General features: G+C 39.4%; 2 protein-coding genes across 3 annotated transcripts; one reads left to right on the forward strand and one right to left on the reverse strand.

The window, feature by feature from the left end:
- Window positions 1-13,434: 13,434 nt before the first annotated feature.
- LOC109032274 (H(+)/Cl(-) exchange transporter 7) lies at window positions 13,435-30,175 on the forward strand. The gene is made up of 17 exons (XM_019044322.2): window positions 13,435-13,710; window positions 15,140-15,256; window positions 16,021-16,219; window positions 16,590-16,699; window positions 17,074-17,217; window positions 18,501-18,678; window positions 20,468-20,599; window positions 20,949-21,108; window positions 22,296-22,434; window positions 23,226-23,319; window positions 23,810-23,979; window positions 24,728-24,907; window positions 25,536-25,763; window positions 26,342-26,509; window positions 27,396-27,479; window positions 28,026-28,106; window positions 29,957-30,175. The coding sequence occupies exons 1-17, from the start codon at window positions 13,621-13,623 to the stop codon at window positions 30,062-30,064; spliced, it is 2,382 nt and encodes a 793-aa protein (XP_018899867.1). The 5' UTR covers window positions 13,435-13,620; the 3' UTR covers window positions 30,065-30,175.
- Window positions 30,176-44,870: 14,695 nt separating this feature from the next.
- On the reverse strand, window positions 44,871-119,820 carry Unc-76 (fasciculation and elongation protein Unc-76). Of its 2 annotated transcripts, none has more exons than XM_072302586.1 (8): window positions 119,316-119,820; window positions 56,874-56,982; window positions 52,545-52,700; window positions 51,651-51,744; window positions 50,058-50,299; window positions 48,839-48,914; window positions 48,190-48,255; window positions 44,871-46,964 (listed from the first exon to the last, which is right to left on the reverse strand). In XM_072302586.1, the coding sequence occupies exons 1-8, from the start codon at window positions 119,759-119,761 to the stop codon at window positions 46,948-46,950; spliced, it is 1,206 nt and encodes a 401-aa protein (XP_072158687.1). In that variant the 5' UTR covers window positions 119,762-119,820; the 3' UTR covers window positions 44,871-46,947. The 2 variants fall into 2 exon arrangements, with proteins under 2 accessions (XP_072158687.1, XP_072158686.1); XM_072302585.1 differs by having other exon boundaries at window positions 56,865-56,982; window positions 119,316-119,819.
- Between the last annotated feature and the right edge of the window lie 2,076 nt (window positions 119,821-121,896).

A 121,896-nucleotide genomic window follows, 5' to 3' on the forward strand; every position in this document is an offset into this window, starting at 1 on the left:
ATTTGCTGCAAAAAGAACCCTAATGTCTGCCAAGTGAGTGTTAAGAAGAGGGAGGAGAGGAAATGTTTTAGAGAGTCGTTCTCGTTCTAAATGACGGTCAGGGGATTAATCATTAAAATTAGCTTTACTTACGTCGAGTAAAAAAACATCCGAAACTTACTCTCATGTTGAAAAAATTTTGCAAACCTTTTTGGACTAGGTCAGTCAAATGAGTAATCTAATCATTTGAACAAGCAAATACCTAAAACCCTAACTCAGTATCTGTTGTACCACACACTGATGTATTTTGTATCATTGATTCTGTGTTTTCATAAATCGAAAACAATTAGATACACAGATAAATGTCACTTGAAATTCAGATTTGGACTGCATTTGGCAATACGGAACTAATATTTCAGGCTTAGAGGTAAAAACACCTATGTGCATAGGGGAACCAATGGCACATATGCTGATTCTAAAATAACCCAGAAATTGTAATTCCTACTTGCAAAATGTGGGCCATTTCGGGAGTAGATGCTCCATAAAGAGCCGCTCAATTATTGCGTAGGCTACATAAGGTGATTCGATGACCGCCATATTTTATGTCAGAACGACATGCAATATATCGCATCGATTAGTTCTCATCTATTTAGCCACTTGTCATTTTTATCGAATTTTGAGAGCGCATTGCTGTTGTCCCGAGACTAGAGAAATCACCCGCCAAAGACAAACCAATTCAGCGTAATAAAGGCAGAGTTTCATTAGAGGGAAAAATATCGAATTCGAGAGCAGAAAACTCGCATTCTATACAGCTACCTTTATTACGTTGAATTTGTTTGTCAAATGTTTAAGTGAATTCTTTCGCCTCGTGACAACAGAAACGCAATTTCAAAATTCGATAAACATGACAAATAACTGAGAACATGAAACTAATAGATGGGACATATCGCATGTTGTTCTGCCACAAAATCTAGCGGTCATCAAGTCACCTTACATACGTGGGAAAAGGGTGGATCTATCCTTGCGCTTTCAGGCGTTACGGAATAGGGAGGGGGGGGGGGGCTGTCCAGTCTTACGAAAGCTTCTCATCTCAAATTAATAAAATATTATAAAATATTACAGCACTCACTGAGTCAGAAATTTTTCTGTTAAAAACTCTCATCTCATCTCATCTCAATAGGAAAAAAACAATATTATTCAACACAGGTAAGACTCTTTCGGTTTTCTCCGTTACTTTCTAAGAAATGGGAGGGGGGGGGGCTGGTCTACATCTTACATACTTCAAAGAGAGAGGGGGGGGGGGGCTATCGAGTCCAGTCCTACGCAAGCTTCTCATCTCAAATTAATAAAATATTAAAATATCACAGCCTTTCGCTGGTCAGAAATTTTTCTATTAAAAACTCTCATCTCAAATGGAAAAAAACAATATCATTCAACTATTAAATAGTCCTCTTCCGGTTATCTCCTTTACTTCCTAAAAATTTAAAGGGGGGGGGGGGACTGCCTGGTCATTCTTACATATTTCAAGGGGGGGGGGGGGGGGCTTGGCCAATTTAGCGTCGTTAAAAAAGGAGGAGGTGAGAAGATCAAAGAGTCGGCCAAAATGTCTTGCTGCGTAATACTTGAGCGGCTCCTAACTGAATAAAAAAAGAGGGAAGCAATAAAGAAAAGGAAACACAGTATTCAGTCGAAAATCACTGCAAAATCCCAGGAAAAGCGAAACACCTGCGGCGAACACGCGTCTCTCAAAGAGGAATCGTTTTACGCGGGAAAGGAGGCATGGCCCGGGCCGGGGAAGGAGGGGGGGAGTTCGTAGAATGATCATAGTTTCAGACGACTGAGGGGGAAAAAGTGGAATCAACGAAGGGTTACAATCATAATCTGCTCCGTGAAATCATTCAGGAGTGATTTCGGTGGAGGAAGCTGAGGCTGGCGGCGAGAGTCTGTTGGTGGCGCGGCGAGACAACATCCTGCTGAAAGGGACGGAACGTAGCCACCCAAAGTACGCTTATATCTCTTCATTTCCCCGGTTTTCTTCACAGCTCTGTCAATGCGCCCCCCTCCCTCCCGTCACTCTCTCACCATCTACCTCCTCGAGTATCTTTTCTCTGGCGGACTGAAATTGCGCGGCAAATCTGACTAGACCCTCGGTTCTCAGAATTCTATACCTGATGAGATAGATAAATCGGCTTTCGGCCGATTGATCGGACGTTGCTAATTGACCAAATAATATCTGAATAATTTCTTCCCAACTCTGTGGCGGGTGGTCCTTCTCAAGAAAAATGAATCGACAGATAAATTTAAACTTAGGCTTCATTGTTGCACAAAATTCCTGATAAGTTCATTTCCCAATGTAAAGCCACTACGAGGCGACAAGTAAGAAAATTTGGCACTTACTCTGACGTGCTAAAGAAGAACGCCGTATGAGCCTTCAGTCATTGCCAAATTTCCTTTTACAACTCACGAAATGTGGGGAAATATTTGATAGTCTTCCTCCAGTTTTGTAAAGAATTTCGATTCAAATTTAAAAACTTAAAGCCTCTGAAAATTTCAAAGAAAAATATTCACAACTTTTCTCAAGAATAAAAATTTACTGAGAGGAAATTTGGCAGCATTCGAATGCTCATATGACGATTTTCCTTGGAGCGGAAACACTGCAAAAGGCGTGGAGCAAACTAAAGGATAGGAATGGCAATTGAAGGCAATTGAAGGGGCGAGAGCCAGAGGGACTTAATCTCATAGCAACGTCGCACTATGGTCCACAGACCCTATTTAACGGAACTTTAGTCAAATTTTGAGGGTGGAAAAAATTAAAGTTTGGCACTACAGTTTTATCATACATACTCTCATGGGTCGTCACCTAAGTTTTCATCGACAAATAATGATTTATAAGATTGTGACGGACCCTAACAACAGAGCGCGCGGCAGGTCTTCATTAGCTGATTGTGAGCCGCATTCGGTGGTGCGTTACAGGGTGTTTATTTTACCGAGTTACGCCTCATCTATGTAAATTTTTGGGCAACATGGATCCACCTGATGGCAAGTGACTTCCTTTTCACCCCGTTTCATTAATTTTGAACCGGAATTTGTATGCTTTTGAACGCTCCAAACATACGCCAAAAAATGCTAGAAATCAGTGAAATTCGTAATTTTTAGGAAGCTCTAACTTTTTTTTAATTCTAGTTAATGCTTTGCGGATTGAAAAATCTTGTTCAACATATCCTTAAGTTTAAAATTATGCCAATTTAAATTGCGCCTTTTTGCGCCTAACGGTCGAAATCAATTTTTTTCGGAGTGCACCTCCGTACATCAAAATGTGGAATATTCGTTGCATGTTTGGCGTTTTTGCGACTGTTAAATTTTTTCTAGGTACAAAATAAAAGTTATCCGATATATTTTGATCTACTGAGTCCGAAAATGACTTTTGTTTTTTCTTATCACCTCTCACTTTTCCGAAAAAGCGACTTTTTCCCGGGAAAATGAGCAATTTTGACGTATTTTTGTCATAATTGCAATTCATGTTGATAAATTATACTGGACCCGTGATAAAGAGATTCTGTCATGTATATTAAGCTGCTAAATTCGAATATGACAAAGGTTTTGGTTTATCATCCTCCAGTTCTCCGATAATGCCGATTTTTCCGCGCCTTTTGAGTAAAACCTTTCCCGGACTCTTGTGTTAAAAATACGGTTTTTAAATTGATTTCGATGTTTGATATATTGATTCTTATGTATTTTGACTTGCTAAACCCGAATATGACCTTAGATTTTTTCTATCACCCCTCATTATCCCGGAAAATTCAATTTTCCTCGGAGAACGAGCTTTTTTGGTATTTTTGCGACGATTTTCCGTATTCTGAGGAAAACGGGGGGTTGTAAGAGGCAAGTTGAGGTCGAACTCCTGTTGAATGTTTCTTAAGACGTCAGAGAAGACCTAAAGAGGAACTTGGAAAATCGCTACAACTCCATAGAATAGGAAAATTGGCGCAAAAATACCGAAAAAGCTCGTTCTCCGAGGAAAATTGAATTTTCCGGGATAATGAGGGGTGATAGGAAAAATCTAAGGTCATATTCGGGTTTAGCAAGTCAAAATACATAAGAATCAATATATCAAACATCGAAATCAATTTAAAAACCGTATTTTTAACACAAGAGTCTGGGAAAGGTTTTACTCAAAAGGCGCGGAAAAATCGGCATTATCGGAGAACTGGAGGATGATAAACCAAAACCTATGTCATATTCGAATTTAGCATCTTAATATACATGACAGAATCGCTTTATCACGGGTCCAGTATAATTTATCAACATGAATTGCAATTATGACAAAAATACGTCAAAATTGCTCATTTTCCCGGGAAAAAGTCGCTTTTTCGGAACAGTGAGAGATGATAAGAAAAAACAAAGGTCATTTTCGGACTCAGTAGATCAAAATACATCGAAATAGTACTGTTTAGTACCTGGAAAAAATTTTACCTACATGTTGCAGAGGTCAACAGTCGCAAAAACACCAAAAATGTCCATTTTTCCGGGTAAAATCGGCTTTTCCGGAAAATTCAAGAGCGATGGACCAAAACGGAGGTCATATTCGGATTTACCGCCTAAAAATACCTGAGAAATATCTGATCTCGACCGAGAGACACTTTTGTTATTATTTTTATACATGTCAAAATAGAGTGGAAAAAATCTTCAGTCTTAAAAGCGCCAGAAATCACATTTGAAGTTAAGTTTCTCGGTCAGGATGTTAATATTTTGTTAAACCAAGATGTAAAATGAAATCAGCGACCCAAAAAACATAAGATCCAACACCTTTTATAACGGTGCAGTGCATTTTCGAATAAAGTTCCGTTAAATCCAGTCTGTGGACCATAGTGCGTCGCTGAATTCATTTTAAAATTTGTGGTGAATTGCTATCATGATATGACTAAAATTTAAGGGAAAAAACCACGGACACACGCCCTTCACATGATTAAAGTAGTTAGTTTAAGTGAAAATTTGCAACATGTCGATACAATCAAGTTCCAATGTTAAAGTCTCAAATATATGGGTGTTCGCTTTCTCTCTTTCGTACATCGATCCTAAGTACTTCTTCTCTCTAAAATTTTGTCTGTTGGACCCTTCCCAGGGTAAAAGGACGCTTGAAGTGGTTTTTAAAAAAAATAAGTCTCAGATCTGTGGATGTTTGCTCTCTCTCTTCTTCACGTACATCTATCCTTCTTCTTCTCTCTTCCTTACACCTATCCTTCTTCTCTCTTCATCCTTACATCAATTCTTCTTCTCTCTTCATTCTTACATCTGTCTTTCTTCTTCTCTCTTTCTCAAATCTATCCTTCTCCTCTTTAAATCTGTCCTTCTTCTTCTCTCTTTCTTACATCCATCCTTCGTCTCTCTCTTCAATTTTGTCCATTAGACACTTCCCAGGGAAAAAGGACACTCTAAATAGTTGAAAAAAATTAAAAACAAGAAGTCCCTCTGGCTTTTACCCCTGGCTCCGGGAGGGGGGGGGGGGAGGTGTCTTTCTAGATTTTAAAAATTGATACGTTTTATAATCTTTGCGAAATCTCAAATTTCTAGTCGTTCAATTGAGTAATTCTCAAATAATAAATCAGAGCGTGATGGGCAGAGAGGAGCAAAAATTGTATTCTAACTTAACGCTACTTGTAAGTATCCTCTTGAAAAATTCGAACTAAAATAGGAAAGGTACTTAGAAACAACATGAAACTCTTGAGGAGAAAATATGATACAAATGAAAACATTGTAGCTCACACTATGACCTGTATTGATGACTTCATTAAACAAATTTTCATTAGAGTTACTAAGAGAGAGGGAGATGGACTATTGGGGGATTTTTCGTGAAGATTTACTTCGATTCAGAACACACAAATAGAGTAAAAACTGTAGGATAAAATTTTAAAAAAAAATCAAAACCTCCCTCTCCTAACACTCACCAGCAGTCTTCAAATTTAGAAATAACTACCTAGCTCCTGCTCATTCGAGGAATTTTGGAAAAGAAAACTATGAAAAGACAGCAAATAATAACTGAAAACATGTAGATAATTTGACGTATTAACATAATCAAAAGGAACAACATCCACTCTTAAATGAGCCCTAAGATCCATAAGTGTACCTGTAAATGCACGACGTAGCTCATGTCCGAGTTCCTCCTGAATAAAATGTATCCAGTGAAAGAAAAATTAATAGATAAATGATACAGAATTGTGATCACAATTCGACAAATACCTTAAACTAGAGGTGACTGAAATTTCTGGACAACTAAAGCCGACTTTTCATTTCCTCTTTGGGATACAACACCGCACTCTTTGAGTGCACAACCCAATAACCATAAATCAGCAATCAGTGTAGAGAAACGCAACATGTTGTGACAGAATTGAAATCAGAATAGAATAAATAATTGATGTTTTCAGACCTGACCGGAGAGCCTCACCAACCGACGAAGATAGCTTAATTGGGCAGAATATTCCAGAATAATCATCGACACAATTCCCGAGACTCGTCCCACTGGATGAAAAACAGGACACACAAAACGCACGATCACTGAATCACGGTTTCACACGACGCGAAAACACAAGTATAATCGAATCCGAAAACACGAGAACCGAAACTGTCCGCGACCATCGAAAGGAATCGTTGAATTCCTCGAAACCACCGCGAATAGTTCACACATATCAGACGAACTACGAGAGAACCGAAACCGATGAAACAAAAGTGCGAGACGAATAGAAAGTCTGAACTTTGAGCAAGGACACGCAGAACCTCGGAGGTTCAAAAATCCACGCGAGCCATGCAACTCGAACGAAACACCAGCAGGCAAATTCTCGTCACTCAGCCGAACACAGTATGGATCGCAAGAAAGAAAAACCTAGATCTTAGCGGTTTTCTTTTGAATGAGAAGGCAACAAATTGTCGAATCCGAAATCAAGTCCACGAAAACATTCGACACAAAATCGAGAGAGGGCCACTTGCGTAGTGCGAAACGAAATCACTCCAACCGATGAGAGGAAAACCACGTCCACGCCGTTTTCGATACTCCCGAATCTAGAGTATCTCCATTTTCGAGAATGGTCCTCATTGAATTCGAATCAGTCCACGGAAACTTTGAACGAATGTTCGCGAGAAGTTCACTTGCACAACGCGAGAACGAATAACTTCAACCGATCAGACGAGAGACAGGAAGGATACGTTCGCGGTCATCTTTGATCCTTCACCCTTGCCGAGTGCAAATTGGTCGTAAGGTTCACACAATCTTCGAAGAAGACGATAGAAACTTGCACTGATATTAAGACAATCGTCACTCGTAAGACAGGAGCACTGCTTGAATGAAATTAATGACCGAAATTATTAAAAGGAAAGCGAGTTTAGACAGAACAATGTACCACGGACCGGACGTGACAGGTTGCGGCGCGTGACCTTTGCAATTGCTCCGTTTTCGGGAAACTGACCGGCGGGCGCGCCTCAGGTGCATGGCTTGAGGCAGGGTCACCCCCCACCCCGCTACTGTCGCTTCTGTCGAACGGGCGGAGTTCAATCGTCGACATCGGCAGAAGTCGAATTCGAAAAAAGGGCAGACGTCGACTCGAAGCGAACGGGTCGAATGGTTCCGCGAACTGCCGCGAATGTCATGAACATTCGCCGGGGCGAGTTCGGACGAGTTTGTTATTGTTTCTCATTAAACTATAAACTAACCCCTTTTGAGGACGTAAGTAATCGTAATAGTACATCTACCTATTTAATAGTCAAGAACGTCTAATATTTTTCACTGAATAAATTTTCGCATGTCGTCGGATAAATTATTTTTTTGGCAGTGTGTCTGTTTAGTAGTAATTTCTTGCCTAGCCACTGCTGTTCATTGTCGGAACGGTGGGAAGTTAATCGAAGCTGTTCAATCCGGAAGTGTTTTTGAGTCAGTTTAAATTAATTAATTAATTTCTTTTTCAGTCTGAGCCCTAATTGAGTGGACACTCTACGACTTTCGCGTAGGTAGGTGGAAAAATCCACTTTTTGAGGAAAATGTACCTAGTCTTTCAGCAGTTCATAGATTATCTCCACTCGCTACCACGCCAAAGGAGCATATCATTGCGTCTGATCATTGAAGGTTTCTTGAGAACCAAGTTGATGAAAAATGCAGATGAAACTGTAGCTTTTCTTGTTCTTGAAAAACTTTAATGGCAGATTTTCTTATACAGCGAGGGAAACGTCTCTGCTCCATGGTCATAGTCGCCTTGACTGAAGATTTCTTCGATGGTAAAGTTCCTTATCACCTTTAATACGCTTTAATATCACAGGTCTTTACATCTACCTCATTGTAAGTTGCTTTCAAGCCTCTACTTTGACAACTTTATTCTTGATGTGGAAGCCAACGTTTTGTTACCCACAGGAGTTACTTGGAAATAAATACATTCATGTAGGATACCTAGAATTTACTACCGACACAGTTTCCTTTGCTTCAATCTGCTTTTGCGCAGTTCCTCATACTGTAACGTGACAAGACTGAGTCATAGAAGGGTGCCTCGGCTCCCTACTAAAGAGAGACAGGGTGCTGAAAACACGAACACAAAAAGATAAGAGGATGAAACACTTGAGGCCCAGCCTCAAAGAAGTACAACTGGAACTTCTCACACTAGTCCTAATCGGAACATTTTAATTCAAACATGGAAAAAGTTATGACATAGGTACCTATCGAGCATTCTTTTTGCACATCGCGGTAAGACATGATACTTTCAAAGACGAGAAAAATCAAGTTTATTTTCCATGAAATTAAAAAAAAAATTAGGCATTTTCACCGCGACTTGTTTCTGAAAACACAGAAATGAGACATTGATTTTTACACGCAACTTCATAAGAGTTTTTCACTTTCATTGAAGAAATTTGAAGTTCATTTTATAAATCCTTCCATTTTAAGGGGATGCATAATGAAGGTGACATCACTTAACCACAATCCTATCTGCAGTTGCATCATTTCAGATGTTCTTAAATTTTTTACTATTTTGAAGCATAACGGATCAGTACATGAAGAAAAATTGCATGTAATGCACCGATTCTGAGATGCTATCAATCCATATTCCTTGCACAATGGAAATTTTTCTAGGTTCACCATTGATGTGTATGTCTTATCACATTAAAAGATAAAAATAAATAAAAAAAGCCACTTAGCGCCCCAGCTGGGTCTTATTAGAAAAGATATTAAAAAAACTTAAATTCCCTCCAAGTATCAGAATGGAAAAATCCTGAAGACCTTTCTCTTCAAATCATGGTGCAAAATTAAGAGGAGAACGTTTCTCCAAAGTTCATTTTCAATTAAGTCTATTATTGGACATAGCCTTTCTCTGATGAAGAAAAGGAAGACATTAATGGTGACGCTAGGCTTTTATTGCTCATCAGTCGAGGTCAAATTAAAAATCGAGACCTGTTTACTTAGGTATCTACTTTAAGGGTCAGAAACAAAGCATAAATTTAGTTTAATTTACAACCATTGATGGAATTTCCTGATCCATTGTGGCTCTCGTTCTGCTAAGAGAGCTACTTAAACTTAGAGGTCTTTAGTGTCGTCCACGGCAAAGACAAGCAGCCTATACATAATGCTCCATTTGCAACAAACGATAAAATGAAAAGTAAAATAAAATGCACAATGGTGAACTAGGTTCGATTGGTTCGGTGCGTTCGGGCATCGACGTATGACCGTTCGCGAATCGACCTCTGACCGTTCGCCACGAATCGACCATTGCCGATGTCGACCTTTGCTACTCGTTCCTGTCGAACGCGCATCTCCCCTGATTCGATTTCTCAAATTTTCTTCCCGCCAATTTTTAGCGTCTGTCTGAAAGAAGGAGAAAGCTGCCCGCTCGCACACAAACACTCACACCAACACCGCGCCTCACAGGTTGAGATTTGTCCATTTGCCCCTGTTGCCAAATCTACCAGCGAACACCTTGGAACTCAACTCCTCAACTCTTGAGTTTCAGCAATTTTTTCAATAGGACGCTTACCTAGTCTGCCGTGCTTAGGAAGAACGCCGTATGAACATTCGAGAGTTGCCAAATTTCCTTCAATAAAATGTTTATTCATGAGGAAAATTGTGAATATTTTTCTTTGAAATTTTCGATAGTTTTAGATCAAATTACAAACAAAATTATCTGAGAAATCAGTAGACAAATATTCAAAAATTGTCCTGGATATTAGAAATTTGCCAGGAGAAATTTTGCAACGCCGAAAGGCTCATACGGCGTTTTTTCTTAGCACGGCAGTATTGGAAGGAAGCCTTATCACGTATTTCTTTTCGACGGTGTTAGTCCGCAACCACATATCTCGGTTTGCGACGTTGCAGACTCCCTATCACACTTTATTTTAATTAAATGAAAAACTGCTCAAAGTCAATTCTTGTGAGCCTCCGTGATTGTTTTAGCAGTGCGAAGAAAAGTCTGCGGAAAATTCAAGAAATGATGTCGATTTGTTCTCCCTAAAAAAAAAAAAAAATAAAATAGGAGCGGTGATTTTCAAACACCACCAACGAAATGCTTGGTTGCGGACTTTGTCGATTTATGCTTTTAGGTTTACCTCATATCATGCAGTATTTGGATCACATTAAACGAAAAGGATCCATATCGATTACGGTGTTGTAAAATCTTGCATCCTCATCTTTATCTGAATTTTTTTCTTGCCAAGTTGCCAAGTAATGTTTAATTTTAAAGGAAAAAATTTTATTATGGTAAAAAAAAATTGATGCCCGGTGGGTAACCACGTATCTCCGTTTGCAACTTTGCAGACTTCCTGTCATACTTTATATTTTCATCGAAAAACTAGACAACTTTATATCTTGAAAACCTCCTTCGCTTTCTCTCCTTTATTAACAGAATGTTCTGCAGAAATTTCAAATTACATAGTTGACTTGTTTCTCTTCGAAAAAATAAAATAAGAGCAGAGATTTTGAAACACCACCATGGAGATAGGTGGTTTCGCACTTAAGCCATCGATATATTCACTATTTTTCATAGAAAAAAAAATTGCAAGATTTTGAAAATACTGAAGCGAGATTGCTCCCCTCGGTTAAATGCAGTCTATTTCGGTGTCCTTAAAAACTACAGGAACTTCCTGCATACTTTATTTTTTTACATGAAAAAGAATTTAACCTCATTTTCCGAAAACTATCAGGAAGTTGATTTTATCACTCGGTGAAAAATAGGTAATCTATGAAAGTCTGAAGCAATAGCTTTGGTTTGTTCTTCTTGACTAAATAAAGTCGAGACGGAAATTTTGAAACACCGCAAACGAGGAGTACATTCCTGCAGTTTCATCGTCGAAATGCTGCTGTAGGTATCAGTGATTTGCCATGGTCTATGTTAGGGGGTCGTTCATAAAAAACGTATAGCGCTGGTTTCAGGTGCGTTTGGAGGGAGTAGGTTCAGGGCACGTTATACATAACGCCACACGTAATTTTTTTCTCTCATTTTAAAGAGGATTATTTCTTCTCTGTGTCTTTCCATATTGTTTGGTTATATTTAATTTTAATTTGTTTGAAATTGTTTTATTTGCTGCATTATCCTCCTACATTTTTCTTAGAATTTTATGATTGAAAAATGCTTCAACCACGTATTTTGCCGTTAGTCTGCCCCCCCCCCCCCCCTCCTCCTCCGACTCCACTTGGACTCGGAAATGTCAGATTTTGAGTGTTCAGTTGATCCGTAAGATGAATTGAATTTAGGTAACTCCTAAAAAAGATTGTATTCTTGAATCATTCCAATTTTTTCCCTTTTGTTGAGTATTTCATTCGCTGGAAAAAAGGCTCTTGGATCCAGAGTCCAGGCTCTTAAAATAATTGACAAGAAAAAATATTCTCGATTTGGAGATTCAATCGGATTTTTGCTTGAATTAAAAGAGTGTCCGCTCGGAACTGCTGTGTCGGGGATTGCATACTTTCCAAGCTTCATTAAAAAACACGCGTGGCATGAAGAAAAAAGTTCCGGACCTTCTTGCGGAATTTCCACACTTCTTCAGTATTTCCGGCACGCCCTTAAAAAATCCAGACCAGTAGACGCACCCTGCTCACCGGGCGATAGCCCTCGAATAAACGGGAATCTTACGACCACCGCGATGAGGAAGAAGCTCGTCGCTAACTTGAACAAGCCATTAGGAGAAATTGAACATTGACTGAAATTGCGAATATTTCTATGTTAATTCCGTCCATTAAAAGGACGTTATTCCATCTCCTATTAGATTTGTACTCGATCAGTTGTGATTTTCTTTGGGTGCTACAGTAGTGAATAGCATGTTAGACGATCAAAAGTGGCGAAATTTCGATTCAGGCCTCCCCTTCCATAGAGGTGAACGGAGGGTTGTGAGGATTCGCACCTTCACTGCCACATGATCACACCACACACTGATGCCAGATTTCAGATGCGTACCAGCGTCATTTTGCTTGGAGCGGGGAGGGGGCGAGGGCCCCCTTACTACCGTAAGGTCTCTCTCGGAAATTTTTTGAAGTTTTAAATCTATTGGAACGGGTTTCGGGGCTTCCGTGACGCAGAATATATGCGGAAAAATTACGTTGATTTTTTACTTTTAGCATACGGTACTTCCGAACCGTCGCATTCAACACATCTGGAAAATATTTGAAATTTCAACTCTATTCGGACTGGTTTTGAGGTCTCCACGATGAAAACTTTAACAGAATGAACACGGTGTTTTTACAACACAAGTGGAACGCCAATATTTCCCCTCATTTCCGCGTGATACCACATCACGTACCTACTCCGCGGAGTCCGAAAGGAGGAGTTTCCTTCAAAGCGGCGTGATACCACATCACATACCAACGCCGCTGTACCAGTAATTCCGCGCTTGATTTCAGAGTGGGTCGCTTGCACGCTTGCACGCAAGAGATACAGCCGACTGAATACTCTTTGTAAGAGTAAAGTAACTCGAAAATCAAGTTGGGCACATCAAAAAATCTGAAATCTGCGTGTGGTTTGTAACACGATTTTTCAAGTTTCCCGCGTCAACGGGCAGTTTTTCTCAGTCGCCACCAGCCAAGCGAAAAGCTGAGATTTTCCATCATTTTCGCGGGTTACCACATTACGATCCAGGCCTGGATCGTAAAAATTAGAACTCCGGAGTTCTAATTTTTACGCGCCCGGTGCCCGAGCTGACCTGTGTTCATTCATAAACAAATTTTTTATGAAACTTTCCGTGAACAATGAAAAATTTCATGATTTTTCCAGCTGTTTGAAACAAGAAATTGCTCACATTTCATGACTGTATCGCGGGAAATACGGGAAATAAGCGATATGGATATTTTGGGATATTTCCAGCGGTTGTGGTTGGGTTGGATAAAAAAATATGTTTGAGCTGCGCTCTCTCTCATTAAAGTTATCAACTAATAAGGTAAACACCACATTGAAACTTTACTCATGAGAACAAAGAGTTCGCTAGGCTCGCCTCCTTATCACAATAACATTCATTTGTCAGCTGGCATCTGCCTGCATGACTCATTCCCATACTTGATGGTAAAATTACTGAAGTCTGTGTCTTTGTTATATTATAATAATTTATAAATGTTATTAATCGCCCCTACTTAAGTTTCTTGTGGCCGAGAACGGCTCTTTCTTCCTATTAAAGAGACAGTTTTGAAGTAGAATGAATGTCACAGATGAAGAGCGCAGCAGGATTCTCAGCAGGGCCGCATTTCAAGATCCTGACGATGAAATTGCAACAGAGACTGTCAGAGTAAGTATTACTTAAGTAAAAATTCCATTTTAATTTTCCTTGAAATTCTTCCATGATAGGGAAAGGAAGCACTGATACCAGTTACTTACCTCCGATCAAAATTGGAATAGTTCAAGTTGTCTCACTGTTGTTTTCTCTATCGTATCATTGAGTTCAGCAGTGATTTTTAAGGTTACAAGAGTATTCAAATTGGCAAATTCATCTACGCGAATCAGTGGCAATATTGAAGTTGACTGGCTGCTGCAGAAAAAGCCCGTATGCACTCCATGTACTTGTGGCAAGGAGACGAAATGAGATGTAGTCCTGAAGCCCATGTCTCACGATCAAATGAACTCATCAATTGCAAGATGGCGGGATGCGTATTGGTTTCTGTATTATCAAAAGTTGGCGGGCTGTCAAATGTTGATGAATAGAGCCCATGCGGACTTGCGTAAAAGCCAGTACGCATCTCCGCCATCTCGCATTTGATGAGTTCATTTGATCGTGGGACACGGGCTTTAGGCATTTTACTTCATCAGCTGTATATTGATCTCACTGGGGAATGTTTGATCCATATTCAGAGGCAATGTTTAGAATGTTAAGGCTGCTGTTCATTAGGTACAATGCTAAACTGGTCATTAAGCTCACTGCAAGATCGCCGAACAATGAGCTTGGACCCAACTACCCAATGACTCATAGCGTTGATGGCTGTCTCGTACCAAATTCGTTGTCCATGTTTACTTTTAGGTCATGTTTGTATGTCCAGAAAAACTTTCAATTTCAATAAAAATTATTGAAATGTTCTGATCCTGATGCTGCTAGAACCATAGAAGGGGCAAAATAGAGTAGCTAAGCCTAGCTAACGCTGCCCTGAACAAAACCAAATACTGAAGCAACTAAACTCACTTCTAAGCAGTCAGAAGTGTCTTTTATCTATTGAAAGTGGAAAAGTAATCTGAAATAAGCTCTATCACCTGGCTCATTAACTCTCCGACTTCGGGAGATCATAGACTCGGAGAGCAGACCGGTGAGAGTCATGTCGAGTGACACAGTAATTCCTCAGGAGTGTAAAAACACCCAAATAGCTCAATGACAAGTTAAGCAATGTACCTATCTATTGTTATGATAAGAACAAAAATATTTAGCCATTGAGCCATGCCATCTTTAGACATGCTTCTATAGAGGTGCCTTTACTTTTCATGATCTAGAAAACCCCCTGTAATTTTTTACCTTCATCTTCATTTTCTTTTGACTTTGAAAATATAACATACCACCATAATTTAAGGAAGCCATACTTGTTGTACTGAGTATTTGTAATAGCATAGTAAAGATTGAGAATTGTTGGAATGCTTCTTGTAGAGCAGTATACCCACCGATTTTTAGTGTATTTTTTTACTCAATGTCTATCTTTGATTTATTATACTCCCATGAGTTCCCTCCATTTTTACAGAAAAAGAAACGGATGCCAATAATCAGAGAAACTGTTGAACCACCTCTCCTGGAGTCAAATGATGATAATGCAGTGGTTGAAGTTGGCTCGCTTAATGTTCTCAATTCCAACTTTGAGGTAGGTACAATTCCTGGTTTTTTCATGACCCTAAAAGTTTTGCCATGAATGAAGTATTCTTCATTAAACAGATTGTACTTTGAGAAAAGTTCTTGTTGAACAATCTGTAGCCTCTGATATTGTGAAAAGCATAAACATCCATAATGGAAGAAGTTAATAGATCAGCACTAAGCTGGAAGTAATTTGTAGAGTAAGTATAATATCACCCATAAACTCGAATTTTATAGTAAAATAAATTGAGAAGGTTAATACTTATTGTTAATTGAGGGTTGTTCAAGGACACTCTCACAAGACAGAAGCAAGACGACAATCTGAAAACTAGGGGTGCTGATTACAAATCGATTATTAAAGAAATTGATTTTTTGTCGCAAATAATCGGAAAAATTGCATTGGTTTTTTGGGGTCGATTTAAAGTTCCAAATTTTCCTAATTTGCCAAGAATAAAATCAAACAAATTTTGATCCACACCTCGGATTTCAGGGAACTTTATGTGTCATCTTCAATTATTATTAAATCTCCTAAACTTTTTTGTAAAGAATTTGAAATGATTTACTGGAGTAAATTTTTTGCTGAAATTGCCATCCTTACTGATAACCTCCAATTAACAGATGAAAGAAAATTTTGATACTTTTTTAGGTATTTGTAATTTTTTTATTTTACTTACTAATACAAAAAACTTGCTTAATACTTTTTACTGATCTATTTTCAACCTCATACTTATTTAATCACAAGGCAAGTAAAAGTGATGTTTTTTCATGTTGCAGAGTCTCGATTACGATATTTGTGAAAATACATTATTTCTGGATGAAGAGAGGAAAAAAGGATATAAATTCATCGTGAAGAAAAGTGTCGCAAGATGGATGATATTTTTGCTGATCGGTGTTCTTACAGCATTGATTGGAGTCTCCATTGATGTTTCCATAAGTGAGCTGTCGAAGATCAAATTTGCCAAATTGCAGAATTGTATCCTTTAATGAAATCGGTTACACCTTAAATGCAAGTTTTTCATTTATTCCCCTATTTGAGAGGCTTGGAGGGCAAGGCCCGTAAGTGCAGTTTTTGCCATTTCGAAAAATACAAGTTTGAAGTTTCAAAAGCCTTATGATGGAAAATGACAGATTGATGCTTAAAAATTGGAATTTGATAGCGAATTTCTCACAGAATATGTATTGAGACTAGTTTTACTTGAAATCATCAATACATATCTCAATTATTTAAAAAACTGCACTGTTGCGCCTTGTCCTCCAAGCCTCTCATTTCGAAGACAATGTGTCAGATTTTACTGTTAAAATTAGATGCCTTTAACTATTTCCTTAACTCCTCTCACAATTAGCTCTAAACGTATGCATGACGGATAACTGCCTATGCATTCCACTTTTTATTTTCCTAGCCTGGAATGTTATTCCTGTACTCATCGGCTCAACTTTAGTCACTTGCATTGAGGTAAAGTTTTTTCGCTTTTGTTCTTTTTTACTACAATTTTATCGACAACCTAAATAATCCAACCTATTTTTAGGCTGAATCAAGCTTAATTTTTTAATTGTCAAAAGGGTGGAGCATGTCCCTCCTTTTTCTTGGATCTAGCCTGATTAAGTTTTCTTCATACCTGTGTGTATGTTTCATTATTTTCACTCTTGTATAATTTTATGATTACCCTATAAATTGTATGCAATTGAAAACTTGACAGTCAATTTTATACCTCATCAAAAACTTCAAATGATCTTAGTGGTAAGTATCAAACTTTTAATGATTAACTCTTGAATTTTACAATTTTCCAATAATGTCAAGCTTTTCATATGAAACATCAATTTTTTCAGCCAATTGCAGGAGGAAGTGGAATACCTCAAGTAAAGTGCTATCTGAATGGGATAAAAATGCCAAGAATCGTACGAATCAAAACGCTCATTGTAAAAATCATTGGTGTAATCACCTCAGTAGTCGGAGGTCTTGCTTGTGGAAAGGTTTGTGATCGCTAAGTATTTTCTACTCTTAATTTTTGATTGCCTATTCAAGCAAATCTTGAAATTTAGAATAGAAGAAGATCAGAATGAAACTGAGGTAACTAGTCATTAGCCTCAATCAAGCTAATGCACACGAAGAAACCAAGTGAGGAACCAAATTATACCAACTCATGTTCATTTTTAAAATACCTGACATCTTTCAGTATCTAGGTGTATATGGTTCCATCATCTGTTAACTTTTATTCATGGAGTGACTTGTGCTACTGCACTGATTTACTCTTGAATAATGAAAAATCTTGATGCATTACTGCAATCTCACACCAATTTAGTTAAATATAGAGCATGCAAGTAAGAGGATCCAGCCTGTGCTATGCTGCCATACTAAGGAAAAACGCTGTATGATCAGTCAAGAAAAAAGAAATATTCCTCTTGGAAAATGTTTATTTTTGAAGAAAGTTTTGAATATTGTTTCATGAAATTTTCTGACACTTGAGAGCAAATTACAAATAAAATTCTGAAATATTGAAAGAAAAATATTAAAAATATTAAATTCTCCTGAAAATTCGTGATTTGTCAAAGAAAATTTGGTGACGTTTGAAGGCTCTTACAGCGTTCTTCCTTAGCACAGTAGTATGACTGTAGCTCGTAACAACTGACAAAACTAAAGAAGCATAAATCTCTGATTACTTTTACTCAATGGATGGAACTAATTTTTACCATGAAACTCTAAACTCTAAAATGCTTCGGTAGTTGAAAAATAAAAGTAAGTAATGGGTCAGTTGCGCTGGTCACAAAATCGTATTTTGATGCTTAATTCTTGTAGATTAGCCAAAAATAATAAGATCTGTCCAAACCGCAACTCTCTACAATCAATATTAACGGAGATATCGCGCTTTGAAAAGTAGGGTTTTTGATGTCACCCACCGCTGTAGTGACATCCTTGGTTTCTTCCACCTTGCTTTCATCAGTAAGTGTGATGCTTATTTACACTTGTTCCTGAACGTGAAACTCCGATGACAGCTAGGTGGAAGAAACCAAGGTTGTCACCACCGCGGTGGATGACATCATAAACTGAATTTTTCAAAGCATTATATCTCGGTTAATATCGAACATAAAAAGTTGCGGTTTGGACAGATCTTATTATTTTTGGCTAATCTACAAGAATTAAGCATCAAAATACGATTTTTTGAGCAGTGCAACTGACTCATTGAAATTATTTACTCTAACCATAACCAAGTATATCATGCGCATTGTTCATAATTTCAATCTTTTTTTCTCATCAGGAAGGTCCTATGATTCACTCTGGAGCAGTAGTTGCAGCTGGCATCTCACAAGGCAAAAGCACAACGTTAAGGAAAGATCTAGGTGTGTTCAATTACTTCAGGGAAGACCATGAGAAACGAGACTTTGTATCTGGCGGTGCTGCAGCTGGTGTTGCAGCTGCTTTTGGCGCTCCTGTTGGTAAGTGCCTGAACTCCTGAAGTTGCTTTTGAACACCGCATATTTGTTGTGAAATGAAATCACAAAAAACTTTCAGGAATCCGGTGTTGATTTGTTTTCATTATCTCGTTCAGTACTATGTTCTCCACGACCTTTGAATGACAAAAGCTTAAAACTAGAACTTTGAATGTATCACGGAGCTTTCATGGAAAGCGTTGGAAATTTCTCACATTGAAACTGTCTCTGTTCCTATTCTAAAATTTCTAAGAGCCTCACCAGTTTTTTCCCAATCTACAATGCCATTTTGGAGACACTGACCGTGAAAAGTACAATTTTGAGTCTATTGATTATGTTCTAGTCGGCATAAATTCAGCTACAATGCCAGTTAGCTGTCAGTCAATGCAGGAATCTTTTCTTTGCCCCATTGTGCTGCACTGTGTTATTGGAGGGTTTCCCTTTTCCTGTTCGGTTCACAAACAATGATTCCCTCACTCACCAGCCACCAACTGGCATTTTTGCTGTATTTTTGCGGACTAACACTTAATCAATGAGCTCAAATTTGCACTTTCTGCATTCAAAACAAAATCTTATCTTGAAAGTGGCATCAAGAACATGGGAAAAAAATTGTTCCGGAATGTAGAAATTTTTGAATGACAACATGTTAGAAGTTTGAACCTTTTGTGGAATTTCCAATGCTTTATGTCCAGGATCCGTTCAAGCAAGTTGAGTCTGAAGTAATAGCTGATCGCTGCTCTTGCTTGTTTTATAAATGAAGGAAAATAATATTTTATTTTGTAAAATTACATAAGATAAGCCTTATTGCACCCTTTTGGAGCAAGACGTCTCCCTGAGGAGTTTTTCTAATTAATTTTGAGTTGTAACGTTAACAATGAATATGGTGGAAGCTTCTCACAGTAGTATGTTAATGCCACTGTTTCTCTAAATGAATTTTTAGAGGGTTTGAGCTATGCTTTGCCGTTCTTCTCTGTCAGCTACCACCAGCAGCCTGATTGTTGAAATTTTTTGTTTGTCGGGACGACATAAATGATGTAGGTTAAAAGGCAGAGCGTGATTGGTCGGCTATGTTTTATTGCTATTTTACCGCGCCTATGTCGGGTTGAACTCATGACAAGCTAACGGCACCGTAAGTTTCCGACAGTATGTCATCCATTCCACCTGACAAAGGCACGACAAAGCAGCGATAAGACGTAGCCGACCAATCATGCTCTGTCTTTTAACTTATGTCTTCTATGTCGTCCCGACAAACAAAAAATTTCAGCAATCAGGCTATTGTAACTCCGCTTTGCTAGTTATCTCCACTATATGGACTTAGTTAACCGAAACGCCCCAAGTAGCAATTTGGGAAGAAGTGAGTTAGGAATAGTTTTGAAAACAACCAACCTTAAATTTTCTCCTTTTAAAAATACAAAGTCTTTGAGAAAATATTTTAAACATCAAAAAAGTACCTAACGAACCTTTACCCTTAATATTCAGTTCTATGGAGGAATAAAACTCAACCTATTTTCTCAGTTCAAACTTAATGGGACTCGATGTGTGTCTGTTAAACTCTGTCAGTTTTATGTCTCCATCCTCTGCTTTGTGTATTATTGTTCACCCATCTTTCAGCATCCGCTCTCTGGATATGGCCTGTCTAGTCCCACTTCAACTGTCGGGCAACATCCATTATTTTTATCAGGCACTTTATCCTCTTCCTAATTACTTTAACCTTCAATATTTTTTCTAGTATTTAATTTACATAAGCTTTTTAATGATGTTTATCCATTATACCGAACAAAATTCCTTCTTCTAGGTGGTGTTTTATTCAGTCTTGAGGAGGGTGCCAGTTTTTGGAATCAGAGCCTAACATGGCGCATATTCTTTGCCTCAATGGTCTCCACATTTACTCTCAATCTTATTCTCAGTGCATATCATGGTCACCCAGGTAATATTTTAAAGGATTTCCCCTTAAAAAACTTCAAATCCTTTGAAACTTCCTCAGTCAAAACATGTCAATCATAAAATACTTTACAAAATTGAGTACCCTCAGTCAATACGTTCAATTTTGAAAATCGCTTTTGATTTGAAAAGTGTATTTAAATTTTCCCAAGAATAACATTCTCTTTAAGAATTTGTACCTGATTTTTGCAGGAAAAATTTAATCTTTTTGTGTGATTCCAAAAATAATGAGGTAAAACGCAGAAGAGAACTCAATCTAAGTCGGTAAATTGACTGTCAAGAAAATTATAGCAAAAGTGAATCCTCAGAAGTATTTAATTTTTGTTTTGCCACAGGTCAACTATCATTCTCTGGTCTCCTGAACTTTGGTAAATTCGAATCTTTGAATTATGATCTGTTTGAGCTGGCCATATTTGTCATGATGGGTGGCATAGGTGGTATTCTTGGAGCTGTGTTCAATTTGTTCAATTACAAATTGACTGTCTTTCGAATCAGGTACCTTTCTTCTAAACATACTACAAATATACGTATTTTAATGGTCATTTTGGCACAATTTTTTAAAGATGAAGTAATGATCCAAAAATGTTTTAGAGAAGAACTTAATACTGAAAATATTATTGGAGGGAAATTATTATCGTTAGAAAAATCATTTATCTGAATATACTTGAAGCACAATGCTGCCCCACCAAAGAAGAACGTCGTATGAGCCTTTGAATGTTGCTGAATTTCAATTGATGAAATAAGAATTTTCTGAAAAATTTGGGAATATTTTTCTTCCAAATTTTCCAAACTTTTTCTGCGCTGTTTTGGCCAAAGTATCTGAAAATTTCAAGGAAGAATATTCATAACTTTTCCGAAAAATACATACTTCTTTAGGAGAAATCTGGCAACATTCGAATGTTCTTTTGGTATTTTTGCTGGGCAGTTTCGTATTTCTTACAAGGGTCTTGGTATTCTGAAAACATTAACAAACTCTAGCCTCTGATACGTTATTGTGCTAAGAATATTAAATTGCTCTGCTTGCATTTTGACAAGCCCTAAATCTGTAAATAAGTTTTCATAAAAATTCCATTATCATACAGGGTAAAGTGTGAGTAGGTTAGAACTACAAAAAATTCCCTTAATAATTGGTCAGTTGCACCGGTAACAGAATTTTGTTTAAAGGTTCAAGCTCATAAGTTAGCATAAAATAATAAGATTGGTCCAAGCACCTAGTCTCTACATGCCTTATTTATAGAGGTATCGTCCTTTGAATAATACAATGAATGATTTCGTCCACTGTACATACTCTAGTTTCTCCCATCTTTGATTCGTTCGTTGGCAATACACACATTTGCACTGGTTACTCAATCAGAAATACGGATGAAACCAAAGTAGAAAAACAATAGTATGCACCACCATGGTGGATGACATCATATGTTTCGTTCTTTGAAGAACACTATCCTCATTAAAACGGGACAAGGGAACCAGGTGATTGGACGGATTTTAATATTTTTTGTTGATGTATAATTTAAAATCGTCAAAACATGATTCTGTAACTAGCACAACTGTCCTATTGAAGAATAACTCAAAATAGTTGTCACTGAAAATAAGCAATGATCACCTCTATGATACCTCTAGAGTAAATTAAACTGTACTTAAGAAGTTTTTTTTTTTTTTTTTTTTTTTTTTTTTCCATTTAGGTATGTCAACACAAAAGTGAAAAAGATAATGGAAGCTGTGATTGCTGCGATGGTCAGTACGGCCGTGCCCATGTTAATGATATACTTCATCAATGAATGCAAACCACTGGAAACAGATCCAACTGAAAATCCTGTCCAGGTAATTACTATGGACAGTACCATGAATTTATTGAATAGTTTTTGGCCATATGTAGTCATTGCTCCAATGATTGAATACCAGAGGATCTGGTATAAGTGATAGTGAAATTCCCAAACGACATATCTTGGTTTGCGACATTGCAGACTTCCTGTCATACTTTAGTTTTTAACCCTTTCCTGTCCGCAGCAATTTTCCACGGCCGCGAGAAGCGAGGTTAAGGTAGCAGCGATGTTGTCAACAAAGGCAGTGGTTTCCAGAGGGTCCACTAGAGGCCGCCACTTGCTGGAGCAGTTGAATATACCGGACATCAGGCCTGCACAGAGGTTAAAACTTTAGGGCGACTATATCCGACATCGGACCTAAACGCGTTATTTTTCACGGCGAATATATCCGACATTGGACCGGAAAGGGTTAAAGCTGAAACTACTCAGCGGCAATTCTGAAGAACTGCTGTGATTTTTCTTCTCTGTGCGGAGAAAATTCTGTGAGAACTACTATGAATGAATGATTGGTTTTTCTTTATAAAATAAAACAGGTACGGAGATTTCAAAACTCCGCAAACAAGATACACAGTTTCAATGTTGAAATGCCCCAGGACAAGGGCGGCATGGTAAGGAGAGAAAAATGAAAGCAAAATGTCCGATGAGTTGTCAATCGCCTAGGTCACCACCAAGCGGTCCAATGAAATAATGAACAATCTTTCAGGTATCAGATCTTTTCTTGGTTGTTGAAAAATTGCAATGTTTACAATGTAGGACTTAGCCTTTTCTCTTTTTTTTCTTATTCGACAGATGTTTTGTGGTGATGGACAATACAACACTGTGGCAGCACTATGGTTGCAAGTTCCTGAGAGGAGTGTTCGAGCTTTACTACATGACCCTCCAGGTTTGCATAATTTCTGGCTTTCTTTGTCTTATTATACGATTTTCCTCTTTTTAAGCATATAAGAGGTTTACTTTACTAGGTTTATTAAATTAAATTTTTAATATACCTTTGAAGAACACTGTCAAGAACAAAATATTCTGGGAATCAAGAGAATAAAGCTTCTCATATTGCATAAATTATTTAGGTCAACATCCACTTTCAAATTATGGTGACTGATGATTGATTTATTGAGCAATTGAATCAGCAAACAAGATTCAACATGATCAACTTCTTAAGTGAACTGTTCAGCGCAACATTGATCAGTCTCAAGTGAATATAAACGGTTCCATGTACTAAAATGAGGTTGAGTTCATCAGGAAAAGATTTTTTGCCTCTTGTTCTACCTGCTGTTTCTTGATTCCATACTAAATACAGTTTTCTATAACTATAGTGTTGCAGATTTAGAACTTTTTTATTTTTTTTCAACAATTCTGTACAATTACTATTTTAGCCGCCTTGTCATTTTTATCATTGGGTTTATTCATCATGGTCTACTTCCTGATGGCTGTTTGGACTTTTGGACTGAGTGTTTCTGGTGGTCTATTCATCCCATCCCTACTTATTGGTGCTGCATGGGGTCGTTTCTTCAGTCAAATTCTGCAGTTCATTTTTCCAGGAGCGGTAATCTATCAGTTTTTTCCGTTTTATTTCTTAAAAAGTAGGTACGCCTTTAGACAACTTATTTTCCGTATCTGCGTTTCAAATCAAGTGAACAGCACCTGAACACCCTCTTGAATATATATATAAAGTCGCTTTATAACGCACTCTGGCGTTCTACGACACCCAAACGCCACATATGCCTGTCTTCCCAGAGGTTATCGGGCAACTGACACCGCAACATCTCTTCGTCAACGCCGCCGCCAACCCTTTACGGGACGTCCCCGTCGCCTCTTCCCAGGTGGTACCCAATCCAAAACTTGTTTGGGCAACCTCTCCTCCGACATTCTTTGCACATGTCCATACCAGCATAACTGCCTGGACATGACGTCGTGCACGATATCTTTCTCAACCTTCATCACCTGAACACCCTCTTGAATACTGTTCAAAATAATTTTTAAGCTTTATTCATATTCTGAACTTTAACCCATTTTTTATCGCTTTATAAGTATTGCTTATTTAGTTGCAATTTGTTGAATCATTCTCGGAATTCCACAAAATTGATATACGAATAATGAATTACAATTTCCAAAAAATTGAGGTTTTTCTTCATATATTTCTTATCTGTTTTTTTATAATAAAATCATCATTGAGTTACTTTTGATAGATTATTAATACTTCAACCATCCTGTCTCATTAAAAATAAGTTTTTGTTTGGTTCTGTTTTTTGGTTATTTTCCTTTTAAGTTATGAGATGTTTTTTTGAAAACAGGGTTGGATTGATCCAGGAAAGTATGCTTTGATTGGAGCTGCCGCACAACTAGGTGGAATCGTGCGAATGACAATTAGTTTAACAATTATTCTAATTGAAGCCACTGGAGACATTACCTTTGGTTTGCCCCTCATGATCACTCTTATTACTGCAAAATGGACTGGAGACTTCTTCAGTGAGGTAATAAATATGCCCGTTACTTTCTTTTCAGGGCTTTAAAAGCAAAACCAAGAATCAGTCAAGACAAAGTTATAGTATAAATTTATCCGTGAAGATCAGAAAGTTTCTATTAAAAGACAGGAATTTCTTCTCCATGCTCTTTTATCCTCTATCTTTCGAGATTTTTCGACTGGTCAAAGGAAGTTCCCGGAAAATCATAAATTGGAAAAGAAAAACCAAGAGCTTTTAGGTAAGAAGGCTTTTAGGGAAGTTGACAGCATAACCGTTTTCATCCATTTGGGGATTTTTCCCCAAAAGTTTTTGTACATCCTGCCCATCACGCTGCTTGTCAAAAAAAAAAAATTGTTCAAAACAATAACATAATGATTTTCTGGTCTTCCTTTTGAGGCAAGTCATTCTTGGGAGGAATTTTAAAAATGTTCAGACCTTAAAAGAACTCTGGTGGTCATGCTGTGAATGCAAGCATAATCAGGACTGCCCCTTTTTATTGAAAGTATTATCTATCATTTTCATGGACATTACATTTTAAAGCTTGACGTTTAATCCTTAATTTTTAGATTGATTTATATTTTCTTTGGTTGTCATTTCTCTTTTTTAACAAAATCTTTCTCATTATTTGTAATTCCAGGGTATCTACGACTATCACATCCAACTGTCAGGAGTGCCCTTACTTGCCTGGGAGCCACCGCCATTGTCTGGTAACATTTACGCGAATCAAGTCATGAGCTATCCTGTTGTCACCTTCTCAGTTGTTGAAACTGTAGGGAACATAATTGACAATCTTTCAAATCTTACGCACAATGGATTCCCTGTCATAGACTCTCAACCACTCGATGAAGTTGCACAGTCTAATAAAGTAAGATTTATTTGTGCTTCTTATCTATGTCTTGGCTCCATGTATTCATTGAAATGAGAGTATTTGTCATGGCTTTTCTTTCCCATGGAAAGATGCAGTGAAAGAAGGTTATTCGCATCGAAGTTGTAGCTTTAATTAAGATATTGACATTTTTTTTATTATTTTCACCACTTTCCACTCATCAGACTTCATCAAATGAAAAAATCAGGAAACCAAAAATATAGAAAAAAAGGTTAAAAAGAAAAAAAAAGTTAATGTTTTGAAAATCCCCGGGATAAGAAGGAGAGTATAAATTACCATCATTACGCATCCCAATTCGTATTTTCAGAGTCAGTATTTTTTATCATTGGTTACTTATTTTAAAAAATGTATAAATAACTTCTTTTTTTTAAAAAAAATGAATGTTGTGTCAGGAAAATCAATAAAATCCAGAATACAGTTAAGGTTCTTTTGTCTTTTCATTCAGCGCTAAACCACACTGTCAGTTTACTTTATATATTTTCTTTTATTGCTCACTTCGTAGTATCTTTGTCAAATTATTTTTACCTAAAGTGATATTATATTTTCTCCTTTTTTAGCCTACCTCATCTCCTAAATCATGTGGTCATCTCTGTGGTTTAATACTGAGAGACCAGCTGATAGTTTTACTCCTGAACAAAGCATACAAATACCCTAGCGGCATGGTTGACCAACGTGAGACAATAAACATGTTCAGAAATGAATATCCTCGCTATCCAAGAATTGAGGTTTGTAAAACAGAGTCTCATTTTTCTTTATATAGGCTAGTGTGCAGATATGATAAATTAATATCTCCCAAATTTTCTTCACAATTTTCACCATCTATCTCTCTGCAATCTTCTCTTCTTACAAATACCACCCTTCGTTTATGTTTGTCAATTGGATCGCATTTAGAAAAAAGGAACCAGCGCAATTACAGTGTTTTCAAAATTGTGCAACTTTTCCTTTTCTTTTGAAAATACTTAACATGAGTTCAGTATTAAAATTCACCCAACCAATTTCCTCTAAATTTAACAGTTTCTTTGGTGATAAGCCAAAACTAGTCGCTATTCTGGGAGTTTTTTTTAGATATTCATGAAGAAGCAAAATTTTTACAACATTGTAATCGCGCTGGTTCCTTATTGCTAATTATTCAATTATTCCCAAGGTAAGATCAAATCATGAGTATACCAATTTGAAGTCAAAATAGAAACTTATTTTGATGGATCGATTGTATGAAGACTTTTTTGTTGTCTTAATTTTTAATTAGCAAAAATAAAAGCTAACGCCAAATTCTCTCAATTTTTTGTGCTCAAACTTTTTCTAAGCTAACGAAGCATTTTGGCTAAGGGCTTGTGCAGTTTTATACCTCCTACTGCTCTTATTGACATGCACCATTGCTTACCTTTACTCAACTGAAAGATAAAATGTACAAAGCGTTGGATGTTATTCTATTGAGCGAAATTCCTAAGTTTATTCCAAGTATAATAGTCATTCTGTCAATGAAATGATGAAAGTAACGTAGGTTGATTGCGTAGGATAACGTATGTCAAAAAAATTTACCCCCCACAAAAAAGAAGAAATTGAGCAAGAAGTGTTGAGCTATTAGTATCATCTTGTTTTCATTTTTTCCAGCAAGTGGATGTTGCGGAAGAAGATCGACATTTGAAAATTGACTTAAGGCCTTACATGAATCCATCTCCGTACGTCGTTCAACATGTAAGTATCCATCTGTTACCTCCGCTCTCCCTTAGATGAGAGAAAATCTTGTCACCTAAAAAGTTTAATCCTAAAATTTCCAAGTTTTTTGGGACTCCTTAAAGTTGAAAAAACCAGGCTTGATGAAGAATGTGAGGAAAATATTGTACATATTAATCAGACTAAAAATACACAATGAAAAACAAAGGCGGAAAACCTAAAAATATAGTAAAACCAGGAGGTTATGTTTCCAACAGAATAAAATGAATCAAACAAAAAAGAAAAAGCAAGGAAAAATGAGCTGTTGACTTCTGCCAGGTTTGCAATAACAGTGTTTGACAACTCCTCTCTCGTTTTTTTTATTCTTAATTATTTAATTTTTTGTTCTGCATGTTGAAAATGAAGTTGTGATTCTTTAAAACGTCCTGGTTTCACATATTTTTTTGTTTTGTTTGGTTTGCAGCCTTTTTAAAGAAAATTAGTGGATGTTTGCTGACTTTTCTGTATGTAGTTCTAAAATATTTCATTTATACTAAGTCAGTACTCTCATACTATTTTGATTTGCAGGTTGCATCGTTACCACGAGTTTTCAGACTTTTTCGTGCGCTTGGTTTACGCCATTTAATCATCGTTGATGACATGTTTGGGGTAAGTCTAGCGAGTTTTTTGTGTATTTTTCATGCTCATTCTCAATTGTTTCCAGATTACTTAAGAAATCAACTATTTTTGAGGTTTTGGTCCTCCAAAAAAATGAGGAAAAGAAGGATAAAAGAAGAGAGCGGAATCAGCTCTTACCTGGTTTTGCTGAAGTGTTTTTGAGGCCTTTCCACTTATTTTGTTGAAAGGAATTTCATTAAATGATCAAATATTTTACGCCCACATCATCATGGCATATTTTTTTCTCTTTCTTTTTTTTCCTTGACCATTTCATACATCTCATATTTTTACTTTTTTTCGAGGAAATCAACATTACATCATTGTTTAGGGATGTCCTTTAACTACTTCTTCATTCAGAATCTAATTTTTTTATTCCTATCTTATATCCAGACATCCGATCTATAGATTACACTATTTTTTCTTTATTTCGTGATAAAGGCACATACTCATTCCATTTACTCTTACTGGCCACCATTCAAAATTTGCATTTAAAAATCGTAATCTACGCCTGAAACTTTTGAATGCACATAACAGCTAGAACAAATATGTCAATGTTAATGAGGATAGAAGAAAAAAAGAAAAGAAAAGAAAAGAAGAAAAGAAAAAAAAAATTAAACAAGACTCATGCTAAATTTGCTGCTTCAATTTATAAACTTTTGGCAATAAAATTTCTTTTAGAAAAATACGAAAATTTTTATTCTTATATATATATCTACTTTTTAAAGCTGTGGGGAGCTTCTCGAACAGAATTTGGCCGCGCCTTAGAGAGTGGCTGTTCTTGGTGGCATTTGTAGTGACATGAAATGTGGTATCGATTTTACTGGGATTAAAGGCCTCTGGAGCGAATGAGGTTTCAATTACAAAATTAGAAATGTACCTGTAGATTGCGAGGGAGGGAACGGCTAGAATTCTAAGATTGATGAAGTGATCTTTGCAGGAATCTCTTGGCGCTAGATTTAACATAGCTCTTAAGGCCTTTTTTTGGATGATGAAAACTTTCTCCATGAGAGGACCTGAAAATTTCATAAGCCTGTGGCTGTGTGAACAAAGTCTCAAGGTGATTCATTTTTTCTGTCACAGCGACGTGCGATATATCGCATTGATTTGTTCCACAATTTCAGCTATTTGTCATTTTTTTCGAATTTTGAGATCGCTTTTCTGTTGTTTTGAGACTAAAGCTCTCATGTACCAATTTTGATAAATAAATTCAATGTAATGAGGGCAGGGTTTTTTTTTAGAGGAAAAACGTTGCATTCGAGTGCAGTTTCGATATCAGTATCGAATGCGGTATTTATTCCCTAAAAAAACCCTACCCTTATTACATTGAATTTCTTTGTCGGTACATGAATGCTTTAGTCTCAAGACAACAGAAGTGCGATCTCAAAATTCAAAAAAATGACAAGTAGCTGAAATTATGGAAAAAATCAATGCGATAGATCGCATGTCACTCTGACACAAAAAATGGCGTCCGTCGAAGCACCTTAAATGCTTTTAAAGTGATGATCCTAACATACTGCACCAGTGTATAGCAAAGAAAAAAAACACCATACAGTATTTCATGGTGACCCTTATTAGAAGACTCCAATGTGTGGTGTGGAAAATTTCATGATAGGTTTAGGTTTTTTAAACTTTCCATGCTCTGCTAAAAGTTATTCAATGTTTGTGAAACCTGTTAATAAAGTGTGCAAAATTTAGTCAAACTTCATGATCAAAAACATGATCATCATATAGGAAACAATATATTTGCCTTTATTCACATGATGAAAACTTGAAATCTAACTTTTTGCCTTGGCCGTTTTAAATAGGAACGCAAATATTGCAACTTTATTGGCTTTTTTCAGGTTGTTGGTATGGTGACACGTAAAGATCTAGCCAGGTATCGAGTTTGGCGACACCATGGAAGAATCGGGCTAGAAGAATTAAAAATTTCTGCCAACTTCAAGTCTTAGAATGTTGTTAAGGTATGCACCTGACTGTTTGAAGTTTTAGCTGACTTTCTGTCTTTGCCTATCGTTTGCAGTATTCTTTGATTTTAAATTTTAAATGCTGTATTCTTGATACTTCCTTGATTTGTTTATTTTTCATTAATTTATCTTATGGAAGAGGAGATACCGATAAATCAAGTTCAATCGAAAGGCGCCTGTGCTTCGAAAAACCTTTTGGAAATCACTATCTCTCTTATATTCTTGTCACATTCTTCATGCTTAAGCCCCCGTTAAGCTATTCACACAACAGCCTCTTAAAAAATTGAATAAGTTTTGTTGTATTTTCTTAAGCCTCTTTTTATAAATTATTAAGATTCTAGTCTTTTAATTTTAATAATCTCTCTGAGTATAAATCAGTCTCATCGAGCATAAAATTAGAAAAACACTCCTTAATGGTATAATTGGACTGATGGGTCATTCCATATAGAACCTACCAGCCATGCAACCGCCCGACTCGGATTTTGATGATAAATTTTTTTCTTGATCAGACCACCAAATAATGAACTTCTGCAAAATATTAGGTCTCAAATCGAAAAACTCACTGAGATATGAATTTTGGAAGTTTTAAGAATTTTCAAGAAAGAGACGTTTCGAACTTCCGAGAAAGAGAGGGTCATTTTCCCCAAAAAAATTCATCCCGGGCCCATTTTTCGTCGGATTGAAGTGAAAATTTGACACAATGTCCATGAAAGTATGTAAATTTGAGAATAAAATGCATAAAATGTTCGACTTCACTCATTGATGTGCTGCGGTTGATAGTTCGTTGTGATTTTGTCTGATTTTAGCGACAAAACCTTCCCCTCTTCAAATGCTCATAACTTTTGAGCTGCAAGTTATTTTTTGCTCCAATTTTTTTTAAAATGCTCCTAAGAGTATTAGAAAGACGCCTAAAGAACAATTCTGATGGCGTTTTGGGCTTTAGTATCTTTTTTTTTCACTTTTGTCCGAAAAAGGCCTAAAAAACTGGAAATAACACCAAAATTGTTCCGATAATCGACCATTACCCTGAAAAGTCAACTCAAAAATCGCTCAATTTTTGCCTGAATGGTCCTTACTGTGTGTACAATATGTTTGAAAAATAAAATCAATGGTATTTCGGGTTTATATATCTTTAACTTCGAGTTTTTTCCGAAAAAAAGGCCAGCAAAACTGAAAAACACTGAAATTACACCAATTATCGGCTCTAACGTTGGAGTAGCAACTCAAAAATTGCTCACATTTATACTGAATGGTTCTCACTGCATGTGAAATGCGTCTGGGGAATAAAAGTGATGGTATGTTGGGTTTCCATAACCCTTTTCCCAACATTTTTACTCAAGAGAGGCTCGCTCAACTGAAAAAAGCGCTAGGAAAATCTCATTAACCGACCATTACATTGAAAAAACAATTGATTGGGGGCCCAGATTTTTCACCAAAGGACTCTTGTTGTATGGGAAGCACACTAACTTGAGGAGTGAATATAGTGTATTCTTGGTTGTAGTAGTTTTCCCCTTCACTCCAATCTTTACGATCGGCTTTAAAGTAAGGAAATAAAACTGTAGGTATCTCTTAACTGATAGGCATCTGTTATGGAATATGAGTATGTCACGGGTGATAGACTCAAATTCGGGTTGAAAGTTTGTGAGACCGTTCGGCACCAGTTGATTTTTAATAAAAGGTAGAATCAACAAACTACTAGAATGGATTGAGAATTATAGACACTGAATTTTTGGAGATGAAATTTAGAGTTGTACTGAGTCAAAAGAGATAGCACAGAATCACAAGAGTTAAACAGTAAAGAAAATAGTCACTCAGAAAATGTGCAAGAAGGCGAGAGTGGGCACAAACGTACTTGTACGGGTCTAGATGGTAAAGAACCTGGGGTCTAAGAGATGAGAAAAGACAGACAGACCTAGGTTTTAGGGCAGCGCACGCTTATATAGACTTGCTGAGGTCACGGGTGGTGAGACAACAAGCCTACACAAGATTGGCTGGCTATAATCTATGTAGTTATCAGCTGCAAGTTTAGTAATTAAATTTATGGGTGATTCTTGGTGATGGCTGGGAGATAGGGGTGAAGAAGACAAAAGTGGACGAAATCCAGCCATCACTAATGAGTGTTCTAAAATTAATAAGAAATATTCGAAAATGTAAGGCAAAAAGATGAGAAGGTGTTGACAGCATCCCTATTCACATTAAATGTGATTTACTGACTCCTGGATGGCATCATAATGAGGTTAATAACTTTCAAATGTATTCTGAAATAAAAATTAATGGAAAAGATAAAAAGTTCTAATAGGAATTATCAGAACATTAAATTGTTAAAAATTGAGGGAGGTTATTCATGCTGACTAGAGTTGAAGTATTGTAATTATAGTTTTGAAAAATTGAGTTACCTATTTATTTCCTCAACATCTCAAGCAAGGGTTTCACTCTTAAAGGGTGGGAAAAAATATGTACAAAAATCATGTATTTGGATATTTTGCGTTAAAAAAATAGAATGTTATCAATGAAGTACCTAACTGTAAGGTTTGCCCTTGATTCACTCAATTCAGAACTTAGTTGCTTTTTCAACTCAAAGCATTAAATTTACTTCAAAAAACTTTTGAATTTTCAGATCTATAAATTAGACTGTTGCTGATATAGATCACGATCTTGATTGCCCTGAATAATTACTCTAACCCAGAGTAAGTTAAAGTTATGCTAGAAATCTCAACAAATTCGTTGTTGCGTGTGTGCGTGATAGGCATTGGTTCTTTGGGCTTGTTCTATCCAAATCAGAGGAAGAAAACGACTTTGAGATTTCATTTATGTATCCATCCGCGTCCGTGAATTAAAAAGTTTTTTGGAGTAAATTTAATGCTTCGAGTTGAAAAAGCAACTAAGTTCTGAATTGAGTAAATCAAGGGCAAACCTTACAGTTACTTTATTGATAACATTCTATTTTTTTATCGCAAAATATCTAAATACATGATTTTTGTACATATTTTTTCCCTCCCTTTAAGAGTGAATCCCTTGCTATATTCACTCCTCAAGTTAGTGTGCTTCCCATACAACAAGAGTCCTTTGGTGAAAAATCTGGGCCCCCAATCAATTGTTTTTTCAATGTAATGGTCGGTTAATGAGATTTTCCTAGCGCTTTTTTCAGTTGAGCGAGCCTCTCTTGAGTAAAAATGTTGGGAAAAGGGTTATGGAAACCCAACATACCATCACTTTTATTCCCCAGACGCATTTCACATGCAGTGAGAACCATTCAGTATAAATGTGAGCAATTTTTGAGTTGCTACTCCAACGTTAGAGCCATTATCAGTCAAATGGAAATCACACCAAAAACACCTCCGTGTAAAAATGACCCGCCAAGCTAAAAATATAAATATTCGTCGCCTCAAATGCAATGATATCACATGAAGTAGGCACCAAGCAAATTTCCTGAGTATAAATTGTAAGTTTCTCCTCCCTTCAACATTGTTACCGGAAAAACGAAAATTATAGAGAAAAAAAAATAATTTAAAAAAACCGATACAAATTTATCATTTTTTTTGTACAATTGTACTACAAAAAGAAATGATAAATTTGTATCCCTTTTTTTTTTTTTTTTTTTTTTTTTTTTTTTTTTTTTTTTTTTTTTTTTTTATTAGTGTTAAGCGAACTTTCACAATGAAATTATACACTTTGTTTCTAAATTCAAAATAAATGTGTGAGTACAAACGACCGGGTAGTCTGTAACTTATCTAAATGGTTAGAAATAATTGGTTACTAAAATTAATGGTTCAAACCAAGGGGCTGGCCAGTTCCCACGGTTTCACCCGTTTGAGGCGTCTAAACTCATTTGAGTTGTCAAGTAATAGTAAAGCCTCGGTGTTAGGATGGTGATGGAGCCGTCTCTCATAGTTGGTTGCAACTTTAGTTATAAATTGCGAGACGGTCTCCATCCCCAGGTCTCTATGGATATCAGAGTTACGTTCATACCATCGTGCTCCGACTATCTGTCTCAGAGCACGATTTTGGACTCTTTGTAAAATTTCTATATTGGACCGTGCTGCACACCCCCAGATTTGAGCTCCATATGCCCATGTGGGTCGTACAATTTGTTTATATAATAGAAGCTTATTACTAATACTTAACTTAGATTTTTTACCTATTAACCAATACAATTTTTTAAGTTTGAACAAGCATTCTTCTCTTTTGATTTTTATGTGTTCCTTCCACTTTAACTTAGTATCTAGGTGTATACCTAAATACTTGGCCACTTCTGAAGGTTTTAATAGGACTTTATTGAATATAATGTTAATGTCCTTGATACTACGGTTAGAGAATATCTTATAAATAGTTTTTGCACAATTAAGTTTGATGTCTTTTTCACTCGTCCAGTTATAGAAATTTTGAAGGTTATCTTCAAGTTCAAGTGTAGCTAATTCCTGACTTTTATTGCTAGACAAATACGTAGTATCATCAGCATACTTTCCTAAGAGGGATTTTCTGGTTGGAGCGGGAATATCTGAGGTAAACAGTAAATATAGCAATGGGCCTAGAACTGAGCCTTGCGGGACTCCTGCCAGAATTGGTTTTTCGTCCGACAGTGCCTCACCTACTCTAACTCGGAAAGTTCTGTCAGAGAGATACGATTGGATTAATCTAACATGACAAGCAGGGAGAAGATTTGCTAACATTTTAATAAGGAGTTTATGAGAGACTTTATCAAATGCTTGTGCAACGTCTAAGAATGCAGAGACGCAATATTCTCCTTTTTCAAGGGCTTTTTCAATAAAATTGGTTACTCTATGTATTTGTTCAATGGTAGAGTGTTTAGCTCTAAAACCGAATTGAATATCTGGCAGTATGTTTTTAATATTGATTACTTTTAATAGTCTAGGAAGATAAAGTCTTTCCCATAGTTTTGCTATGGATGAGAGCAAAGATATTGGACGATAAGAAGAGGGATTTCTTTCGGGTTTGCCTTTTTTATGAAAAACTATTATTATTGCTTCTTTAAATTTGCTAGGGACATATTGTAGATTGATTATTGCATTAAAAATTTGGACTAATTTATGAATTGCTTTATCAGGTAATTTTTTAAGGATGAGGCCAGTAAGTTGGTCTTTTCCTGGGGCTTTTTTTGTTTTGCATTTGCTTATTAATTTGGTAACTTCCCCAAAAGAGAAATGAGGTATTTCGTGCTCTGTTTCTATCAGATCTGTTTCATTTAGATGCAGGAGAATATCGCATTTCGTAGCATTGGGTAGTGAATTGGGTTTAAATACTTTTTCGAGGTGGGTTGCGTGTAAATTTGCTTTATGGAGGTCAGTTTTGGCCCATTTCCTTGTATTATCATTAAATAAAGGGGCATTATGTAGTGGTGGACGTTTTATGTAACTGATCGCTCTCCAAAGGGAGTAGTCGGTTGCAGGTGAGGCATCTAATGTTTTAATAAATTTTTCAAGTTGATTATTTCTAATAGTCCAAAGCTCATTTGTTAGTTCTCTTGAGATGGAGTTAAAATAGGCTTTATCTTCGGGGTCTCTGGAGCGCAGCCATCTTTTCCTAGCTTTTCTTTTTTCCTTTATGATTTTGAGGATGTAGGGGGGGGTTTTATATCCGGCTTTAATGTGTTGAATAGGGGGAGGGGTGGCATTTTTCGCCGCATCCTGTATGATTTTAACAAGATTTTCTAGTTCAGAGTCGATTTTTTGCGGAGTGTCTAATTTAGGGTCTGCATAAAGTTTAATTCTTTCATTAATGTAATCCTTAAAACATTCCCAATCAGTGGCTTTATTTATAAGTCCAGTAGGAGGTGTTGTAAAAATTGGAGAGGCTGCTAAATGAAAGTGGACGGGGATGTGGTCAGACGAAAGTTCATCTTCTATTAATGACGTATGTATATTTTGCTTGGAAAAGCCTTTATAAATTCCAAAATCTAATACATCGGGGTTCTTAAGTGGGTCTGTAGGGTAATGCGTAGGGCGTCCTTGTGATGCAATGCTCGCGTGAAGCGAGTCAATTGCTTTCAATAAATGTCTGCCTTTGGTATACACAGATTTTGATCCCCAGGCAAAGTGCTTCGCATTCCAGTCTCCGGCTATCAGGAAACGCGTGCCTAGTCGATCAATAAGATTAGCGTAATCTATCTCTTGGGGATTATGATGAGGTGGAGAATATATAACTGCGATTGTTAGATCCTGTTGTTGTAAACTAATGGTGATTGATACAGACTGAAACATTTCCTTTACAATTGAGTCGTTTAAGAAATGCTTAATTCTACGTTTTATCAGCACGCCTGCGCCAGCGTGCGCTGTGTTGTCAGGGTGCAATGCATGATAAAAAATGTAATTAGGAATAGAGAAATACGATTCTTTTGTGAGCCTTGTTTCAGAGATAAGCATGACGTCAATATTATAATCATTAAGAAATTGTATGATCTGTGCTCTATGATTTATAATGCCATTAGCATTCCACGCAACTATTCGGAGTGTAGATGCATTATTTAATAAAGATACATTTGAAACATCTAAAAAGAAATTTTTACTGGCTTTACAGGAAATCTGAGTCGGATTTGTCATCTTGTGTGCGAAGTTGAGGATCCGCCCAAAGCAATATCATGAGCATTTAATTTGGTTTCAAGAGTGGTCATACGACTAAAAATTTGATTTAATAAGTCCATGACCTGTGTTAAGTCATTTTGAGGGGTGGAAGCAACTGATGCATAGGATTTTAAGTTACAATTCTTTGGAGATTTATAAGAATTGTTGGCGTTATTGGCGCCAGTGGGTTTATTAATAGGTTTAGCATTCTCTTGTGAAGTTATTTCAGTTTTTTTCTGGAATCTCTCCTCAAGAGCAGCTTTCCTAGCAGGGCAATCCCTAAAACTGGCTACGTGGCCAGCGTTGCAGTTAGCGCATTTTGGGTTCGAGTTATATCCAGGAATAGTGCATTGAGAGGATGGATGATTACCTGCGCATTTGACGCAAGCCCAGGGCTTATGACAGTAGCTTTTCGAATGCGAAAATCCCTGACATCTGTAGCACTGCATGATTAACTTAGGTTTGGATTTACAAGCTTCAATTTTAACCACTTGATTACATATAGTTTTTAAGTTAAATACTCTTTCGGGGTCTTCCCCTTGAGCAAAGGTGATTTGATGTAAAAATAAAGGTTCTTTTTTTACGGGACCTCCCTTGCCATTTTCGGGTTGGATTTTCTTAAAAATATTGACTACACTGATAACATTGAAATTTTTTCCCTTAAGTGAATCTAAAATATCCTCCTCCGAAGTCTGAGGAGACATGCCTTTGCACATAACTCTAAAGTCACGTGTATTTTTATTTTCGTGAGTATACCAATAAATTTCTTTGTTATTATTTAATTCTTTAGTTAATACACGATAATGTTCTTCTTTCATAACATTCACTTTCCATACAGCTTTAGTACCCACAGTTGTAATCGCCTTCAGCGAAAACTGTGAGTCATCCTTAATTACATTTTGAATTAAAGTACGTAAATTGTTGACATCCTCGACATTACAGATTTTAATGGGCGGAGGCGGGTTTTCCTTTAAAGCTGCTTGTGCGTCCTTAGGTGTTGAGCCAGGAATTAAAGTTGACTGTTTCTTCTTGTTCGGTTCTGAATCATGCTGGGTAATAATTTTGACTTTCTTACCAGGGGTAGAATTATTGTTGGTGATAGGTTTAGAGTTAGGGGATGCGGAATCTTCCCTCTTACGTTTGTCCTTCCTGGACTGGTTGGAGGCGCCTTTGTTCCTTTTCACCTTGGTTTTCCAGGCCAGAGTTTCAATGTCAACTATGCGTTCTTCCTCATCCGAATCGGGTAATGCAAATGTAGTTGTGTCCATATTCTCCTCATCATTTAACGTAGGTTTTAAGGTTGATTCACTGTTCATAGGATTGCTATTATTGGAATTATTAGCATTAATATTTGAGTTGAGATTAGTTTGAAGTAGGTTAATTTTTTCTTCCAGAATTCTAAATTTAGCATCTGTCTCTTCATCTTTTTTAGCTTGATCAGCTTTAACTGATATAAGTTCGTGTCTAAAATTATTTGTCTCATCAATTGATTTCTGAAGAGCATTAGATAGTTTGTTTGTGAGATTTTTATAATCAAGAAGTGCTTTTACAGTGTCATTTCCTAAGTTATCTGTAGGTATAAGGGTAGCAATAGCTTTGTTTGCTTCTAAAAGTACCTCATTATAGTTTATACAATTAGAGTTAGTAGATGGAATTTGATTTAAAGTTTGTTCACTTGTGATGTTTTCAAGGTGAGGCTGAGGAATTTCACCTGATTGTAGCCTTATCACGTGTTTGTCCATGGTGCCACACCGACGTGGGCACCAGGGAGTTGGTCACAATACACTTATCACATGTCCTAAAGTTGCTTGGAGCACGATTTGGCACAATGATTTTAGGATACACTCAGTACTAGATTAGATAGGAGTTGAGATTAGAGAGAGCAGACGAGCGCAGGAACGACCGTCACGGATCACGCCGATTACGCGACTGTATCCCTTTTTTAAATTATTTTTTTTGTCTATAATTTTCGTTTTTCCGGTAATAATGTTGAAGGGAGGAGAAACTTACAATTTATATTCAGGAAATTTGCTTGGCGCGTACTTTATGTGATATCATTGCATTTGAGGCGACGAATATTTATATTTTTAGCTTGGCGGGTCATTTTTACACGGAAGTGTTTTTGGTGTGATATCATGAAGTTTTTCGTATAAATGATCACAAACAAATAAAAGGAGCAGAATAGTCTGATTTTTATACCTACATTTATTTCGTTTTCAATCTAAGAGAGATTTGAAAACTTCTGCAGTGTCTGATAGGGTATAGGTATTGATGAGCACTTGCAAGGTACCTAATTAATGAAATATAATGTAATTTCTTGACATTTTTAAAGCAAATTTTTAATAAAAATATTGGCCCGAATTTTAGCATCTTCCTCGATTCGAGACCTCGTTTGGATCACCTCCAACTTTCCTCAAGTGACTATCGCTGGAGGAAGTCTCGAGATTTTCGTAAGGGAGGTCCTGACGCCCCTTTAGGGAGATCTGAGGAAACTTTAAAAAAAGTGATGATTCTTTTTTCTGGCTGTAATTTTTTCACCAGGTGGGCGAGAAAAAAAAGCGTAGAAGGAAATTTTTTCTCATTGTCTTGATTCTCCTTCTTTTTCTAGAAACATTTCCATAAATTTATGCTATTTTTCCCTTTAAAGAGAGACTAGAGGTCATGGATGTCCACTTTCATCCGAGCTGTCGATCATTCATCAAGTCATACTGAGTTGCTGTATTCTTATTTCTTTTTCAAAAAAGACTTAAGAGAACTCCAGTCTTGCTTCTGAAATGACTTGAGTGACACGCTTTTGGAGACGACACAATTATGCCTTCATTGTCATTTACGCACTTATTTTGTCAAAAAGGATGTGAGCGGCCTGAGGCTTTTTGCCTCATAAACCTATGTACATTCTGACAAGAAAAGACGTACGTGGCTTTCGGTTAATGTTCTAGAATGGCTTAAGGGGCATTTTTTTTTTAAACGAGCTAAGTCATCCGATCCTGTATTTTTATTGTTCAAGTAAGATTTACAAACTAGGTTTTTTTTTTTTTTTTTTTTTTTTTTTTTTTTTTTTTTACATGACTTGAGAGCCACGCTATTCCAAAACGACGTAAGTTCTGATTGGTTCGTGGTTATAAAAAAAAAAAAAAAAAAAAAAAACCGAGAGAGGAGAATTCAATATTATTAAACTCCTTAAATTAAACCAGTAAAAAAATCTTACTGAGACTATTAGCCATCTTAATCAAAATATTAATATTAAATAAAATCACCATACCGGCCCCATCTGCGGAATTAAACTAAATTAGCGTTCATTAAAGATAAACGATTCTATCATAATTGATTTAAAAGATCAACACTTACTTTAAGCTTTTTAATGACCTTGAATTTTCTAGCCAAACAGAAAATCCCTATTTTTAAAATCCCTATTATTATAAATTTGTTTTTGTCCCAACACTGAATTTTCGGTTTTTTAGTGAGAAAAATTTCTGAGTAACTCATTATTCCTCCATCCTTTCCTCTCATCTCTAGGTGCCTCTCTACAAAATAAACATAAAAATTAACACATCGGATCAAACGTGGCCATACTTTTTCAGTCAAATGAAGCCAAGAAAGGATAAATAATGGATCTCAGATTCCCAACAACTGAGAAATGAGTCTTACAGGAACATACTTAAAAATAATTTCCACTGGTTAGGCCTCCAAAGAAATGAACTCCTTGAGCAAATTAGAATTTATGTATCAGGCAAAATCCAGTGATAGCATGGGTACCTGGTATTGCTAAAACAGTGATGAACTATTTGAAAGCATGCACAAGGACACTAACAAAAATATGGACACGCATCCTTTGACATTGTGCACCTTGACCCTCAAAAAATAAAAATAAAATTACCTACCATAAAAACTAGAAAAGAAACGAATTAATGAGAAATGTTTTTAAGGCAGGGTAGAATTAAATGAAAAAATAAGTATTACCTACTTGAATAATCTATTCACAGATCCTGAAGTAACCTAGATCAATTTTGTATGTCAAAAAAAATTATTTTGTTGAGGAATTCAAATGTTTCTGAGGAGAGGGAAAGAGATCACTTTTAACTTATGAGCACCTTCACCAAACTTATTATAGCAAAGCAGGTACTCAAACGAAAATGCATGTTTCAAGTCAAGGTTGACAAGGAGCTTAAAAGAAAAACTCTGTGCTCTGGAAGAGGGAAAGTTGAAAAGCATGGTGTCATAAATCCTCACAGGAAATTGAACTCTTTCCACGCGATATTGTAGAAGATTTGAGGGATGAGAGCATATATGGATAAGAGAATTCAAAGGCTGATGTGTTGCGTTGAAATTGACAGCTGTGGACTATCAATCCATGGTCTCCGCAAATTTTTGAATATCAAATCAGCGGAGAACCATGATTTTTGAATGAGACAGCCATTAGTTACCTATACAAACTGACAAGGTAAATTGGTTCAGGTAAAATAGACTTGATGACGTAATGGGTGGTGAGACGTCAAGTCTATACGCGATTGGCTGGCTATGATCAGTGGAGCTATCAGTTGCAAGTTTAGTAATTAAAAATTATGGGCAATTAAAAAAAGATGGTTGGAGGATAACAAGAAAAAGTGAGATTTGTAGGAAGAAGGGACTGATCCAGCCAACCTTATGAGTTGTATATGAGACTTAGAAAAATAATGAAAATAAAATATGGGAAGTTGTTGACACGAGTATTCCAAAATTAGTTGCTGCGATTTCCGTTTTTTCCCCCTACTTCAAGCTAATGGTATTCTTCTGAATAGTTTATACTATACATTATGCCATTAGTGATTGGACCGGAAACTATAGAAAAATGGCGATAAAAGACGTTGAACAAGGAAAATTCATTTGCATCGATGAATCAATTTAAAGAAACTGATGCTAGCATTATAGAAATCCCGAATTGAAAAATTGACGGTTGAAAAATATGATATACTTCATCAATCCTTGGAGAACCTTTCTGGAGGTGAAGGCAGCCTGACACTCCTTCCAAAAAAGAAGCCAAGGCAAAATATCCGTACAGCACCCCGACGGCTTCTGCCTATTTTCATCAAGGATATTTTGTTTCTACAAGTAAATAATTTTTTATTTCCTGACGTGGAATGACCTTTATTTGCTATTCTTTGTTTTTATGGTGAAGAATTTAAACGTGTATCTACATTTAAAACGCAAAAGTGTGCAAAATGTGCAATCATTTCACCTTTTAAGGGTTCTTTTTCCTTTTCCGCCCTGAAAGAATTACTGTGATTCAAGTCAAGATGTATAGGAAAGGTATCAATTATATCTGATTTTTAATCCCTCAAAATCTGGGATACCTCTGCTAGATATTGGGGCTGTTTAAAATCAGTCTCGATCAACATCCCTTATTTTTAAATACAAAATTCATCTTTATCTTAAATGGGAGAATCAATGTCTGTACATATTGCATCAGAAATTTTAAAAATTTGTGGAATTTTTTAAAGATTTAATTTGTGTTTAGTAAATATTGTATGTTAGTTTTTCTCTCTAGCACATAAGAATCATTTCAACTCATGCATTTTTAATTTTTTATACATAAGTTGATTTTTTCCCAAGCAGATTTTCGTCGAAAAACTTTGGAAGTGGGATTTGGTTTATGCTGACAGTGAATGCAAACTTTCTGAGGGTGGTACAGAGCTTCACGCAAAGTTTTTTGTTTTTCTTTTAATCAGCAACAGTAACAATCTTGATCAATTCGCCTTTAAAAGTCAAAAGTGGATGTGAATTCCTTAGCTATACCTTAAAGGAGAACTTTTTTGTTTTACATTCCAATAGAATTTTTTAAGGGCTTGAATGGCAGATTTTTTTTTATTTGATTTAGTCAGTATTTTCATTTCTGATTTTCACTGATTTTTATATTTTTATTTTTCTTTTAATGAAATCATACCAATATGCTTCAGCCTTGACATAGTTAAAATTCTACTTTCCAAAATGTTTCAATTAAAGTCACAAATATGGGAGAGAAGAGGATGATGGTTACCAATCCTGACAATCTATGTTGACTCTGTACTCCTCGTACATCGTAGAAATCAAGTCAGCAATTACTCTTGGACACATTTCTGAATTTAATCTTTTAGGTTCCAATTGGTCAAGGTGTCTGTCCGTTTTCTGTCAATATCTTCTCAAGATTAAACCAAATCCCGCATTGAAATCTGTGTTAAATATTAGATTTAGATTTAGGAGTAAACTTTTATATTTTGTACTGTTACGTCAGAAATATATTCTGAGAGATCTTGTCTATTGATTGTTATTTTTGATAATAATTAAATTTTTATTATTTTCTGTGATAATGCTGTTTGATCCCATGATTCATATTAGTTTTTCTCTGTTGATCAAGTAAGTAGCTTTTGATAGTCCATTTGTTGACCTTTGTTTTTAATCATCAAAGCAAAGTTTCATAGATGAGCAGGTCAAATACACACTTTGTAGAATCGTGTTTTGAGGGTTGCTGTTTGTGGATTAGCCGAAAGTAATTACATTGGTTGGAAGTCTACATTACTGTTTTAAAATTTATCATAGATACCTCCTCTCAGAAAGACATGTGATGATACTGTCTTCCATGTTTTTTGAAAGCAGTACCTCTGTTTCCGACTGGAATGAATCGTTATTTTCCCCATAACTTGGTTTATCCTTTTTATTGTTTGTTCTTATTACCTCTGCCCAAAGAAAGTAAAAATGTTGCTTCTATTATTGTGGCATATTTTTGAGCATGTGATATCTTGTTAATTTTTGTAATGTTGTTTCCTCTAAAAGACAGCTGAATGTAAACAGCATTTCGACCGAGGAACTACTAAACCACGTATCTCGGTTTACAATGTTGCAGACTACCTTTCATTCTTTATTTTTAAATGAAAAACTACTCAACGTTACTTCTTGAAAACTTCCGTGATTTTTCCTCTCTGTGTGAAGAAAACTGTGAAAACTTTAAGAAATGATATCGATTTGTTCTCCTTCAAAAAATAAAATGGTAGCCGAGATTTTTAAACGCTGCAAACGAGATGTGTGATCACATATGGTTTTTCAATATCAATTTGTTTCGTAATACAAAATACATGTAATAATATATCGACACAGTAAGTCGGCAATCACATAATTCGTCTGAAAATCTCCGCCTCTATGTTATTTTTTTAAAGGAGAACAAAGTGACATCATTCCTTGAAGTTTATGCAGAATCTTCTTTGTACAGAGAAGAAAAATCACGGCAGTTTTGAAGAATTGCCGTTGAGTAGTTTTCCGTTTAAAAACTAAAGTATGAAAGGAAGTCTGTGACGTCGCACACCAAGTTATGTGATTGCCAACTTACACTGTCAATATATGTTTTTTCATATTACATTTGTTTCGTAATACAACACTTAATTTTCAAAGACCTAATCAAGTTTTGTTTTTATCAAGAATAATTATTTAAAGCTTCTTTTCAATTCATCTCGCCATCACCATGATGAATTTAATCTAGAACCAGAGTATGATCTTTCATGTGAAAGTCTTTAATTTTTTATTGTAAGTGCCTTTTTATCATTGATTTCAATAACATTCATAAGAACCAAACAACTATTTTGAAAAAATATAATAATAGAAAGCAAATTAAATTGTGTTTTCTCTCTTTAAACCATTTTAAAAATTCTGACCCCTCCTTGATGCATCAAGTCTGTCAGAATAGCGCTGTCCACTCCTTATGTAAGATTTCTGAAATCAGCACTCTCCAGCGTATAGAAACCCATTAACTAATGAAATTACAGGGGATTTTGTGTTGAAGTTCATCTCAGGTGTTGCGATTATATGAGAATCAATATTGAAGTGAAGATTAAAAAAACACAGAATGTGAACGGGTTCGTATAAGATACTGTAGAGGCTTCCATTCTAGGTTGGAGATTTCTATAGGCTTGACAGGGTCGCTACTGTTCCTAGTAAATATCTGCTTAAGTCAGGGTGTCTACAAGTCCGGAAATAGTACTGCTTTTTAAGGGCAGTCCGAAAGTACTGAAAAAGTGCGGAAATTCCGGAATTGTACTCACTTTTTTGTCATTTTTGTCGCAATTTGAGCAAGAAATTCCAATTTTTGAAATTTTTTGAATCTCGTCAAATGAAGGTACTGAAAAAGTACTGAATTTTTCTGTTGAGGAGGTACTGAAGTGAATTAAAATTTGGGACTCATGTTTAGCACAACTGAATAGACAAGGCTGTTTCATGAGCTGGTAACAATTTATTCAGAAGGAATTAAAACCCCAGCAATTTGATGAATATTTACAAAAATAAATTAATCGTACATCATACTTACATTGTAAGACTAGAATATTCTCTAATTAAGATCTTCTTGTACAATCATCACATCATACACTCGCTCACACAAAGAAGCTATTTACATTTTGCTTTCATACTGAACATTCACTCACATTCTTTTGATAACAATAATGGCATCTTACATGACTTAAGCATTTCTGTAGTTCCTGTAAATGGCTGATTCTTGCAAACTCGCTTGAACCTTCAACAGTCTTTTAAAAGTGACACAGGCACAAGCATTATGGCTGTACATATATTACTGAGCAATTAATCAAAATATTTGAAGCTAGAAACTTATTGCGACACTTTTTCTACGCAGGAGGAATTGACTCCGACCATTTTGGCCTAAGTTCAGGTAATTGTGCTAGTGGAATGAACAATCCTGGAATGGTAGATGTAAAGACCACCATGCAAAATACAAATTGTCACATCAAGACACAAAGACAAGTGACAGGGGCAAATATTTATTTCAGTTGTTTGTGAACAGAGCTTGGTGTGGACTGTTTCTCATATCTCTCTACCACTCCTTTCCAGAGCAGAAAACAATCGCCATTTACAGTAACTTCTAGTGTAATTACACTCTTGAAAAGGGCACAATCTCTTTTAAAGAAGAAGAAAGTATTGACTGAAAACGGGCTATCTTCCAATATGACAGTAGGAATAAATTGCCTGACATGACAAATCACAAAAGCTTAACAAACAAATTGAAGCAACGCCATTGTGAACCAAGGTATTTAGCTAGCGCAAGAAAGACAAGAATCATTGAAGCCAGCCACTTTCTACTGTAATGAAACAAAACCTACTTAATTTTGGATTTTTTCTCATAATTTTTACGAGGGAGAAACCATAGAGTAAACCTCTCCTGATCTCAGTCATATTTCTTATTAGGATCCAGGTTCATGAACCTACTTCTCCATTTCAAGTTCCACATAAGTTTGGGACTTTAAAATGAGTGAACTTTGAAAGTGTTCTAGCCCACACACGATGTTTTGGTCCGTCTTAAATTAAATAGATCAGAAAATCCGACATTCCAAGAATGTAATTGCAGTCTTAATTGAATATTTTTAAAAGTGAAACTGATATTGTGAGATCATTGCAACTGACACTAACACTGCACAATAACATTTTAGGATTAGCACAGAATCAACATCTTTGAAACATGAATTTTTGGATAAAGTAAAAGCAAATTAATGTACAAGTTTGTCTGTAACAAAACATAAAATCATCATTTCATACCTACTGCTCTGCCAAAAAGGATCCATGTTAAAAAATCATGACGGATTTGAGCTACAAAATTATCAACTTAAATCTGTAGGTAAATTCATTGTAGTTTCAAGTATCGGTAACCATATGATCTAAGTTTCCCGGTCGTGAGTTGATTCAATACTTGGGGAGTGGTTTTGTTTGATGGACTAAAATAATCGCGATTACTAAAAAGAAATTCAGTATGTGTCATTTTTGGGGAACACCCAACATAATTATAAATATTCTCATAGACTGATAATTTCTAACTTCATTCATGTATTTATTCTGTACTTCAATTTTTGTTTCTTTCATCTACATAGTAGAATTACCAAGGAAAAAATAATTTCTCTTCTGCTTATCAGTGTTTAATAGATAAGTTTTGAATGCTGGGTTGCATCTAAATTAAGTTGGTTAAGAAATAGGATTGTGTTGCCTTTCAATAGCAGATTTCTGGGCGGCAGAGGATTAAAAGTAAAAATGCACTCAAAGCTAAAACATTCAACAAAAAAATAACAGCTGAAAAGAGAGGCTAACATTTAAAATAACATAAAAAAGAGAGAAGGAACAAGAATGTTTGCAAATGAACTGAATGCACTCGACCAGCCTTGGGTCATGACACGCTTCTGAGTCAGGAAAACGAAGCATGCCTTAACAATAAAAAACTATCACAAGCATCCGCTAGATTGAATGGCTGAGCTTCAAAATCTTGGTGACGTTTCCTCAGAGGAGGCCTTTTTAAGTGGGACACAATACTGAAACAAAATATACAAACGGTTAGTTCTTTGTAATGCCGCCACATTTGCAGCTGGTATCAAAGTATAAATTATTTGTTGGATTATTTGAGGAGCAAAATTTTTTTCTTTCGATATTTGAATGAGCCTCATGTATAATTAAAGCTACTTATTTCAAAAATGTTTGCTGGATTGTTATCAGTCTAGTAGAAAGAAATAAGTCCTCTTCAGCTCAAACACAAGCCAACAAACTTCATGGGGCCTTGTAGAAGATTAAAAAAAATAGCTTTTAATACTGTTTAGGTATGATCATCACTTGAGCACGTTTGAAATAATAAGGACAAAAAAAGGACACTTTTTCCGAGATTATTTTGTGAAAAACCGAAAAACACAGGCTCTTTTATCCTCACTTTAGTTTTGTACTTAAATGGACGTCGCTGATGGTTCTTTAAGAAAGTTACATGTTGGGTAATACGTTTTTATATATTTGCTCCCACAGCGCAGGAAAATTTTTTTGCAGTCACCATTAGTATCGCCAATAGTTTAGTTGTCTGCCTACAGTTTAGGATAGAATTCGATGTTATTTTGCTGATGGCAACCTCATCAGCTGTACACAATGCCATAGGGACAGGGACACCTGGGTGTCAGGTATGAGCCTGTAGACTTAGGCCTTGTCTCCACGGGACGTTTTCATGGGATTTGTCCCAAGTTCGAATTGCAGGAATGAAACTTCTGGGATTTTTCCCAGTTACCGTCTCCACGGGAAGGGGCTCATACAGTCCTGCGACTAGTTTGCACGGGAAGATAAAGTAGTTAAAGTCGAGTATTTAACCGGGATTATAATAATAAATGCACTCTATTGACAATTAGACACATTATTTTAACTAGACAAACATTAACAATGTAGTAATGAATAAAATATCGCACAATTCGTTTTCAGTTCTTCTTCTTCTCTCAGTGGGTCCTAGGGGTACAAGTACCATACTTGGTAGTGGGAAAAATATTGATTAACTCAATATTTTTCCCAACTTGGTAAGTAGGATTTTTCCCTGGGACAAATCTCGTGAAACGGCTCGTGGAGACAAGGCCATAGGTATACTTCAATTTAAACTGTGTTTAAGGCAAGAGAGATAAGACAGCCTTGGGGGTTAAAGTGCGCCTGAATACGAAATGCCAGGTAGTGTTTCAATTGATTGTAGGCTTATAAATTATTAAAATTTAAATGAACCAGGGGGGGAAAAGTTACCTTTCAATATGTAATCAGTTAGAAGTGTGGGTACTGTTGGACTATCTTCATTAATGGCTTTCAAAACTGGAACAGAAAACAAGAGGATAAATTTAAAACTCAGCAAAAGAATTACTTAAAAGGAGGAATTTCAAAATGTGTTTCAATTCATTTGACGAAGAGTCTTGGTTTTAACAGGGTAGTCACTTTATATATACATGCTTCCATTATAAGTCTCATTCAAAAGCCCCTCATAGTTGAGCATGATTGATTGGTGTAGATTTTCAGCCGTAAGGACACTATAGACATACCGAGTAACAGAGATCTCTCTCAGTGAAATTATGTCGAAACTGATGTCAAATTATTTCAATTTAGTAGCAGTTTTTGCAGATTGCCTATCTTCCTATTTGAAGGGGCAAACATCGGATCGCAATTTTTTAAGCACTGAACTTCAGGTATGTATGTAAAATACACAATATCTCAAGAAGAATACCGCTTAATGTAGAGCAGTATCGGAAATATCTCCTCTGAGAAAATGTATACATTCTCTACACACCTATAGGTAGGCATTGACATAAATAAATTGTGCACTGAGAATAAATAGGTAAATAACTAAAGGAAAGAAAAAAAAATATAGGAATGACATGTTCAGATTGTTTGAAGAACTTACTTTTTATTAAGACTTGCAGGGCCTGATTATCTAGAGGGCCACTGTCCAGGTGGTATGGAATCACTGTCGTTAGGTACTGAAACAAAAATTCACACTTGTGAGTTGCTGACTGGAATTATTCTAAGGTCTCTCTAAACAACTGTGGTATTTTACAGAGTACTGACATCATTCTTTTGATTGCAATGCAATAATCCTTCATTAGCGTGAAGCTTGGTCTTAGAGAGTTCAGTGTAGATGAAGGAATTATTTGACTGATTGACAGCAATGCAATTATGTAACCTATAAAACTCTTCTTACAGGTAGCGCTTCATGTGGGCTGGAGGCATAAGCAAACAGTATATTAAACTTGTGCCCTTCAGGACTTAGTCTTATATCATGCAAGAACAAAAAAAAATATTTTATGGTTGATAAGAGTGAAACTGAAAAGGTGAAATTTTTTGGCAGATAGGGGCAGAGAAAGAGAAATTATTAAGATTTACTTAGTTTGAATATCATTAATTATCGACAAAAGTATTCTTTTGTAATTTTTTCAAACTCAGCCCTAAAAATTTGAAATGTTGTGTTTTTGATCAGATTTGCACCATCATTCAATACTTAGTCATAATTTGCGCTGTCGCTGTGCTTTGAGTGATGAAATAGCAAAGAATTTGCTAAAAGTAAGGACTAATTACCTATGGTACACTCCTTAAGTTCAACAGCTATTCGCGCCATGCTAGCTAATATCACTCTCCCAATTACATAGGGTAAATAATAAAGGAATTTTGCTCATAGATGAAAGACATAATACAAAATGTCTTTAGATATCTTGCATTATATGAATATGACGGAGAGAGATGCAAAATAAAAATCTCCAACTGCGATGTCGCAGTTCCACGTCTAAATTTATTTTATCAAAAGAAAACCGATGAACATATTATTTTTGAATTTTTACTGATTATTCCTCATTCCATTAAGAATATTTTGTGAAAATGTCAAACAAAAACGTCAAAAACAAGATCATTGGTTTTTCTTGGGAAAAATAAAAAATAAAGAAACAGTAGAGATTACATAAAAAATTGCCATCAAGATAGGTACCTACGAAGAAAAAGCTAAGATTTTGAAATATTTCTGTCAAGATAAGCTTCCGGAGACTTTCACCATCCACATGTTCGAAGACTTAACGTTTCACTCAAAAGTTCACGAAAGTTCACTTAAATAGAGTATGATTTTGTCTGTTTACCTTGGGTTCTGTGCCTGCGGCTCTAATGCCATTTTTGCCTTTTTTCTTATCAACGTGGTATTGCCTGCGTCTGTTTTGAACAGCCAATAGTAAAGAAATGAAGGAATTTTTCAGCTCCTTCTCATATTCCAATTCATCCCTTAGTGCCAATTCTGCTATTAAAGTTTCCGAAAAATCTCGGATTAGGAGTTCTAGTTCAAGGTATACTTCATTCAGTTGTGACACACTCAGCGTCTTTAACTCTGGAACATTAAAAAAATAAATATTAATAGGCAAGCCAGTCAAAGCAGAAATTTATTTAGCCTGGTGTTTAAGTAAAAGACAAGTATCATGCCTAATCTGTCTATTTTTAAAAGCTGTCCTATTCTCTTCATTATTTTTTGTACAATCATTTTGCACTAATTTAGTTTTAGACATATAAACCAAATTAGTGCGACACTTTTCCCAAAATATGTAAGGTATCTATACTTTAAAAGACTTTTAACAAATGAGAATCTTAATAAAATAGAAACGTCCTTTAGCCCCTCTTCTCCCTTGCATTGATTAACATTCACTTGAAAAATCATGATTAGAATCATAGATCGATTTACATCAAATAATGTTGTTGGCACCGCTCAAAAACTTCTTCTGATGATGTGCCTAAGTGAGAAGAATCTGCTGATCATGTGATCATTTACAAAAAAGAGTCAATTATTGTAAGTACCTGACATCCAGACACAGACTCTTCAAATTACGCAAATATGAAAAATGCCTTCGCTTTTGGTAAATGCAACTTTAGCGCCTGGAGAGCATGAATTGTTGCCTATACGCATCGATGAAGGAGTTGATGGAAAAAGCAACAAGTTAAGCACACTGCGTGACAAATGTGACGAGGATGGTAAGAGATTGAACTCTCAAGTTATTATGTAAGCAGGGGTCTTATTCTTGAAGAAATCGCAACGAAATACAATTTCTGAGAATAATTGAGAGCTCCATTCTGATTCTGAAAACATTCTTCGTGACTCAATGTGGGTAAACCTATTACCTCAGCGAGACGAAAGGGAAACGTAGCAAACACAGCGTGTGTATTCTTGCCTAGTTCTAGGCAAAAATATTCGATCAAACTTAGGTAACAAGATTTAAGTTGGAGCCGTTGGTCAGAGACAATACCCACTTTGAATACCGACGGGTGTTAAGTAGCGTTAAGGCTGAAAATTCACGAACCACGCTCTGCTGGATGTCTTGACGCCTCACAGTGGATTGAGTCAACGGGAGAGGTCGGACAAAATTTGGAAACTTCAGAAGCTTTGTAACTCCGTTTATGCGGAAGTTTAAGGTTCTAAAAGAGGTTCCATTGGTTTCCTCGTAAAATTTCCTAGTGAGAGCACTCCTTGAAATTTAAAATGTGACGAAATAAACATCAAAATTTAAAATTTTAGTCAAAAATTTCATGTCCAACCTCTCTGCTTGACTAAATCCACTGTGCGCCTGGGCGCCAACAGAGCCGGGAAGCACCATTTGAAGGTTCGTGGCGCCTTCAAAGTCGTTAAATACAACTCTCCGAGCACATTTTGCCATTACACACTTGACTTATCTTTACGAGGAGAGACTTACTTTCTTGATACAGAGGTGACTGGAGCACTTCTTTTCCTTTTTGGTGAAGGTCGTCAGGACACAGCTCTGAGTCTGGGGTGCATTCTGGAGACTCCTAAAAGTAAAATGACGAATATGAAACTCAAACCGTGTGGTGGAAATGCATTTATGGAGAATTTCGCACAACCCTGATAGGTCGGGAAAAGCTAGAAAATTTTGCTGAGGAAATTTTTTCGGCAAACCAAAAATTTGCTTTTTTCCCCAGTCTAGATACTTCGCGCACAGCATTATCTGTGATTATAACTTTTACTAGAAACCACGCCAGAAAACTCAGAAAGCTTAGGGAATGGTTAGAGGTTTTTATGTTCGAAATATCTGAAAAAGCAAGGGAATTTGAAATCCAAGACAACTTGTCACCCTGGTCGGTCGTGAATCCACTCGTTTCTGCCAATAAATGTCCCGCAAATTGCACTATTTGGCAACACTGACGTCTAATAATTAAAAGGTTACGATTTTTACATAATTCCAAGTTAATTAGAAGAGGATTCAGAAGCAGGTAAAGAGCATGTTTGCCGACCAAGTCAGGCGAGTAATAAAATTGAGAGCTTCTTTTGAGCTTGGGAGTTGATTTCAGAAAAAACCAGTGGCGCCATCGTGTTTCTCGCAAAATTTTACATGAGAATCAATAGTCAAATCGCAAATTCCTCACACATGCAACATTTCCATTATCCCAGTAAATTCGGTTTTTTCCGAGGAAAATCTGGCCACGTCTGAAGGTTCATACGGCGTTCTTCCTTGGCACGGCCGCACAGTAGAACGAACTTTTCAGATTTTATTCCGTTTTCTTATTATTCTTAAGACGTACGACACCCTATTTTCCACTTGGATCCAAAATTATTTTCGACAAAAATTTACCTCCATGATGTCGTCGATCTCTCGAATGACTTCCTCAGCCGTTTTGACCGGGGGCTCTGTATCCTGCGTGAGACCGGATAAGATAAGCGAGTGCATGTCCAGATCGCTCGCCACTGCCTCATCCTCGCTGCTCAGATCATCCGGGATGAATTTGTCCTGAAAGCGAAACATCCGTTAGCTCATCCCTGAACGACGAAAATCAGCTAGCTCATTCATGAAATGAACGAATAAATACGGCACAGATTAGTCCAGATCGCTAACATCGGCGGAAGAGCGTGAGTAGTTTTGTGAAAGCCATTTGGCGGGAAAATCCATGGGCATTTAAAACTGGGAACCAAAACTGAAATTTTGGCTATTTTCAGCAGATTTTCGGCGGGAGAATACCTCTTTTTCAGATTTTTGTGAGATGAAACGTTCCGAAGAATTCAAGAATTAGTTTCTCAGTAGAATTTATGTGGTTTAATATTTCCAGATTAAAAGATGCAGCACTTTCCCCCTTAATTTGGAATGTCTATCTCTCATCTATTCTGGATGAATCGATCTTCACCGCCAGATTATTATATATCATATTTTTGAAGTTTAAAGCCTTAGAAACCGAAAATTAAAGCAAAATCCTAGCAAAATGAGACTTTTGGTTTCTAGTTTTGAATTCCCGCCAGGCCCCCATGAGAGCAGTTAATTTGCTACCAACTGTTGTAAGAATATTGAATCAGAATACTTAGCATAACAGTACTTGATAAAATCTTATTTGATCAAAAACCATTATTGCACATTACTATTTATACTTTATTAAAGCTTTATAATTAGATTCAAGAGGAAATTTCTCTCGCTCCGGTCAAGTTCTTTCACTACTGGTATAGTGCCATCAATTTTCTAAAGTTGCCTAACCTGTAGCAAAATTACTCACGCTTTCGAAGCATTGTCTAGATTGGACGTTAGCGATTTGGACTAATCTGTGAAATACGGTAAGTTCCTTACATGCTCGGACTCAAAACATTTTCGAGGAGGGATCCCAAGTAGCAGTGATCGCGACAAATAGCGCTTTTATCGGTTGGTTATTGCGATTTTATCGGTGGCAATACATCGAGATATTATCGCATTAAAAATTGCGATCTATGGCGATTAAATCGCCACACATCCCTGGTAAAAATTGGCAATAGAATCTGTGTTCCAAAATACCATAGACCTACAGCCGGCTGTACGATTTCCAATAGCCTCTATAGCCGGCAACACAATTTCTTATAGCCTTTTATAGCCGATGACGACTAAGCAACAGCCTGGCGATAAAGTGTATGCTAAACGTTACTAATTACGGATGCTAGGACTTAGTGAGTTTTTGGACTACCGCTCTCTTTTTTGGCAGTAGTATCTTGATTTATTTTGCGAGGAAAGCGCCGTACTTTTGAAGGATGCCTGCCATTCCTGACATGTTGGAGCGCCTGCAATTTCGTATGATACTGTGCAATACCTCTGGTGTGTAATAGTTGCTTCAAGCGCCGTGGTACGCTGCGGCGCCGCGCGGCGGGCGGGCAGCCAGCGCGAATCGCGCATTGGCGCCTTCAAACCTAACTGGGATACTTCACGCATTGCGCAATGCGTGAAGTATCCCTGTTAGGTTTGTAGGCGCCAGTGTGCCGCCGCTCCGCTTTGTGTTAGGCTCTAATATTTAATCTCGTGGAGTCAGCGTTTTTCAACTCATGACTTTGAAATGTTTGCACACTCTGTATGGATTATTCTCATTTTAATTGATGAAAAAAAAGTATGTAGTAAAGGAAGATATAATGTGCGTTTTGTAAATATTAAGGTGATTCCGTACAAACTTAAGGATTTACAAAGCACACGAATTTCTACACAATTTCTCATAGCCTTTTATAGCCGATGGCGAAAAAGTAACAGCCAGGCGATAAAGTGTGAAGCCCGGCGATAGGAACTATAGCCCGGCTGAATAATTTTTTATCGCTTCGTGTAGCCCGGCCGTATGATTTTTTCCACTTTCTACAGCCAGCTATATGATTTTCTATCGCCTTCTTCAGTCGGCTATAAGAACTCCTATGGTATTTTGAAACGCAGCTCCTATCGCCAATTTTTACCAGGGATCGTAATTTTTTGCTTGGTAAATTCACGATCAATTGGACCGCGTTTACCAGAAAGGAACCAAGCCACATCGGCTGTTGCCACATTTAACTGAGTATTTAATGTTCTGCAAGAGAACATTTGTGCGAATTTTTTGGAAAATTTTAGGGAATCTGCCTTGTAACATGCAGAAAATTCACTGAATTTTCAAACAAATCCGCTTCACCGTTTTCATGTGATAAATTAAATTGCCCAGCTAAATTTGGCAATAGCTGATGTGGCTTGGTTCCTTTCTGCTTAACACGGTCCAATTTTCGTCGTTCAAATCGAGATTAAATCGCCATTTATCGCGATTTTTATTTCGAAAATATCGCGACAAATTGCCGGGCGATAAAATCGCGATTTTATTTTGATAAAATCGAGGATAATCGTTCAGATGTTGATGATCCCAGCGATTTTATCGCCGATAAAATTGCAACATCCTGGTTTTTCCGTTGAAAAATGCTACTTGGGATGGGGGCGTTACAAGTTGACGAAGTGAGGGGGGGGAGGGAGATATTGAAGCAGGAAAGGAGGCTGAGGGCCCTCCTCTAGTGAGCATGAAAGTTGGATATCTTCGAGACGCAATAGACTGATTTAGTGACTACGTCATTCGATCGATACGACGAACGATATGATCGATGGATCGATATATTCGCTGGTTCAACTATTGTTAGCAAAAACAGGACCTCAATCTAAAATAAAACGTCTAGAAATGAAGTTTCAACTTTTTTCTTCTGGCCCAAAAGTAGGGCACTTTGCTCCGCGACATCACACAAACAACTCATTTTCAAAGACTGTAAATTTGAAAAAAAATGCCTTTCATTTCTTCGAAAGTTGGCATAAGAGCACCACCTGGTTCAATAATGTAAGTTCCTATGAGGTCTTTGGACTAAACTAAAAATTGAAGGGTTACGCGTCATATAGCGAGGAGAGCACTTCGGTCACACGGAGAGCTCATGGACTGTAGATTTTGAAAAAATGCCTTTAATTCTTTGAAAGTTGGCTCAAAAGCACCATCTGAGTCATTAATTTAGGTTCCTAAAGGATTCTTGGACTAATCTCATAATTGCAGAGGGGCCGATAGGAAACGCTCAATTCTCTGATAAATGAGTCGGAACGCTTCTAGATAATAGCAGCAAACGCTTTGAGTCAGGTGAAACCTAGGAATTCAAATGCATTATATAATGCATCATATACTATTTCCAAAATTACTCCGTAGGTATACACCAAGCAAAATTAGACAACTAATTAGGTAGGTAAGTACTTACAATATATAGTTACTATTAGTCATCAAGCTGACGCAAAAACTGACACTTACATCTTTATTAAATACTAATATGTTTGTTGTTAATGAATTTAGAATCCCGGCAGATTCCATCTTTCGCGGTTCCTTTTTACGAGGTACTAAGCACAAATATAATATAATAATACGGCACAAATATGACTGATTTAATGCTTGTTACTTAATAAAGGAGGTTATAAATTGTTAGAACCCGAGGTTTGGTTGAAGGAGATGGCGCTCTCAGCGCTCTCTATTGTTTTCGCTTTGAATTACAGGGATACGCGGTAAGGAGATGGCGCTCCTGGCGGGCGTGTGGTGAACCTTCCAGCAGGTAGATTCGCCCGCCAAATTTAAAATTTGGGACATGCTAAGCGAAAACCGTTTAGATTTAAGACTATTTGAACATCGAATAGTCATTCTACCCATTCAAGTAGATATTTGATGGCTTTTGACCGTGCTTAAGGAGAGATTATTTTTTTTTCTTGGAGGATGACAATACTTCCTCTAACCGAGGGGAGCAAGAAAGTAAAAATTCAACCCTCTGATGGGCTGTTTTAATTTTACCGCGTTTTCAAAGCGCGGGAAGGCCGATCGAAATTCAAACGAGCCGATTAGCTTTTGATTATTTTATCGCAACGTATCGAATGACGTAGCCAGTAAATCAATCTATGGGCAGGATACGAGATTCAGCATACAACATTCTCATACAAAGTCTCGATTGATGGATTGGCTGAGGCCGAGGGCTTCTCTGTTTCCGCTAACGAGCAGAAATAATGATCTCCATAAAAATATTGAACAAGAAATCGGTAGAAATTTAATATTAAGGACTATGGATTCAGCTTCCTCGAGGAAATCAACTTGATCAACACGTGTAAAAATTGAATGCAGTGAAAAACAAATAACTAAATGTGATGCAAATTTACCTCTCTTACCTCACTCTCATTCACATTGAGAGCTGATAATTGCAACTTCCTAGTGTAAGATTTTGACCAATCTATGGGTAGTATATTGCCGAAATTCCCCGTGATTGTCCACCACATCCTGAAACAGAACACAAATTCATTCAAATCAGTTCATTTCATATGCATGGAAAGAGCGAGGAATGAAAATGAGAATAATTTAGTTCGCAATTTTACCTGAAGTTTCTGAAAATTTAAAGGAAAAGTATTCATAACTTTCCTAAAAAATAAACAATTTATCTAAGGAAATGTTGCAACCCTCGAATGTTCATACGGTGTTCTTCCGTAGCACGGCAGAATTAGATCGTGTTGTAACGCTGTTACAAGGGTTTTAACTTTCACAATCGCAGCTACCGAGGAAGGCTCTGAAACAAGAAACCAGGAACCGATTAAGCCACGGTTCCACAGATAATGCGCGACGCGACGCGAAGAAAGATTACCAGTGGCACCTAGAGTACCAATGTAGCGAGAGTATGGACAGATCGCGTCATGGAGAGCTTAGGGCCCAAAAGTGCAGTCACCCTTCTTACCAACTTCTGCCACACAAAATTTCACTGCCAGTCTGCAGATTCCAATTCTAACCAAGATGGCCAAGAATGTACAGAAATGAGCGTTCTTCCGCAAAATAATAGAGTAAATTTATGCAAAAACTGAGTCAAACACGTGCTTAATAAACGACGGTTCGTAACAATAGTATTAGTAAATCGTTCTGGATAATTGAAATTCATAGGTTGGCTGCATTTCTGGGCCCTAACTTTATTCGCGCGCAGAAGCATCGGTGAAGGCCTGATGGATTTTCGGAGTTTCACATCTGTCCATACTCTCGCTATACAGGTACTCTAGTGGCACCATCGTGTTTCTCGCAAACTTTTGCATAACAATCAATGGTCAAATCGCAAATTCCTCACTTATGCAACATCTCTAAATCTCCATTCATCAAATTTCAGACTCCTGGAAATTCTCTCTTGACTCGATCCACTGTGCGCCGCCAGCGCCCTGTGGAAACGTACCTCAACGGGATGAAACTGCAAGGCCGTGCGTCATAGCATCAGCTCCAGATTAAGATGAGAGACCCAGGCCCGCGGACATGGTTGTCTGGCTTGGCCCTGCGATTGAGTTGCTCAACCACCGGGCTCTAACGCTCTTGGCCGGCCCACCATAAATATGTGATTGCCGCAGTGGCGTGGCGTGCTTTGCGATAAATCGATTGATCTGCCATTTAAACCTATGGAAAAGGATCGATTAACAGGGTGTTCGCAGTGAATACCTTAATAATTGATTCTTTACCTCGGATGCAAACGGGGAAGTATCGATAATCGATCATTCACGCCGCGCCACTGGATTGCCGGCTAGAGTCGGATGATAAAGCTAGTGCCAAAGCGATTGACCTTAAGGCCTGAGGTCTCATCCTGACGCGCTAAGGAAGAACGCCGTATGAACAATCGTGAGTTGCCAAATTTCCTTCGGTAAAATGTTTATTTTTGCGGTAGATTATGAATATTTTCCCCTGGTATTTTCAGGAACTTCAGGTAAAATTGCGAACAAAATTATACGAGAAATTGGAAGGAAAATATTCAAAAGTTTACTAGAAAATTTGTGTTTTATCAAAGGAAATTTGGCAACGCCTGAAGGTTCATACGGCGTTTTTCTTTAGCACGGCAGTCATCCTGACGTCATTAGACGTCCGAAACTTGCTCCACGGTCTGTGAACACGCGAGCGGGGAAGACTCACGGCATGCGGGAACACACGAGAGGATATCCAATGGCGATTTTGCGAGTTGGCAACACTGATTTCTCCGTTTAAATTCGTTGAAAATATCGATTTAGGCAAGTCAAGCTGCCTCACCTACTTGTGTTGGATATATTTTTTGCGAAAACCCTGTCAACACTACTGGCGAAATTTCACGGAACTTTGCGCGAAAGTTAAGTTCTGTAAACCTATCTCTGCGTGGATAAGGTCCTCCATTTATAAGAAATGAACCAAAAAATTATGAAAGAACAAACATAAATGTGGTTGAATAAGTTTAACTTCCACCGCTGCGCCGCGCTGATCGCACAATGTCTAACGCCAACCGCTCCTGACCGCACTATGTATGGCGCAATGGGTGAAGTATTCATGCAGTCTTGTAGGCGCTAATATGTGTTACATGCCGACCGCCGCGCCGAGGGCTTGTCCTTTTCATCTCAAGTCCTCGTCATCATTTCTCTCTGTGCTGAACTCCAGGCCAAATTGCGTGTTTAGTTCCTCTCCTTCTCTATTGCTAATAAGTATTAAATATCTTCTCTTCATCTATTGATTTAATATATTTCAGTGCTGTTTCAACTGACTAAGTGACTCGACTAATTAAAGATGCTGTCTCTTGTATTACCGAAAAACGACAAAATGAGAAATTACTGCACTCTCAGGAAAGAGAGATTTTGTCCCCTTTTCTCACTGATAATTTTTTTTCTGAATCCGATTTTTTTATACCTACGTTTAAAAAAATTGCAAAATTGGCCGCCCCCTAAATTTGCCGCCATGGGCCGCGGCCCATGTGGCCACCCCCTTAATCCGGCCCTGTTTCTGGGCCCTAACTTTATTTGCGGAGGCATCGGTGAAGGCCTGATGGATTTCCGGAGTTTCACATCCGTCTATACTCTCGCTATATAAGTACTCTAACTCAAAATAGCCATAAACACGGAATTTTTTAGCTGATTGTGAGTAATCCCAAGTAGCATTGTCATCTACTTTCAGGTGGCGCTCATCAAGAAAATTTCTACTTTCTAGAATCTAGATAGAACAATTTTCTTAAAAGAAAATAGGTATAAAGTAGATCTAGAAAAAAGACACAAGAAAATAAAAAGAAAACACATTTTTTCCTTGCATTTTCTTAAAAGAAAACATTAAGAAATTGGCTAGAAAATAATTCTACTTTCAATAAAGTTTCTACCTTTTTTCCAAATGGGAAGTTGACAGAAAGTAGACCTATGAAATAGATCTATTTCCTTTGGTCAGACTTTTGACTCGCAATGTTTTTTCTTTCTATTTTCTGGATAGCTCTTATTTTCTTTGTTTTTTCGAGAAATTTTCTTAATGTTTTTTTTTTCTGGAAAGAAATACTGTTTTGCTACTTGGGATGGCACAAATAGCAGGAAACGAGAAAAAAATCGCGCAGAAAATTTGACAATACTGTTGGATTTCGATCTGATCGTTGGACGGAGGACCGATCGACGACGATAGAGTGGACAGATATGCAGAGGTGGGCCCTGGCTGGCGGCGAGGAATGTTGCATGTCGGACGTTGGATGCTGGATGGCCGTGTAACGGCGCAACTGGGCGCGTGGGTGGCTTTTAATCGACGTCTCGGGCTCTCGGGTCGTCGACGTGCCGTGCCGATGACTACTGCATTTTCTCTTTCAACAGTTCAGATCGCATCTCAATGCCACACGGCGACCTCAGATCTGCCTCTGGATGGCTTTAATTGAACTCAACGAGGACCTCTATGCAATTACAGATGGTCCCCGATAATGCTTGGCACGCTTCCAAATGGTTTCTCGTGAGCACCGGGTGTCATTTTCCAAGAACAAAATATGTGCTCTTTCTTTCTCCTCTTTCAGGAAGAGGACTGGGTCACTTGAGCTGAGAGATTACTCGCACCGCTGATGGAATACAGGCTCGAAATCTCGGAGGAACAGCCGTGGTGAATTTCCGTCTGGAACTTATTTTGCTCTCTAACGACCGAAGACATAGGCGGATCCAGAAAATTCGAACAGCGGGCCTACTATTGAAATTGATAGACGAAGCTATAGACAAAGAAGACGAGAATGATATTATGGGATCCTCTTGGTGGAAGCAAATGATTGAAACAAGGGAGGTAGGTAATAGACTAACTAACTGCAACCCACGAGAAACCCTATGGTAAGTCCATCTTTTTTCCCCTTAGTCTATAAAAACCATGCATCAACCAATAGGATCGCTCCATACACCCTATGTCGCTTCTTTGTCTATCGCTTTGTCTATCAATCTCAATAATCAGCAGGGGGTTGGAAGGGGGATCCGGGCGGCTTCCTCCAGAAATTTTTCGAAATTTTAAAGCATCTAAAATGCAATTGGAGTCAATTTTGTAATAAATAATTACCAAATATAAGCGTCCTTCCTTCTCTCTTTCTTGCCTTTTCCTTCCTCCTTTTTCGGACGAACAGGGGCGCGAACGCTCCCTACGCCTCCACGCCCCTCTTTGGATCCGCGGCAAAGAAGACACAGGGAGTATGGAGCGATCCTATTGGTTGAAATGGGTGGTTCCGATAAACTAAAGGAGAAAATGATTGATAAACTGTAGGGTGTCTCGTAGGTTGTCCTTAGGTAATCTATTGCCTTTGTCCATTGCAACCACTGCTTCCACCAATAGGATCTCTCCATATTCCTTTTGTCTTCTCTGTCTATAGCTCTGTCTATCAATTTCAATAATCGGCCCCCAGGTGACTCAATCTTCTTGTGGAGTGAAATGGGCTCTTTGAGAATGGAATCAACTCTTTTCCGGCTAAATTCCATTCTTGCGGTACGAATTTCACGCCAAAAGGGCCGTCCATAGGTCTAGGGCCTCAAAGGCAAAAGCTTGAGCATTCGAGACACGATTCTACGACTAACGCAACTGATCCATTGAGCAAGTTCGATTTGACTAGATGTCTCCATGCAAGACCGAAACAAGTGCGCCGACGACGACACCTCCTTCGGAAAGCTCGACGATTGGTAATTGGGGTAACGGGCACGCTTTGTAGCCGGTGCGCGCTAAAGAAGGAGCTCCTCATACCGAGCACCTGATGGAGTCTGCCGACACAATAGACCCCTCGCAGCGCCAAGTTCCCGGGTCTTTCTTCCCCTTTGACGGCAGTGCTTGACCTAGACCTCCTTGAAAATAATGAATTTCGCGATCCCCCCCCCCCCCCCCCCTTCCTGCGGGGTATGCCATCGACCAATCCACCTACCTTATTGAATTGATTAATGTTGCATGCCTCGGCTGGCTGCAAGTGGCCCACGTGCGGGTGATTCCGCGACGCGACGTGACGTGATGTGGCCGAGGGAGGTCGATAAATACCCATGTGGGGGATTAATAAAGTGTTATGAGATTATTGGTCCTCGAATTTTTCAAGGTACGAACGGGGGCGGTATTTCAGCCGTTCAGCAATTTTATGGGGGCAGTATTTGTTTCCGGGGGGGGGGGGATTTACATGGAGAGGAGGGGAAACCCACGATCGGGGAATTCTGCGACCAAGTGAAATGGAGGAGAAGACCATGTAAGGTATACTGAACAATCCCAAGTAACATTATGGTCTATTGACTGGATATTTTTTATCAAGAGACATCTGCTCATTTTGCAAAGCTCGGTAGAGAGCAAATAAAAAGTAGGTCAAGTTAATATGAGGAAGTGATTATTTTTCTTCTCTAAGGCAAAAACTTCGGTTACAGGGACTGAGCACAATTTCATATTGAAAACCAAAGTTGAATTCCGGTTCTCTGAGCTAAAGTTTGGTTTCTATGACCCGAGTTTGAACCGAACTTTTTTCTCCTTGTTCAGAGCGACGGCTATTTTGCTCCTACTTGTTGTGCCTGGCGTTTGAACAAATAGGTATTGCATATGAAAAACAAAGGAAAGAAAAAAAATCAGGAGGGTGATACTAAAAATGTTGTAAAGCACAATGTCAGAAAGAAGCAGACCCCTTGCAAAGAGCGACTTCCAAATTGCCACTTCTTTGCCTCTTTCTTGAAAAATAGTCCTTAGAAACCTTCATTTATGAGGCAGGTATGCTCTTTTCTGCCAAGCCAAGGAAAAACGCCGTATGAACCTTCAGACGTTGCCAAATTTTCCTCGATAAAGACCGAATTCACCGGGGAAATGATCAATATTTTTTTCCAAAATTTTCAGACAATTTTGTACGCAATTTAATCTAAAATACCTGACAATTTCAAAGAAAAATGTGCATGAACATCGCTAAAAATGCATGTTTTATCAAGGGGCATTTGGCAACTATCGAATGTTCATACGGCGTTCTTCCTTAGCACGGCAGTTTTGCGCTCTATATGATGCTAAAAACATGTATTACATCGAATGATGAAAACTTTCATTCTTTGGGTAAAACCTATGAAACCTTCTTTCTCGAACACCCTTTTAATATTTGAAACTATTTCATAGCTATAGTTTATCCTTAGTTTTTCTTTGGGCTCTTACGATGGCATTACACAAACATGTTAAATTAAAATAAGTAACGATTACCAATAAATATAAAGTTTGGGCATGTCTCTACTAATTTGCGATTAAATAAAACTTTCATCTAGCGCGTCTAGTCTGAGGATCGGCAAAAAAAACTCCGCTGTGTTGCCAGCTTCCTCGATGAGTTCGTTTCATTTCATTCTAATAAAAAGGAGATGTAATCTAATGTGAACGGTGGTGCTCGAAGATGTAATCCGGCAACAGGTGGACGAGACCACGTGGTGAGCATATGAGCAGGTCGCCATGGGCAGGCGAATGCAACGGCGCGCTAACGTAAAGCTACGGCTCCACCGGTAGCGCACGACGTGAAGCTAGCCGCGCGACACTTGCAGTAATTTTAAGATAAATCTTCTCCGGAAGTAAACAAATTTCGGAAAATTTGCTCAATTCCTTGTATCTTTTTCAGTTCTTGGTACGGACAATACTCATCAATTACACCTAAAGGCATAGATCTAGCTTTTTACACTGAGAATATATTTCGTTAACCCTTTTTTTTTCTTTTTTTTCTTTCTTTTTTTTCAGAATATGATACAACCGCCTTTTACAAAGTGTTGATTATCTTCTTTTTACAAATATAATAACTTATATAAATTGACTAACGTCTAATTTTCATTTTTAGCTTTGACTTGTATAACCCATTCACGCACAACACCCAGACTACATGCAAACGTCTTAAAAGCATGTAAGTAAGATAAGGGAGAGAAAAAAATAAAATAAAATAAAAAATAAATTGAGAAAAAAATCATAGAATGAAAAATAAATTGAGAAAACCCTATTATAAAGCTGAAAATATAGAAATGCGAAATTGGATCGGCATGTTGATTTCCGCGTTCGCATACAGTAGACTCTGGATTATCTGGATTAATTGGTGCCGGGCCCAATCCGGATGAAAAAGAAATCCGGATAATAATAGTAAATACAAACACCACCAACCAACACCACAGTATCCTTATTATGTACACATCATGTACATACCAACACGAATTTAAAAGGTTAACGCCAAACTGAACGACTCAATGGTGATTGTGAATGGTAGCCGACAACGATAAATTGCAATACAACGATTGAAGCGCGCAATGCGTAAAGTATTCATGCAGTCTTGTAGCCGCTAATGTGCGTTTTAGGCTAACTAACCGACTGCACTGCGTTTGGCGTAATGCGAGAAGTATTTATGCAACCTAGTAGGCGCTAATGCGTTCCACGCCGACCTCACTGTTTGGCGCAATGCGTGAAGTATTCATTCAGCCTTGCAGGCGCTAATATGCTTTACGACCGCTTCTCCGGGGATCCATATTTATCGGAATGCGTACGTAGTTACATGGTTGCAAAATCGATTCGGGATCCGGATAATCCAGAGTCTACTGTACTTTCATTCTGGGTTTCACGAACAAATGGGATTTCTTGGGGTAATGAACGACTGAAATGAGCCCATGCAACGTTACCTTGTTACTCACCCTTTAGATTTGCTTCATTGCACTCACATACAGTCGGGAGCGTTCATGAATTCCACGACGCGCTTTTCCGGCATTTGTGAGCCCCCTTCCCCTTGTATCGATTCGTAACGTCCCGGACCCCCTTAAAAATTACAATGACCCCCCCCCCCCTTTAAGAATGCAAACATTGTGGAAAACTGCTCTGTTGTATAAAATTTTAGGTATTTTCAGGTAGTATCAGAAATTACGACGATAGAATGAGGATGACATATTTTGATTTTTGTGTGTTTATTACCGACAGAGGGTTACGTGATGCTGGCACTAAACGCCCTTCCCTCCTTGTAATGCAGCGTAACGGAGGCTCACACCCCCTCTACCCCCTAGAGAGTAACGTACTTTTCTACGTTTAGAGAGTAACGTACTTTTCTACGTTTAGAGAGTAACGTACTTTTCTACGTTTAGAGAGTAACGTACTTTTCTACGTTTAGAGAGTAACGTACTTTTCTACGTTTAGAGAGTAACGTACTTTTCTACGTTTAGAGAGTAACGTAGTTGTGCTGGTCACAGAATTGTGTTTTGATGCTTGATTCTAGTAGATTACCTAGAAATGTTAAGATCCGTCCAAACCGCAACTTTCAACGTTCAATATTAACCGCGAGATATCGCCCTCTGAAAAGTCGGGTGTTTGACGTCATCCACTGCGGTAGCGACACCCTCGGTTTCTTCCACCTTGCTTTCATCGGTCAGAGAGACGCACATTAGCACCGGTTACTCTACGTGAAACACGCATGAAAGCAAGGTGGAAGAAACCAAGGGTGTCACTACCGCGGTGGATGACGACAAAAACCCAACTTTTCAAAGGGTGATATCTCGATAAATATTGAACGTAGACAGTTGCGGTTTGGACGGATCTTAATATTTTTAGCTAATCTACAAAAATATAGCATTAAAACACAATTCCGTGACCAACACAACTGACCCATCATTCCAGTGTACTCTGCTGCCTGCCGCTCGCGCGTCCAAGTTGCGTCAACGCGTCAAACGCTGTTTGTGGAAGCGTGGCTCAAATAAATTGGCAAGTTTATAAACTCCTGCACCGAAATCGCGAGTCGCGTGTTCTGGGCAGTGCGGCACCAGACGAACTCCACGCCCGGGTTAAAAATATAGACATGCTTCGTCCGTGTTGCCGAATACGAAGGCCCCTGGAACAATTGAACGTATCTCTACCATACCGAACTATGTGCATTGAGGCATGAGCCCTGAGACTCATAAGAATATATGCATAACAGGGCTCACGTTATAATGCACATAGTTTCGTTTGTCAGAAATACGTCCAATTACGCCCGTCGAGGGATTGTTGGTTGAATTAATTGGTTTCTCGGGATCGTAATTACATCGTTTCATTTTAGAGCGACCTGGCGATTTCTGCACATAATTGCAACACTGCAAACACCCCCGGCTGTCAAGGTTGGCAGTATAAACGCAGAACAAAATCTACATGCAGCTATTCTTGCTTGATGGATGTCCGTGTTGCAGACATGAAAAATTGAAGGCGCGTGAGAAAACGCGAAATAACGCTGTTTTCGCTGTGAGAGCATAGACAATTTTTCACAAAAATCTGGATGCGACTATTCGTGCTTGATGGATGTCCGTGTCGCAGACATGAGAAATCGAAGGCGCGTGAGAAAACGCGAAATAACGTTGTTTTCGCTTTGAGAGCACAGAAATTAGCGCGCCTTCAATTTTTCATGTCTGCAACACGGACATCAATCAAGCACGGATAGTCGCATCCAGATCTGTGTATGCTCCAATATCGCAACAGGAGACCTTACTCTGGTCGCTCGAAACGTTCAAGCGCCTTCAAATTCTTGTCTAGGCAACGAGGACATCCATCGAGCATAAATAGTTGTATCCACGCTTATATTCATAATGTATAATGTCGTAACGAAGGGTCGGCAAAGATAACTGACGATAGGTTCTACTCCTTTCTTTTCCTCTCATGGGAATGAAGGTTTATGCTGCCACGCCAAGGAAAAATGCCGTATTAACATTGGCAGCATTTATTCAAACAAAACGCGAATTTTCTTACAGCTTAGTGGTAACTTTTTGGTGTATTTTTCACAGAATATTCTTAGCAATTCATTGTAGCATACCTGAAAATTTCGAGGAAAATTTTTATGGCTTGTCTCAGATATAAAAATTATTTTACACCTGGGGGGGAGGGGGGGGGGATTAGGCAATGTTTGTTCAAATGCTCACACGGCGTTTTTTCTTCGCGTGGCAGTAGTACCGTGCTAAGGAAAAACGCCGTATGAACATTTGAGAGTTGCCAAATTTCCCTGGATAAAACATGTATTTTAGATAACATTCATGCACATTTTTCTTTGAAATTTGCAGATATTTTAGATTAAATTGCGGACAAAATTGTCTGAAAATTTTGGAAAAAAATATTCACAATTTTCACGGTAAATTCGGTTTTTATCGAAGGGTACTTTGCGACGTCTGGAGACTCATACGGCGTTCTTCCTTAGCACGGCAGAGTATGGTGACGCACTAAACGCAAGGTAGCATAAGTACGGCAACGCGTTGCGGCAACAAAAGCCCCTGGCCTTAGAATTTGACCCCCCTATCCGGAAATGACTCCCTGTGTGCTGCCATCCACTGGGAACATCTCCATCCAATCTGGAGAGAGTCACCGCTGCCAATTTACCGCCTCATAAATAACTAGAGCTGTCTCTTTGGATCAAACGAAACGAGCATCAGGGTCCTAAACACAGAGCATCTTTCTGAGAGAAACAGCGATTTTTGGTCTCTTTATTTCTTTTTCATCAGTCGCGGACGACTAAATACTCCGAATTATGAAAAGCACAGCTGATTCGAACCAGAATGGGAGGAGGATCTAGTATTTTTTTTACGGATTCTTGTAGGTTTTGAAGTGAGACTACATGCAGGCGTAGTTTCATAAGCTTTCGCGGTTAATTCATATACTTTGGGATATAGAACATGATTTGGCATGGAGCAGTATATTTAATTCATGCATTTATTATTTTAAATGTTTTCCTGTACACTGTACAGAGTAGGTCAGTTTTTATGGCCGCAGAGAAAAGGCTTGAAACTAGCATTTTTGGGGAAATCGAGTTATCTGCCTACTTGATATATACTTGAGAGGAGCTGTATCGGCGTTTTCCACAGCATTTGTTCCGTAGCGTTACTTAATTGCAAAAAGACTCAAACAATTTAAGCGTTTATAACGGTATGACTGAGCAATTTTTGTCCAAGAATTGTTCTGATTTTATACAGTAAGCAGTAATAATCAGTGATATTTTCTGTTAAAAGTGTTTTTCAGTTTTCTGGTAAAAATTCAATTCAATTTATTTTTAAGAGCGACAGGCTCCGACATGGAACAGAGTGCAATAGCTCACTGTTCTGCCGTGCTAAGGAAGAACGCCGTAAGAGCGTTCGAGAGTTGCCAACTTTCCCGGTATAAAACATACATTTTTAGGGAAATTTACGCGTATTCTTCCTTGAAATTTTCATAAATTTTTTAATAAATTGCGAACAAAATTGTCTGAAAAAAATGAAGAAAAATATTCACGGGGTTTTCAGTTAATTCGTATTTTATTGAAAGAAATATGACAACGCCTGAAGGTTCATGCAGCGTCTTCCCTCAGCGTGGCAGAGTTGCTCTCCAAAAGGTTCAAAAAGAAATCCGGTGGCTTCTAAGTAAGAAAAGAGGAGGACCAAGGACCACCTGGATCTTGGTGGTGTTGTGACTAGTAGAGTTGGAAAGGAGGGAAAAGGGATAGTGGAGGTTTGTTATTTTTTAGTGGTCGGCGCCCAATCGAAGTCAAGCGAGCACTTGACAGAGTATCGATAAAAAAATCTCACCTAAGTTTACGGCCGTTCCTCCGAGACAGCTTTTAGTTGAGGGTTGCGGGCGGTACGATAAAAATGAGGAGGGTGTCATAAAACCGCGGTTCGCTTCGAAATTACGAGACAGGTAAATACACCTCTGTTGCCTCTTTTCTAGTTCCTGAAGCAATTATTGATACCTGTGTTGTTTTTGGGCCTTATTATCAATGGTTCTAAAAGGTTGAGAAAATATGACGAAGAACTGTTCCATTGTGACGCTGTGATGATTGCCGACGCTGACCTCTAATAACGTTGGTCGAAAAATACAACATTTTCCAGAAAACTGACAACCAAGACAACGCATTATTTTTTTTACGAATGAAAGGTGCTTTTTTGGCTGAGCCAAACAATACAATGAGAGCATATACACGCACGGATGGTAAAATTAGAGCTCAGCGTGTACCTAATGAAAAATAAATTAGCTCCCCACCATAAAAAATTGTTAAAGTTACCAGGGGGAAAAATCTTATTCCAAGCTCAATTTTTTATGATGAAAGCCAACAAAAACGGCACAAAAATTAAATTATCTTTCAGTGGTAAATATCTCCAGGTAGAGGCTATAGTAATCTTCTTTTACGGTTTCATCTACAGGTCGTGCGTTTCGAGAGTGAGGTAATAAAATTGGTTAAGGTTTTGCAGAGAGGGGCCCTGAATCGTAAACAAAGCAAGGACGTGCATCAGAGGCGTGGCGTGATTTGCGATGTATCGATTGATCTGCCATTTGAACATATGGAAAATAATCGATAAACGGGGTGTTCGCAACACATACCTTAATAATCGATTCATTACCATAGCTTGAAATGAGGAAAAATTGATGATCAATCATTCACGCCTCGCAACTGATGTACATGTATCTTCTGCTGAAGATGTAAACAATATAATGGCTGAATATGAATAAAGACGAATTTTAACCGTTGGTGTTGTCCTTGTCAACCGATGTTGCAATTGGATAAGAATTTAAATAAAGCGGGAAAACAAATTGCAAAAATTAGGTAATATGGTGAACAAAACTTAAGTGCTTCACACGGGACTACTTGGCAATTGTTTTCAAGATTAACGAGAAAAGTGATAATTGACGATTGTTTGTTGACAATTGCTGTTTAAATGACAATTGTTATTCTCGGTGAACAATATTTGCAGGGAAGAAATCGCACTTTTTATTGCGAGCTAAAAAATTAAAATATCGACCCCTATACACGGCTCCGAAAACATGCATAGCATTTTCATCTCTATTTCAAAACATGAATGCAATTGCTAATTATCATTCCCGAAATAAGGACAATTTTGAAAACTTGCGTAGTTTAGTTCAAAAGTAACGGGGAAAAAATAGATATTCATGGGTATTTTTCAACGTTACAAAGAAGCCGTTTCTTCAACGTTTTGTCATTGTTCATATTTAGACCCATTAAGAAGACATTGACAAAGTAGCAGGGCCACGGAACATTTTTAAACGAAATAACTTTGAATATGGCATTAGAACCTTTGAGGACGGGAACCTAAACTTAAATAAATCTCCTAAAGTATGGAGGTCTTTGGACACAGAAAATACGTAAATTTTCACCCAAAATAACTTGCCTTATGCAAAGTCGCTTTTCCAGTAACACGGGAGTTACAGGATAGACTTAAGCACAGAGATAAATACTCCATATTAGTGACTTTCTCACGCTTCTGAGCGTGATGGAATTAAGTAGGCACTGCAAAGAATGGAAACAAACGTGGGCAGAAAGTTGAACTTTCTGCGAAAAGTCCTTAGTGTCAAGCCTCGGCAAATGAAACAGGTCAGAAGGTTGTCAAATCGCACCAAGATTAATCGAGATTGGATACAAGGGCGAAGTTTGCCAATCCTTGCCTAATATTGCAACATTCGAAGGACCAAATGCTGTGTAAGGGGGACGATAACGTCTTCGCCGTGCGCGATGTTAACTTTTCAGGGTTAATTCTCAAAAATTACCCTTGAGCTTAAACGTGATATAAACGAGGTTATTCAATCAAAATGCAACGACGCATGCCACGCCAAGCCGCTTTCGTGCTCGTGGAACTATAATTTAATGAGAGAAATATGAGCATGCAAACGTCATAAGGTAAACGCTAGGCGCCGGAACATGTTGTTGCCGTGCTGATCAAAGCTTCGACGCGCCGGAATTCTCGAGTTTTTCCGGACTGTATTCCGGAATCAGTGCCGCCATTTCCCGGAATTAATTTTGAAATTCGGAACTTTTCAAATAATCGGAATTTTTCCCGGAATCTTCTGAATCCCCGGAATTTTTAGCTATTTTCGGAATTTCCTCGAAATTTGCGGTTTTTCGCCTGTTTGACCAGTTATTTGATCAAATTTGACGATCTTCGAAACTAAATCCGGGCGTATTTCGGAATTTTACTCGGAACTTCGGCAAATCGGAATGTAGTTCCGGAGATCGGAATTACTTCGGAATCTTTTGATGAAATAAAATGGCAGCACTGCCGGAATATTTGGCAGGCCAAAGATTTTAATACCGTATTACCGGTCAGTGGAAAGATCACTCACGTGGACTGGATGTGCCGGAGTCAGGGTTGCCCGAATGAAATGAAAAATATGAAGGATTGGAAATTTCAGTGGAATATTTCATGAAATTTCGCAAAGCAGCTGTGAAAAAAAACGAAATATATTCTCAGGGGCCGGGTATGCATCGCACACTATAAAATCCAAGAAGCAAAAACCAGTTGCCTTTTTGCAGAAAACATATTTCAATTTCTTTCATATTTTACTGAAAATTTCTTATATATATTTCACGCAAAATTTCAAGATTCTATTTATCATGAAAAATTGCAGCCCTGATGGCCAGATTCAACAGAATTTTCCCTGTAGAGTTCCAGATCACGGTTGAGGAGTTCCGTAATCATTTTTTTTAAAATTTCTGATAGGACTTGGCAACCTATCAAAGAGGAAGGAAGAAAAGTCATCGAGCTCGTTCTCAACTTTGCGCTCATACATCGCGATATCCGGAAGGGGGGATTAAACGGAGGGGAAGGGGGCACTTCCCCGCGGTCCTGTCCCCTACTGCGATTTGTCGGCCTGCATTCTTCATTGCCCCCCCCCCCCCCCCTCTTAAGCACAATTGATTTTCGGTTCCGCACTGGCGATTACGTTTGAATGGGAGAAATTCCTGGAGGATCGTAAGTGCAGCATGTGCGAATTTAGGAGCTACATGAGGCTGGGTGGGAGTTGTAAATGGCCCTTCCTCATGAGAAGAAACTTATGACGAAAGAGGGTCGTTACTTTGAGGTGAACAGTATCTGTATCGCCTCGCGTTAACAATTAATGTCGAATGAGAAGGTCAAAAAATGGTAGATCTTAAAATTTACGCACTACGAGAGTATGAGTGAGTAAAATTTTTAAATTTTGAAAATAAAGCAATTGATAACCCCTGATGAATCGAGAATTACAAACTACCTATTATTAGTCTCATGGAGTCATTTCATTGCATCCTAAATTAATTCGTCTCAATTCTCACGCGACTAAAATGTCGTTAGGTGGCAAAAATTCAAAAATTGCGAGTGCCATTTCTCTTGGTCGCCAGAAAATTTGCAAACAGCATGACATTGCTACTTTAGCTAAGTAAAACCGCCGAATCAGAATTTGAACGTTACCAAATTCCTGCAGATAAAATATTTATTTTCTGGTTCTGGTATCATGAATATTTTTCCTCGATATAGCAAAATACCTTGGCCTAAAGTGGGAATACAATCCTTAGGAAATTAGAACGAAATATGCTCGCAAGTTTTTCAGAAAATTCGTGTTTAATCAATAAAAATTTAGCGACATTTAGATGTTTACACGTCTCTTTCCCTTAGCTCGGCAGAGCAGCACCCAACGGACAATAGGACGTATTTCTGCCGAACGGAACTATGTGCATAATGGCATGAGCCGTGTTATGCATATATTTGTATGGGTCTTGGGGCTCATGTCTAAATGAACATAGTTCCGTTTGGCAGAAATACGAACAATAAATCATCGCTGTCACGTGATTAACCGATTTCTCTGATTCGATCATGCACTTCTGATGACGGGGAAGCAGTAATGGCTTTGACCTCCAACAATAATCAAAATTGGGGCACACACGTGACGGTCACAAATCAGCTGATAAGCGCGTTGCAGTTGATAAGCTGGCGAAATTTTAAAGTAGTTAACCATGCAGAACAATCGATAGAGCGATAAGGAACATGAAAAAAATCACGAAAAAAGGGGTATCGACTAGCCGTCTCTGTTATTACTGTAAACGCAAGAAACGCTGGGTTTGCCTACCGGAGCACTTTGGCGTGGGAAATCTGCCGTGCTACAGAAAAACGCCGTACGGACATTCGACCGCTGATAAATTTCCCTCGATAAAATGTTTATTTCTGAGGAAAATTGTGAAAATTTGTCCGAAAAATTTTCACGAACTTGAAATTCAATTGCGTACTGAATAATTTGATCAATTGAAAGGAAAACATTCACAAGTTTCTTTAAAATGTATATTTTACGCAATGAAATTTGGCAGCATTAGACTGATACGGCGTTTTCCAAATGCATAGCAGACAAGTGAACATGACTCTAAATGATAAAGTGGAGGGGGGGAGGGGGGGTGCCGCGAGGCGCACAGTGGATAGAGTCAATAGGAGAAGTCGGACAAAATTTGGAAACTGAAAAAGCTTTTAACTCGGTTTATAAAAAATTATGAGGTTCTAAAAGTGAAATTTGTTGCTGGGTGCACCCCTTAAAATTTAAAATGTGACTAAATTAACATAAAAATAAGCAGTTGTGGTCAAAAATTTCATGTCCGACCTCTCCAATTGACTCAATCCAATGTGCGCCGTGAGGTGCATGCTGTCGCAGTTTGTTGTTGAATAAAATTGTAAGGGGACGCTGAGCCCAGCGAGGAAGGCAGACGGTGGAAAACTCTGGTATTCTCGGAAAATTGCGAGAGCAATGTTGACGCTGCTGATTGTCAGTTGCGATACGCTGAAATTCGAACTGAGATCAACAGAAATTACTCGCATTCTGCTACACAGAGCTGACAACTGTCATCGTGTCGATGGGGTTTGATTTCAAATGCTGCTAAAATGGTCGAGAACAACACCGATAAAAAAAATTGAAATTTAAAAGAGAAAACTAGGAATCGATGCATTTTTTTCACGATTGGCGCCTCGAGTATGGGCAGACCAAACGCTTGGTCATTCAGGATGCATGATGAATTAGGTCAAAGGGTACAAAGGTGCGCTTAGCCCTCGACGCACGGTGCGGCCCTCTGTGGACAAAAGTAAAAAAAATTCACGACTCGACATCTAGATATTTTTTTTTTTTTAGTTTGTCATCTTAAGAATATTTCTGACTCAAAATGATGATTCATTTTCAAATTTTTCGCTCAAAACTACTTCAGTCTGGGTGGTTGATATTTTCTTAATCCTCAGATATCCAACTTCAATCATATCAGCGACTATCAGAGATATTTGAAGTTAAAGTTTGGGTGTTTCACGTTGCTTGTACGTTGTTGACATAGGGCTGATTCGAGGTTGTCGACTTCAAATGAACATTTCTCGACAAATACGCAAAATATCCTGAAATATAACATTATTCTTATTCCTCGAGTGTTTTACTTTGATAGTGCCAAAGAGTTTTCCTACGTCGGTGCTACTATCTTCATTATTCAAAGTTAGGTGTCTTTTTCCGATTTTTGTCCGCATCGTCCAAGAGGATGCCGCACTGTGCGACGGGTCGAATGCCAAAAGGGAATGCTCATTCTCTTAATTTTGAAGGGTGAAAATGCACAACCTGCTAAGAACCTCGAGTTAGTGTTACGAGCTTGACACGGTTTGCAGCAGGTTCTGCTTGGATCCTAGACATGGATAAAAAAATTGATCTCTGAATGCAGAATTTGCACGAAAATATTTTATTGCTCCAACTGAGGATGACAGCTTAATGAGATGAGTTCGCAGTATTTTTCATGAATTTTTACTAAAATGGGAAATTGTAGAATGACCCAGCATGAACTGGAATTGGCTTCGCGGGGAAGGGAGAAGAATGTTCAAACAGATTCAAAATGTTCCGGAATATTTGCAACTTTGCAAGTAGCAAGTCGAGAATCATATCAAGATGGGTACGTGTGCTCTGGGCTATTCCCGCACTGATTTTTGCTCGAAGAAAGGATCTCATGAAGTCACCACGCGCCGAGAAAAATGAGAAGATCGCGAGGACAAAGAGGACCATTGTTCGTTGGACTGAGGCAAAAAGCTACCCGTTCCAACGTGGTCACTGGTCATCAGTCCGGTTGTTAAACTTCACTTGATCGCTGTTGCAAAATCAGTTCGAGATATAAAACCAACATTCTTGTGCTTTAATATTTTAACTGACTTTTTAATCATCGATTCTGATTTGTTGGAATATTGGATTTGGACAAAACCGGTGGAACCATCGAACCTCTTGCGAAATTTTGCGTGGGCTGGGGCAGTTAAATCCTCCGACCTTGCAAGGGCTCCGTCTGACCTACTGCCGTCCTAAGGAAAAAAGACTCATGAAAATTCAGACGTTGCTAAATTTCTTTTGATAAAATTAAAATGTTATTCACTCTTAAAAAACTCCGGTCATGGAGGCCGTAGTTACGGGCTGACTGTTCCTGATAGCCAGAGCAACGGCTCTTACACCCGGAACTTTCAGCCTCTGCCCTAAGTCCGGAACGGACCGGTAAGTCTAAATGGCTCGGGGATGTGCCTAAGCTTATTTGAGCGTAGAAAGGTTCTGAATTTCATCTTTTGAATTTTTCAGATAATTTTTTGGGGGATGAGTCAGTTGTGCTAGTCATAGAGTCGTGTTTCGAGGATTTCAGATATAGATCAGCAAAAAATAAGATGCGCCCAAACACCAAGTTGCCACGTCCAATACTAACGGAATCATCGTCATTCGAAAAAACCCGTATGACATTATCTACCGCGGAATTGGTAATGTACATACCGTGATTTCTCCCACCTCCATTTCATTGGTGTTTTGAGTCGAGTGATCAGTGCAAATATATACCTCGCTAATTTTGTAGAATCCAAGGTTAAAGAAATCATGGCATGCACCATCACAGTGGACGACGTCAAGTTTTTCGGCAAATATCGAACGTCGAAACACGACGATTGGACATGATCTTGTTATTTGGTGCCAGAGACAAAAGACCCTCCACCTCTTGGCCTCTTTACCTCTTGGCGACAGTTGAAAGCTTTTACTTTCGGGGATTCAACACTTTCCTTACGACCAATTGGACGCATTTCTGCCAAACGGAACTATGTGCATTTAGACATGAGCCCTAACACCCATAAACATATGTGCATAACAGGGCTCACGTCATAATGCACATAGTTCCGTTTGACAGAAATACGTCCAATTATAAGGGAGCAACAGTCATCACTCTTTTTCCAGCTTCGGCCTGCCTATCTCCTAGGTGCATGATGATGAGCTTCTGGTGCTGTCATGAGCCAAATAAGTTTCTCAAACTTTGGTTTCTCCGCAAAACGAAACTGCCAACATGTTGTTAACCATCAACCTAGTAGGTAGGTCAACAGTTGAATGTTGAAGTCCCGAAAATAAAAGCTTCCATCATTGCAAAGATACTAGTGGAGGGTCTCTCGTCTCTGTTTGTTGCTGACCCCGACGCTTAAACCATCAACACTGTGGGTAGTGCAGTTGATTCAATAAATCTTAAGTGTGTGAAAATTCGAGGAAGAATACTCATTTCTCTAAAAAATAAGTATTGGCAGAAATTTTGCACCCAGTGAGAGGGTGGCGACAGGGGGTATTAAATGAAATGAAGGAGTGTCAACTCCCTGATGACCTGTGGGAAGACCGAGTTTTGCGGCGATTAGGCGTCGCACAGCGCCAAAGAGCGCTATAATAGCGACCCATGTATGTAGAAATTTTGCAACATTCAAATGCTCACACAGCGTTCTTTCTCACGACACTGTCGTGCTAAGGAAGAACGCCGTATGAACATTCGAGAGTTGCCAAATTTCCATCGACAAAATATTTATATTTGAAGAAAGTTGTGAATATTTTTCCTTGAAATTTTCAGGAATTTCATGTAAAATTGCGAAGAAAATTATCTGAAAAATTGGAAGGAAAATATTCATAGGCTTACCGGGAAATTCGTGTTTTAGAAATGGAAATTTGGCAACGCCTGAAGGTTCATACGGCGTTTATCCTTAGCACGGCGGGACAGAAGCAAAACCCATGTCGAGACGAGCGCCGAATGGATGTTGCATCGAGGCGTCTGCGTCTGGTTGGCCAAAGGCATAACCTAAATGGGTTTGAGAGCGGCCCGTTACCGACAACTGGTTCTCTCCGAAGTTGTCGGCGTCTGGTTCTGGCACGCCGCGCCGCGTGTTTTAAATAATTCAACCACAACCGCCACCACTTCAAGTGAAGCCGATTCACTCATGTTTAATCGCGGCAGGTACTCGCCACGGGCCTATCACTCCCATGCCAGATTCGATTTTTTTCGTGTCTAAATAGATCACGCTAGGAATCACCAGACGCCCCGGGCTTTGATTCTCGACCCAGTCTAGTAAGACTCAGATTAGAGGAATTTTAGGATACGTCAGGAAAAAAGAAGGGGACGGAACAGACAGGGTTGCCACTTTAGAAAATGAAATTCCCTGACATTTCCCTGATTAGCTGACACGTTTGAGTAAAATTCCCTGACAAATGAAACATTCAATATGGCAAAAAAGACATGATTTGAAAGTTTCCAGGAGAAATTGTTTTGTTCTAAACGTCACATTCATTCTAAAAAGCTAATAAAGGTAAACTTACAATTTTTCCCTGACATTTCCAGGTCTTCCTTGACTTTTTAAAATTCCCTGACATTTCCCGGTTTTCCCTGACTGTGGCAACCCTGAACAGATCAATATATTTTGGAGACCCCGCACTAAAAATCTGAGTAATGTCATCGGGTGGTATGAGTCAGAATTCAAATGGACCGCGTTAAGCAGAAAGGAACCAAGCCACATCAGCTACTGCCGAAAATTGGGCGATTTAATGTTTTCATGGAGACGGTTGTGCAGATTTTTGCGCAAATTTCAGTGAATTTTCTACGTAGTACGAAGCGAATTCCCTAAAATTTTCAAAGGAATCCGCAAAAGCCATCTTTTAAAAAATTGCCCACTTAAAGCTGGCAATAGCTGATGTAGCTTGGTTCTTTCCTGCTAAACGCGGCCCAAATAGAATCCTTCAAAACGTGTATTCTGTTTTCGTATAACTTTGCGTGTTGATTAGAATGCTTACTGCTTATAGCAAAGGCCCGCGTTCCAACCAGTTCCCCTTCAAAACTCGAGGAGACAATTTGAGCGGCTTTGGAGCGGTAATAGTTGCTTCATGCGGTTCGACCAAGTTCAAAACGTTCATTCCGTTCGCTATGATAGCAGTGGCCCGCGAGTCAGTCAGCTCGCCTTCAAAATTGGAGCAGGCAATTTGAGCGACTTCGGAGCAGGAATATTATTGGTCTCTGTAGTTGGATCACGTTCAAAACGTACCTTCTAATACCGTATCATTCGCGTATGGGTGGAGCAGGAGCTCTTGCATTTGTCAGGGGTTTGCGCTATAAGAGTTTTTGTGGTGTAAAATTTTTTAAGAGACACGATAGTGCTACTGGTTTTCTCTGAAGCGAATTTTTAGCTCCAAAAACACAAGATGTATTTCCTTCGGAAAAAACACTAAAAAGCAAGGGTGTAGAAAATGCTCGATCGGCCGATCGCGAAGCAAATGTGAGGGCTCCTGAAAAGGGGTAAAAAATATGAAGGTACCTGAAAAAACGAGGAGAAATGTGATTGACGTCATATTGATACAATGACTGCAGAGTGCATGTAATCAAAAGTGGAAGAGTGGCAACACTTGCAATAGCGCTCGGCGATAGTGAGCATTCCCTTGTCCGACAAAATTGGCTCTATAAAAGCTTGTGCGCATCTTGTTAATGATTGATGCGTGCAGCGAATCGAAGGCACCTCAAATGCCATATAATGAGTCATCAGCAGTTTGCTGCACGCTTTGGGGTTGGGAGAAATGGTCATAGGAAGTGCAGAATGTTGTTTTAAGGACGACTGGACTTTGCTTGAATTCTTCGGCTACCGGAACGGCGGTTCTCATCGCTTAGGTCTAAAATTGTGAGAGATTTTATAAAGGAGTAGAATTAGAGGAGTTCCTTCTTCACTTTTTGCAGAAACGCTGTCATATTATTCTCCTTTGGATCAAACTTATCCTGCTCTGATAAATGGAATCTACTTACAGTATTCTGCTGCGCAGGAGGAGGATAAGAGATGGAAAAACTTACCTGAAACAGAACAAGGAGAAAACATTAAAACATGAAAAGTAGTTAAAAGGAAGAAAAAGAACAAAGCGATGGGTATGAAGCACGCAATAATGATTTCCTTTAAGTTTCAGCCCCGGCTAGTAATTATTTAAGGGAACTGCAGATCCTTTGCGCGAGCGTTAAGTTTCGTAAACCTATCTCTGCGTGGACAAGGCCTTCCATTCATAAGAAATGAACAAAAAAATTAAGAAGGAACAAACATAAATGCGGTTTAATGATTTTAATTTCCGCCGCCGCGCCGCGCAGACCGCACCGTGCGTTTGGAGCAATGCGTGAAGTATTCACGCAGTCTTGCAGGCGCTATGCGTTTCACGCTAACCGCACTGTCTTTGGCGCAATGCGTGAAGTATTCATGCCTTCTTGTGGGCGCTATCCGTTTCACGCTGACCGCACTGACTGCACTGTGTTTGATGCAATGCGTGAAGTATTCATGCAGTCTTGTAGGCGCTAATATGTGTTTTATGCTAAACGGCGCGCCGAGCGCTTCTCCTTTTCATCTCAAGTCCTCATCATGATTGCTCTCTGCGCCGCGCCGCTCCAGGTCAAATTGCGTGTTCGGTTTTCTCTCAACTAGACTAATGAAAGGCGCTGTCTCTTGTATCACCGAAATACGAACAAATTAGAAATTACTATGCTTTAACTCTCAGAAAATGAGAGATTTTATCGCCTTTTCTCGTTTGTAATTTTTTTTTTTCGATAACTTCTACACATTGTAACTAAATTGATAAAATCAAGTGGACGTTGAAAACAACAGAGAAGAGAAAGTTCCCTGACGACTAAAAAGAAAGAGTGAGTGCGGGTGGTTTATTCTGGAGTTTTCATTTTTACAAGTCTCTGCACCTGAGTGGCTGTGGCGTTGGGTTTCAAAGGCGGGGTCCGAGGACTCAGAGGGGGTTGGGGAGTCTCGCGAGAATTCCCCCTGATACGGCGTGTATTCGTGCACCCGAGTCGCCATGACGACCAGGTAACCGCGTCGGCTGCACTGTTGCCACATACACTGGGCTTAGCCGGCTGATTCAATTCTAAATTCGGCAAATTTCGATTGAAATGACAAGCCTGCGGCCGATTGATGTGCATGGTTGTCGATTCCGGGTCCGTATGAAGTGAGCCGCCCTCCGGTAAATCACGGGTTTATCGTGTAATATCGTGCGATATGGCAGTCCACTGCCGTGTCAAGATCGTGCCGTACTGCAGCTTTTCGAGTAAAGTTCTCGGCGCGGCGAAGGAGGCGCCGGAACCGGCCGAGCATCAGGTGCGCACATGGTTGCACGTAGAGTCCCTTTATACTGAGAGTCAAGACAATGTGAATCCATTTCTGATTGGTTCCCGTATTTTAGGCCTTCACAGTGTCACAAACGGGAATAAAGATTACATTTTCACCGATTGCAAAGATTTTTTTCTGGAATGGACCAGGGAATTACGGGTTCGGCAAGGAACAAACGGAATGAGAGAAGGAACGGAGAAAGGAATTTGAGAATGGGCCGATCAAAGATTACAAAAAACGTTCAATTTCTGTAATCTTTATTCCCGTTTGTGACTCCATGAGGGGGTGTTGTCTTGACTCTCAGTATAAAGGGACTCTAGTTGCAAGGTGCAATGAAAGGACCTTATCGTTTACGTGTACATGCAGGGATTTGTGAAACCCGCTCGTTGTATAAATGGATGGAATTTAAGAGAGAAGAACCACACTTAAAAGTACTTAACGCATATGATAACTGGAAATGAAAAGAAATAACGGATAATAATAAGAAAGAAATAGTGATGTAATAATTTGTTCGCTTGACCAGAACCAAGAATAAATTCCAAAATGTTAAGCCAACACTTCTTTTACAAAAATATTTCAAAGATCATGTCAATGTATATAAATGTGTTTGGCATTACTGACATCGCTATCTTGAAAGAAAGGTGAATTTCCTTCCCAACCGCTTGGGGTAACTCGTAAAGCCCTCTATAAGTCTAGAGGAAAAACTGCAATTAAAGCAAAACTAAAACATATTTTTATTCATATCTGAGCTCTTTATCAGTTATTTCGACCTTGCGATTACTTGGGGAATTGAGCGTTCTACAAACATATGAACCGTTCACTAAGCAATGGTGCGGGGGGGGGGGGGGGCAGGGGCAGAGAAATGGTCTCTTCCTCATCGTCATTCCGCGGCGCCCCCCGAGAATTTCACGTTATCCTTCGAAATGAGCCTCACTTTCTGAATATCAATGGCTGGCTTTGCAGGTTTTTTGCTGGATTATTTCTTCATCGAGATGAATGAGAACTTGTGGGATGGTCGAAGAAGGATCTCAAGAGACCGTGCATGTTCTGTAGTCCAAAGCAAATACGTAACGGCTGAAACCGAAGTACTCTCGACGGTTCAGCATCTTCTTTAGAAACAGCCACATTTGCTTTCAGGAATGTTAATGACGTAAAGTGCAGTTTGACGAAAGAGTTCATCAAATTGGGTCTGATTTGTCAGACGGATGGCTTGAAACGCGCTTCTGAGTCAAAGTTCGAACGAAAATGAATTTTTCCGTTTCCGAAACACCCACACAGCACACAATCCTGGTAGAAACCAAAGACCTAATATAAAGTACCTGACCTAAATATGTCTCTAATTCTTTTGGAGTTGAAGACAAAATAAAAACGTGTTTTCTAACTGCCTGTGAGGAGCAAATTTGGCTCGCTAACATTTAAGCTGAGGATAGATTGCTGGATGGAGTTCTGTTGAATATGCTTATATGCTGATCCAATTGACATTGCTAAGTGTGAAAATGGCATTATCATTACGATACATTTAGGGGAAAAGTGATGAGTGCAACTGAATTTAAAGGCTGAATAAATATTCGATATACAGGGTTCGGTTCGATGTCATGTTATGTCATAGACATATGAGCATTCCAAAATTTTATAGGACCAAGCGTCGGGTGACCTCACTAAGGTTGATTTCGGATTGTCTCTATTATTAACAGGAGGTCGAGAAAAAGTATAGAAAATCATTCTCGGAGATAGTGTGTAATACTGGTAACTTAATAATTTTATAGCTAGGTTCCAATATGTTCGTCTTAATTTTGACCTTGGATCCCTTTCAGAGAAATATTCGATAAGAGTAATCGTCTCACAAAGCAATGGTAAAATTCAATGGTAAAAATAAGTTTCTCAGGGAGAATCACAGGCCGTGAAATTTTCTTCCCCATGGCTAGAGTATCTTCAAAGCAAGATTAAAGCATCGGACATCATACATCAAATAATGTTCCCCCTCAACTTACGGACCTGGGCTGGAAGGCCACTGACACCTTAAGAGTGTGATGGGCGTTGCAACTGTTGGACTGTTGAATGGTGAAGAGGCGAAACCCGACCCGACCCTTGAAGTCTTCCCTGCCTTCACCTCGGTTCCCGTGCAAGGTGCAATAAACAGGTAAAGCTCCATGCGCACTTGTCACCGTGACTACTGGGGGAGGAAGAGGGGACCCTAGGGTGGGGGTCATGCGAGGACGAGGTCTGATTTTAGAATACTCTGCACAGAGCAAAGTTGTCAAACCTTCGACAAAAATTCAGGAATTATACTTCACATTGGTTAAGGAATAGATTCAAAGAGTTGCAGTTAGCGAGTTATTCTGATTCTATATCAGAGTTGTCACAGAATTTAGAAAATGAAATTTCTTGACAGTTCCCTGATTTTTCTGACAATTTCCCTGATAATTGAAGATATAACAGGTAGTTACGAAGACATTATTGAAAATAGTTTTCAGGCATTTGTGGCTCGAAACCTCAACCCCATTCTAGAAAGCAAATGAAGGTGATTACACGAATTTTCCCTAACATTTTCGTTATTTTCCCTGGCATTTCCCGGTTTTCCCTGACTGTGGCAACCCTTGACTTGTAAAGGGCGAGAAAGGATCGTCTAGGGCTCCTGACGGTAAAATTTTCACAATACGTCGCCATGTTCATTCACGTTGCGTTTGATTTCACTCTAGGTACGCTATAAACGTAACCAAAAAGGAAAAAAAAATATTTTCATAAAAGGTCATTTGTTCGATGGGGACGCTCTGAAAGAAACCTCGGAATAAAATTCCGAGTGCAATTCTATTTTCCCCCCAGGAAACTCGAATAATAATAAGGAGTGAAATTCGCTGCGTCAGTTAAGTTCACTTCCCACAAAAGAGTTGATTGCGCCTTGTAAAAGCGAAGTTCACTCCTTAAAAAGAGCAAATTCTGCTCCGTGCTCATATCGCTCGCGGTTTCCTGGGGGTGAAATAGGCCCCCGAGTGAAATACACTCCGAAATTTTGATCTGTGCAGAGATTACCTCACCAAAAGGACTGCATTTTGCAATTAGATACTACAATTTCTGGTCAGTTTAAAAAATAGGATGTGCCATTATTTGTCCCGCTAAGCATGAGTGTTTTTATGGATGAGCCAGAAATAGTAAGTTCCTACAATTGCAAAATGAAGTCCAAATATAGTGAATTCTGCTTCGATTCGGCAATCAGGCCGAAGCGAGCGCGGTGCGGACCAGTCAGGTGTGTAATTACAGAGTAAACACCGCGGCCTTCTCGACACCTTTCGATGGATCGAGCCTCGATATTTCCTTCGCGAAAGATGAGGGATTCGAGACATCGATCTCTCGTCGTATGTAAAAGCAGGTTCCGGCCGCCGCGCCGCGTCAATTGACAAGCGGCGGCTAAATTAAATAAATATTTAATGACACCTTTATCGGCCGACAACACGACCGGGGCGCCCTCTTTCGGCCGATGACTGTTTAATTTATCGAGCCGCGGTGGTATGGGGTGCTCGCGCTCTGACAATGCGTCGATAACTCCTCGACAGGAAGAGATTGTTAGTAATATCGTATGGACGTATTTCTGTCGAGCGGAACTATGTGCATTAAGACATGAGCCCTGAGACCCATAAGAATATTATGCTTAATAGGGCTCGAGTCATAATGCACATAGTTCCGTTCGGCAGAAGTACGTCTATATGACTGAAGATAGAGAGAAACTGATAGATATAAAAAGAGACGGGTATAGTTATCGCTCCTGATTGGCTGGTGGACTTAATGAGGTGACAACAAGCGCAGTTAACAGGGTTTTCGACCACCGTTCAATTAAGCCACAAATGAAGGAATCCATTCGTGTCATTGCTGATGAGCCGTTTAATTAGTCTCAATGTGCTGGCTCATTTCGGTGTGTTGCATGATACAATCGATCCAATCAGCCCTTACACAGGAGCATGCTCTTGATAATTGATAATTGAGAGTGACAATATGTACAGGGTCCATTTGTAACTGACCACTGGATGAAAATTAAAGCAGGACAAGATATTTTCCCTCATCAACGCAGAATATGTCAAAAATGTTTAAAGATTCCGAAATTAATTGATATGCAAAATATTATACATTAATGTGCGTGTAATCATCAAAGAATAATTAGAATCATTAGCAGGGCCGGATTTACCTACTTGCCGCCCATAGGCCGCCTGTATTTTGCCGCCCCCTTCTCATTCGTTTTGAAACTCGATAAAAACCATCAAATGAACGTAACAGCGGGGAAGGGGTGCATAAAACGCATTTACTCGTGTTGAACACATTTTTTGGGAAAGCCCTGTCAACACTACTGGCAAAAGTTCACGAAACTTTGCGCGAAAGTTAAGTTCCGTAAACCTATCTCTGTATGGACAAGGCCTTCCATTCATAAGAAATGAACGAAAAAATTACGGAAGAACAAACATAAATGTGGTTCAATGATTTTAACTTCCGCCGCCGCGCCGCGCAGACAGCACCGTGTTGGACGCAATGCGTGAAGTATTCACGCAGTCTTGTAGGCGCTATGCGTGAAGTATTCACCCATTCTTGTAGGCGCTATCCGTTTCACGCAGACCGCAATGACCGCACTGTGTTTGATGCAATGCGTGAAGTATTCGTGCAGTCTTGTAGGCGCTAATATATGTTACATGCCGATCGCCGCGCCGAGGGCTTCTCCTTTTCACCTCAAGTCCTCGTTATCATTCTCTCTAAGTCGCGTCGTTCCAGGCCAAATTGCGTGTTTGGTCTCTCTCTTAACTCGACTTATTGAAGGTGCTGTCTCTTGTATCTCTAAGACAAAATTAGAAATTACTATACTCTCAGAAAATGAGAGAATTTGTCGCCTTTTCTCGTGTGTAACTTTGTTTTTATAAATCCGATTTTTTTTACACCTAAACTATAAAAAATTGCAAATTTTTGCCGCCATGGGCCGCGGCCCATGTGGCCACCCCCTTAATCCGGCCCTGATCATTAGACAGATACGATGAGTCTGTCGTTCTCTCATTCCCAAAAAAGCTCCAACGTCAGATATGAGAATACAGGAAATACAGTGATTACCGATTTCTGGAAACATCTGACGTGAAAGTTTGCAATTTTTGCAAACGTTGCCGTAGAGTAAATAGAGTCGCAGCAATGTAAGTGGAAGAGCTGGCGCCACTTTTAAGCATTTTCCAGGTCCCGAATTCTGAGACTCCATGTGTCACGCTGGGTCACTTTTTCGATACACGGGGACCCGGCCATCCGATGTAAACAAAGAAGACAGGAATTATTATATATATTCCAAACCTCCATTTTGGATCGAACATGTGTCGAAAAAGTGACTGAGGCTCGGCGCACACCGGGCACGGAACTCGTCGACCGGGACATGACGCTAGCTCTCCCATTTACATTACGACTTTATGTGTTCTATGGACGTTGCTTATAAGTTCACTGAACAGAACGTATGTGAGCGTTAATAAGTTAGAATTGATGATTTCTCGACTAGGATATCGATCTTTAATTTAAGTCTGAAAACAAGAACAAGCCAAGGTTCATCCAGAACGTGCGACAAAAAGATGATCCAATTTCGTGCGAAGCAAAAGGCTAACGTCCCACTGTCTACTGTCTATACATATACTGCCTGTATTCGCTTTATTACTAAGGTTTCCTATCAGATTGAATGCAGTCCGTACCACTATGACACATTCACCCGCCGCATCCTATAATCGATTTGGATGGTCAAAACTAAGGAAATTAGGTTAAATGGAGCATGTGAGTCGATGATCCCTTTGTAACTGCCAACACCGTGTCGGAAAAGGTGTTCCACGTGTAAATGAACAGATGGATCGGCAAAAGGCTGCGTGAAATTTGGTGGGTATAACTATCGGAGCGTAAATATTGTATTAGTATTGGTTTCTAAAGGTGAATCTATGGCGAGAGTATACGCAAATATCGAGATATCGAACGAAATTTTCTAAAGTATACTGGTATCACTTAAAAGTTTTCGCGGAAAATGGATCAATCGTACATCAAAAAGCACAATTCTGCAAATAATACCCCAAAAATCTCTGAAAGTATGCGAGTGCGAAAATTAATGGTTCGGATTAAGTATAATCGAACACAATAATTCGAGTCCGCATAATTTCAGCTTAGTTGTAGAGTTAAGAAAATATATTATTCGAGGAGAAACGGCTGAAAATAGAGCGCCTATCCTATATGGAGAGAGTACACACGTGTCGAAATATGGAGTGCTCAGGGTCCGAAAGGGCAGCTAACCTTTTAACACGAAAAACACAGGGAAAATGGCGACTCTAGTCCCTGGAGCACATAGAATCACCTTAACATGAATATTTCTCGGCCAATATTTAAATTAACAGAGAAGATGAAAGGTACGTTTCAAAAAGATACACTGAAAAAAAAATCTCTGTGTATTTACGAAGAAAAGGGTAAAATTACCAAGAATTCTGGGTTCTATTTGATCCCAGTTTTTTCTTGGTAAAATTACCATTGATGGAATTGGTAATTTTACCGAGAAATCTCGGTAAAATTATTGAACTTTCTCGGTAATTTTACTGGACCTTGGTAAAAACGCCAATATTTTTTATCGACTGTGGTAGAATTGCCGAGATAAAATGGCAAAGATACCGGGGAATTGATTACCGATAAAAGTGGTATTCTTACCTGAAAAATCAGTAAAAATACCGCTTTTTAGGTATTAAGCTTACCAGTGTGTCTTGGTAAAATTACCGATAATTGGTAAAAAAAGTGAGATGGTAAAGGTACCAACGAACCTTGGTAAAAACGCCGAGAATTTTTTTCAGTGTAATAAAGACCAGGCCCGCAATGAGAGTGGAATCGCTGGACAACAAAGAGAGAGTAAAATGACCGACGACGCGCATTCGCAAGCCAAAAGCCCAACGGAGAGCGGTCCAATGGGCATAGGGGGGCGGGGGGCTACAGCGGTCAATTATTCATCTCGCAGTGCAGTTCTGGCCTCATGAGTGTAATTATGAAATCGTCTCGCCGAGAAATACGTGCCTTACAGCCTCGTCACAGGAATCACCGGTACAACGTTTACTAATCTCGCGCGAGCCCCACGCGAAGCATCGAAATTTAGCCGGGAAATTTAAAAATATAACCTCGAAAATGCGACAATGCACCCGTAAGATCCGGGTCGCAAAAACTAGCGAGATACCGATCTTGAAGGAAATGGCTGGAAGAATGTTGATATTTTGATGCACAATTTGGCAGCATACCTCCTGCACGGTCCAGCAAACGCATACCGCATCGACCGTGCAGGCGGGTCCGTCCGTAGATTTGTGAGCTTTCCGAGACGTTATTAATTTTAAACTCTCCCTTCAAAGCTGTGTTTTTGGTGTGGTAGAGAGAAGGGGGAGGCGCTTATTACGTTAGATCATGTTGTGAGATAGGTGGGTGCGTTTTATTAAAATGGCTTCATCAGTCCCGATTTCTATAGCTTACTTCTAAAATTTGTAGCTTCGAGTCTCAACAGAGGAGCATGAATTAGTTGATCGAGGTTATGCTGTTTTGAAATTAGTGCACTTGACAGAAGCTTCACTTTCTTGGATAGATTTTAGTATAACACGATGGAAATGACTACAGCCAACTCACAGATGGGTGACAAAGCCGGGCAAAATATGAATTGACTTAATGTGCATGGATAAAAAAAAAACGACGAAATATCGTCGAAATATATATTCGTCCGTATGGAGAAAGGAATTTGAGAATGGGCCGATCAAAGATTACAAAAAACGTTCAATTTCTGTAATCTTTATTCCCGTTTGTGACTCCATGAGGGGGTGTTGTCTTGACTCTCAGTATAAAGGGACTCTAGATCGGGTTTGTTTACGTAGGTTCAACTTTGGAGCTCCATGATAGCCTGAAACTGATGAACCAATCAGAGAGAGGCACAGAGATGGCAATAATACTCTCCCGTATACAGGTACTCTAGTTTTTTCATTCGTTTCTCGGAACAATTCGTGTAATTCGGTGAGGAATTCGCTCAGTTCCGAATAATCCACATCATTCCGCATATTTCAGAGACTTAGCCCACTTCACAACGATGCGGAGCGACGCTACGTGCCGTGATAGTAAGGCTGGAGACCCGGCGACTGGACTTCCCTTATAAGGAAGCAAACTTTTTGTCGAACCACCCCCCTCCCCCACGCACGGCAAACGGTCACCACGGGCGGTCAAATACCTTTAGCCGACGTTGCCATATTATCTGTCAGAGGGTAATCTAGTCTTATTCGATAGTTCTCCGCAAAACAAGTGAATTTTTTGCAAGTTGGCAACACTGGGTTTTGTACATTCAAACGTATGAAAAAGGCTGACTCACCTAGAATCGATACAAAATGGTAAAATAGTGCTGGGTCCACACTATTTTGCAAGGGAAACAAGGCCAAAAAAGCTCAACAGTTTCAATTAGGGTCAACAATTTTGAGCTCTAATGAGCATTTATTACACGACTGAGGAGAGGATGTTCAGCTCAGGCAGATGATAGGATCGATATTCATAATGGACTTAGTTAAGTATAAGAAAAACAGTTTAATCCATTGACTTGTGAAAATCACATTGGTTAGAAACAAAATCCGTACTTGAATTTTTTGGGGTACATAATGCACACGTCCCAAAAGTTCATTCTCATTGTATAAGGAGAAAATAAATAGGTAAACAGGGCTTAAAAAATGTAAATCTCAAAAGGCAGGAGAAAATGTTGAATCCGAGATAGAAAATTCGACCTAAGTCGAGGAGAGTATACGAGACGGTTGCCTTTTTTCAAAGATATCATGTATAAGATTAATTTCAATCGAAGATTCTTTAAATACTTGCATGACGCAGAATTTTAATGCTTCCTATAATGCGGATTTGAGCATTCGACCATCGTTGGAGGCCTATGCTGCCGTGCTAAGGAAGAATGCCGTATGAACATTCGAGAGTTGCCAAATTTCCCTCGATAAAACATGTATTTTTGACGACATTCATGCACATCTTTCTTCGAAATTTTCAGATATTTTAGATCAAATTGCCTAAAAAATTGTCTAAAATTTTTGGAGAAAAATATTCATAATTTTCCCAGTAAATTCAGTTTTTATCGAAGGAAACCTGGCAACGCCTGAAGGCTCATGCGGCGTTCTTCCTTAGCACAGAAGTCCAGCTCATCTTTTTGTCCACTCACGTGCCCTCCGACCGACTAAAATTTTCACGGACGCAATCTAGCGAGAGAAGTCAACCTCTTTTATTGGAGGATTCGAAACAGGATCCTTCTTTTTAAGGAAAGCTTGGGTTTTAGGATCTAATTTGGGAGGCTGTTTGAAAGCTCTTTGCTGCTCTCCTAGGGCTACCGTATAAATTGAGGGCTCTGCGGTAAAGAAACACGACTCAGTATGTTACAGATGGAAGGGTTTTCACTCAGTTCTTCAGTAGCTAAGACTTGTTTTGCAAGCGGGGATTAAACATCCTGCGAAAGAGGTCTATCCGCAGTGCAGTTAAAAACCCCGAACTGCTGCTAGCTTTCAATGGAGCCATGAGTGGTTTCTGCACGCAGAGAGCAATGATGATGAGGACTTGAGATGAAAAGGAGAAGCCCTCGGCGCGGCGATTGGCATGTAACACATATTAGCGTCTACAAGACTGCACGAATACTGCTCGCATTGCATCAAACACAGTGCGGTCATTGCGGTCAGCGTGAAACGGATAGCGCCTACAAGAATGCATGAATACTTCACGCATTGCGCCAAACACAGTGCGGTCAGCGTGAAACGCATAGCGCCTACAAGACTGCGTGAATACTTCACGCATTGCGTCCAACACAGTGCGTTCACCAGCGGTCGGCGTGAAACGCATAGCGCCTACAAGACTGTCTGAATACTTCACGCTTTGCGCCAAACATGGAAGGCCTTGTCCACACAGAGATAGGTTTACGCAACTTAACTATCCGCGCAAAGTTCCGTGAACTTTTGCTAGTTGTGTTGACAGGGCTTTCCCAAAAAATGTGTTCAACACGAGTAAATGCGTCTTATGCACCCCTTCCCCGTTGGCACATTCACTTGATGGTTTTTATCGAGTTTCAAAACGAATGAGATGGGGCGGCAAAATACAGGCGGCCCATGGGCGGCAAGTAGGAGAATCCGGCCCTGTTTTCAATGCGGAATTGCTATTTCAGGCTCATCCATAAAAGCAATTATCTGCAAGGGAAAACTAGTGCCATATATGTTGCTTTCTAAAATTAGCCAGAAAAAATAGTTCCTCGATTATTGCAAATGGTGCCTTGCAAAGGATGATGCAAAGTCCCTATCGTGCATTTTTCCTTTTCTTACGTGTGTTAGTAGTTCTAAACTCTTCTACACCTCTAATTTTGAAGAAAACTTCGATGCAGCGAGACTTCTTTCGTTTAAATTCGTGCAAATCATCTTTCGGTCTGGTGAATCCAGACTTGACGTATCGGACGAGAAAAAGACGAGGCTACTACCCACTGACGGTCGGAGTGACGCATTCACTTCCCGAACTCCTAACATACGCATACTGCGGTGGCTCATACACGATTGAAGCACCCCCCCCCCCCCCCCCCAACGGGTCCCTATTACGTCAGCTTCGCGTCTTCAATAAGAGTGCTGCTCTTGAGACCTCGGATGCGTTTTCAGCCGAGTGCTCTTGAAACAACTCTAATGAGTCAGTCTCCTCCTCTTTCTCACGTTGTCAAATCCGAGAAAAATCAAGACCGAAACAAGCGGAAAATAATTTGGTACAGGGAGAGTCCCTTTATACTGAGAGTCAAGACAATGTGAATCCATTTCTGATTGGTTACCGTATTTTAGGTATCCACAGTGTCACAAACGGGAATAAAGATTACGTCTTCACCAATTGCAAAGATTACAATCTGGAATGGACCGAGGAATTACGGGTTCGACAAGGAACAAACGGAATGAGAGAGGGACCGAGAAAGGAATTTGAGAATGGGTCGATCAAAGATTACAAAAAACGTTCAATTTGTGTAATCTTTATTCCCGTTTGTGACTCCATGAGGGGTGTTGTCTTGACTCTCATTATAAAGGGACTCTAACGTCAGCCATATTTTTCCGAAAACGTCGTATCATTTGGGGCCGCGTTTGTGGTCGCAAGGGAGAATTCGCCCGAAAAAATGTCGATCCTTCATCTGAGAGTGCATAATGAGCTGAGTTTGCGGTATTTTTCGTAATTTTTTACTGATATGAGAAATAGAGAGATGGGTTTAAAAATGGGAATATTTACCGCCTTGTGACATCATCTGGCGGCAACTCCCAGTTAAACACGCGTATTTCAGCGGATTAGGTTATTTTGCGTAATGTCTCCTTCAATAATTGTTCAATTTCGAATCCGAGAATATTCTCGTGTGCATTTCTGTGATAGTTTCATCTTAGATATGACATTCACTAAATTTCAAATACCAGCAAATTCTCCATTTTATTGATTTAAAGTGTAGAGCGGAATTTCAGTTCACATTGGTTGCTCTAAGGGAATTCAGTCGATGTAAGAAACATTTCTTGTGAACTCACTACGCAATTTTTTCAGGGGAAATGTTTAGGGTAATTCCTTTTTTATTCATATAGGAATTTTTCTTCGTGGACCACGTCTCCTATAGAACTCACTTCCGATGTGACAAAAAATAGTCGCAAAAATTGGCATCCTTGTCCCTTCGTCAAATCTAATGATAGATAACTACACGGTGTGGTATGATATTTCCTTTGAGTGCGAGCGGGTTGCATAGGCGATAAAGCTCAGGTTAGAACTGAAATTTTGTCTGAAAGATCAAGGCAAAGGTACCTTCAGATTCTCGTTACGACTGTGCGACATCATTAGCCGCGAGGAAAGGTTTTCCCCCACTCCTCAAATATTCTTATATTCAGTTCAAAGAGCCTCATCGAGACATTCGCTGTCATGGTTACCCCTAACACCCTTTCCTTTAAATTAACTTTCAAATGAGAGCTGGAATAAGAAAATTAATATCAACCAATTTGACGCGATACATTTCATTGAACACCACACCATATCAAGAGAAAAAGAGACAAAAATTATAGATCGGTTCTAAAATTAAATGTTATCGATTTAAATTAGTCCAAGCTGAATGATGAGAACGAGAGTGGCACTGGTGCACGGCGCATCAAGTGTGGAAGAAAGTCAAATTAGGAATACAACTATTCGTGCTTGACGGTCGATTTGCGGCCTACTCTGCAGTTTTGAAGGCGCACCTACCGCAAAGCCGCTTTCTAAGCCTTTTAAGTCAGGTCACTAGGTAACGTTCGGATCTGCGGTCGGTGGCTATCCAAAATCACCGCCGCCTGGAGCCTATCTTCCCTTTCCGATGATGATTGAGGTCGCACACATTACCCGAACCCAAACATCGCACAGGGGATTGAGTCGAATAGAGAGGTCGGACATAAAATTTTTGACTAAAATTGCAAATTTTGATTCTTATCCCGTCACATTTTAAATTTTAACGGGTGATCGTATAGAAGAAACTTTCACGAGAAAACTAATGAAACCAATTTTGGAACCTCAAAGTTCGTATAAACGGAGTTATAAACTTTTAAAGTTTCCAAATTTCGTCCGACCTCTCCTATTGACTCGATCCACTGAGCGTCGATCTGTTTGGTGTACTGCCGTGCTAAGGAAGAACGCCGTATGAACATTCGAGAGTTGCCAAATTTCCTTTGATAAAATGTTCATTTTTGAGGAAAGTTGTGAATATTTTTCCTTTAAAGTTTCAGAGTCTTTAGGTAAAATTGTGAGCTAAATTATATGAAAAATTGGGAGGGAAATATTCGTAAATTTACAAGGAAATTCGCGTTTCATGAAAGGAAATTTGGCAACGCCTGAAGGTTCATACGGCGTTTTTCCTTAGCACGGCAGTGTACAGACACTTTCGTTATTGCATTTTAACCCGTAAAGCAATATTTTCCTACTGGATTGAATTCAACAAGAGACAACGAAAAATCTCCTGGTTGCATGTTTAGCATGGTTTTCAACGTCCATGGGGTTATACTGGGTTTAACTGGACTCAAAATAGTGTCACCAGCTTGCCAAAATCACCCCTCCCTTCCTTTGAATTTTTTTGTAGTTCACTATAAGTCTTTAAAGCAGAAAAATGTGTACTATTTCTTGTAAAGATATAATTTTTAGTTAGACTTACTTTTCTTGGAATAGTTGTGAGTGAGGGTGTTATGCAACTCTCGTGAGGTAACACGATTAAAAAGAAACCAAGAATATGCAGCCAGAAAAGCAAGGCAGGTCAGTCAACAAGTCTTTTGTTACAAGGTCGTTCATTGTTGACAGCATTCACTTCTCATATGACCAATTTGGTAGGGTGGGAGGGGTTGCGGTAATATGCACAATTTTTAGAGTTTGAAAGTACGGAAAATGGCAGAGAATAGACCTATTCGCACATTTGACTCGGCTTTGCACCAAATAATTCAAACAGAAGAGCTTCAGAGTGACAAATTAAGGAAATTATAAATGAAGTTGAATGATGTAAAAGTCTCTTCCATTTTTTTGCCCTACCATCCATTCGAGCAAAAAGCTCTAATACAGAGAGTTTTCTACCGAGTCATGAGATTGAATTCACTTATTATTTGTTGCTTTCTGTGAACGGCTACCTATCGCAATATTTTCTGCATATCTTTAGGTTAATGTTCTCATATCCTCGAGTGACATTTTGAAGGATCGTCTGACCTACTTACCAACTGAGCCGCGGGTTCTAGAAGGAAGATAGAGGAATGAGGGAAACCAGCGAATCGTAATAATAAAGAAGAAGCGTTTGCTCATACTCACACATGCTTGCTGTTTCCGAATTGGACGGTATATTTCTGTGCGCAAAAATATATATTTCCAAGCTTAAGGTGATTCGACGGTTGCCTTTTTTGCGTCAGGGCGACGTGCGATATATCGCATCAATTCGTTCCGTAATCGTACAACCATCACCCGACTTCAGGGTTGATGATGTTGATGAGAAATACGATATGCGATATGCATGCTAAAACCTGCTAAAACCCCCGTTTTCTAAATAATGCAACCGAACATACTAGCCCCAAGGAGGGAAGAAATTCTGCACAAGTTAGCAACGTCGTACATTTTTCCGGGGCTTTAAAATTCCTGATTTTTTTCTCCGCCACTACAACATCGGTCGGATATTTGCGTGTTGCATCTTCTTCGACGTGTAATCGCGAATGAATCTAATTTTATCCGGAGCGAGTGAGTGCACTTAATTTTGTTCCTTCTTCGCTGCGGTGGGGCTGGATACAAACAATTCTCCTCGTGAGCTCCAGTGGCGTGGCGTCGATTAATCGATTGATCTGCCATTCAAACCTATGAGAAAGGATCGATGAACAGGGTGTTCGCAACGAACACCTTAATAATCGATTCTTTACCATAGCTTCGAATGGGGAAATATCGATATATCGCAAAGCACGCCACGCCACTGGTGAGCTCGTATAGCTGGGCTAATTGTAATTGCGCCCAGAGGCTCTCATCAAACCCTTTCAAAAGGAACTCAGGAGATTCAAAGCTTCCATTAATAAGATACACGTATCAATTTTCTATTAAAAGAGGAAACCAAAGGCCGCGAGTTGCACGCTAACTAAATGAGTGGATTTCAAATCCTCACCAATCCCGAATTTAGAGTGAGGTAACAAGAAAATATGGGAAAAGTAAGAGAAGAAAAAAATGGGAGGTGAAAAAGCGGAGGAATATACCTCATTGCTCCTAACTCTCTGTCTTACTCTTACTTAAAGTAGAAGAGTGCATGGAATGAAGCATTGAAGCAAAAGAAAGGAGGAGAGATAAAAATAGAGGTGGAGAAAAGAGAGGAATAAGGAATAGAAGAGGGCAGGAGATTAAATGAAAGAGGAAAATAGATAAGAGCGAGGGAAAGGAAAAAGCAGAGGAAAATCAAGCTGTCGGTAAAAGAAGAAGGGGAAAAGTAGACAATAAGGATTTACAAGAAGAGAGAAAAGGAGGAAAATAGGATAAAAAGAGGACAGTGCCATAGTGTAGGAGAAAACTAAACAAGAACAGAAAGTGCACGCGACGTAGCGAGAAAAGAAAAATGGAGGGAATATGAATAAAGTTAGAGTTAACAGGATGGATACAGACAGGGGTACAAGAGGCAGAGAAATCCAAAGAACGATCGACTTAAAGAAGTATAAGAAGAATCAGGAGAGGTAAAAAGTCGACGGCAAACTCAAAAAATTGAATATTAATTAGCTTCAGTTGAGCTACATACAGTTAAAGTTCGACCAATTAGCTTGCTTCTTCCTAACTTTTCGTCTTGGTCCAATTTTCTTTTCCTCAAACACAAAGCCATAACAGACTAGTCACGTAATGACATATGAAAGGCTCCAAAAGCTCCAAATGACACCACATGAGCCCCTCACCCATCATTATGGTGAGAAGCCCTGCGTAAAAAACCTACCCTTTCGAAAAAGACCGCGGTATACGTATTTGAATACTGCCATATTTCCCCCGATAAAGTGTATAGTCATTCAAGGGAAGTTGCATGGAATTCTCCTTGAAATTTTCGGATGCGCCAGATTGAATTGCAAGTACAATTCAGTGGCAAAATTCGGATGATTTTTTTTTCAAGATTTCCAGAAAATTCGTATTCCTTTATATGAAATTCAGTGAATCCCACCATTTATGAGTAGTTTCCAGTGGCGTGGTGTGAATTGCGATATATCGATTGTTATGGCATTTAAACCCATGGTAAAGAATCGATTATTAAGGTGTTCGCTGCGAACACTCTATTTGTCGATCCTTTTCCATAGGTTTAAATGGCATAAAAATCGATATATCGCAATTCACGCCACGCCACTGGTAGTTTCCCCACATTGCGGCAATATTGTGCAGGTAGAAGGGTTGGAACAAAAACTGATTCACACCCCATCCCACGGCAAGCGCGCCGCGCTTCAAGTCAACCAAAATTGCCCGATCGCCTGGTAAAATTTGCACACCACCCATTGAATTACTCAAAAAAGTGGGAATTTTCGATAAAATTTGGCAAGCGAGAAGTCAACCTATGACGCAACACTCGGAAAGGAAACAAGTAATACGATTATGAATCCAGTCGAGGCGGACGCGCCAAATAGTTTCATAAGAATGAGTCACGCGGCATTGAGCAGGGCTCATCCCCCGCCCCTCCCCGCTAACCCCAAAAGTTCAGAAGGGTGGACCGATCGCGGGCTCCGGGGAGGACAGGGGGAGGGGAAGGGATCTGAGGTATCGGGGGCGCTTAGTCTCGAGCGCCTGAATGTCTACGATATTTTAAAGGCCACTTCATTCGTATTGATTTTGAGGAGCTCTTTCGCCTTTCGGCATTGACTTAAGGGATGGTGGAAAATGCTCCTGCGATCCCTTATACTGCCGTGCTAAGGAAGAACGCCGTATGAACCTTCGTGGGTTGCCAAATTTCTTTTGGTAAAATACGAATTTTCAGGGAAACTTGTGAGAATTTTCCGTCCAATTTTTCGAGGAATTTTTTTCGCAATGCGATCTGAAGTGTTAGAGAATTTTAGGTAGGAATATTCATTATTTGCCTCAAAAATTAAACTATTAAGAGGAGAAATTTGGCAACTCTCGTTGTCATTCGGCGTTTTTCCTTAGCATGGCAGCATAGGAAATATGTTTTACTCCAGCGAGGTGACCATTGATACTGATATGCAAGGAAGACTAAGAGGGAAAAAAATGGAGCGATCCTATTGGTGGAAATGGATGAAGGAGGTAAGTAAATAGACTAACTAACGACAACCCACGAGAGACCCTAAAGTTAAGTTGTTCATTATTCCTCTTAGTCTTTCAATAACGTTTCAACAAATAGGATCGCTTCAATTTCCTGTAGTTTTCTTTATCTATCAATTTCAATGATCAGCACGTAGCTCTCACAGCTAAGGTAACACACTTATGATACTTTATCAGAAATGATCGGGTTGTAATGATAATTTGATAAGTCGCAAAGAACACAGGCAAAAAAAATAATTGACACACACAGGATGTCTCTGCCAGTTTTTCAGGCATTATCAACTGTTAAAAATAAGCGGGAAATGCTAAGAAAAACCAAGGTGAAATACCCGGCGCATGGCGATTCAAGACGGATTTAATAATTTACATACATTCTCTTCATTATTGGACATTTCTTGAGAAAATTTTATCTCCGTGAACGACCACATATCGAAGGTGAAACTTTGGCGAAACTTAAGTTTGCGATGTCAAATTTAAAACGCCTTCAATTATTTACTTATGCAATACGGACATCCATCGAGTACAAATAGTTGTATCAAGGCGCCTGGCATTGACGCGTCTTCGTGGTCACCGACCAGACTGCTGAATGCTGCGGTTGATGTGCACTAAGTCTAATCGCCTTCAGTTCTTTGCATATGCAATGCGGACATCCACCGAGCACGAATAGTTGCATCAAGGCGCTGAGATCGACGCGTCTTCGTGTCAATTGAAAACTACTCCTGCTGTTAGGATGTAATAAGACGAAACTCCTTCAACTTTTTGCACATCGACAGTGAAACTGCAGAAACGGTTTGTGACGTAGTAGGCTTTCTTTCTTACGTAAAATTTTTGACTGGAAAAATAATCAACGTCACTTCTTGAAAAATTCCCTGGATTTGCTTACTCTGCGTGTGAATGAAGTTCTGTGAAAATTTCAAGCAATAGCGTCGATTTGTTCTCCTTTCTCGAAACAAAAAGGGAGCGGAAATTTTAAAACACTGCAAACAAGATGCGCATTCCCGCAGTTTTAGCCTCGATACGTGATTTATAAAGGTTCATTTGACAATAAAATAGGCATCGTCGCAAACCCACGATACTCATTTTCGGTATTTCATCATTGCTCACCGAAACGAGAGGAAAAAGTCGACAGCTCCAAGGCAAACAGAGTAAACTAACCAAACACGCAGGGTTGCAGACCCCCCCCCCCCCCCCCGAAATACCCCCTCCCCCCCAAACTGCGAGAGGATTATTAAATCTGGCAGCCGGGAGCTTGACATCCGAGCCGCCTCTGTTCCAGCCTTGGCGGCTGGGGAATGGAAGTTCATCACGGCAACTTGAGCAAATGAAGGTGAATATCACAAAATGTGAGGGAGCAAGGGGGGCCGGTATCCCAAGTCCCCAGGGGGGGGATGCGAAGGGGGCAATCAAGGGATTGGACTGAAACGCCCTGACCTTCTATTTCCGGTCCCGCGCTACTCACCGGCAGATTCAATCGCACTATTTACCCATTGATCATCCCGAGGAGGCGACGCTGCCAAATTGTAGGTAAAATTCACCCACTACGCACACTTTACTAAAGAAAAACCCGACGAGTTTCCGCTCAAACCGCGAACTGCGAGCAGGTGAAGCTACGAGGGAAAGTAATAACAGTTCAAGCGACGGAAACTCACAAGCCTCGCAGCGCATGTATATCCATGAGAAATCCAAAGCTCACCAGTTTTTCCGCACCTGGCGCCGCTACCCATTTCCGCACCGCTCGAGAACTGCTTCCGGGGTAGGAGAGGCGTTCGATTACTGCTGTGCTAGGGAGAAACGCCGTATGAAGATTCGAGAGTTGCCGAATTTCCTTCACCGAAACGTTTCTTTTTGAGGAAATTTATGAATATTTTCCCCTGCAATTTTCAGGAACTTCGGGTGAAACTCAGAATGAAATTATCTGAAAAATTGGTAGAAAAATATTCATAACTTCGAGGGGAAAGTCGTGTTTTATCAAAGGAAGTTTGGCAACACCTGAAAGTCCATTCGGCGTTTTTCCTTGGCACGACAGTACAGGTTCGTTAAATGAAAAGGCTACTTACGACCAAGCGAGGGGAGATGATTGAAAAACTTACCTGAAACAAAAGAGAATGCGGAATTTATTACGTGATTGTCGAAAGGAAGACACAAGGCATTAGTTATATCAAATGATGATTGATAAAAATTACTCTTGTTGTGACGGGTTGAGGAAGAGGGACTTCGACTAGAATGCGAAAAGGGGGGTTTTGATTTAGTAGCTACGTCATTCGATATAAAATCGAACCTTTGGTTCAAATGTAAACAAACGCAGAACCTTGTTTCTGATTCGCGCTCTTTGCGCTACGGTGGTAAAATGCGTCCAGGCGTTTCTTACAATCGAAAGTTCTCGTGTTTGATAAGTCCTTAATGGATTTATGACCGGGTGATAGCGAACTTTTAACAAATTAACACAATTAAATCATGGAGAATTCGTACATGCGAGGTTACATTAGTTTGTTTCGGTTTGAACCTTGAGTTCGAAATTATATCGAATGACGTATCTATCACTAAATCAGTCTATGGGTTGGTAAAAAAAAAGAGAGTTAGAACACAGTGAAAGTTTGAAATGGTGCGCGATTAACGAAAGATAAAGTTTACACAAAACAAACAAAAAATCTATGATTTTCACAAACTTAGAGGCACATTCAAACCTTCGCCAAAAGTTTGAAAAAAAATGAATATTTGTGCTGTATTTTGTAATAATAATTATTGTAGAGGTGAATAAGGGTAATTCTTTGCAAGGATCTATTCCCACCGATATAATGCTGAATTTTACTCGAGGACTCGTCAAACTTGTCTTTTCCATACTGCCGTGCTAAGGAAGAACGCCGTAAGAGCATTCGAGAGTTGCCAAATTTCTTTCAATAAAACGTTTATTTTTGAGGGAGGTTATGAATATTTTTCCTTGAAATTTTCAGGAACTTCAGATCAAAATACTGACAAAATTCTCTGAAAATTGGAAGAAAAATATTTCAAACTTTCCCGATACATTCATATTTTATCACAGGAAACTTGGCAACGCCTTAAGGCTCATACGGCGTTTTTCCTCAGCACGGCAGTATATGCAGCTATATGAAAATTAAAGGCCTAGGTACTTGAAGGTCTCTAGATCACTATGTGAACCAGATGGGACCACTACAAGTAAAAGAGGTGATAAAAGCGCAACAAAAACACGGGTTTTTAATATCATTGCACTCGTGCGCAGCTTCTCGTCGCACGCTGCACCGCAGCTTAAAGCTGCAATGTCTCATATGAGTGTCCAACCTTAGCTGCAGGCAGGCGCGACTTCTTGATCTGTTGTTATTAATTTTTTTTGCTCAGAGACCAACAACGAGCGGCATCTGGCCCGAGTTGAAGTTTAACCACAGACACATACAGTGGCCCATCTTTGACCGCGACGGTTAAACGGAGGAATAATAGACGTTTGCCGAGATAAACAGCTCCGATTACAGTCATTATTTATTACGTGGAGACTGCGTATCGACGTTGCAAGTTGGGCTCGTTTAGGGGGAAAAAATGTAGCTCGCAGGGGAAGCCTGTCCTGTTCTCTTTTCGCAGAGAGAAGCCAGTTCTGCGAGAGCGAGATTAATCGTTTTGGCGCAGCTAACTTCGCTTTTAAGAAACGACGGATTTCACCCTATACTCATTATCACTCAGGGTTTCTGGGATTGAAATGGACCGAGTTTAGCAGAAAAGGAACCAAATCGCATCAAGTTTGAACCGATAAAAAGAGGTGTGAATTTTAAAACCTCCATCAGATTCAATATGAAGGACAAAGTTCAATGACTGAACTTTGTCAGTTCAATGACTATTTCCATGCTCAAAATGTTTTTTTTTTTTTTTTTTTTTTTTTTTTTTCCCGACTTTACATTTTTAACGATAGAAAGTTCATGGCTGATCGACTCGTCTCAATCAGAGGCGGATCTAGCGATTTGGCAACGCCGGATTCTCTCCATTTAAACCTATGTTAAATAATCGATTCTTATCGGAGCACCTGGCCCCTTTGGCGATCGATACATTTCCATAGGTTTAAAAGGAGAAAAACAATGTTGCCAATTTGCTGGATCCCGTAACTCAGTTTTTTCCGAAATACGACTGCGCGCGTTTCAGTGGCGAGGCGAGAATGATCGGTTATCGATATTCCCCAATTGGAGGCTATGGTAGAGAATCGATTATTAAGGTGTTCGTTGCGGACACTCTGTCTATCGATCCTTTTCCGTAGGTTTAAATGGCAGAGCAATCGATCTTTTTCCATAAGTTTAAATGGCAGATCAATCGATCCTTTTCCATAGGTTTAAATGACAGATCAATTGATATATCGCAAAGCACGCCACGCCACTGCCGCGTTTTTGTTAGACTCGGTCAAAAGAGGCTCTGAGTAAATGCAATCCAACTTTCACTCAAATATTTCTTTCAGCACAGATGAATTCTTCCTTGAAACCCCATTGTAAATGGACTTCACTCGCCTGAATTCGTCAAATTCGAATTGCATTAAAGTTCTCAAAAGACTGTAACAATCACAGAAGGGTAACTTTATTCAGCCTTCCAGGGTTTTCTGATACCACATGCTACACGCTCACCGAAGTAGTGTGCGTACAACGAGCGCGGATGAACGCGTGACCTTCAAGCGAGCGAGCAGGGCGCAAAATGTGTCAAGGGCGCAGGCGGCCACGCTTAGCACCCCTCCAAAACTTCCCACCCCCGACGTTTTACGCAGCAGACTGGTGCAGAGGGGGGGGGGGACACCGAAAATTGCCGGTTGAGGGGAACAAGCACCTGTTTAATGTAAATCGACGATGTGAAATGAAAAGACTCCTCTAAAATACCGGTTTGGCAACAATGGGGATCTCGCTAAGGTCACAGGTAGCTCAGGTGGCGAGAAGAAAAGGAGGAGGGGAGAGAGGGAGGCTGTGATTGTTCCAAAAAAGCAGGGCGTTGATGTATGCCTAAAAAGCGAATGAGCTCTCTATCATGATGCAAACTCGCCTATGAAGTTGCCTGTGCGGACATCTCCTGAATTTTGGGGTGGGTAGGCAATGAATGATATCAGGTTTTTTTTTTCCTTCGATTTTTCCACCTTTTTCATGCTAGATATTTGTAAAAAAGAATTAAGTAAAGTTCGGGACTTCGGGTCGACTTCCCCCACTCTATAGTACTCACGAAAAATCACGTATCCTTCGAAGTTGCTTGGATCGAAATTTTGTATAGGACTGGGCACTTCTAGAGTACCTTTATAGACAGAGTATGGCCATTCGTATCTTTTTACTACAGGAAAACTGTGCCGCTTTTTGATTGGTCAACGAGTTTTTAGGCTCCATGATGCTTTTACGGCCGTAAATAGGTTTAGGATAAGTCGTGTCCATTTTTATGCCAGGAGAACGACGATTTTGGTCCAGACCAGCCACAATTTACGATAGAATGAACATGTCCTGTGTCCAAGGTCCGGCCACGATAAAACAATGTTCGCTGATCGCGAAGCCTGGATACCGAGACGGGAATGAACGTGTTGCGCAGAATTGTGATTGATGAAACTTAGCGAAGGAGCCAATTTTGAGGAGTGCTAAATTTAAGCCTCCCGCTTGTCACTCGACATGTCCGACGACCGGGTTACGATTACGACACTCAATGACACAACCGCGAACTCGCTCGCGGCTCGCGCACTCATGCAAGTGGATTTGGGTCGTTGAACCCGCCCTCGACGAGCTGAAACCAGCGTAATGGCGTAACTCTTCTTCAAATTTTTCAATTTGTCGACGAAAAAAATCACTTGTGAGTGATCAGGATATCAACCAGCCATAAAAAACCAAAATTGGGTACTTTCGGGGACTTGTAGGAAAGTTTTTTCGAAAAAATCGGGGACTTTTCCCCCGAAATAGTAAGAGAAAGGGAGCTAGTTGGAGCGTTAAAAGGCGTATATTATACGATTAATTTTACGAGTCATATTGAATCGATGAAAACTTACGAAAAACCAAAATTGGGTACTTTCGGAAACTTTTAGGAAAGTTTTTTCAAGAAAATCGGGGACTTTTCTCCCCGAAATAGTAAGAGAAAGGGAGCTAGTTAGAGCGTTAAAAGGCGTATATTATACGACTAATTTTACGAGTCGTATTGAATCGATGAAAACTTACGAAAAACCAAGCAACTTTTCAGTTTTTTATTCCTGGTTATACCGCGCCACCGCGGCTGGCAAGAAAATTTGAAGATGCCGGTGTTTAGGACGATTTTTGCCATTTTTTGGGGACCCGAACAAGAAAATTCGGGACTTTCGGGGATATCGGGGACACCCTTCCAAAATCGGGGATAATTGGGACATTGGGGACTTTTGGGGACCAGTGGACACCCTGGTGATGAAAATGTTTCGTTTGGTTGTTCTTCCTCAAAAAAGAAAATCGTATCGGAGATTTTAAAACACCGCAAACGAGATGCGTGGTTTGAGACTTTCACCCGTCGGTATACTTCAACCCGCAAATTTGCCTTAAACCTCTAAAATACTATGTTAATCAAGGATGGGAACGACAGGTAGCTTTTAAAACTAAAAACAAAGTGCTTAACTTCCCCGATCAAACTTTTTGAAACCCTCCTGAGCGGCCCACACTACCGCGCAAACTTTGAAATGCGAAAGTTCCTCCAGTTTACCAAGCTGCTGATGAGAAAGCTAGTAAAAGTAAAGGCGCTCCGAAGATTCGCGGAGGAGTTCTTTTTCTTCCCCTGAAAAAGAGTGCCACCTCCCTCCCTTGGGAAACACGAACATGACAGGGAAACTTCAAGATTTGCGGCTGAAAAGTTTCCACGAAAACCCGTCGCGTCGGGGCCCCACGCGGCCAAGTTCCGAGCTCTGGCTTGCAAGCTCACCGAAAAGTTGAGTAAAGTTGGTTTAATTCGGAGTTGATCGAATTAAGACAAACAGAGCGCAATTCGTCGTTCACCGTACGAAGGAACGTATCTCCATTCTGAGGTTGCAAAATTTACTCAAACTACTCAATGTATTACACAAATTTAGGTACTTGCTCAATTTCTGTCCAAAATTTGTCTGATTCTCGCATGAGATCAGAAGAAAATTCAGTGAAATTTTCAGTCAGGAATGCGCGAGACATTCCTGGTGAATATGCAATTCACGTGGGGAAATTTGGCAACTCTGAAATACAGTTACGTTCTTTTGTGAAGGAACGACGAATTACAGGGACCGAACGTGAGGCGGTGATCATCGTGTGAAAAAATTGCGATGTAGCGAAAGCTCCGAGACTCAATATTGACCGAGCGACTGGGACATTGATCAAAGAAGAGAAAGAAGCCGTTGCTATGACGACAAATAACTGCAGGACGGAAGGAGAATGTTCATTAAGGCAAGGGCAAATTTATCTAACTTAAAGGAGCCGAGTTGCGAGCGTCGTATCAACACAGAGAAACTGTAAAATTAACGGAGCCGGATTTACCTAATAGGCGCTCTAGGCGCGCGTCAAATGGCCTGGTTACACGATCAAATTCCCGTCAAATTTCGATCAAAATGATGACCAAGATGGCGGTCGAGAGTTATCTAGATTGATGAGTAAAATTAATTAAAACAGCGTGTTGATTGAAATAAGCGTTAAATAAGCACGGTTGTGTGGAAATCAGATGAAGGATAAGCCCCACAGCTCCATCATCTACCATCAAATTTTTGCAGGCCGCAGAAATTTGATGGTAGGATGGTGCGCACCAGTCACCATTTGATCGGAATTTGACGGGAATTTGATCGTGTAACCAGGGCATAAGGACCCGCACGTAAAAGTTGTTTCCTTCCTTCTTTCCTTCCTTCAACATGAACTTTAATTTTTCATGCTTTAGATATGTTCCTTTGTTTCTCAGACACATATCGACGGTGAAACTGCAAAAATGCGTATCTCGATTGCGATGTTTCAAAATCTCCGCTCCTATTTCGTATTTTAAAAGGAATCCGAACATAAATCATGTTTTGCAATTTTCATAGAACATTCTTCACATAGAAAATAAAAATCAACGAAGTTTTCAAGAAATAACGTTTAGTGGTTTTCGATGCAGAAAATAACATATGACAGGAAGTTTGCAACACCGCAAACAGAGATAGTACTTCTGCAGTTTCACTATATCGACCGCCTCCTTCTCATTCGTTTTGAAACATCAATAAAAACCATCAAGTGAACGTGCCGGAGGGCGAGGGGTGCATAATACGCCTTTACTCGTGTTGGACACATTTTTTGCGAAGGCCCTGTCAACATTATATACTAGCAAAATTTCACGGAACTTGGCGCAAAAGTTAAGTTCCGTAAACCTATCTCTGTGTGGACAAGGCGTTCCATTTATATGAAATGAAAAAATATTATGAAAGAACAAACATAAATGTGGTTTAATAATTTTAACTTCCGCCGCCGCGCCGCGCTGACCGCACTGTGTTTGGCGCAATGCGTGAAGTATTCCTACAGTTTTGTAAGCGCTATGTGTTTCACGCAGACCGCTGCTGCACGCACTGCCTTTGACGCAATGCGTGAAGTATTCATGCAGTCTTGTGGGCGCTAATATGTGTTACATGCCGACCGCCGCCGCGCCGCGCCGACGGTTTCTCCTTTTTATTTCAAGTTCTCTCATCATTGCTCTCTGCGTCGCGCCGTTCCGGGCCAAATTCGGTGTTCGGTTTCTCTCTTAGTTTTAACTCGACTAAGTAAAGGTGCTGTCTATGGTATCACAGAAAGACGACAAAATTAGAGATTTACTCTTAGGAAATGAGAGATTTTGTCACCTTTTCTCGTTTGTAATTTTTTCTTTTAATCCGATTTTTCTTTATAGCTATATTTAAAAAAAATGCAAAATTTGCCGCCATGGGCCACGGCCCATGTGGCCACCCCGTTAATCCGCCCCTGCTCAGAGTAAAAAATCTGGAACCATGATTACGGATAAGATCATCTCTGCGGTCAAAAAAGGGATCATAGTGCAACCAACATGGAAGCACCTCATTTTACTGTTTGAAAAGACACTCACAGACGTTACACGGTTGTTTTTACAGTAATGAAAGATATTTCTTGCTGAAGATAATAGTGTTAGATACGATCCAAAATATCATTACACATGTATCTGATGTTCGTATATTTTGATAATTATTGCTTTATTAGTTGACGATAAAAATACGTAGTCTGCAGGTTGAGTTCGAACAGAGGTGATAGACGAGTGATGACTTGTTTTGAGCTGGCAAATGGTAGGATAAAATAGGATAAACGCTATTGACCACAAATTAGAGAAAAAATCTCACCGCAGTGCACACAGTGGGATGCAGTCAGAGTAAACTGACAGAAAAATACGACACGAAGCAGTGAATGCGTATTAACAAGACATAGATAAATTACTTTACCATCAACTCAGCTTGACATGGTTGCCACTTGGAGCCAACAATTATTTACATTTTATGAAACCTAAACGCAAATAAATCACACTCTGAATAAGCACGAAGTCAACTACAGAGGATGCAAGCTCAGGCACACCACACTGCACAGTGCACCTAGAGTCCCTTTATACTGAGAGTCAAGACAATTCGGCTCATGGATGTCACAAACGGAATAAAGATTACAGAAATTGAACGTTTTTTGTAATCTTTGATCGGCCCATTCTCAAATGCCTTTCTCCGTTCCTCCTCTCATTCCGTTTGTTCCTTGTCGAACCCGTAATTCCCTGCTCCATTCCAGATTATAATCTTTGCAATTGGTGAAAATGTAATCTTTATTCCTGTTTGTGACACTGTGGAGGCCTAAAATACGGGAACCAATCAGAAATGGATTCAAATTGTCTTGACTCTCAGTATAAAGGGACTCTAACTGCACCTAGATCGACCTAGAAGAATCGTAGCCTTTCAATCTGCTGATAGCTGTCGAACGATCACAATAAATTAATTCAAATCTCCAGGAAATTGAACAGAGTCCGAAAATGATATCCTAATTCATTCGAACCGAATAAACCTCGGTACTTCCAGCCCACAGACACTATTCCACCCTTGGTTTGAAATCGAGAGTGAGAACATTATAAAATTGTAGAATTTATTTAAAAGGAAAATTTCAAACGTAAGTTGCTTCACTGCATGAGATAAAAATCTTGTGCGAGTAGATTTTTTCTAAAAAAAAAGTGTCAACACCGCGGAGTGTTACTGGCCGCTGTTCCAGCCCCCCCCCCCCCCGTCTGCATTCTCCTTTTAATCTTAAAAGTTTAATCGGCTCAAAGCTTGGTCCAATAAGGTTACACCTGGGCCGATGAGCGCAAGACTGATTACTCTCGAATACCTCTCTGCGACTTTCTTTGAGTTGTAACTCAATTAATCAGGAGCTAATGAATAATTACCTCTCCCGTCTCTCCTTCCTTCGCTTTCTTATCTTCGTAATAATCAAATTACGCGTTAAAACGTATGTTTCTAAGTTTGTTCTTGTCTTTTGGAGACTTTTATTTCTGTCAAAATCGGAATAATGACGAAATGCTCAATTTGGACTGATTTACGCCTCCTGTGCTTTCCAGAAAGACATTGAAAACGCACAATCGCATTCACAGAATTTCATAATACCACACAGTGATGAATAAAGAATAAATTTGATCCAAATTGATAGCCCTGCTTTAGAATCTCATGATGCTCTATACAATGCAAGGCAATGTTTACTCAGCGTGGGAAATATAAGCGCGGCCGATGTGCACTTGTTCCTTCAGTGTTGCCAATTAGTTGCGGGTCTTTAAGATTCGGACTCAATTCAAATTCGGAATTGAAATTTTTCTCGAAAATTGGCAAAATTTATTTCCGAGCCGCCATTCAAAATGGAAAAATATTCAGGCAAGGACGTGTAAGCAAGCACGTATACACAGGAACAAGAGGTCCATTATCTAAGAACAAAGAGGCACAATACTGCCGTGCTAAGGAATAACGCCGTATGAACATTCGAGAGTTGCCAAATTTTCACCGATAAAATGTTTATTTTTGAGGAAAGTTATTATGAATATTTTTCCTTGAAATTTTCAGATCTTTTAGACAGCTAGATTACGAACAAAATTGTCTGAAAATTTTGAGGAAAAATATTCACCATATTCATAGTAAATTTATTTTTTATTGACGGAGATATGACAACGTCTGGAGGCTCATACGGCGTTCTTCCTTAGCTGGGCAGAATAGTGGCTCATTCCAGGGTTACCGTCGCAGCTTTGGAGGTATTTATAAAATATTAAGATGTACAGTATGTGCCACAAATACTGCGGAATCAACAATTTTTGTTAAATTTCCTTGCATGAATTATACGATAGTAAAAATCAATGATGAGAAACTAATTGAATATCTCAGTTTCAAAAAGACCTCTCTCGGAAAAATGAATTTTTCAGGAAACGATAAAAACTGCGAAAAATTCGCATTAAATTTTCAGTTCTTATTCAGTATCTCTAATTGACGAAATTCGGAAAATTCCAAAAATTTGGATTTCTCGCTCTAATTGCGAGAAAAAGGACAAAAAAAATTAAAAAATTCCGGACCTCCTAAAGGTAATAGAGGAAGGAAAAGAGCACTGTAAGGAACGCTTTCATACACCTTTATCTTACGAGGATGCAGACAGAACTAAACTAGAAAAGAGATCCAAAGAGGGAACTGGAAAAACAAAAAAATAAAACCGCTGACGCTTGACGATACTGCGCCAACACCCTCTAGCGGAATTTCCGCACTTTTTCAGTACTTCCGGACCGCCTTAAAAAAGCAGTACTATTTTCGTACTTTCCGGAAATTTTGGACTTTTAGACACCCTGGAATACTGCCGTACTAGGGAAGAACGCCGTATAAACCTGCAGGCGTTGCCAAATTTCCTTTGATAAAACACGAATTTCCTGGTGCTTTTATGAATATTTGTCTTCCAATTTTTCAGATAATTTTCCTCGCAATTCGACCAAAAAGTCCTGAAAATCGCAAGGGAAAATATTCATAACTTTCCTCAGAAATTAATCTTATATCGAAGGAAATTCGGCAACTCTCGAATGTTTATACGGCGTTCTTCCTAAGCAAGGCAGAATAGGCAACCGTAAAAAAAGGTGTGATTCCTAAGGTACCTTGTGAATAGGCAACCGTGAAAAAAGGTGTGATTTCTGAGGTACCTTGTGAATAGGCAACCGTGAAAAAAGGTGTGATTTCTGAGGTACCCTATGCGGTATAGGGACAGAGCCAGCGCTCGAGCCAAAACAGATCCGATCTGAACGGGATCCGCGGAGCGATGACAATGCCTTATTGTTGCGGTCGCATTCTCAGAATTTGTTTTTTTATACGAATCCTCTTGCATTCTTAATCTTGATGCGAGTATGTTTACAGAACGGGAACCAGCGGAGTTGCCTTTCCGCGGAAGTTTTTCGTTTTGTGCCTGCGCTGTCGCGTGATCGGAAGTCGTTGGGACTTCACAGTGTGATTTCAAACTTCGAAAAAAAAGTTTCCCAGATTTTTACTTTCTTGCTTCCCTAGGGTAGAAGTAGTATTGTCATCCTCCAAGAAAAAAACTTTTTTTTTTTTTTTTTAGTGGAAAGGACGGAATGAGTTAGTTGAGTGTAGTGTAGATGGATTCAGAATGAAGATATATTGCTACGTCTGCTCTCTAATAACAAATAGAGTATCGAGGAATAACTGGATCGAGTTTAAGTAAAACGAACCAAATCACATCAAGTCTGAACCGAGAAAAATATGTAGGCATGAAGTTTTATTTCTTAATAAGGCTCGATGATATGATTTGGGAAACGATTAATGCTTCTTTTGCGTTCAAGATGTTTTTTCTCGACTTTGAATTGTTAAGGAGAATGAATTGAATTGTTGTCAGGAGAAAATGATCGACTGATTGAATTCAAAACTACTCCCAACTTATTTTTTTTTTTCCAAAAACACGACTCTGTGCATGTCTGTTAAACTCGGCCCTATCGACGCAAAGACATGTTGATGCCGGCACCTGGATACAACTATTCGTGCTCGATGGATGTCTGTATTGCATATGCAAAAAACTGAAGGCGTTTTGATTTACTGCACACAAACTAAAGTTGTCTTTTTCGATGAACACAAAGACGCGTTGAGGTCAGCGCCTTGATGCAACTATTCGTGCTCTAAGGATGTCCATATTGCAAATGCAAAAAACTAAAGGCGTCCTGACTTACTGCACACAGACTGCAGTCGTATTTGTCGAAGGATACGGAGACGCGTCGATGCCGGCACCTGGATACAACTATTCGTGCTCGAAGGATGTCCGTATTGCATATGACAAAAACTGAAGGCGTTTTTACTTGCGCCTCCCGAGACACGCTCAATGATAAACATTGTTGATGCCGTAGCGTTGCTTGAAAGGGCAAGGAGTGTATAAAAAATGTCGCTCTTCTTGCTCATCACTACGATTGGTCACCACTCAGAATCTGCTATAAACACAGAGAAGTTGAACAGAAAATCTAAGCTTTACAGTAGACAGATTCAAGTAATTTTCGAATAAACGAGATTGGGACACGGCTAAATCAGTTATGAAGGCTTATAATTGATGATGATCCGAGTAATAAGCAAGCCGGGGCCGGGGAAATGATCCCCGAAGTCTCGTCTTCGTGTTTACTCTTGCGTATCACCCTCTAAATTTGACTCACGTGCTATATAGTAGTCCTCGCGGCCTGTAGCTTTGTAATACAGGGTGTCTACTAAAACAGGCCGGTCAAAAATCAGTACTTTTCCGATAACTTTTCAGTACATTCCCGAAAATTCAGTGCCTGACAGAAAAATGCAGAAATTTTTCAGTACCTCCAATTAACGAAATTCGAACCGTACACCTTATCACGGAAAATTCGTACCTTTTCCGTACTTCCGTACCGACCTTCCAAAATCCGTGATTTTTCAGTGTATCCGTGCTTTTTCCGTGCAGTAGACGCACCCTGATAATTTAGCTGATATTATCAAGTAATAATAAAAACAATAGGATTTTTCAACGTGCATTAAGTGCTCTGCGTAAAAATTGATGGAGAGACATATCGTACGGTGGTCTAATTTATTGCTACCTTGTCTACTGCCGTGCTAAGCAAAAACGCCGTAAATCCATCAAGATTTTCCCTCGTTTTTTGGAACTTAACAATTTATAAAGTAAAAACCGTTTTTCCCATGCACTTCAAATTTTCAGGTTAAGTTCTTGGTAGTATTTCCGAAAGAATCCTGTTAAAACATTGTCCCAGGGTACACAAGTTTTTCTGCTATGATACATTGTTTCCAATACATGAAAAATGGCGTTTACGGCGTTTTTGCGTTGCACGGCAGTAGTGGTTCATCCTCGGGCATCGCGCGCGGATCGAAGCATTACTACTGAATCGGACTCGCATCAAAAGGCGTCGATCGGACCTGTAAGAAAACTGTTTACATCCAGGGGTGAGGAATGAAGGAGCCGTAAAACGGAGGCGGCCGGGCAGGGGCAATAACAGTGGCGTGGCGTGAATTGCGATATATCGATTGTTATGCCATTTAAACCCATGGAAAAGGATCGATAAACAGGGTGTTCGCAGCGAACACCTTAATAATCGATTCTTTACCATAGGTTTAAATGGTAAATCAATCGATATACCGTAAAGCACGCCACGCCACTGGGCAATAACCGTATTTTGAACGATCGCCGCCCGTAATAACAGTCACAGGTCGTGCTTAATCACTCACCCCCTTCAATCGTCGGTCTCTAAATCACGCCGTCTAATTATCAGCCCGCATCTTCAAAGGGGAACGATTACACGGAGCGTGTAATTTTCGCATCTCTTCCTTCCGATTCATTACCGAAATCAATGAAATGGATAGAAAGTTCAAGTCTTATGCTGAGGAAAGTGAGGTTTACGGAGGGAAAAAAATATTTGCTGTGCGAGAGCCTCGCACGGCTTAAGCCATTTGGTGCTATAGCATAGCCGGTACCACATGCCCGACAGAAATAATAATCCGTTTTGTAGATATAATGAAACGTACACCGTATTGCTGCCAGAGGCGTGGCGTTAATTGCGATGTATCGATTGTTATGCCATTCAAACTTATGGTAAAGAATCGATTATTAAGGTGTTCGCCGCGAACACCCTGTTTATCGATCCTTTTCCATAGGTTTAAATGGCACATAAATCGATATATCGCAAAGCACGCCACGCCACTGATTGCTGCGTTAGGGAAGAACACCGCGTAAATATTCAGACATTGTCGGATTATTCGGACATTCCTGATAGTATACGCATTTTCCCGGAAAACTTTTAAATATTTTCCCTCGATTTCGGATTTAGGGCTTTGGATCCCCTTAAATTGAGATCCTCGGGGGCCCCCAGAATCTGTTCAACTGGAGCCTTAAAACTATTTTCTCTAGCAATGTAGCGCCAGTTTGAAATTGACAGTGCATGTACTCGTCCGCAATGAGTTCTGGTGACTATTTTTACGTTTTTGTCTCTTTGCACACTCTAAGCGGATCAAGGATGAAAAAATTAAAAATGGACAAAGCCCTGCACACTTCATGCTAAGATATATAAGCTACTAGACCGGGCAATTTGCGCGGAAAAATGTGATTTAAGCCTTTACGGAAAAGGGAAGGAGGTAAGAGTTCGTTTAGATATTTGATTCAGAGTGGGGAAGGGGCCTAAACAAGTTTCGAGAGCAGGGTTGCCACAGAATTTAGAAAATGAAATTTCCTGACATTTCTCTGATTTCCCTGACACATTTTGGTGAAATTCTCTGACAATTGTAGATGTGACAGATGGTTGAGAAGGCACAATTGAAAATAGTTTCCAGGCAAAATTTGTTGTTTGAAACCTCAAACCGATTCTAGAGAGCTAATGAAGGTGATTTAACAAATTTTCCCTACCAGTCTCGTCATTTTCCCTGAAATTTGCCGATGTTCCCTGACGGGGGCAACCCTGTGAGAAACTCCATTACGCCACCGCACGTTATGGCACGAACAGACTGAGAGCAGGAGTGACGGAATAACGAAATTCGGGAATAAGTTAATTAACGATGACGAAAAACATTACGAAGTGTAAACTCTTTCTGAGGATTGGTGACATCAAGATGAGAGATGTCTCATCTCTCTGTGGAGACACTCTGGTCTGAAGTAGAGTCCCTTCATACTGAGAGTCAAGACAACACCCTCTCGTGGAGTCACAAACGGGAATAAAGATTACACAAATTGAACGTTTATCGTAATCTTTGATCGGCCCGTTCTCAAATTCCTTTCTTCGTTCCTTCTCTCATTTCGTTTTTTCCTTGTCGAACCCGTAATGGAGATGTTGCATCTGTGAGGGATTTGCGATTTGACCATTGATTCTTATGTGAAAGTTCGCGAGAAACACGACGGTGCCACTGGTTTTCTCTGAAATCATCTCCCAAGCTAAAAAAAAGCTCTCAAAGTGAGGCAAAACTGGAGGGGCTATCTCACCCTACCCTGAGAGTCCACCTCTGCATCAAAACAAACTCTCCATACAAAGATGGGGAGCAAATACATTAGCAGGGTTGCCACTTTATTTGGGGATTCCAGGACTGAATTACTGAAAACACGGCAACCCTGCTAATGTATTTGCTCCCTATCTTTGCATGGAGAGTTTGTCTTGATGTAGAGGTGGACTCTCAGGGTAGGGTGGAATATCCTCTCCATTTTGGCCTCACTTTGAGAGCTTTTTTTTGAGCTTGGGAGATGATTTCAGTGAAAACCAGTGGCACCATCGTGTTTCTCGCGAACTTTTACATAAGAATCAATGGTCAAGTCGCAAATCCCTCACACATGCAACATCTCCATTGTAATCTTCGCAATCGGTGAAAACGTAATCTTCATTCCCGTTTGTGACACTGTGAAGGCCTAAAATACGGGAACCAATCAGAAACGGATTCACATTGTCTTGACTCTCAGTATAAAGGGACTCTAGTCTGAAGGATGTCGCCTGAATACAAGTGAAATGGCGGCTCGGGAAGCGGAGAAGGGGCGCCGCACAGAATCCGGGGATTTGGTCAAAATAGAGGGAAATCAAAACGGAGCGGCCGCGGCCGTCTGTTGCGTAGTAAGAGAACATGGGATATTGATCGCAATCATGATAAAAGCTCGCTCAACGCTGCATTCGAGACGCCGCGCCGCCGGCCATCCCTGTCGCTCTCGCGATCGCCGAACCCATAACTAACCGTCACGGCTGTACCCGTGCACGCATCCTCATTTCTCATCGGTCATGGAGCAAATACCATCGATTTTTTATATATTCGCCAAAACTAGAGTCCCTTTCAGTGTTCGAAACTCACAGGCGCCAACGCGCCACATGCACCTAAAAAATCGGCCATGGCGCCTAAAAAATGAAGGCTCTGCGCCAACGTGGCCACTAAAAATTGTCCCCTAACAATCTGAATTTTCATATTAGGTGATTATTCGAAAATTTCAGCACTACAAGTAAAAGCTTTTTCTATCCTTCATGATTTCATCTTTAGTGCTTTTGTCTTCCCCAAGTTGCAGCTACTTACTCGTTCTGTTACGAGAACATCTTGCGTCTAACTTTTCACTAATGCGTCGTTATGTGTAGGCAAAAAGTCATTTTGGCCCCTAAAAAATCTTCAATGGCGCCTAAAAATCGGGCTTGATGCGCCATACGGTTCCTAAAATTCAAAGGTGAGTTTCGAACACTGGTCCCTTTGTATCCAGTGTTACAACACCTCAATTCTGGTCGGGCTGAAAGTGGCCTAAAAAAATATAATTCTGATTGGTTCTCGCTCATGAGTCACAAAAGAGTGCACCAAGAGTGCAAATGGTGGGCGTTTCAAATTTAGCGGAAAATTGAACTAAGCGGGAAATGTTGGATCTTGGTCTGTTAGAGAGGTAAAGTAAGTGAATCGAAGGTATGCTCCTCTGCCACAGACTATCCAAAAGTGACTAAACGTGCGCCGTTCCGTTCTTCCGTTTCGTTTCAGTCTTGGCTTGAAGTTTGAAATAAATGCCGATTTTTTCATTCGATTCTCATTGGTCCAATCGCTCCCGGCTAGAGAAAGATTGGACAAATGAGAGTCGCGTAAAAATCGTTTCAATTTTTCGGTCGTTCTCATGTCGAAGTGGGCCTAAGAGAGCACGAAGCGCCCTCTCGCGGTTGGGCCGCGTAGCGGTCAGGGGGCGTAGACCCCTAGTATATTTCTATTGCATCTTAGGCGCAAGAAAATCCAAGAGTTTGAATAGCGGAATTTTGTCAGAAAAACGGGGGCCACGATTTTGCTTCCCGAATGAAAGATTATATCAAAGTATATGAACGTAAGGTAGAGTAAAACTGAAAAAATTAAGACACGAGGGAAGGAAGAAGTCGAGAAGACGGCGTGTAACATGAGAAGAGGGATGTTGCGAGACCACGGCTGGATAGGGGAAAGCGCGACTGATGGGGGACAAGAGGGGGGGGGGGAGTCCTAATTTTGGAACTGGATTTAGTCAGTGCACACGTTGGTGTCGCGTCGCTCGATGTTATACTCGTCAGCTTTGTTTGTGTGCACAGGTGTCACAGCTCGGATATACGAGGAAGAAGACGAAAGTGTCAATGCTCGCTCGACGTCCTTTCCACATTTTAAAAATAATTAAACGATCCTCTCATTCTTCTTTTACTTCACTGGTGTCATCAATGAGATAGTTCAATCCCTGAGATGAGGGGTGAGGACAAAATAAACTCTTCACTGGGTGTTCACTAGAAGGTAACTGTGAGCTAGCGTGAAGAGGTGGGAAATACGGATCGTCAGAAGATGCGCCTCCAATCAGTTGACTAGGCCACAAACCTCCGATGTGCACGAATAGTGGTATGTACCTACTTTCGCCTTCCGCCGAAAAATAAACCGGCTGCGAGGCGTCGTGGCTCACATTTGCAATGTACCCCTACAAGATAGAAGAGTATACGTAAATATGCGAAAAAATTTGGAAAATTAAGAGCCGAAAATGATTAAGAGCTCCTAAAACTTCAACGTATGACTTTCCACCATGGTGACTTTATGGGAACTAGACATAATTTTTATGTTGAGTTTCTTTAGCACTATAGTGCTTGTGAATTACATACGCAAATCAATACCACCACCTGTTAAGGTGTTTTGAATACTCGAGCGCCGAACAGTGGATCGAGTAAATAGAAAAAGTCGGACATGAAATTGTTGACTAAAACTGCAAATTTTGATGTTTATTTCGTCACAATTTGAGTTTCAAAGGGTGGTTATAGAAGAAACGTTCACGAGGAAACCAATGGAATCACTTTCAGAAGCTCCAAGTTTAGTATAAACGGAGTTATGAGCGTTTAAAGTTTCCAAATTTTTTCCGACCTCTCCAATTGACTCGATCAACTGTGCGCCGAGGGTCCCGAGGTCTCAAGGCACTCTCCTGTGACAGGTTGTAAAAAGGTACATGGTACAAGTAAAGGTCTTGTTTATAAAATCGAAAGTCGTTACGCTGGAGTCCACCAACAACCCTTCCTAAGAATATATCGAAAGGGAAAAATCTTCTCTTTAGGATTTTCTCCACTTCCAATTTGCGCGTATATACGTCAGATGTGGTCATTTTTTTGCACCTTAGAGCTACACTACACCCTCTCCACTATTCTCAACCTGCTTGTTTGAAAACGTGGGCATTCAAGAGAGGTTATTGGTCTCTCGACCCACAACACACCTAACAGTCTCTAGACGCGTCATGTTTTTCACATTCAAGCCCCGCAAATTTTAACACCGCGCGCGAATTATTCATTTCGAACGATTCGGTATGGTAAATATTGACACGGAAAAATTAGCACTTAGCGATGAACCGTCGCAAACGCGCGTGGGTTCCAGCCAGTGCGGCTGCACTATTGCCATAAGAACGATAAGGAAAGTCTTTCGCTCGAGTCACTCGCTGATTGATGATTTTAAGTTGGTGCCTGGCATGACTTTTTGATAACAATGAAGAATTTGGTTTTTTGGGCTCATTTTTTTTTTTTTTTGCAACTTTTTCCTTCATGCAACTTTGGGGGGAAACTATTATAGTCTTTAGTGAAACGAATTCGGAAACAGAGTCTCGTTTTGTGAGTACATTTCCGCGAGACAGATAATTCGAAGAGGAAGCGCTCGGAAACATAGCGACAACGCAAGAGAACCGCCGAAACACGTGCTACGATTATAATTGGTGTTCCAGATTTTTACTCGTTTGTTTATCTATCTGAAAAAGCAACAAACATCATCCACGAGTGCGATTTTGGAAGGCTCCCTTACTTCCCATTTCACTACGTTAAAAAGTTCATTCGCTTCAAACCAATCATTTTATTTTTCCTCTCATAAGAAAAACAACGATCTCGAACTGAAGTAAAAAAAAAAAACCACAGGCGGATCCAGCAATTTGGCAACACCGGATTTCCTCCATTTATACCTATGTTAAATAATCGATTCTTGCCGGAGCACCTGGTCCCTCCGGAAATCGATACATTTCCGTGGGTTTAAATGGAGAATAAACAATGTTGCCAATTTGCAGGATCCGTCAATGAGAAAAAAAAGATGAGGCCATTAGTCATGTTTGTATGCAAAGATTCGAAATGTGAAGAGGACCGGTAAAGTTTTTTTGAAAAAACTATGTAGGTGGACCTCTACAGCGTCTTCCTCAATTTCTGCCGGTATTAGGTGCCAACATAAATCTCCAAAACGTCCAACTAATTATGGCCGTTTCGCGGTAGGTAGTACCTATGTAGTTTTATTCACTCAGTTGTGAGTTTGCTGGACATTCAATCGTTTCCGACCATTTCATCATTTTCAAGATAAAACTAAAACGAAATACGGTAGAAGTAGCAACAGTGTTTATATTTTATCATAATGCGTTAAATCTCCCTCCCCCGTCCCCCAACAGACTTTTCAAGAAGGCTAATGATTTAATCCATGACGAGTATAGCGTAAGCACGTTCGTTTGAACTGTAACCTGGGAGACCAGGAACATTTGATCATGTTACGCTGAAAGGAACTATGTCTCACACAAACCTTGTGCACATAGTTCCTTTTAGCATAAATACGTCCATTTGAGCGACCGTATTGCGTAGTCGCGATCTGAAATGAAAGTTGTCAACTTTCACGCCCGGCTTGTTGGAGCTGGTTTGACAGAATTATGCTATATAGGAAGGCCGCATTTCTGCCCGTTTAAAACAAGCGAAAATCACCCATCTACCCGAAGAAGGGTCAGGTTCTATAAAATGTAAATTGTTCTTGGTGATTTTGAAAAATAATCACTTTGCCTACTGATTTCGTGAATTTTATGCAAATGGACGGAAAATTGAGAGATCACACGTGGTTAAGGGGAGTCGGGAGTTGGGAGTTCCTACAATGCTAGCCCATGTTTATTTGTCCAACTTCAATTTTTTTTTCTCAGAGCCTAGAATATGTTTGGTATTTAGATTTTTTATCACTACCGGTATTGATTCACTTTCGTAATGATCCCAATCCGATTCAAATCCGTCGCAAAGGCGCGGAGCTGCCCTGCCATAAAGGACGAGAGTTAGGATAGATTAGGTCACGCAACTAAATTAACTTCGCGGTAACGCGAGAGGTGTCATACGGAAATGAAGGCGCATCACTGCTAAATCTGGCAGCTTCCTTCTTCCGAAGCTGCAGTTATCGGAGTTTTAAGTTTTCCTTCTCTTCTCATTCGTTCACTGTGCAACTGTGCAAGTACCATAATAGCAGATCTACAGCTACAGTCTTTTTCGGCTAAAAAATATATTTTTCAGCAAGAAAATTCAACCCCACCTGACGATTTTGAAAGCTACTTTTGCCTTTCTGTTCAAGTCGCTTTGATTTTCAAGTAATGTAAATATCGATGGCCAAAGTTCGAGACCACGCATCTCCGTTTGCGACGTTGCAAACTTTCTGTCATATTTTATTTTTTCCGGGGAAAACTAGTTGACGTATCTTCTTGAAAACTTCCTTGATTTTTCCTCTCTGTTAGACAAATATTATATGTGAAGTACAAGGTATGAAACTGGCTTGTATCTTCAAAAAAACAAGAGCTGAAATTTGAAACTACTGCAATGGAGATATGTGGTTTCGTCCTTGAATCATAAATGCAACAAAGCAACACGGAAAAAATTAAATTTCTGATTTAACAATTCAATTGCTAAAAAAAAGTGCCTGCAACGTTTCAACATAGATTTTACAACAAAAAAATGCTACTTTAACCACTATTGTAAGCTAATTTAACCACGAGGGTGGTTAATACAGAATTTTTTTGTTGTAAAATCTACATTGCAACATACTAGTCACTTTTTTTAGCGATTGATTTTTTAAACAGCAATTTAATTTTTTCCTCGAAAACAATAAGGAAATTATCATGATCACTCTAAAATTTCAGTGAGAAAGCAATGTTCCTTTTACAAAGCCGCAGCTAAGACCACCAGAAGAAAAGATCAACTTACTGGCATTCGCTCATGATTTCTTCCTGCGTGCGGACCTGCACCGGCGCCAACTTCTCGACGGACTCGTCATAGTTGCAAAAACACTTGGTAATTTTCTCATCGAACGTATTGACTAAATCCTCGAGGGACCCCGAGAAGGTCTCCGTGAAATTATCCGCCACCGAGGACACGGAGGCCTCAGGGAGGGTGGTATCACCCTTGACGTTATCCAACTCGCACTGCACCGCGTTATCGTTCTCGTTATCGTTATCACACACGCGTTTCGGGGACTGCAAGCTCGTGTTCTTGAGGTTGTTGATGTTCTTCACTTCGTCCTGCTTCTGCTTGAAGTTGTCCAGGTTGGCCGACTTGAACCGGAAATCCGCGCCCCAGTCCTCCGTTTCCTCGAATTGGGCCAGGGGTGCTTCGAACTTCAACTCGGCCATCCTCTCGTTAAGATCCAACATAGTTCCGCGCGCGCACAGGTCTCGCGGGCAACTGCCGAGCGACAGATGGGCCCCTTTCTCCCGCTCGATGCGCGCTCAAGCCCCTCGCACACCGGGCATCCGACGACGGCGGCGCATGCGTAGTGGCTTCTGCGCATGCGCGGCGACCGGTTACCCGCGCCGGGTTGATGGTGTGAAGGGGACTTGTGGAGGGGAGCTTTCTCGGCAGAGACGAGGTTCCCTCCCCCCGCGTGGGTCTTTTGCTGCAGCGCGTCGGCCGCGTTGTATCGATTCATCTTTCCCCGTCCCCTTCGTTCCGCTCTTCGTTATCGGACTCCTTCTCCGCCGCTGCTACTTCCAGGCGAAACAGACGATGTAAACAAAACGGAGGATCTCCCGAACGGTGAATTGGGTGACACCAACAGTTGGCATTTTGGCAAGCTCGTTTATCACCCCGACCTTGCAGTGTGTGTGCGAAGTCACCTCGCATAGAACTGGCCGGTCTTTTCGTCAGGACGCACATAAAATACTGTCATAAATTTTAGAGTTCATAAAGCTGCTTACGCGTGTCGACGGGTCAAGAAAGAACGTAACAACTTTTCAATGTTGCAAAGTTTCCATCCGTATATTGGACTTTTAGGAGACCGTATGGCAATTTCAACTGGAACTTTCATGGATTACTCCTCTGATGATACGAATCTAACAACAAACTTTTTGACAGATTTCTTACACTCGTGTACGTGTTGACTGGAAAAAATGTGCATTTTTTAAGAGAATTTTGCAGCGGTGGGTGGGATAGAGTAAGGGTCTTTCGTCTAAGAAATGAGGAATTTACCTACACAAAATTTTGCATATGCGAGGTCCGACCGGATATGATTCGCAAGATATGGTTTTTCCTCTACTATGTGGATACAAATATGCTGAAAAATTCTCAAGCGAAACTATTAGTAATTTCTTACTTTTTTCCATTGAATTTTATACTTTTGGAAAAATTAAATGAAAACGCCGAACTTGTGATAACACAGCGATCTAGCAATACGGCAATTATTTTGGTTCACATTATTTGTGATAGGCTCTTGCATGGGTTTGTTTAAATTTTAATATAAAAAAAATAAAAATAAAAAACGGGTAATCAAAAAAAAGAAAAAAAAACTTCACCATCCAAAAGCGGTCAAAGAACCCAACGAAATCAGACTATATCGACGGTGTAAGTCGGCAATCACATAACTCGGTTTCCGACGTCGCAGACTTCCTGTCATACTTTATTTTTTAAACGGAAAACTACTCAACGGCAATTCTTTAAAATTGCCGTGATTTTTCTTCTCTGTGCGAAGAAAATTCTGCATGAACTTCAAGGAATGATGTCAATTTGTTCTTTGTCTATTTGTTCAATGATGTGTTGTTGTTAAAAAAATAACATGGAGGCGGAGATTTTCAGACACCGCAAACGAGATATGTGATTGCAGACTTAGGCCGTCGATATACATGATTTCCCACAACAGCGGACAGCCAGCAGCGCAAAACGCGCATTGGCGCCTTCAAACCTAACTAAGATACTTCACGCATTGCGCAATGCGTGAAGTATCCCTGTTGGGTTTGTAGGCGCCAGTGCGCCGCCGCTCCGCTTTGTGTTAGGCTCTAATATTTAATCTCGTGGAGTCAGCGGTGTTCAACTCATGACTTAAATGTGTTTATTTCAACACAATACAACGAAATACAAAGTTTGTGAGTGTATTAATTCTTTATGCCGTTGAGTTAATTGGTTACCTATTAAAAAAAGTTGAAAAAAAAATAATAATTAAAAGAATTAAACGTTGAAAAAATTAGGAAATGTGAAATGTCGTCAAGCCCTGGTAAAAATTGGCAGTAGAATCTGTGTTCCAAAATACCATAGAACTACAGCCGACTGTAAGATTTCCAATAGCTTCTATAGCCGGCAACACAATTTCTTACGACCTTTTATAGCCGATGGCGATTAACCGCCTGACGATAAAGTGTATGCTATCCGTTACTAGTTACGGATGCTAGGACTTAGTGAGTTTTTGGACTACCGCTCTCTTTTTGTGCCGTAGTATCTTGATTTATTTTGCGAGGGAAGCTCCGTACTTTTGAAGGATGCCTGCCATTCCTAATAAGTTGGAGCGCCTTCAATTTCG

This window comes from Bemisia tabaci, chromosome 7 (genome assembly GCF_918797505.1).
Source record: "Bemisia tabaci chromosome 7, PGI_BMITA_v3".
NCBI lineage: Eukaryota > Metazoa > Arthropoda > Insecta > Hemiptera > Aleyrodidae > Bemisia > Bemisia tabaci.

Excerpts from the sequence above, each read along its gene's own strand:
- LOC109032274 (XM_019044322.2), top strand. The coding sequence starts at position 13,621 with ATGAATGTCACAGATGAAGAGCGCAGCAGGATTCTCAGCAGGGCCGCA. Across the intron at positions 16,220-16,589 it reads ATTTGCCAAATTGCAGAATT|CTCTAAACGTATGCATGACG; the intron begins GTATCCTTTAAT and ends TCTCACAATTAG. Across the intron at positions 26,510-27,395 it reads CTCGCTATCCAAGAATTGAG|CAAGTGGATGTTGCGGAAGA; the intron begins GTTTGTAAAACA and ends CATTTTTTCCAG.
- Unc-76 (XM_072302585.1), bottom strand. The coding sequence starts at position 119,761 with ATGTTGGATCTTAACGAGAGGATGGCCGAGTTGAAGTTCGAAGCACCC. Across the intron at positions 56,983-119,315 it reads GAAATCATGAGCGAATGCCA|GATGTGGTGGACAATCACGG; the intron begins GTAAGTTGATCT and ends GTTCTGTTTCAG. Across the intron at positions 51,745-52,544 it reads AGATCGACGACATCATGGAG|GAGTCTCCAGAATGCACCCC; the intron begins GTAAATTTTTGT and ends TTTTACTTTTAG.